At 37.3% G+C, this 107,916-nt stretch overlaps 4 protein-coding genes and 1 pseudogene across 5 annotated transcripts; 3 read left to right on the forward strand and 2 right to left on the reverse strand.

The window, feature by feature from the left end:
• The first annotated feature begins 16,518 nt into the window (after window positions 1–16,518).
• Window positions 16,519–28,578, forward strand: AMBN (ameloblastin (enamel matrix protein)). Its single transcript, XM_008586431.1, has 11 exons — window positions 16,519–16,533; window positions 17,489–17,557; window positions 20,051–20,101; window positions 21,730–21,777; window positions 22,352–22,462; window positions 23,977–24,213; window positions 25,180–25,218; window positions 25,452–25,511; window positions 25,610–25,654; window positions 26,062–26,106; window positions 28,033–28,578. Exons 1-11 carry the CDS (start codon window positions 16,519–16,521, stop codon window positions 28,576–28,578), a joined length of 1,266 nt encoding a protein of 421 aa, XP_008584653.1.
• A 17,787-nt stretch (window positions 28,579–46,365) lies between these two features.
• ENAM (enamelin) lies at window positions 46,366–58,644 on the forward strand. Its single transcript, XM_008586432.1, has 8 exons — window positions 46,366–46,477; window positions 48,312–48,380; window positions 48,495–48,539; window positions 49,230–49,271; window positions 50,828–51,091; window positions 52,267–52,329; window positions 53,749–53,802; window positions 55,758–58,644. Exons 1-8 carry the CDS (start codon window positions 46,424–46,426, stop codon window positions 58,599–58,601), a joined length of 3,435 nt encoding a protein of 1,144 aa, XP_008584654.1. The 5' UTR covers window positions 46,366–46,423; the 3' UTR covers window positions 58,602–58,644.
• A 9,112-nt stretch (window positions 58,645–67,756) lies between these two features.
• IGJ (immunoglobulin J polypeptide, linker protein for immunoglobulin alpha and mu polypeptides) lies at window positions 67,757–101,275 on the reverse strand. Of its 2 annotated transcripts, none has more exons than XM_008586434.1 (5): window positions 101,223–101,275; window positions 74,636–74,723; window positions 71,777–71,906; window positions 69,323–69,403; window positions 67,757–68,656 (listed from the first exon to the last, which is right to left on the reverse strand). In XM_008586434.1, the coding sequence occupies exons 2-5, from the start codon at window positions 74,697–74,699 to the stop codon at window positions 68,446–68,448; spliced, it is 486 nt and encodes a 161-aa protein (XP_008584656.1). In that variant the 5' UTR covers window positions 74,700–74,723; window positions 101,223–101,275; the 3' UTR covers window positions 67,757–68,445. The 2 variants fall into 2 exon arrangements, with proteins under 2 accessions (XP_008584656.1, XP_008584655.1); XM_008586433.1 differs by lacking the exon at window positions 101,223–101,275 and adding an exon at window positions 100,900–101,103.
• On the reverse strand, window positions 92,943–93,654 carry LOC103602039 (annotated as a pseudogene).
• Window positions 101,276–101,582: 307 nt separating the features above from the next.
• On the forward strand, window positions 101,583–103,316 carry UTP3 (UTP3, small subunit (SSU) processome component, homolog (S. cerevisiae)). Its single transcript, XM_008586435.1, has one exon. The coding sequence runs from the start codon at window positions 101,773–101,775 to the stop codon at window positions 103,192–103,194; it is 1,422 nt and encodes a 473-aa protein (XP_008584657.1). The 5' UTR covers window positions 101,583–101,772; the 3' UTR covers window positions 103,195–103,316.
• The last annotated feature ends 4,600 nt before the right edge of the window (window positions 103,317–107,916 follow it).

A 107,916-nucleotide genomic window follows, 5' to 3' on the forward strand; every position in this document is an offset into this window, starting at 1 on the left:
CGTGCCTTTGATGACTGGGCTGATCGCTCGTTCGTTCCCGCAGCCGGGCTTGGGCGCTCTCCTAAAATGATATTTTTATTTAGAAAATAAATTAATATTTTTTAGCTAAAAATAAAAAATGAAATACCATCTGTGATGGTTAATTTTGTGTGTCAACTTGACTGGACACCAGGGTGCCCAGACATTTGGTCAAATAATATTCTGAGTGTGTCTGTAAGGGTGTTTCCAGATAAGATTAACATTTGAATCAGTAAACTGATTTAAGCAACTTGTCTTCCCCAGTATGGGTAACCCTCATCCAATCAGCTGAAGGCCTGAATACAACAAAAAGGCTGACCCTCCATGAGTAAGGGGAACTCCTCCCACCTGACTACCTTTGAACTAGGACATTAGTTTTTTCCTGCCTTTGACTTGAACTAAAACATCAGCTCTCCTCAGTCTACAGCTTGCCTGCTGCAGATCTTACAACTTATCAGCCTCCATCATCATGTGAGCCAGTTCCTTATAATAAGTCCCTTTGTGTGTGTGTGTGTATCTATATCTATATATCTATATCTATATATCTATATATCTATATAGATATAGATAGATATTGATATAAATATATATGCGTCTTATTGGTTCTGTTTCTCTGAAGAACACTAATACACCATTCTTATAAAAAGGCAAGTCACAGAGACCAACACTGGTAGTCTCTAGCCCAACATCACCTACTGGAGGAGCTTTTTCCAGTGAACCAAACAATTTGTAAGGTCATCTCTAAATGTGAGAAAAACGCCAGAGGTTGTAGCTAAGGAATCCCATGTATTCCAGGCCCATAGCACGTCCATCCTCCTTATATGTCTCTGTCATGAGCGATATGCTAGTCTCTTGCCATCTAACATCTGTGTTCACAAAGAATTATGTGATTATGATTTTGCCCTTTTTTTTGGCAGGTGGCTAGTACAGAAATCAATCTTTGGACCTTGGTACAATTTTGCTTTTGATGTAAGTCTTTCTATGGGGAGATAACAGAATGATTAGAATGATTATGAGTAATCTGACTAGAGAGAGAACTCTGCTGCTCATTATAAATTAATAAAATAGTAGTCTGATTTTACCTTTTTTTTTTTTTGACACAACTATTGTATCAAGAGGCTTATTCTGGACAAACCAAGAAAGGTGTCTAACAATCATAACCCACTTCTGGGAGCTTCAAAATGCCTACCAGGCCCACATCCCTTCTAGAAGATTTCTTGATTGTGCCTCATACCATTTCACTCTGCCTCCCTGGCTGTAACTGATTGGACAAGAGATGGATACTTTTCCTGGCCAATAATCTATGAGACGTCCAGACTCAAAATCTCTGCCCAAAACAGGCCTCCTATACAAAATGGTGATGAGTTGAATCAGTCAGATTCTTTTTTTTTTTTTTCTTTCCTTTTTTTTTGTCTTTTTTCGTGTCCGGCCACGGACCACAACCCTCAGTGTCGCGCCCGTACCGGACCGGGACCGGCAACGGGATCGCAAACCTCGGTGCTGCGCCCGCACCTCGCTCAGCCAGTGAGCGGCAACCGGTCTGTATGTGGGATCCGAACCCTCGGCGGGAGCGCCGCCACGCTCCCAAGTGGTGCACTGTAGCAGTGCGCCACCGGGCCGGCCCCAGATTCTTTTTCTTAGGAATTTTAAACTGGAGAGTTAGGAAGAGGCAGTTAGTAACAGCTGGGTCATTTAAAGCAGGGACAGAGAATAGCTGGGGCAGCTGCTAGAGGAGAAAGCTCTGGTGCCTGCTAAGACGTGAAGCTGCTGGCAGATACCAGAGCAATTACAAGGTCTTGGATGACATCCCATGTCCATGAGGCCTGAGAAAGCATCTGCTCCTATTTTGCTCTCAATAGTTCGATACGAAGCATATTTTGTTCTTACAGCTTATGATGGGATAAGCCACATACTGCTGTGTGAGTGGGAAGACAATTTAGCCGCAGTTGTCCTGCATGTTGTAGTGGAAAAAAAGCACTTAAGATCTAAAGTGGGTTAAAAAAAAAAAACAATTAAAATGCCTTCCTAGGCAAGGCAGGTAACACAGATGAGTGAAGCCAGCCAGGTGTAAGATAAATGAGGAGGACATTTGCCCTGTTAGAGGTAGCAATTGCTTCCCAGCTTTGGTCACAGTTGCCATTCAGGACAGACACTGTTTGTCAGAACTTCTAAGTTTTAAATGATATAATGCTTGTCAAGTGATTAATATATGCCCAACACATTTGCAAGAGCTCATTAATATTAGTTATTATTGGCTTTATATCATTTATAATCATCATTAGCAGTTACAATCTGTAGGAGTCACCTGGAGAGATGAAACTACTTTGCAAATTTACATTTTCTAATTCCTTAACATATTTTTATTTCACAAATATTTTTGGTCATTCTCTTTAAAATGCTTCTATAGTTCTAACTGGTCTCTGTTTATTCATGAAAACCCTAAAATTTAAGGTATGCTGACTCTTCTGGCTTACTTTATGCTGACTCATTTCTTTGGCGTGGAAGAATGATAGTCTACCCATTTCTTGATTTTTCTGGCCTATATTTTCCCTGGGTAATTACCGCCATAGACACCTTCAGACATTGCCTATCAGACAGAAATGTGGATTGAACATAATATGATTTTCTCCAAGTTGGTTTAGGCCTTTAATCAAGACTGCCAGTTCTGATCAGCTCTTCTAAGACAAATCAGTAAGTTTTCTTGCCTTTGAAGGATTAGTAGAAACAATGAAGTTCAACTAAGAAATGAGCAAGGAGACAGTATTTTAAAAAGCAGCATAGTGACACAACACACACACAAAGCACTTTCACATAGCTTGCAACTTCAGGCTTTAGACTGGTGAAAACTGATTTGTTTTGTTTTGTCTTATTTTAAAAAAAAAGAAAAGTACAACCAAGATGAAAGTAGTTGAGTCAAGTCTCTGGGCTTCCTTCTGTTTTAACAACTATTATGAATTAATATCTACAACATATTTAAAGCATGTCAAAGTCTGAGAATAAATAGTGCTGTATTAATACAATCTATTCAAATTCAGTTTCCTATCTAGAGACGGTATGAAGTAGGGTAGAGCATACATGGATTTTGGAGTCAGACTGACTTGGATTCAAATTTTGACATGCTTATTAAGGTATGTATCTTTGGCAAGTTCTTTAACCTCTCTGAGGTTGTATTATCATCTCTAAAGATGGAGACAATAAGACTTTGCAGGGCTGATATGAAGATTAAATGAAATAACATAGAAGAAATTTCTTTTCATTGTCTATCATTTAGCAGACATTTAATATGGTTACTTATCGTTTCCATTACACTTTCCTCCAGCACAATCTGAGAATCAATCGAGTTTCATATCTCAGAGATAAGGAGAGACAACTTGAATGTCCTTAGACACAATGCTGAAGGATAAAGGATCTCCCCCCTTATATCTTGAGTAAGCACAGGTTTGTACAGCCCCTTCATCTCAGGTAGGTCTGTCTGGAGTAGCCGGAGTGAGAGATGTCATTAGTTTGTTTACTAGCAAAGTCAATTATTTAACAAATATTGAGCCCTATTGTGTGACAGGCACTGAAGATACTAAAGGTAAATGACACCCTTGCCCTCAAGGAGTTCACATCCCAGACTGTGACAGACTCGCCTTAAAAGCATGTCCTAAGGTATGTCACACAGAACACCAGTTCCACACGTTAAAAAGTGTTATAAGAAAACTAAGTTTGGGGGAAAGTTTTAAAGTTTCTTTACTATGGGGTTTTTAAGAACCAGTAGTATGCTTGGGGATATAGAATGCAGTGTTTGTATTTGATCACAGAACTTTCTTTTTCAAGGAGTATCTCAAGAAGCTAGTAGTGTTTCTCAAGACATGCTTTGGCAAGAACAAACCTATTGTATAACTGTGGGAGCTCTCCCAATACAGCTGGTCCTGTAAGCCTTCCAGGGAGAAAGCAGGCATTCTCCCCCAATTGCCTGTGCAGCACTATTTCAAACCTCCACACTGAAGTCTTGGAGAGCCATGGGCTTTGGACCCCAACTGGATTGGAAATTTAATTCTGCACCTTACCTGCGTGGCCTTGAACAAGTAGTGAAAGCTTTTTGATCCTCATTTCCCTATCTAAACAACAGGAATCTTACTCATGCCTACCTCCTGGGGTTCTGTGTAATAAATGTAATAACACAGGGAAAGTACCAGGCATAGAGTAAAAGTAGAACCTAATAGATAGTTTTCCACTTCCTCCGTTATTCTGTGCTAGATTATATTATATCCTGGAAAGCACAGTGTGGTCTGTCAGAGATAAGTATACCCTGCCAGTTTAAAGAGCAAACGCATGTGCTTCGTCATCTGTACTTCCTCTGTTATTTTTGCTTGCAGTTTTGTACTTTTCTGCATATCTGTGTTCCAGCCAGAAATGCTGAGACAACAGAAGGAAAAACACAGGGTCTTCATCTTGCCTGAACAAGAAATCTTGACTTGCCTTCTGTGAGAAGTACTTCTTGTATTTGCAGATCATTTGGTTTAGAGTCCTACATCTTTGCAACATCAATCAGATATTACCTTGCTCTGTCTAAAATGCAGTAAAATTCTGCAATTTTGATGATGTCTAACCCAACATTTTATATATCCTGTGAAAGATAGTGTCTGAGAGTCACAATACAGATTCCTCAGTCATTACTGTAATCCATGTCAGTCTAGAAATAGTTGAAATTTCTTTTCAGTGATAAAATTAAAAGTGAAAGAAATGATCAGGTGAAACATAAGTCTTCATATATAATATATAATCAGTAATGCTCCATTCATTTAGCTTATCAGAGAAGGAGCTCTTTCATCTAAGTGAATTTTCCAGATAAATGAAGTGTATAGTTGCCTCCTTCCTCCACCGCTCATCCCAACTTACTGAGAAAGGGGTTCTAGAAAGCAGAGAGGAAAATGGAGAAGATGTGGAGAAAGAGCAAATTCCACATAAAGAATGCAGAGTGGTATAGACAGTCTGACTGGAGAACGTGAGGACAGGAAGCCACACCCCTGCCCAAGGCAGACAGAACTGCCGAGCCCCTCTCCTAGGCTCCATCTGACCTACATGCAGACCTCAAAAGCCTAGTGGTGGAAGGGACTGAACTGCAGATGGGTTGGCCAGAGGTTTGGAGACAGAAGGTTTGAAATGAGAGGTTTCTTGGATTCAAAAATTTATGGTTTTTAGCCTATAGTTATTGACTTAAAACTGAAAGATTTGAAGGAATTTCATCGTAGGGGTCTTTGGGGCTTATTGAGCACTTTTGGGGCATCTTGACACATCTTTGGAATGTGTAAAGAAGGGCCCCAGGGGGGAAAAAAACAGGAAATTCACTGATGGGGCTTGAACTTGGTGTCAATTTTCATTCAAAGAAAAGGGAGTGAAAATAACCTCTACAATTTCTTCTCATTTGTTAAGCCAGCTCTCTAGGGTAGGGAAGATCATAATCCAGGACCAGAGTTCTGTGTATCTACCAGAATATTGTCTGTGCTCATAGAAATTGATGAAGGTAAGGAATTCCAACATATTTCATTCTTTTAGAGGCAAAACAAAATCTATAATTTTACCTCTCTGCTTCCTTGACCAAAAACTTCAAAACATAATCTTACCTGACTTTAATGGCACAATGACCATTACAAACTCCCATTTCTATTTTAACAGGAGCTTCTAAGGCAGTGAGAAACATTAGATTCTATACCTAACATCCTCAGGTTCTAATTTGTTTTGTTTTGTTTTCAGTGTTTTTATCTTTACCCTTGGTTTCAGCTATTATTTCTGGTAAATATAAGTTTTTCTAAATCTGGAAATACTTCTCTTTCCCTCTGATTTGGTGTTTTTAATATCTTAACATCTGAACATGGTAAAATGATGCATTGATTTGAATTGTAACTCAGATGAGAATAAAAAAGAGCTAAGAAAACCTTTTATGAGTACCTGAGCTTTAGTGCTATGTGCTCTCTGTTTTGGTGGCTTGAAGAGACGTTTTTTATTAATTTTTTTGATTTGAATATGCTCCAGATAGCTGCATTTAAAGATAAAAGGGGTCCTAAGCAAGGAGCCATGGGCCACAGACCCCTCTGCCCAGAAGCAGGCAAGAGAGCACACCTGGGGTCCTAGGCAACAAGGCAAAGGCAATACCTCCCACCCAAAAGCAGGCAAGAAAGCATGCTAAAAACCATTTCCACACAAGTGGCCTACCACAGCCACGGCTACCAAAAAAGTGGCTCAATGCCACAGCAGCAGCCACAATCACCATGCAGGCAGCCCACTAGACACTTGACTGCATTGACACAAGGAAAGTCACCAGCAGAAAAGAGCACCTGTCTGCTCAAAGCCCACTCAAGAGTAACAGAATAAGCAACTTCTCTACCAGATGACTTGACATCAATGTAGAGATACCAGAAATATGAAAACCCAAGGAAATATGACACCACCAAAAAAATACAGTAATTCTCAAATACCAGACCCTTTAGAGCAGGAAACCCTTGAAATGACTGAGAAGGAATTTTGAGCAACAATCTTAGGGGAACTCACTGAGATATGAGAAGACTGAGTTAGACAACATAATGAAATGAGAAAAAAACAGGATATGAAGGAAGAAATTCACAAAGAGATTAACACCTAAAAAAACAATGTAGCAGAACTCATGGAACTAAAATATTCGCTCAATGAAATAAAAAACAGAACAGCTTAAGCAGCAGGCTAGCACAAGCAAATGAAAGAATATCTTATCTTGAAGATAGTGTTTTTTAAGTAAACCAGGTGGACAAAAAAATGGAAAAAGAATTTTTAAAAATGAAGAAAATCTAAGAGAGCTAGCAGACAACTTTAAGCACACAAACATTCAAATCATAGGTGTTCCAGAAGGGAGAGGAGAAAGGAAAAGGCATGGAAAACCTGTTCAATGAAATAATAATGGAAAACTTCCAAGACATAGGGAGAGACACAGACCTTCAGATCCAGGAGACTCAAAGATCCCCAAACATATTCAATCCAAAAACATCCTTTCCAAGACACATTATACTCAAATTAGCAAAGCTCAAAGACAAAGAGAGAAACTTAAAAGAAGCAAGAGAAAAGCACCTATAAGGGAGCTCCTATCAGACTAACAGCAGATTTCTCAACAGAAACTCTGCAAACCAGAAGAAAATGGGATGATATATTCAAAATACTAAAAGAAAAAAAATTGCCAGTGAAGAATACCATACCCAGCAAGGCTATGCTTCAGAAATAAGAGGAAAATAGTGTATTTTACAGACAGACAAAAGCTGCAGGAGTTCACCACCACATGACCAGCCCTACAAGAAATCCTCAAGGAAGTACTGCATCTGGAATTTGAAAAACAATAATCACTACTGTGAATACACAGGAAAGAACAAAACTCATTAGTAGAACAAAATGCAAATGAGAAAAAGAAAGAAACTGAATATTACCATCACAAAAAGCCAAAATCCATAGTGACAATGCAATAATTTCTGATTTTAGTAATTTCAGTCTTCTCTCTTTTTTCTCAGTCTAGATAAAGGTTTGCAAATTTCGTGATCTTTTCTTAAAAATCAACTTTTGGCTTTGCTGATTTTCTCTATTGTTTTTTAATTCCCTATTTCATATATTTTTGTTATAATCTTTGTTATTTCCTACTTATATTTGCTTTTGGTTTAGTTTGCTCTGCTATTTCAATTTTCTTAAGATAGAAGTTTACACTACTGATTTGTGATTTTTCTTATTTTTAATATAGGTGTTTACAAGTATAAACTTTCCTCTAAGCACCGCATGAGCCCTGCATCTTATAAATTTTGATATGCTGCACTTTGATCTTTATCTCAAAGTACTCTCTAATTTCCTTGTGATTTTTCTTTTTACCCATTGTTTATTTAGAAGAGTGTTGTTCAGTTTCCACACATTTATGAGTTATCTAAATTTCTTTCTGTTAATCTCTGTTGTCAGAGAACATATTTTCTATTATCTTAGTCTTTTTTTTTTTTTTAAGGAAAAAAGCTAAACAAACAAACAAAAAAATCATGGAAAGATTTCCATTATTTTTCAGTTATGTTTTTCCACAAACTTTTTGAAAAGTCTTTGTGTTTATATTGTTTTACTAATTTTTTATGTAACTTATGCTAAACTTAGATATTTACTTTCTGTTCTTGATTTTTTTTTTATTAAGTGGATTTGTTGATATGCTTAAAAATTAGTTTGCCTTTGAAAAGTTTATCCATCTTCCTCTGTTGAAATTAATTTGATATTTGCATGCTTTTGGAAGACTTTACAGAGCTATTTCAAATAATTGCAGAGATTATAAAATGAAATATGCAAATTTTAATGTCTTACATCTCCAGTTTTGTGAAAAATAGAAGCCCTACTTTCTACAGAGTATTTTGTCATTCATCTGCTATTCGGTTTATGTATTTGTTATTTGAACAAATAAATGTGTATATCCTTAAAAATTTTTTAATAAAGGCAAACAATGATTAAAAATAAAATAAAATTGCATCCATATTAATGAGGTATAAATCCATTTGATAAATACTATGCCATGTTGGTTGCTTTCTTTCTCTCATACACTACATGTACTCCATCAGTAAATTCCACCAGATTTACCTTAAAATATATCCAGAATCCACTCATGTTTCATGACTTCCTCTGCTACCATTCCAGACCAAACCATCATTATCCCTCTGCTGAATTATTGCAATTCCTCCTAATCCTTCTCTGTGCTTCCACCATGGGCCCCCTTCAGTCCATCAGACCCAGCCAGAATGGTCCTATTAAAATGTTAAGTCCAAAGCCATTACCATGATCTCTGAGATACTACACATTTTCATCTCCTACAACTCTTTCTCATGCAATCCTCTCCAACCACACTGACCTCCATCACTGATCTTCAAACACACCTAGAACAATCTCCCTGTCCATTGGCTGTTTCCTATGCCTGGAACACACTTCCCCCAGATATCCACATGGTCTTCTCCCTCACTTCTTTCAGGTCTTTTCCCAGTTGTCCCCTTCACATTGGGACCTTCCATGGCCACTCTACCTAATATTTCAGCATTCACCCCAAACAATTCCTATGCTCCTTTCCTGCTTAATTTTTTCCCCTTGGCCCATACTACGTTATATGTTTTATCTATTTATCTTGTTTATTGACTGTTTCTCCCACTAGCAGGTAAAGTCTATAAGAAATTTTTTTGAAATCTGTTTTGTTCACTTTCATATCTCCAATACCCAGAACAGTATCAGATATATATGATGGTACTTCAAAAAGTTTGTGAAAAAAATAGAATTAACAGAAAATACAGTTCATATTATCCATAACCTTTTTGAAGTACTCTCATATTAGATGCTCAGGTGTTGAATAAATAAGTGAACTATTTCAACTTCTCATTTAAGTTCAATGAAATTCAAACATCCAATTAATTTCTTTTATACATTTAGCTCCTTGCCATTGAGAAACTTTAAGTCTTTTGGTACCAGTTGGCTGGATCATCAGACAAACCTGAATTGAATCCAGACTGCTGTGTGACTTTGGGCAAACTACCTAATCCTGCTCAGCTCACTTTCTCCATCTATAAAACACTGGTAATCATTAACCTCTATTCCCAGCTAAGCAGTTTGACCCCAGAGCCCACATTCTTAACAATTAAGCAATTCATACCACACGTCTTTTACATAAGTTTTTTTCATAACAAGTCTTATGTCAGCTTATATATCAATGTCATGAATTATTTCTCCAAATAGGCTGGTAACATTTCTTGAGAAAAAGGAGCTTGAGTTTCTCGATTTTCTGTTCATCGTGAGCCTGTAATAAATGCTCTTTAACAAACTCAGTAGTTAAGTGACTAATGTGTTGCCTCACTTGCTTTCCAATTATTTACATCAGAAACTTCGCTTGGGCAGGACAAAAACCAAATACCATTTCTACTGCAAAACTGACTGTGATATCATCATGCAAGGTCAATATGTGAAGAGCTGAAATCATTCCATGTTGGCTTGTGGTCAACTGTCATTCTTCCAAAAGTCCTTTGAATGTGGGCTTACTCTAGGTATCAACAGCAAATAATAATCCAGGAGCAAGTGGGTGTTTACTCAGCAAGCTGCCAAGAGCTGCTGTATCCATTACACATATTTCAGCCACAAATTCCCTTGTTCATAAAGGACCAATGCCACATTTGTTCACTGTTAGAGTTTCCAGATATGCAACTTTCGGATCCACCAAACAAAGAAAGGCAAGAGGGACAGAAAATAAAATCAACCAGACTCCAATATGCACATACCAAGTATACTACATGAGAAATTATTCTGAAATACAAAGGCTTTTCATATAAAGCATTTTAACTTGTACTTTTTTTTTAAGTCTATAAAAAAATACATCAAATATGACAAGGGATCAATTTGTATGTTACATAAAATGTCATAATATATGCTCGATGATTTAAAAAATACATACAAATTGAAACAAATATCAATTTCCCTGTGCCTAGTAAGCAAAAACATGAACAATTTCTAAGGAGTGGAAATATAGTTAGTAAATAAATATGTAAGGAAAATATATATAACTTTGATGATGATTGAAGAAATATAAATTAAAACTCCAGTGAAAAAGTGCACTACACTATACAACCCCCCACTACTAAATTTATCTAGGCTTTAAAAAAAATTATGGGGGGAAATCAATTATATGAACAAATTTTGGCGAGGCTGTGGTAAAACTGATATACGTAGATTATTGGTAGTATATATACTTGAGCAACTCAGCAATTCTTACCAAGAGTCATAAAAAATATACATACTTTTAACTAAGAATCATATTTCTGGTAAGTTATACTAAGAAAATAATTCAAAATATAAAAAAAAATTAATCTTTACTAATTGAAATAGTTATTATGAAAAATTAGAAACAACCAAAGGTCAAAAAGTAGTCTAAGGGGGCTGTCTGGTTAGCTCACTCAGTAGAGTGTGGTGCTGATAACACCAAGGTCAAGGGTTTGAATCCCCATATGGTCAGCCACCCAAAAAAAAAAAAAAAACAGATAAGCATCAACTTGAGAATCTATTAAACAGACAATTAAAAATATAATATTTATCGCTATTGCCACATTTTAATATTTATGATAGTAAGTACCTAAAGCCCAATACAAAATCATACTTATGCTACAATCATAACCATGCTAAATATAAATTTAACATAAATATCTACTGTAAGAGAAAAAAATGAAAATTAAGTTGACTAATTCGTCTTTCTTTTATATTTGTATCATTATCATAAGGCTGTTTTTCTGTTTCTTGTTCTCGAGAATGAAATAAATAGAAACCAATAAAAAAACAATATCTTCTAATATTGTCTGCAATTTTCAAAATAACTTTGGCCATCCTATTAGCAGGCAAAAATAATTCAAATTTGATTCCTATGCTGTAGTATACAGTAATAATGAATCAATAGACTTCACATACAATTATTATCCATTTTGTGGAAGAATTAAAAATAAGATATCAACTTTAGCCCAAACCAGCATGATAATGGGCCCTACAAAAACACTAAATGATAACAGCCAGTGTGGGCTGCCCAGTGGTCAAGAGCAGAGTCTTGGAGATTGAGCCCCAGCTCTGGCACTGATGGAGTCTGCAAGAGATTAGCACTCTTTCTAAAGCCCAGTTTTTATAGTACCTATCTCATAGGGTGGTTCATAAAGGTGAATTAAGATAAGGAATACAGGGCTGGCCAGTTAGTTCAGCTAGTTAGAGTACGGTGTTATAACACTAAGGTCAAAGGCTTGGATCCCCATACTGGCCAGCTGCACAATTAAAACAAAAAAAGTTAAGGAATATAAAGCACAGCACCTAGCACATGGTAGGTCGTCAATAAAAATAAGATATTAATATTATATACAGTAGACTTTGCTGGAAGATTTATAAAACCTTATTATTCCTTTCATTATTCTAACATACAAAGGCAGCTTTAAAAATTGGCCTTCCCCTGACATGGCCATACTCTCTTCCCTTGTTCCCGTCTACTGAAGCTTAATGCAAAGTACTTCATCAGATTCTTTCCCTGGAATACTTAACACAGAACCTATCCATTCACTCAGTCACCACCTGTTGACTGAGGAGCTTGTCAAATCTCATCCTTTCTCCAAAGCCCAGCTCTCCTCATACCTGACCCCAAATACACAAAGGATTTCTCCAACCTCAAAAATTCTATAGCATTCTTCTATAGCAGAGTTTCCCAACCTCAGCACTACTGACATTTGGAGTAGGATAATTTTTTTGTGGGGAGGTATACAGCTCTGGCCTCTACCCACTAGATGCCAGAGGCAAACCCCCTCCCCCCAACCAAGCACAGGCAAATTTGACAATTGAAATAACCTCCATATATTGCCAAATGTTCCCTGGGAAGCAAAATTGTTTCTAATTGAGAATTACTCTCCTGTAGCATTATTACTGGTAGGTTAATCCATGTGAGTTTAAGCCTCTTGACATTGTATGTGCTTTTTAATTAAGTTATTGTTAATTTATGGTTTGCTTCATTAACTATTTTTGTGTACCTCTCTTCTTTGTGTAAATATCTGATAGATTCCCTACAGACAGTGTATATGTTACGCTCCTGTGCATCTGCCAGTGATTGATTGCTCCATGTCATCTGCCACTGGGTGATTGATTCATTTTGACATAGTGCATAAGAGCAAGGACTCTGGAGCCAGATGTCTGAGTCTTAATTCTGGTTCCACCACTTACTGACTGTCACTTTGGATAATTTACTTCATCTCTCTATAGTTTAGTTTTATCATATATAAAAAGGGGAGAATAGTATCCTCATCATAAAGTTCTTGTGAGGATTAAATAATGTATGCAAAACACTCAACCTAATGCCTGCCCACAGTAAATGCTACCCAAATATTAGCTATTACAATGTGTGTAGAACACCAAAGGATTCAAGTTAGTAGAATGGGTGATTTCTGCCCAACAAGAATGTTTCATATCACTGAAAAAAGATGAAAACCATATCCAAAAAGTTAGAAGACACATACAAAATAAGTATTAAGTATCTATAATGAGCAAGCTGTTACAATGTAGTGTATGAATGATTGCCAAAAGAACAATATAAATATTCAGAAATCAGAGAAGGGAAAAAAAATCACAGTGGAGTGGAATGGTAGGGGAGGAAGTCACAGATGAGGTAAAACTTAAGGAGGATTTTGAAAAACAAGTTGTAAAGAGGTGATGAAAGAGTCTAGGCAGAACCTCCCTGTTCACTGCAGCATTATTCACAGTAGCTAAGATATGGAAAAACCCGAATATCCATCAACAGATGAATGAATAAAGAAAATATAGTACACACATACCGTAGAATATTATTCAGCCTTAAAAAGAGGGAAGTCCTACCATATGCAATGACATGGGTGGACCTAGAAGACATCATGCTAAGTGAAATAAGCCAGTCACTAAACAACAAATTTTGCGTGATTCCACTTACATGAGGTATCTAAAACAGCCAAACTCATAGAAGTGAAGACTGGAATGGTGGTTGCCAGCGGCTGGGGAGAGGGGAAATGGGAAATTGTTCTTCAACGGGTGTAAAATTTCTGTTATGCAAGATGAGTAAGTTCTAGAGATCTGCTGTACAACATAGTGCCTGTATAGTTAACGCTGGTGTATTGTGCACCTTAAAATATGTTAACAGAACAGATCCATGTTAAGTGTTCTTACTAAAAAAAAAAAAAAAAAAACCCCGCAAAAGAACACAAGCGAATTTTTGGAGGTGATGGATATATTTAGTACCTTGGATGTGCTGATGGTATCACAGGTGTACACGTATGTCCAAACTCATCAAGATGCATACATTAACTGTGTGCAATTTTGTATATCAATTATACCTCACAAAAGAGTCCAATATGAAGCAGATTTTTAGCATACATATTTCTTCATTTCAACAAGAATAATAGTAACTCATGATCATTGAATATTTTCTACATTCCAGATAGTATACAGAGCACTTTGTATTTATTTATATTTAAATTAAATTGAATTAAATTAATGCTGACCTATGGTGGACTACATTTCACAGATGAAAATACTATGTGAAAACATGAAAGAGAGGCTGGCCCAATGTCATATGATCACTGAGTGTTACAGAAGAGATATAAACAGTTATGCTCTCAGCCACTATACTAATGTCTTCCACAGAATCTTTTTTCTCTAAATATCTCTTTGCAACTTTTTCTGTAGCATGTGTCTCAGAAATTCTGCCACTCTGAGTTTTTTGGGTTTTTTCCTGCTTGAATACAAGCATTTTTTTGGTTTTTTTCATTGGCACCCTGGTTGTTCTTCATATGGTATAGGCTTGAACAACATAACATAGTTTCCATCAACTGCAGTAATTTCCTTAACACCTATATCCACTACCAGAAACTCATTCATACACTCACTCTAATTCCCAGATTTCTTGACAATTAAAAATTTTTCATAGGATGTATTAGGATTATATTTATAAACTTTCCTAGTAACATACATCACATAAGACAAGATTTAAAAAACCTTACTAGATGCAAAAATGAAACCAACTCCAGCTGATTACAACAATCATTATAATATCAACACACAGTGTCTCACATGAAGTAGGAGACAAGATTGGAAAGGTGAACTTTACGTGATAGCCTTAGGGATCTTTAAAAACTTTTTGAGTGGGGCAGTGAAATGCCAAAACCAGTATTTTAGGAAGATAAGTTTGGTGTTGGTATGCAGGATACCAGAGGAAAAAGAAACCAGCAGATAAACATCTTGATGACAATAATCCAGGATTGAGTTCGACATTTGAAAAAGGAAGAAGCAACAACCCCTAAGATCTGTTCATATTGGATATTTGGCTTAAGACCAAAGAAGAACATAAGAATTTTACCAAAACATCATTATTAGCATGCCATGATAATGCTTATAAACTATAAAAGATGCACACACATACACACATACACTGTGTCCTTGCGGTCTCATGTTTTATGTAGCTTCTCCCGCAAAGAAGACAATCAGCACATTCATTGAGCATCACGGTTTGGCAGCTGCTGCATCTATCTTCAAGACAAGTCTGTAGTGATAAATTATTATCTTTATATTACAGAGGAAGAAACTGGGGCTCAAAGAGATTAAGGTACTTAATCAAACACCAGAGCTGGAAGAGAGAGAGAGGAAGGAAGTGCAAAAATAATACCTTTCATTTCAAGAACATTTTTCTGCTTACAAAACACATTCATAATTTTTATTTCTTTGCATCCTAAAGATAATTCTGGTATCAGTGGGAAATGGAGTTTTTCAGGGACAGCTTCTTGGATAACAGTATTTGAATCTGTTAGGCCTACACTCTACACATGGAAATGGAGACATCTTTCTCCCATAATACCAGCTTTCTCAGTGTTCCCTGTAATTGTCAAGATCCCTACTTCCCTAAAGAGAGTACTGACTCATCCCTTCTTCAGAAACTAATCTTCAATGTTTATGCCTACCATGTCTAAAATCACAACTTTGGAAAGACAAGGAGGGGGCAGGGAAAGACAAAAGCATCTAAGGTTCAGTTCGCATCCAAGACATTCTTATATGTTCATGGAGAAAAACCCATCACGTTGATGTTAAACTTTTAAGTGAATCAAATATGTCTTAGTAACTTGGCTTGATACTAATGCCTGGCAATAGGTTTACTTAAGCATGAACTGAGATTGTGCCCATTGATTTGATTGGTTCATGGAAAACATTCTGATTGACGCCCCTCTCCACAAAGACATGCACCAAAGGTTTGCCCAAAGTGATTCTTGCTGAAGATCCAATTGAAATATCTTACAAAATCTTGGCTACCTCTAATCAATTCTTTTCAGATATGAAAATATCTAGGAAATTCTGAGGAAAAAATTCCAACACATTCATTATCCACCTAACCTTTTTGTCTTCTTTTTCAAGCCCAGCAAGGTATTTTAGTATTTCCTCCTAGACTCTGTGTGTATGTGTATGTGTGTGCGTTGGAGGGAAGGGGGTTACTTTTACCACAACAAACATGAGGGTGAAAATCTTGAGAATTCTGGCATTGTCACTAGTTTTATCTGCAGATAAAAACCTGTACAAAACAGATAATGGCTTGTTTTGCACCTATTTTACATATATTTCCTACAGCTCACCTAAATAATTGTCTTCAGAGCTTATGTTCATTATTCCTTTACCATCTTCCCTGCAATTGAGTTCTCTGAATAAACACAGGGGCTGAGTTACAATTAAAAATAATGAGACCCTACTGGGCCAACGTCCCTGCATGCAATGAAAGGGTGTGGACTAATTGCAGGAGCAGAGACTTTTTCCCCCATTTCACTTCACTTTGATTGGTGGATTGGCACTTTAAATAAAGATTTTCCATCTTCCCCAAACAAGAGGTAAAGAGCAAGTCCCAGGCACAGTCCAGAAAAAATTTTAGTCTTCTTTTCTTAGAACTACCTTGGTTGGCATCACCAGGCCCTGAGAGCACAGTGCATGTCAGCACCTAAGGTAAAATGTGATTTTATGATTTCCGTATGTTTCATGTAAGTTCTTTTATCCTTTCTCCAGACAGCTTTTATAAAAAGGATTTATCTTCATTTGTCACCAGAAGCTGAGTAATAGCTTGTTGTAATGCATTAGCATGTTCTAGAGAAGACATGCCTAACTCCCATACAGCTAAGCAAAAAAAGACATCTATAGACTTTTTTTTTTACTATTTGTGATTATAATGACAGTGTCTAATTTAGAAAACTGTTAGAAGATGAGCAAATCTCTTGGCTAGTCAGATTTCCATTCTTGTAAGAGTAAAGAGACTTTTGAATTTATAGAATAAATTTAAAGAGATCATTCATTTTAGAAAGAGAAAAACTAAATTCAGAGACTAACATCAAAGGAAATTAAAATATTCAATTTACTCATTTGAAAAAGATAAGCTTTGTCATGTTTATGTAAATAACCTAAACATTGAATGATATACCCTATGTATCAGCAAAAAAAGATTTGTTATGAAATGATTGTTAGTTGCATTTCAAATGCATTTCAACATGTGTCTCAGAGGGCAAGCAAAGTATAAACTTCTGTAAATAATACTTGATAGACAAATATTTCACTTAATAGAAGGGATTTTTAAATTCATAATTCATTTTACAAAATGAAGCACAGCATTTAAAGAAGATCCATGGAGGTTGTTCCTACATGTATATTTAGATTGTAGCTCCACAAAAAAAAAAAAAAAGTGCTTAGGGTTTTTTTAATTGCTTGTCAGTTCATTCCAGTAACTGCTAAATACAAATCAGTTGTTTAGCAACATTTAGTTTTTGTTGGGTTTTTTGTTTTTTGGTTTTTTTTTTTTTAACCTGGTTGTTTTGTAAGAGCAGAGATTCAGCTCATTATAAAACTGTCTTTTAACCATTCTGAAGTAAAAATAAATCTGATTTAATTCTCTAACCCAATTATGTTTTAGATTCCACCTTCCAAAATGAAGGACCTGATACTGATCCTGTGCCTCCTAGAAATGAGTTCTGCAGTGCCGGTAAGTCAGTCTTCTAGAGTGTGCCCTCAAAGAGGCTCCTGATTGTTGGACAACAAACAACAGTGAAGGGACGTTGGCTGAGAGTCCATGCATGGACTCATTTATTTAATCCAGTGGTATAGTTCCTATTGAGTCAAAAGTCATAGTTGCCCAGATGTCAGCCTCATCATCCAAAAGCAATAAGTCAAACATAGAATTTTTATATTCAAAAAGACGTTTAAATACTCCAAAAGCAATTTCTAAGTCTTACTCCACTCATTCAAAGTTAAAAGCTTTAGGTGGTCTCTACCATGCCATGGCACAATTTTATTATCAACTCCTTCACATTATTATGAAATGGAAATGGAAAGAGAAAATTTTTCTGAAAAAGTAAAGCACGTTTTCATCATTTTAAAAAGGGCAATATTAGCCAAATTACTATGGTTACAAAACTGAGCAAGATAATTCCATTTGAAGCTAGTAATTAACTAACAAATTTACCTTGTAAGGGTAAAATTGTGTGACTAAGAGCTGAAGTTTCTTAAATCAAAACATGTCATGGCAATGGGGCTAATTGTACGTTACAGCCCTGCACCTGATCCACTCTGTCACATATTGAAATGATTTCATACAAACATAGTCCAAACAACTCCAGCCAATAGCATGGGATTCAGTTATTACAAATATTTTATTCAGCTGCTATATGCATTCAGAATGTATACTGAGCTGTATCCAGTAATGTACTGGGCACTGGAGACACATGGTCTCTCTTTTGAGTAGCTCAAAGCTGGCCCCAAATGAACTTGAGAGAAAAGGTTAGCTACTTGGTTTTCTTAAAGTTAAATGTTTGGGAGAAAGAGAATGAAAACTGATTACAAGGATGAAAACCTTAGTTCCACAAATAGAAAACAGAGTTTCTATTTCATCATGCAAGATGAATTTTAAATGAAAGAAAAATTGAGGCTGCAACCCTTTGCAACACTTTGTATGATACTGACATTGGGTTAGCCTTGGCCATCCACCATCAAACACATTGACACTCTTTGAACCTACCCTGTTGCACACCTGAGTCAATCAGGTCTACTCTGAGGAACAGCACAATTGCTCATGATTGCCAGCCAAATACCCATCAAATCAGATATTCTTCTCCTTTTAATTCCACAAGGGAAATGTATCCCGTCTATTTATATTCGTGTAAATATTGTTCTTTAATTCATGACTTGGAGCAGATGAAAAGCAAAGATTTCTCTGTCCTGTAGTTGAGCCTGTCCAAGATGTGTTGTTTGTGTACTGACAAACGGGGGGAAGAAGGCTCTGCTCTCACAGTCCCCTCAAATTCTAAACAATCTGCCCACCACACACACACACACACACACACACACACACACAATCACTCTTCCTATCTACACAGTTAACCTCTTTCTCTACCTGGAGTGTTTGCTACACATTTATAATGCCTTTCCCTTTATTCATGTCCAAAACTGAATAATTTGAAGAAATTCGTACCATGATTCAGAAAGTAGGATTTTACTTGAAAAATTAGGGGGTGAAAAAATAACAGATGGAATTTCTAAACTTCTTACTCATAAAGAAAAAATAATCCCAATACGTTTAGTAGACATTCCATGTATTTGTGACATAAATGAAGGAAGGACAGCATTATAACCTCTTGACCCTAGATAATGAGAATATCCAGAGAACAAGAGTCTCTCAAAATCCATTTTATTCTAATTCCTACTTTTCCATTCTCCATTTTTTTCTACTGGTATTTAGGTACACTAATAAGGATTGGTTTCCAAAGAGAAATATCTCACGTTTTAAAAAACTATTTGTAAATGTGGCTATATTTTTGAACAACTTTTAAAAGAACACATCAAGTATAACAGTACTTACCACTAGAATGCTTTTTTATTTAAGAAAAAAAATGCTTTTGGTATGATCCAAAACTATAGACATAGATTGATAGATTTATACAAAAATAATCTATTTCTAAAGATGATGGAAGATATGTTGAAGCCCTGTGAATGGGAAGCAAGTTGGGTTTTGCACGTGGTTCTTCTGAATGCCACGATTCCACATCATATCTCATAAACCAAAAGCATGTAACTTAGGAGAAAGCACATGAAAATTCAGTTAACATTTGTCACCTTTACTTTTTTATGTGACAATTTTTTTAAGAATATAAAGTTCTCTTAGTTTTCTATTTTCTTGCTTTATTTTAATTCTCATCGTAACTTTAAATCAAATTTTGCTTCTGAAACAACATAGTATTAAAATTCAAACAAAGGGTAGATAAGTCATGTGGGTGCAAAATTGTTCAATGTTATGTTAATTCTCTCCAAACAACTTAAATTCTTCTTCATTCTCCCCAAAAGCTCAAATATTTTGGGTAGTAAACCAATATGGTGGCCTGTCAGCTGGCTCCTGTGCATTGGGGAGACTTTCTATTCCCAATGTACATTTAAGAAAGTTTCTCACCAAAGAAAACTCAAAATTATCCTTATTTCCATTTAGATGTTTCCTCAGCAACCTGGGACACTGGGAATGGCTAGTTTGAGCCTCGAGGTATGTATTTTCAGAGTTTTTACATATAAGGGAGAAATATAATGGGTTATTTCTCCGTTTTCCTAGTCAGAAGTCTGTGGCTGTCAGACTGAGCAGTTCTAGAAAAGTTAATGACATTTATTAGAGCTTGATCTTATAATTCAACTGCATTTTTAAACTCCAGAGTTTTAAGCTTGAGAACATCACTTGCGCAGTATTTATCTTACACCCTCTGGCTTGCTACTTCATGTTAATCAAATCCTGTTGCATTGTGTCATCAATGTACTGGACAGGCATGGTGTCCTATGGGATCTAAAGATGATCTAGGACCCTCGGGACTATATTAAGACAGATTGCAGGACAGTTGACACAGTCAACTAATAATTAACGCTAACATATAGTATATTACTACATTAATTAAAACACGTTATTCTGTGGTCACAGATGGCTTATATTTAGTCCTGCTCCTTACAGTATCTTACATGATGAAGTTCTCACAAAGAAAATTTACTCATACAAAATTTAATTGCTTCTAAGAAGCCTGTAAATAGCATTAACATTGTACCGTGATACCTCCTGCATAGCCTGTATTTGTCTTCTTACAGTTCTCATAAATGTATATTCTGTTTAGAAAATGATAGCAAAATAGAAATTTTTGACCATGTCAACAAAAACTATTGACAGTTATAAATATGAGATTACAAATTTTTCATAAGGTCTTGCAAAATTTCCCTATATCATGACAACCTGAGGGCAATCAATACCTATATAGGCTATGTGCTTCTTTCATCTGAAAGCTAATTTTACTGAGGTTTTTTTCCCTCAATTTCTAGCTTAAACTCAATCCAAAGCACTCTACATGTCTTCTCATTAAAAAGTGGAATTGGGACCGGCCCGGTGGCGCACTGCTACAGTGCGCCGCTTGGGAGCGCGGTGGCCCTCCCGCCGAGGGTTCGGATCCCACATACAGACCGGTTCCCGCTCACTGGCTGAGCGAGGTGCGGGCACAACACCGAGGGTTGCGATCCCGTTGCCGGTCCCGGTCCGGTACGGGCGCGACACTGAGGGTTGCGATCCGTTGCCGGACACGAAAAAAGACAAAAAGGAAAAAAAAAAAAGTGGAATTGACTTTCTGTTGAAATGCTGGCATTCTTGATAATCTATCTAAATTCTTATTATGTCTTCCAATGTTTTTTATGTTTATTATTTTGAGGGCTTTTCTGTTTGGGAAGGAGGTAGGAGTTGTTTTGTTTTGTTTGTGTGTTTTTTCACATTCTTCTTCACACTGAATTTGTAAAAGGCAAAGGAAGTTAAATGCAGTAAAAGGGTCAATGAAGTGATGTCCTCACAATTACATTTACATTTCAGTTGAATGAGCTATTTTCCCATGTTTCAATGTGATCCCCAGTTAAATACTTTTTTCTTTAATTAATGACAAAAGTAAGTTTATGATTTTAATAGCAATAATAACAACAATGGCAGAACCATATTTAACATTTCTGCCTTTCAGTGATGGTTTGTGTTTACATTTGTTTTATTCAAATTGACCCACCCCAACTTTGTGCTGATAATGTCCCATATCCTGAGAAATCAGTTGTGTCAAAAGGAACATGTGTGACAAACATTAACCCCCTTTTTTTTCTTAATAGACAATGAGACAGTTGGGAAGTTTGCAGAGGTTAAATGCACTTTCTCAGGTAACCATATTTTCAAATATTTCCTACTGCAAGTATTAATGGTGGTGGTGGTGTAATATTAGTGGCAACATTGTAATTCATAAAATTTATTTGTGAATTGACAATATCCTAAATATTGGAAGAACAAATAAATAACTGAGATAGCCTAAAACAAAATAAGATGGGGTAACAGAGAAAAATAAATATAATATTGAATTTTCTTTAGTTAAAAAAAAAAATCTTTTCCTGCATTATCAATTATAATATATGGCCCAAAACACAAGTGCTTAAAAAGCTAAATATTAAACAAGTTTGTGAGAATATTGCAGTCTGGCTCAGAATGGAATTTGTGTTTGCTGGAAGGAAGAGTTTACCCATGCATTTTAAATTAATCAACATCACTTTCACTATTGCTATCTCTACGCTATCTGTGGGGTTTTTTTTAAATGAAAGCCAAGTTTAACCCAATATTGAAATATAAAGGTACTTCAAAATGTTTGTGGAAAAATAGTATTAAAAGAGAATATGAGTCTTTCCATGAACTTTTTGAAGGTCCCTGGTATAAGCACATCTTTTTTTCCCTCCATGTCTTCAGTATTCTAGATATGGCTTTGGGAAATCATTTAATTCTTTGTGGATGCATGGTCTCCTCCCACCACATTCCTCTTTCCCCTGGATGAGACCAAGGGAACATGAAACTCAACAGGTAAGTTAATCCCATCAGTGTGTTTGAAATTTCAGGCTTTAAAATCTTCCCCTATTTACCTTCTTTAAGTTGCGATATATTAACAATAGACAAGCACTAGTAACTAAAAAAATAAATCCAAATACCATATAAATCAAAGCCTATAACTGTTTTTAGTACTTAGAAAAATTTAAAATAAAACATTCCAAATTTCAATTCACTTGCATATTTATTTCAAATAGGAAGATATGGCCTCCAAAGTATGAGAACTATGTTAAAGATATTAGCAATAACAATGGATAAACAATCCTCAAAGATGGAAGCAGGCTATATCCTGGACAATTTTCATTTTAATCAAGATTCCCTAAATAATTACTCAAAGACTAATTCCAAATGATGCTATACAACCTGGTAAAAATACCATGAACCCTACAGAAGTCAATAAATACATCAATCTGTTAACCATTATTTATTAGGTGCCTAATAAATACATAAACCAAATTTTGGTTAAGGAGTGAAATTGAAGACATTTAAAAATGGCTCATAAAATTTCAAATCTGATTGGGAGATAAGACAACAGATTCCAATGTGCTGAATTGTGAGGTGTTAACGAACACCACAGGAGTTTAGAGATGGCAATTGTTGAAGAGCATAGCAGAACCAAATTATTGTGAGATGTCTATGCAGGTGAGAGGAGTTTGCAACTAGTATACAAGCAATAGGGAGCCATTCACCACAGATAATTTCTTCCTTTTTTTTTTTTTTTTTTTTTTTTGTGGCTGGCCTGTATGGGGGTCCAAACCCTTGACCTTTGTGTTTGCTGTAACAACTCGCTCTAACCAACTGAGCTAACTGGCCAGCAAAACCACAAGTACTTTCCAAGAGAAGCAACAAAACATGGGGTTTTAACAGGAACTTTTAATTCCAGATGGCCTTCCACAACAGGAGCATTACACACCAGGCCACATTTAATAAGACAATAATGTTCATGGGGACTGTTTCTCCACTTGATTGTTTCCAAAATGTACTCCATGCTGCAGGCACTTTATCCTTTGAATAACTCAAAAAATTTATTAAGTACCCACTATGTGCCAGGCACTTGTTAGGAGCTATGTTAAGTACAAGGGCTAGAAAGATAAATAAGACATATTGTTGGTTCTCTCTCAGTTGACTGGGGGACAAAGATTTATAATAAGTAATGATAATCCAAAGAGAAAGTGGTAAAATAAAGATACATAGAGGCAGCTGTGGGAACCCAGAAGAGGAAATGACTCATTCTACCAGGAAGTGGAGGGAGCTTCCCATCTTCATGAGCAATAGGGGTCCCAGAGAAGGTAGGGGAGGCAGGATACACAAGACCTCCCCCAAAAGCATTGACTCTAAGCAGATTGGTGCTTCCTGTGTAAAGCTTCAAGACAAGTCTCCTAGATTCCTCTCCAAACAGAAGGCCTCCCAAGCCCTTTGCTTTAGAAATAGTAGGCAGCACAGCTCAGTGAGCCATCCCTTCCTGACGCTCTTTTCAAATTTCTCTGCAGTATGAATATTCTTTGCCTGTGCACCCCCCGCCTCTCCCATCACAGCCATCCCTGCAGCCCCAGCAGCCAGGACTGAAATCTTTCCTCCAGCCCACTGTCGCAGCCGCCATCCAGGCCACAGCCCTGGAAGGAGAGCCTCAGCCTCCCATTCATGTGGAACAGCTGCCCTTGGAGCAAGGAGAACTTCCAGCAATGCAGCAGCAGGTGGCACCATCAGATAAGCCACCAAAGCCTGAGGTACTTCCAGAAGTAACATCAGGATCACCTGCTAACCTAAGGAGAGAAAACCAATTTGCTGGGCATATTTAAATAATCATAGCTCTCAGGCATAAAGCATGAAAATACAAATATATTCTTAATCAGCCTTTCATATCTGGGACTTTTTTGAGTAGAATGTAAACATCAATTCCTATTCTTTGTTCATTGACTGGTAATGCCATCAGAGACAGGGCATGAATTCTAAAAGATTCTGTGCATGTAAAACTTGGTTCCTTAGTTGCAAAAGATGAAAGCTTCCAAAAGAAATAGGGCAGCCCAGAGAAGTCCAAGCCTCCAGTCATTAGTCTTTTTCACTGTTGCAAAGACTGAGAAGAGTGATCAATCCCTCAGCATAAGTAGGATTTTGCATTATTATCTCTCTGACAGAAAGATGACATCCAGGCAAAAGGACCTCGTAATAATGGAGAGAAAAGAGCAATAGACAGAAAAGGAAAATTCCAACCACAGAACTAGTATGTGGCAGGCATTTAACATTCCCCCATATCATCCTGACTACAGTCCTATAAAGATAGATATTATCATTCTTTTTACACTTGGTCTTAGCCAAAAGGCCAGGAAGTGATATCACCCTTTTAAAAAGAATAAAACAGATTTTGTGAGGTTACAATATTTACACAAAAACTAAGTGGCAGAGCCATTATTCAAACCAACCAGATATGTTCCAATACCAAAATTCACGACTTTTTACTCTGTAAGACATAGCAAATCCATGATAGGCATGCCTCATCTCTCTGCAGGCACACTTGAGTCATGTTAGCAAGTGACAATTGTAGACTCTTGGGTCGTACCCTCCAAAAGACTAAAGAGAGTAAAATAAAGAAATTCATTTTAAATTGTCTTATTGTAATTTTAAACAAGATAAATATGTGTTCAGTTTACTTTGTCTATTTTGACTGGTAATTTGAATATTTATCTGTGATATAGCTCCCAGGAATGGATTTTGCTGGTCCACAAGTTCCATCAGTAAGTATAGACCTCAATGAGACACTTTCTAGGGAAAAATATCTCTGTATTTCAAAAAGAGTAAAAATGTTTAAACTATCTCCTTTATCCATGGGTTCCTTTGTTTTCTTAAATATTAAATATTTATTTTTCATACTAATCCATCTGAAAATGTGTTTCATATAATTCTTAGAAATTACTAGAATAGGGATTTGCCTGTGTGAATTACTCATTCTGTTTTCTACCACTTAAAGATATTCCAAATAGCCCGTTTGATATCTCAAGGACCAATGGCACAAAATAAACCATCTCCAGTAAGTTTTTTTTTTAAAATACTACTTCTCCGTTTGCAATTTGATTAAGTTTTCCACTTGGAAAAAAAATTTTATGATAACTTTTGTATTTTATTTAGCTTTATCCAGGAATGTTCTACATCCCCTATGGAGCAAATCAGTTGGTAAGTGCATATTCTATAAAAAGTATCATTTTTAATTAAATGTTATCTTAAGTGCTAAAATTGTAACATTCAGGCATTACAGGGGAGATTCCAAATAGTTTCTGAATGCCAACAATAGTAGCTGAAATAGTAAGGAGGCACCCTTCCTATTTGGGTAATTTTGGCCAGACACACAAACACATACACACACACACACAATAGTATTAAATAAAAAGTAAATTTAAGATCTGAAATTATCCAAGTTGGCTATGTTTATTTGATAATGACTCACCTCTCCACTTTACTCAGCTCTGGACATTAATATAAGATTTAAGAGAAAACTGAATGACTTTTAACTTTTTCTTGAGTAGATAAGGTAATAGAAGGCAGCTGGTTCATAACATGATGCACTGTTTCTTCTTAAACAGAACGCCCCTGCCAGGCTTGGCATCATGAGTTCAGAAGAAATGGCCGTGAGTAATGTCTTTAACTCTTCTTAAAAAATAGTGGCCAGGGAAGAATAGTCACGGATGACTGGCTGCAAGAGACACTGACCATGAATGTAGCTGAATGAGCAACAGGGCTCAGATTTTTCCATCCCAAACCAAAAGCTTTATTCTGAAGCAGTACCCAAAGATTTCATCACATCTCCTACACAGTCATTCATTTCTTCCATTCTTGAGCATAAGGTTTTGCTCCATTCCTTGTTCATGAGAAAATTTCTCCTGAAGGGCCATCATAATTCAACTGGCAACACTTCAAACCAAAAAAGATACATGTGGTTCATATAAAGTTCCATTCCTTCTAGGACGATTTGTTTCCTCAAAACATCAAATTCAACAGCATCCCAAGTAATTCAAACCTCAAAATTGAAAGATCAGAAAGGAAAATAAAACTAACCAAGTTTAAAATTTGATTATTGTAGGGCCGGCCCAGTGGCGCACTGCTACAGTGCGCCGCTTGAGAGCACAGCGGCGCTCCCGCAGAGGGTTCGGATCCCAAATACAGACCGGTTCCTGCTCACTGGCTGAGCCAGGTGCGGGCGCAGCACCAAGGGTTGCGATCCTGTTGCTGGTCCCGGTCTGGTACGGGCGCAACACTGAGGGTTGCGATCCATTGCCGGACACGAAAAAAGACAAAAAAAAAAAGGGAAAAAAAATTTGATTATTGTAAACTTCAAAGTGCATTAAGTCAATGAGAATATATTCTCATTCTGTTATCATTATCTGTGCATATTACAAGTTTAAGAGTTGATATCAACAGATTCACACAACTTGACATTTTCCCTCAGGAATTTCTACCTGTTACATCTGCTAGAGCAAACAAAACAAAACAAAACAAAAGCCATACTGAATTGACAAATCATTATCAACTATAGATTCTACCAAATTAATAAATTTGCACATATGCTATCACTGAAAGAAAACTCCCATCTTAACATTTCTGAGTGCCTTCAATAGGCCAGACACATGGGAAGATGCTGTAGACAAGATAAATAAGATTCCTGTTCTCAAGGAGCTTAAAATCTAATGAATGAAAATGATAGGTACCAGGGCAGATAATGTCAAAATCATGAGATAATGGTAAAAAAAAAGTTCTATTAAAGGGTAAGAGGAAGAGAGAAAAAGCAGTTAGTCCAGCTCAGGGATTCACAGTGCCATCCCTGGAGAAGATGGTGTAAAAGCTGAGCCTTAGAAAGTGAAGAGCCAGGAGAAGGTAGAAGGAAAGAGTATTGTATCTATATAAAACCAACACAACTGGCTGAAAATGCAAAATTCGAGTGTTTACTACCATCTCATAATATGAATTAAGTTATTTATATTCTGTCTCATTCACAAAAGATTTTGTGGTAGCTTACGAAAAAATACACAATAAAAATAACAAAAAATTGAAGGTAGGATTTAAAATGAGTGAAAATTACAAGGAAATTGGAATACAGGTATGAAAATCACACAGCCCTGCTCAATTGGTGCAAATAGCCCAAGATTTTGGTCCCAATATTTCTGGCAGCAAAGATGGAAAAAGAAACATGGTCAGTTCTAGAATTCTATCTGTCCCCAGGAAGAAAATATTTTAGTTCCCCCAGAAAAAGCAAGCTTTTTCTTTAAAAAAAACCAACTTACATGGGGCTTTATGTATTTGAGGTATACTGAGAAATGCCATTGACAATATCCTTCAAAACATCTCTCAACAAATGCAGTTATGGATTTTGGGGGGTTTTTTGTTTAATAATGGTAGTGAGAAATGTCCGTACACAAAACTGTCAGCCACCTCCATGTTCTCTATTAGTGTTTCCTAGATTCTTGGTGAATATGACCAGGTATGATTGCATGGTAAAGTTAACATAGTTAAGATATAGCATGTGATAATGGTGTCTTTCATGAATTTTTTTTTTTCAGGGAGGGAGAGGAGGCCCTGTGGCCTATGGAGCCATGTTTGCAGGTTTTGGAGGCATGAGGCCCAGCCTTGGGGGCATGCCCCCCAATCCAGCCATGGGTGGAGACTTTACTCTGGAATTTGACTCCCCAGTGGCTGGAACCAAAGGCCCTGAGAAAGGAGAAGGAGGTGCACAAGTTTCCCCTGTGCCAGAGGTCAACCCAACCAATCCAGAAAACCCAGCTTTCATTCCAGAGGTAGCACTTGGTGCCCACACAGGGCTCCTTGCTTTCCCTAAAGACAATATTCCTGGTCTGGCAAGGGGCCCTGCAGGGCAGAGGAAGGGACCCCCCAGGGTCACCCCAGCAGCTGCTGACCCACTGATGACCCCTGAATTAGCTGATGTTTATGGGACCTATGGAGCTGATGTGACCACACCCATGGGACCTGAGGGAGAAGCCACCATGGATAACACAATGACCCCAGAAACTCAGCAAACATCAGTGCCGGAAAACAAAGCCCAGCAGCCCCAGAATATGCATGATGCACGGCATCTCCAAGAGCCCTGACAACCTTGAGAGGGAAGCTACTTTCTGTATGCACAAGCTTCCCAGCTTTGTCCCCATAGTGTATCTTCTTGCTAAAACACTTATTACCCTTTTGCAGCAAAGGCATTAAAAGAGCTCAGCAGGTATTAATCAACACAAGTGGCTAGAAATAGTATAGATCCCCTTCTTGTTTTCATTCTCTTATTGAAATAAAATGTGTCAACTGTCTCTGTGATTTAGAAATACTACTAATAACATAGAGCAAGTCTAAGAGTCTCAGCATTTGATAATCACTGTTTCCTAGCTGTCGTAGGCATTACAGAATTTCTCTTACTAGCATGGCATTATTAAATCCAGGAAATGTGGCACTGCTTTTCTCTCTAAGCAAAGGTGTATATTCTCAGAATTTTAAGCTATTTCATTTAAACTTTATTAAGTGGGGATTGATGGCGAACTCTTGACTGGTATTACTGGGTTTGGTATACTGATTTAAAATTCTCATTTGTAGAGTATTTCATTTAATCTAGTAAAAAAAAAACTAGCCTATTTTAAATAAAGAATTTTTCTCACTGAAAATATCTGGAATCGAATGCTTATTATTTATACATATTCAAATGGTTAGGAAAAGCATACCCATCATTTACCTTTGTTACTCTTTAACTCATTTTATTAAATTCATTCATTCTTTCATTGAAAGTTTACTGAATATCTATCCATGTTCTAGGCACTGTGCCAGGGACATAGTCCCTTCCTTCAAAGCTTACAGTGGGCATGATTGACAAGCAAACAGACAGCCAAAATAATAATAACCACCGCCACCACTATAGCCAAGCTCAATTATTTTACCTACATTATCTCATAACAATACTGCAAAATAGATACACTCAACCCCACAGTACATGAAAGAAGTGCTACAAAAAGGTCAAAGAAGCATCTAACCAAGCCTAAGTGGAATCAGAGGGGCTGGAAAGAATCAGACAAGTTTTCTCAAAACAGTATCAAAAACATCTGCAGGATAAGGCCTCCCAGAAGAAGAAATGCAAAAAGTGTCATATGGGTGCCATGTGAGATTTAGCTCATTCTGTGAAATATGAGAGTACTTCAGAAAGTTCATGAAAAGATCTGTATTATCTTTGAATTTTATTTTCCACAAAGTTTGACATACCTACCCCACTCTCTCCACCTTCTCCCAGGTTGCCCAACCCAGGTCTTAGACTCCATGGAACTCAGACTTCCCTCCATCCCTTGATGGAGACTCTGGGGATGCAGCCTAGGAGAAAGAGCCCTGAGATGTCTCCCAACCTGGGATACTTCAAGAGCCTTAGCAGGGGCAGGTAGCCACCACAATGCCTCCCTCTCTTCAGACAGCGCTCTGTTCACCCCCACTCCATAGACTAGAGCTGAAAGAGAGAGGCAGAAGATAAAAATTCAGTTTGCCTCACCTAGTGGCTGTGGCAAAGTTGCAATGGTAGGAAAATGACCACAGTAGCCAGCAGACACACACTGAAACCTGCCTTAACATTACAGACAGTCTCCTAAAATACAGTATGGTAAAAGACAGACCGATAAATCTGGATTCAAACCTTGACATCGCATCTTATCATCTACAAGACTTGAGATGTGAAACTCAATCACTCTGCACCTGTGTTTTCATCTCTATAATGGGGCTACCACCTGGCTCATAGGGTTGTTGTAAGAACTAAATGAGATAAAGTACACAGATGAAGTTGCTGAATCATAGCAGTTTTCTTCTTTTCCAGTTGATCCTTTTTATAAAGAGAACTCAACAAAACAGCAACAGTTTCAGCAGAAGAATGTGATCGTTCCCATTATCTGGTGAATTTTTGCTTTTCCGTTCACACTCCACCCATTGCCCTTCTGGTCCTTCTTTGTAATTCTGAGCATGCATTTATGAAACCATATGCTGTTTTCCCTAGTGAATGTTGTCATATCTAGGGCTTAGAACTGGCCTCTGCTATTGGCAGGCTGGGCACTTAACAGCAGTATTAGCTAGATCAGGGACAGAATGATAAGTAATAAGTAATTGATAAGGGGGGATATCATGTTTTGAGTCCTTGAACAATTTCTATCCCTGCCATCATAGTCACCTCAAACATGGGATCACCAGGCAAACGCCAAAGTAGCCAGGGGAAGAGTCTAAATGCCAACCCTCAGAAGAGGCCATCTTGATTATTGAGGATTTTCTCCACTGTGGTTTCGCTCTACCAGGCACTTACGTGAGAAATAAATATCTTCATCTGTGTCCCATTCTGAGAGGTCTATCCAAATAATCTGTGTCACCAATCTTGCAATTTTATTTTTTCCAAGTCCCTGACCAAGTGACCAATCTGGTACTGACCCTGAGTCAGTGTAGATCAATATCTCAGGCCATTGATCCTTCACACAAAATGTACAACCAGATATGCCATTTAAAGTTCTGCACACTGGGGTTGTAGCGCATTGACTGTCTACTTCCAGCTGATGCCAGAACACCATATAGAAACCCATGAGCAAGGAACATACTCTTTCCTCTCCATTAATTGGTCATAGGTGGGGTAATCATATAATTGATCCTCCAAAGTGGGACACTTTTGATAATGAAAGGCGGTTGTCAACATTAACAATTATGTTGGACAATGGGTATAAACCAGTACTACCCAGGGCAAAGCTGGACATCTGGTATTCTAGTTTTATGGAACTTCCCATGAAGATAAATGTGTAGACTGAGGGAAAGGCATCAAAGTTATAAAGGGAAAGTACATGAACATCTGAACCACTAGCTTGTGCAATTTACTTGAGCCCTCCAGACCTGCTGAAGCCTCGTGTCATATATATTTCTACTTACAAAGGAATGCTGCCATTTATGTTTATGTTTATGGATCAGTGGATCATATATCACCTAGTTCAAGATGGGCAACTCAAACAGCGTAATCACTCAGCATTCCATAGTCACAAGTATTGTCTCTATCTAGGCCCAATAGCAAGGTAAGACCTACTTTTCACAAAGAAAACCCTAAGATCCTGTGCTATTATTCTCCTATCAGGTTTGCCACAGGTCCCACACAGCTTCAGATACTTCCAATACATTTGAGTCTTCTGGGTCACAATACCAAAGTGACAAGGAAGCTTACTTTATAGCATTGACCCATTTCATGCTCAAGTCCCACTCAAAACTATCAGCCTTTCAAGTTCTACAATATGTGGTGTATGTTGCCTTCAAAGATGCAACAATTTGCCAAAAAGTTTAGCTATCCCAACATGTCCCAGACTCCTATACCCCTAGAAATGTCATCAGCCCCACAACTCATGCAGTATTTATCTTACACCCTCTGGCTTGCTACTTCATGTTAATCAAATCCTGTTGCATTGTGTCATCAATGTACTGGACAGGCATGGTATCCTATGGGATCTAAAGATGATCAAGGACCCTCAGGACTATATTAGGACAGATTACAGGAGAGTTGACACAGTCCTAGAGCAAGACAGTATAAGTTTGCATTGTTCTTGTCCTTTAAAGGCAAAACTGCTTCTGATGTTTCTTACTGATTGGAATAGAAAGAAACCATCTGCCAGATCAATAGCTACATACTGGGTACCATAGGTTATACTGATTTTCTAAAATAAAGTTTCCACACCTGGAAATAAATCTGCAACTGATTCAGATTGTAATAATCCACTGTAAATCCCCACGACCCATTTAGCTTTTGCACGAGCCAAATGGGTAAGTTAAATGGGGAGGTGATAGGACACCTTCCCTGTATCTCTCAAGCCTTTGATGGTAACACTAATCTCTGCAATTATCCCTACAGGACTACTATCTTGTTGAGAATGAACAAGAAGGAGTAAAGTTTCAGGAGTTTCCTTCCACTTGGCCATAGCTTTTATTCCACTGGTGTAGCAGTCATTGTGGGATTCTGCCAGTTATTAGATATATCTGTTCCCACGATACATCCTGGGACGGGAGAAATAACCACATGATAGATCTATTGGACCTCCTGTTAGGTGGATGTGGAGCAAAATTCCATCTCTATCTGACTTCTTTAAACTTTAATCAGTAAACTGTGAAAGCTTTTCAAGTTCAGAACCACTACCTAATAACACCCACCACGTCTGGGTACTTCCCTTCCCCCACCCTACCCTACAATCTCTCTAGTAAATTGCTTCAGGTCCTTCTATAGAAGGTTTAGAAAAACTTTCATGGTATTCAAATGTGGCCACATTTCAGGGTCCTTCCATATAGGGACCTGGTCTCCCCAGGGGCTCTAGGTCTGAGAACTAGATAAGAAGCTATGAATCCCATTATGTTGATTGAGTTAGGGTCAGTTAATCTATTTTTTTTTTTCTGTTTATGTGAAGAGGATGTCCACCTGTTTGTTTGTTTGTTTGTTTTCTAGAGACCCATGATCAATTAGCCATTACCACAGAACTCTATTGGTCAAAACGTGCTGATTAGCATTTCATCCTGTGGCTTATGGTGGTCATTGCATCCTCTTTGCCTCTAAGAGATAAGCATTACCACCTGGCCCCTGCTATTTCAGACTCCCACTTTTCCCATTGAGATTCCAAAGCAGTATCCCTCATTATTATATCTGGCCTACAGAGAATAAAACTACATAGCTCTTCATTTCTTATTGCCTTAAAGAAAAAGTGTTTTCTGGCCTCTTCTGCTTGGAGAAGGATGGAGAGTGAATCTGGAGTGGCAAACATAATATATCCATGATACCAGTGTGTCAGGTGAGGCACACTTATCACTGCAAAGACAATAATCTCTATGCAGTACACAAACTTTTTCTTACTTACATTGAGTGATGTTGGTTTTCCATTTACAGATGCAAAAAAGAGGTTTCTTTCAAAATGAATTGTTTTTTAAGTGTTGAGATAAAAGAAAAAATATTAAGTAAATAGTAATTAGATGTGACAATAATCATAAAGACAGTCCATAAATGACTATGTACATAAATAAACTGTGGGAAAACACGGATTTAATTCAACCTTCTCATTTATGGGTGAGAAAACTAATGCCCAGAGGAGTAATGTGTTTTTTCAAGTTCTAGTTGCTATTGGAGGCTGAAGAACCCAGGATTCAGGATTTCCCATTCAGTGCTCTCCCACATACATCCTCCACAGCAGTCAAGCATTCTCTTGAGAATCTAATGAAATTTGTGAATAATCTTTCCCAAAAAAGTAAAAGGAGAGAACACACAAAATTCTGCCTACAATTTCTGTGATTACTCAGATGGCCTAAAGTCCATCCGTGGATCAAGGTTAAGAAACTCTAATCTAACCATTCAAATACCCACCAGTATATGGTATTATACAAGATGAAGCAAATATTCAAACTGACATAAACTCAGTGTCTGAGTTTTATTAGAACTTGAGAATACTCTCTTCAGAAAAATGTCTCAAACCCACGCAAGCTTTGAACTTCTACGTGTGATTCTCTTCCATTCAAAGCTGCTCAGCACTAAAAGTTTGACTCTTGTAGACAGCATTTGGCTACCAGTCAAAAGACACCAACAGACAGTCTGCACTGCATTTTGCAAAGAGGGAGACCAAACTAGAAGTTTAGATGATTCCTTTCTTCCATAAACATTAGAAACTAGGGGGAAAGCAGAAACAGAGACAACCACACTCCACAGAAGCCAGACATTAGGAACAAAAATTCCCAGTTTTGAGAAATGATCATTATGAAGTTGTTTGCAGAGTAGCTTTTGCTGATGCCTTCAGCTCTCTCCCGGCACTTTCATCTTTTCCCCAGGGTTCAGCAGCTTTCCACCCAGAGACCCACCTAACAACCAGTTTGATAATGACTTAAAGATAACCTGCAGAGAGCATAATGAAGGAAATGACTGTGGGTTTTCCAGAGTGGATGGGGATTTACATTCTAATTTATTCACAAACTAGAAATGTATGGGTGTTATTTAAAAATGTGTTTTGGAAAAACTAACATAAAAAGGTCAACCCTGGAGTTATGTGTCTAGCACACTATGGACATCATTTTAACATGACTGTCTAGGGCTGCACTACATCCATGAAGCACGGAGGACAGATTCCCAGAAGACAGAAGCTACAGCACTTCTACAGGTGGCAAGCTCCTGTTATTCTTCCTCACCTTGGACAAAAAAAGGAAGAAAGGAAGAGATCCTGGTAGAGACTGTCTCTCTGTCTTGAATCTCTAAGGCTCTCTTTCCTATCCACCCAATGCCCAAATATGCTGTCACCTACTTTCAAGCCAAGTTTATGAAATGTAGTTTTCCCTTTAGTAGAAGATTCTAAATGACATAGATTTTGCCTCCTTTTTTGTAGTTTTGGAACTGTTAGTGCCAAGTGAATATTTTTGTGAAGAACCCATGATTCTGAGGATTGCCACCTATACCAGTTTCCTGGAAAAATACATTTGTTCCGCTAAAATTTAAGTGAACACCATGCACTAAGAAATGTTCTAGGCTTTAGGAAAACAGCAGTAAACCAAACATCAAAGCTTTGATACACTGTTAGGTCATGATAAGTCCTATGAAGAAAACCAAAGTGGGATGAAGGGAGAGAGAGGGAAAGAAATGTTGAGATGGTCAGGAAGAGCTCTCTGAGAAACTGATATTTAAATGCACTGATTTACTACAGATAGAACTACCAAATGATACAGCAATCCCACTTCTAGGTAGATACCCAAAGGGATGGAAATCGTCATGTTGAAGGGATACCTGCACTCCCATGTTCATCACAGCTCTATTTACAATAGCCAAGACTTGTAATCAACCTAAATATCTATCAACAGCTAACTGGATAAGGAAAACGTGGTATATATCCACAATGCAATACTACTATGCCATTAAAAAAGAATGAAATTCTGCCATTCACAGCAACATGGATGAGCTTGGAGAAAATTATATTAAGTGAAACAAGCCAGGTACAGAAAGAGAAAAACCACATGTCATCACTCATAAGTGGGAGTAAAGAAAGAAAGAGAAAAGAGAGAGAGAAAGAAAGGAGATGAGAGAGAGGAAGGAAGGAAGGAAGGAAGGAAGGAAGGAAGGAAGGAAGGAAGGAAGGAAGGGAGGGAGGGAAAGAGGGAGGGAGGAAGGAAAGATAGACCACAATAAAACACTGAACTTTCAGAAGGAGAGAACAGACCCATAGTTACTAGAGGTGGAAAAGGGAGATGGGGAGGAGAGATAGGGAGTAACTGGGTAAGGGACACAAAGAATAATTACTATTTGTAATGATGAACATGCTAATAACATTAATTTGATCATCATATACCGTACACAAATACTAAAAGTCAACTCTGTACTCCATAAATATGTGTAATCAATTATGTTTCAATTCAAAAAATAAATTTAAAAAATAAATAAATGGACTGATTTTAAAACTGAATGGTCCTTAGAGAACAACTAGTCAAACACACACATTAAAAAAAAATTGCTAAATAAGCTAAATAACTTTCTCAATGGTTAGAAGCCAGCCTGATGCCTCCCTGACCAAAGCACTTCCAGTCTGGTGTTCTGTGCTACCTTCTGCCAAATTCCGAAGCAACTTCTTAGTCATGATGTTGTACAGGTGAGAAAAAATATGTAAATTACCCTGGACTTCACATATGATTTCATTAGAACTTGAAAATATTCCTTCTTATGTAACTACTAAACAGTAATATATCATAGTAGTTTAAATCTCAATTCTGCCCTTCCTAGCTTGTGACCCTGTTACTTAATCTCCCTGTGCCACAGCTTCCTTATCTGAAAGCAAAGCAGAACAAAAGTGTTATAATAGAACCCAACACTCAGTATTAAGAGAAGTAGTAAAATTCAACGTGTAAAGCACTTACAACAGTGACTTGCACATCCTGAAAGCTCAATAAATGCTAGGTATTAGTATGTTTCTTAGAGTTACTGATGCATGTAATATCATCTGTCCTTACGATTGTAAAAATTAATCATTTGTGTAAGATTTGTTTAAGATCTGCCTCCCTGCTAACCCATAAACTCTATAACAGCTGGGATATTATCTCGGTGTCCCCAGAACAGTACCTGACACAGAATGTGTTCCCAAGAAATATTTACTAAATGAGTTAATGAACTAAAACTGCGTAATTTCCATAGTCACTGGAAAAGAAAGCAAAGTTCATGAAAATTTTGCCGATAAAAACTGACTTAATGAGGCTCTAATCAAGAACTTGTTTTTGTTGTCACAAGAGCGTTAAGCAAGCAGTAGCTAAACTTTATTTTGTACAACCAGCTACATGTACATGATCTCCTACTTCTTACTGCTTATAATCACTTATCATAAGAAGCAAATTCAGTTAAGCTGCTGAGACTGGTCTTAATCCATACAGTAACACATTTTGGCCACCTACTAGACCTTGGCATTGTGCCAGCCACTGGAGACATAATGATACCGCAGTGAATAGGAAACTCAGACACTGTGGTAAATGCTGCCACCAAGAAAAGGACTCAACAGCTGTCGACATGCAGAGGACAGAAAAGCTGACTGCTGGAAGAAAAGGGGGGAATTTCACAGAGGAGGAGACTTCTGAGCTGACTTGTAAAAAATGTGGAGGAGTTTTCCAAGTGGGAGAAGTAAAGAGGGAATTCCAGACTCAGTAAACCACACATGCAGATGGACAAATATGTGGAAAGATCTGGAGAATCTGAAGAGGGGAAATAGAACACAATGGAAAGAGTGTTAGGATTCCAGGGAAAATTATGTGGTGCTGTGCTGGGAAAAATAGGAGGAGGCAGATGGTAAGTTTATGCCAAGCTAAGAAGCTTACATTCTGTTCTATAGCTCCCAGGGAACCACCAAGGGTCTTATAGGATCATAACTGGTTTGGGGGAAATTAACCCTTATAATAGCATAGAGGATTGGAGGGTGTACTTGGATGGGGAATAGTTGGAGGCATGAATCCAATCAGAGCTGTCGCTAACCTCAGTGTCTTTTTTCTTGTCTCTGACCTCTCTATCTATCTCCCTGACTTGTGTGAGTGTGTGTTCTCATTCTCTCTCTCTCTCTCTCTCTCTCTCTCTCTCTCTCTCTCTCTGTGTTTCTCCCACTGTTATTATTTGGTATACTGAGTCTCAAATGTGGAATGTGATATCAATTGCAAAGAATTGCTCAAAACAAGATATCATGTAGTAAAATGCAAACTAAACAGAAAGTCAATGCTCCCAACTCTGACCCTAATCAACAGTGGATACCCTAGAAAAATCAATCTCTCTAGACCTTAGTTCTCCTATCTACACAATAAAGGGGTTGAATTAACAAATTTTATTTAATTCCATGAATATTTACTGAGCACCTACTATGATTTAGGTGCTATAGATACAGTAATGAACAAAACAAACAAATTCCCTGCCTTTATGGAGTTTATGTTGTAGTGGAGGAAGACAAACAACAAAATTTAAGTTAGGAAAACATGCTAATTGGTGATGAGTGCAATAGAGAGAAATACAGCAGAAAGAAGGATTAGGAAGGATGATGAGGTTACAATTTTATTAGGTAAGGCCTCTCTCAGAAGGTAGCTTTTGAGTGAAGACCTGAAGGAGACAAGGGAATGAGCCATGCAGACTCTAAGAAAAAGGATTCCAGATGAAGAGCTCAGCCAATGCGAAGGTCCTCAAACAGGGGCACATTTGTTAGGATCCAGATGAAATAACGAGGCCCGTGTGGCTGCAGCAGAGGAGGGATAAAGAATAGTAGGAACTGAACATCAGAGAAGTGAGATCAGTACACATAGAGCCTGTGGATACTGTAAGGACCGGCTTTTACCCAGGCTGACATGAGGAGTCTCTGGAGGAGAAGCATGATCTGACTTACATTTTTAAGTTATCAGTGGAGAAGCATGATCTGACTTACATTTTTAAGTTATCAGTGATTTGAGAATAAACTGAAGAGGGACAAAAAGGAGAGGAAGCAGTAGGATGGTAAGACTGAACCACAGTGGATGAAGATGTGTAAAGTCTGGTTCTAGATCTGTCTTGAAGGTTGGGCCGACAAGATTTCCTCAGGAATGAGAAAAGAGAGGAGACAAGCATGGCCCCAAGGTTTCAGGTCTGTGGGCCGACAGAGACACATCTCTTTAGATGATCCTGAATGTCCCTTCTGACTCTGAGAAGGCTTTTCTCTTTCTTCATGGCAAAATCTTCCACACATTTAGAAACTAGTTCTTAAAAAACTGAAAGTATATGCTGTATCTTTTAAATTCTTTTCACTCTTCAGAAAGCTTCACAATGAAGAAAAGTCTATGACAAAAACCTTTAAAAAAAAAAAAAAAACAAGGAAAAATGTTCATTTGTTTAAAAGCCCAGTCTTTGCCAGTTACTTACCAATTATACTGTGTTCCTAATGTTTCTCATAGACGAAACAGGCATTGAATTGCTGATGGGCTCTGAATAATCTTGTCACCAGACAAAGGCAGAAGAACCAAGATGGGCCCAAGCCCAGAAACAGAGAAACTGCCCGCCGGCCCACCTCTAAGCTACTGACTCTCGTGGCCCTGGTCTAGCAGTGCTCCTTGTGCTGGTGTTTTCCTAGCTCTGTGATGAAGGTGTTATGGCAAGTGGAAAGTGAAGGCAGACAGATCTTGGTACAAACTAATGCTCATGTTTGTTACCTAATCACCCTGAGCCTCAGTTTCCACGTGTGTTAAACACCTAATGTTCAGAGTTGTGAGGAAAAAACAACATTATCTGAAGCATGAAACCTTAGAGTCTAAGGACATGTTAGTCTTATAAGCCTGAGGGTGGGCCTATGAGATCCATTCCCTGGGAATGGATAGGTGGATTTGGGTGGTGACTGGTGGGAAAGGGAACCCACACAATACAAAAGCCATAAACAGAGGACTGCTCTCCATATATACAGGCCTGTTTAGGAAGAGGGGTTTGAAATGTATGCATCATTTGAATGTAGATTTGTCAGTACAGGTGCTAACATCACTGGAAAAAAAGTGATTAGATGATGTCTGGTAAGAAATGATGTAATAGACTCAACAAGCTTCAATTATCTTGCCTGCACTGTCTATTTAAAAGTTGATTCATGCTGCCCAGCATGCACTATATTTCCAATGCCAAGAGGGTAATCTCTCATTTTCCAGAGAAGTTAAACTTTTTTTTTTTACTTTCCGTGCAATTGGACCTTTAAAAAAATCATAATTCATCTCAGTAGTTGGGATTGAAATGTCACAAACCCATTTCAGTTAAGCTCACACCCCACTTCATTTTTACGAGAAGACCTTTATATAATACTGGTCCTGGTGTCCTAACACCACTGGTAAAAACACACATACTGTATATGTCTACACTATTTACAGTGAAATGGTTAACCACAGGCAGACCTGGCTGCAAATCCCTATTCCACCACTTAGCCTTGGGCAAGTTATTTAACTTCATGAAGATTTCATTTTTTCAATGACGAAATGTTGGTGGGGGAGGATTATAGTATCTATCTCGTAGGATTTTTCTGAATATCAAATAAGGTAAGTCATCTAAAGCACTTAAGACAGTGCCTAGCACATAGTAAATGAAGTTATTATTGTTATACATTGCAGGGTGCTTTCACTATAAGAGAACAATAATTAGGCAGGGTTTATCATCTCTATTTTATTTTACTTTATTTTTATTTCTCCTTATTGAAACATAATTAATTATACATATTTGAGGGGTACAGAGTTGACTATCAGAATTTGCATACAAAATATGATGATCAAATCACTGTTTTATTTTATTAAACTATTTCTATCTATCTTTTTCAAAAAAAGGTTTTTAGATAGTTCACATCAAGAAATAGTACTTGGGTTAGTAAAATTACAAGCAGAAAGGAAGTTCACAGATAGGCTCATATAGGGTCAGATGCAGAGTCATCATGAAACTAATGATGCACAGGCCCCTTCTATACCCTAGGAGGGGCTCAGGCAATGTCTTCACATGGCCATGGGTTTTTGTAAAATTTGCCCCATATTGGTTAAGACTGCTGTGTGTTTCCACTCCCACATACCCTCTGTCACATTTCTCCTGAAGTCAAATGGTGCTGGAAAAGTCATGGGCATTTTAAGGAAGCTGGGATGGGGAGACATTTAGCTTGGGTTTAGTGGGATATATTTACGTGATTCACAGTCAATTTTTGTATATAGTTAAAATATCCTCATGTACGAATGGCTTCGAGGAATATTCCTACCTCCCACGCCTAACTCTCAATGCCTAGTCATTGGGAATGTGACCCAAAGGTATAGATCAGAGGTTATGTTGCAATATGAATGTGTTCTTGGCAGCTGACACTAAAAATATATGAATAGTAGAGAAGAAATAAGACTTGAAATGTAAGGAATCAGATGCTATTATAGAGGTTCATTATCAGTCAGTGAGAAAAAATAAGTTGTATTTCTAGTTTTTGTGGTATTTTTACTATTTGTCACCTTTTTAAAATCTGAAATTTATTGCAATTTCTTTTCTTATCAAAATAAATATTTACTTTCTTATCTAATTTCGCATTCTTTTTCTTAAAGAGATCCCTTTAAATTTTATTTGCCTAGGCCTCATATAACGGGGACACTCTGTTAATTAAGCATCAAACTGAGCTCTGAGTTTCCTAGTAACCAGAATGATAGGGAAACAGAATGTTACATACTTTTTTTTTTCACTTATTTGCTTTACATTTATTAAGCTTCTCTTAGGTGCCACACAAGCGTGTTATTTAGGATTAAACAGCCCATGATAAGGGAACACTGTCAACCATGACGCTAGCACACAAAAGACGAGAATATTCCAAAGACCCAACCTGATCATATGTAAAAGTCATTGTCATCACAGTCACTTGAGAAATCCCTGATCTTCAAGCATCTGATCACCCTAGGGTATTGTTAGGAGTGTCATTAATAGGTATTGGATTAATTTTGAGTCACGTTTTGTTTCCCTCCTCACTTATACTGGCTTTGTGCTTTACGCTTGCTTCGTTGCACGCTTAGGATTTAAAAAAAATTAGGGGTGCTGACCCGTGCTGCAAGGAGAGGCTGCTTTCTGTTCTTCACACCGTGAAGAGTCTTGTAACCACATAAGGAGTTCTTGGAACATTCTCTTTAAAAGGATAGATGCAGTATTGCAACAAAACAATGCTATTAAAATTTGATAACCTGAAAACAGCCATTTGCGGTTCTCTCGGTACGTAGGGCTCCTTCGAGATAGCACTTGCAGTTTTCCTGAAATGTTACATACTCTTTTTTTTCACTTATTTGCTTTACATTTATTAAGCTTCTCTTAGGTGCCACACAAGCGTGTTATTTAACAATGCTATTAAAATTTGATAACCTGAAAACAGCCATTTGCGGTTCTCTCGGTACTTAGGGCTCCTTCGAGATAGCACTTGCAGTTTTCCTGAAATGTTACATACTTTTTTATGGCAAAGGAGGAAATAAACCATAACTATCGTTCTAATAAAAGTGATCAAATATAGGACATTATTTTTATGATGAAATGATATTACAGCCAGCTTATGTAAAGTGTAAAATGTCAAAAAAAACCCTAACCCTTATGGAGCACTTACTATGAATCAGGTGCTGGGTTGTAAGCGCAGTATATACATTACTCAGTATTTCAGACCCCAAGGCCTGTGTTCTTAACCATCGCCTTACATTTTCTCCTCCAGACAAAGAGAGAAGATGGAGAGCAAGTTAGTCTTCTCTGATTCTGCATCATCTTAAAGCTGATCTTGAATGCATATATAAGAGAGCTCTCATTGCCCAGCGTTCCAAGATGAAACACTACACCTGAGAATGGTCCAAACGAATAAACACCCACTACCAGTTATTCAGTGACATCACAGAGTAACTTCTGCATCTGTAGACCAAAAGCTGGATTTCAATTGGCTAAAATCCCATAAACTTTATGATCCAGTTTCTTTTTACTATATTCTGTTTATGCAGATGTTTGTTTACCCTTGGGAGGTTTTCCGTTTGTTTTGTCTTTTTTAAATGAATAAATAAGCACAATAAAGGGGAAACATTTTTCAAAAATCTTTAGGAAAAGTGTCAGTGGTCAGTAATAAAACAACTATTGAGAAAGCTCTAAAAATAACAATAGGGAACATCTATCTATTTATTTACTTATAACTTTTTTTGAACTATGTACTAAGAACTTTAAATAAATTATCGTATTAAATTCTCATCAAACCCACGAAAGGAATACTATTATTATCCCTCATTTTACAAATCAAGAAACTGTGGCTTAAAGAGCTTAAGTCACTTGACCAAGATTTTAAAACAAGGTAAATTGTGGAAGTCAGAATTTGAACCCACTACTGGGTTCAGCTCAGAAAATTTACTATCCTAATATTCAGTGCAGAATGAGTGGGCATCTAAGCCAGGGCTGTGCCTGAAGAGGCCGCTCAGAAAATGTTTGTGGTATAAAACAGTATTAAACATTTAAGCTGTGAAAGATTAAACTGCACCTCCTCTCCTTTGTGATAGAAGAGTTCCTCACATTTGGGGCCTGAGAATTTGCTATACGAATGGTTTCAGAAAGAAGTCGAGGTTGTGGATGCTTAGACACTATTCGGCACCAGTTATTGATCCCTAAGATACTACTTTGTCTCGGGTGCTTCCTTCAGTGGCCCTGCAGTGTTGGGGCGCTCTGCTAATAATAATCCACAGAACTTCAGCTCAGTAGCTGTCCTTGGAAGAGGATCTATTAGCTCTGAGGGTTGTGACTGCATTTATTAATCTTAAATCCTTAGTAAATCATTATAAGGTGTAATGTGGAACCATAAAAGTACCTTCACGTATTGATCAGTCAGTCACTGATAGTCATCTGCTAGGTGCCAAGCATCTTACATAAATTTAATTGTTTCTTAGGAGAACTTTATGGGGCAGATAATATTAGCCCTATTTTATTGAATAGGAATTGAACAGTTGGATAATTTGTGAAAGGTTTAAACTCAGGTCTGGCAACTCCAAAACCAAGCCTCTTTCCACCATATCTAGAATAAGAAATCGAAAGACCTTTCAGCTCCTAGTAGCTTATCTACAATGCAATCTAGAACAATGGGAGGATCTTAATTGGCCGCAACAAGAAGAGGGGAAGTCACAGACCCTTGGAGGGCATGAGTTCTCTTTCAGGGGGAAAAAAAGAGTGCACTTTCACATAATTTATCCAATTGCATCTTATATACAGTTTCTCGGATTTATAGATCTCAGGTTAGGTGCCTTGTTTTATAGATGAGAAGAGAAATATTAAGAAAACAAAGAGATACTTTTAATTTTTAAAAAGTGAAATCACGGGCCAGCCCGGTGGCACACTCGGTAGAGTGCCACGCTTGGGAGCGCGGTGGCGCTCCCGCTGAGGGTTCAGATCCCATATAGAGACCAGTCCGCTCACTGGTTGAGTGTGGTGCAGGTGCAACACCGAGGGTTGCGATCCCATTACTGGTAACGAAAAAAGACAAAAAGGAAAAAAAAAAGTGAAATCATAAGCATGTTCATAAACACTTATAATTGTTTGGAGGAAAAAAGAGTTTATAAAATAAGTAGAGATAATTGGAGTAAAGGGGAAATAGTCATGAAGAACTGGTTTCAAAACATGTTATAAAGTTAAGCACTTCTTTACCTTTGGGTTTTTTTAAAGAAAAAAAGAGATTTGGTTGTTTTCTCAATCCAATCTAACACTAATAAGTGTTCACTAATTCCACCAATTCAGTAGCTTGCCTGGATTTCAGAAACATGGATTATTTCATCACCACTAACCATCCTGTGGCAGAGGGAACAAGGGTAAATAGAGAAAGCAATCAAAAGTGAGGTTTAGTGGAAACTCCCAATAGCCTATGTGGCTAAATCAAAAATCCAGCCTCTACGTGAATGGCACAGGCATAACCCAAAGTCATCCAGCCGCACAATTCCCACTTCACCACCAAGAATCGATTGTCCCCCAGGTGTCCTACTACTTGCAAATTCATCTCACTGTACTTACAGTGCTAGAATTGCTATGCAGTTTCTACAAAATTAGACATAGGCAACCAGGAACTTGAAGCAGATATACTTTTGCACACTTGGATACACACAGACTTAAAAGCTTACTTTAGTCAAATATTCTAGTGCAATTTTATTCCTGGTGGCAATAAATTTGGGGAGTATAGGGGCTAAGAAATGCAGTGTTATTTGGCTCAAAAGGAAGGAAATGGCACTTCTCATGCCTTGGAAGAATAGCACCATGTGCAATCACTGGATGAACTGAAGTACATGATCCTACCAAGTGGAAACCAGCTTTTGGCATCAAGCTCAATCATTCTTAATTTTTAAGTGCCAATATTAAAATAAGTGAACATCACCACTACAAATATTTTCTCTCGTGGAGCCATAAGAGAACAGGAGAATCCAAGCTCAGCACAGATAGCAAAGCTTGCTCTTGTCAATGAAAAGTATAATTAGCCTATTTATTTAGAAAAGAAATCTTTATGATGGAAAGTCAGATTTCATTTCTAAAAAATCCATAACAAAACCCCTTCAAGTGACTTTCTCAACTCCTATATTCATGATGTTGCATTATCATAAATAGCTAAGAGTTCATTTGCCATTATGCCCAGCTCCTCTAAAATTCTGAATCTCCAGTGACTGAACTGAATTTGACTTCAAAACGAATATTATGTCCTGGTAGCATCACGTAATACAAATCAAATCAAGTCGTGGAATTGTCCGTGGTTTTAATTACATATTAAATATATATTAATTAAATACATCAAATTAAATATATGTAATGGTGTGACTTTTTGTGACAGCCAATTATTTATGACAATGGCATATAATTAATATTCACCTTTGTTCCCTGAATATCTTTGTATAAACAGAGTTTCTATACTTCAAAATCCAAATTCACCAAGGAATGCATCCTCTAAATCTTACTGCTGTAAGCTAATTTTCCTGGACTGTTATTATACATAATAAGAGACTTGATTTGACAGCTCCTATAATAACACATTATAAATTTTACACTGGATGTGGGTTTTGGGGGGTTGTTTTTTTTTTTTTTTTTTTTTTTCTGTAAACTCTTGTCATGGCAAAACCATTTTGCGTGGAGCTGATTGGTTGTGCAGGTCTACAACAGTGCTTAAATGTAACCTTCCTATGCCAAACTTTCTGACAAGGAGGACTCTTTCTTTTAAGCTTTTTTGGTACTGAACATGACATCTTCATGAAGAATTTTTGTTTCATTATTAAGAAATAAATGTGCTTGCTCCTGAGATCTCCCTGGCTTCATCAATTTGTAGTCATTTCCTCTACAGACCATTAAGAATATATGTCAAAGACAGGCTAACAAAATTCGAGTAAACGTTATTCTTTATATATTGCAGCTTCTAACTGGCATTGGGTAAGTATTAGAGATTATCAATATAAATTATATAGTGCCCAATAATGAACTTAATTTGTAGATGTTGACTGATTTTCCTTATTGTACTTCTTGATGTTGGTTGTATATTCATTGTTTCCAGACTAATCTTCTGATAAAAATTTAAACTCCTTAACTTATTTGGTGTATTTATTTTTCTTATAAGATTTTTCCACTTAGATCTCCTTTAATACTGTGCTTTTTGTACATTTTTCCATAGAGAAGTCAAATTTTATCAACATTGCACTAAAAGTATCTCAAAATATAGTGCCTTTGTCATTTTCTCTCTGATTTAGCTTTCACCCAACTTTTAAAGCAAGAGAAGATTAAGCTTGATTTTGAGGACCCTCTAATAAGGGTATGATTGGTTAAAATAATTAACATGACGTGCTGCCTTAGAGCTAAAACTTTGTTCTTCATTTCATTTATTTGTTCTATTTGTATTTTTGAGTTTCTTCTCATGCTGGATCTGTATTTTTCTTAAAGGCTTATAAAATTTTGGTGACAAAATGTTGCTGCTTCAATGCAGGCATGGAGCCTTTTTTCCTATGCTACATAACTTGGTGAGTATTTGCATTTGCTTTTCCCAGTCTATGCAGGCTATCAAACTAGATATTGTCAGAAGTACACTTGAGAGGACAAAACACTTCTTAAATATCTCAGAAGAACCCAAGAGCATCTGCGTTCACATATGTAATGAAAGAACTTACACTGTCTTTGTACTTCCTAACAATCTTTAGGAGTGTTATTTTCAATTCAAAAAATAATTGGTCATAGACTTTTATACAATCATGGACTTCTAGAGATGACAGGGATCTTAAAAGTTACCCAAAATAATATATTAATTTCACCAAAGAGAAAATGAATGGCATTTTTTATTTGCAAAATAAAAGGCCACATTTTCCTATACAACTGTGCAACATTATCAAACTGCTATAAAGATGAAATGCTTGGTTAAGCGAGAGAGAAATTAAACATCCAAAAATTCCCCCAAATCCTGGGCCATAATCTTAGAAACATACTGGTATTCTCTTTATTAGCTTCCTTCTGTTGTTATAGCCTATACTAAACACTTGTTATAGCCTATACTAAACACACTAATTTCAGATGTTATTGTAACTCTCTCTGATGTTATCATTCTGAAAATCTTTAATTAGTAGGAAAGGCATTTACATACTAGTGCTTTCTTTGTTTGATTACTCTCTACCAATTTCTCTGATATACAAAAGGTAATTGATTATACCTACGATTTAGGAAAAAGTCAATTATAAAAATGCTAAAGTTTCCTTTAATTAAATTGCTCCTATGGGAAGCAAGCAGAAGGGTAAGCATTGTTCAAATCACTACTATATACATTTCATGCCCAGAAAAAGGAAGAAAGAACAAAAGGAATGAATGAGCGACTGCTGGGTATCCACATGCTGGTCTCTATGCTAGAAATTAGGCTGCATCTGATAGATCATGAAAATTAATTGTTCTGATTAAGGTCTTTATTTTACTCTATTGTGTATGCAACTAGAAACAATCTTCTTGAAGAATTGCCCAAGTAAATGCTTCAGAACAAACCTTGTTAAAAGATGTGAAAACAAGTCTTAATTATACAAGGGTTGCATAATTAACAAAAGTGGGAAATAAAATCCATAAAAACAACTTCCAAATTTCATATTTAAGACTACAAGTTTAACCTTTTCCTCTATATACTTAAAGTATCTAACAAGAGATAAATTTACATTTTTGCCTATTTCTTTTTGTTGCCCTGATCAGCCCTTGAGCAGAAGTGATTTTTTTAAAGGTAAAATAATACCAATAATAATAATCACAACAACAACAAAAGAGGAAAGAAGGAAAAACTAGGATTCTGGAATATTCCAGTTTATTTAACTAGCCTCTACATAAAAGAATATTGTCTGTAGTATCTTAGAAAGTAGCACAAAGTCCTAATTTTGGAGTGTACCCTCATTGAAACTAAGATCATTCTGTGCAGTGAACGTAGTTGAACATTACTGTCTTCTAAACCAATCTAGCAACTAGATATTCAAAACTATCAATATTCCTATTTTTCTAGTAACCTCCTAATTTCTAACTCCCACACTTTAGTGCTATGAACCACTTTCTCAAGCATCACTGTTTTCTCTCTCTCTCTTTCTCTTTCTCTTTCTCTATGTCTCTCTTTTCCTTTTACCTTTCTTTTTTAATATGACTCTTTTGGCAGTTTGGAACAATACCAGGTAAAAACTATCTAATAGTTTCTTAACATAAAATTAAAATGGCAGCAGAGACTCCATCTATTTCTGTACTCTACTTGACAGACAACTGGACTAGTACCTAGACAAGTGCAGAGTGCCCTAAGCAAAACTATTTCACAGTACAAAAATTAAATTCAGTTTTGTATTCCAGATACCAAATGGAAAAATGAAGATTCTTCTGGTCTTTCTAGGTCTGCTTGGTAATTCCGTTGCTATGCCAGTGAGTACTTTTTAAATGTTAGGCCTTTTGTTTGTCTTCTATAGCTTGGGGACAATTGTTGGGCTTTTTTCAATTGATGTTCTGCATTTGTCACTGATATTCTCTCACTTGCAGATGCACATGCCCCGAATGCATGGATTTAGCAGTAAAAGTGAGGAGGTATGTATGTTCAGTTTTCCAGAGTCATATTCTGGAAGTTCATAAAAAAGGAGAATATTGGAAAACTTTCTGATAAGTAAAATTTTTATGAAAGAGGTAAAGGGAAGGAGAGTTGAAATTCTTAAACTCTCAAATATAGGCAAAGTGGTAATTTCCCCAGCATCATCCTGCTTATGTGCTTCTTTTTAAGGCAAATGTGAATTTATGCTAAAATCTAGTTAATGTTAGTGTCTTTGCTAAGTTTGTTAGCTAGCAAACATAGCCACTTGTACCAAGGGTTGTTAGAAGGTACATGCATAAGTATATAAATATCTTTTACATGACTCATACTCATCATTAGCCAAATTCAATATACCTCAGAAAGAAGAATCATCTTGTCATAGAAATACTGTGTTCTCAAATCCCAAATTCCTGAAGAAAGAACAGAACATTCAAAAATTTCAAAGTAGACCAGATTTCTCGTTTCTATTACTATATATTGATTTTTCTCACAATAAAATTCTGACTTAAAAATAAAAGTGCCCTAGAAATTTCTTTAATTGCATACTTATTTTAAATTCATGCATGAATAGCAAAAGAAAATGACTCTTGTATCTTAAAATCAGAAATTTAACTTACTTCTTATGATTTGTGGATTGATTGAATAAAATTTTCACTTTGTGCCACATTAATGGATTCTTTTGGTTGCAGATGATGCGGTACAGTCAATTCAATTTTATGAACTCCCCACATGTAAGTTCCTCTTTATATTATTTCTGATTATTTTTTGTTTACATTCAAATTGCTACATTATAAGATTTGTCTTAGCAAAGACACCAATCTACTGTTTTAATTACAATATAATCATTATAAGAGTTTCAAGGGGAGAAAATCATTTATTTCACCTGTCTCCTCACACCAAATTTTCTCCATATTCATTAGTAAAGTTCTTTCATGTAAATCAAAATAATTTATTAATTACAATGTTCTTAATATCCAAGAAAAATTGGCCCAGGGAAAAAATCATGAAAGATATATTCACAAATAACAACAACAAAAATAGCATAGTAAATACTGGGAGAAGAGGTAAATTTCATTTGGATTATCTTGAAAGATAACACTAAAATTATTAAATACATTTTTTATCTTATTTAAATAAATGTAGGTTATTCTTGTCACTGTGTACTAATTTGCAGAACAAACAACTAATACATCGAGTATGTTGGATCTTTTGGTGTAATTTTTCTGACAAAATTGTGTGATAGCACAATACTACTACACATCATATTTGACTTCTATGGCATAATCATGAGGGCCACTTGGGAGGGAAATCAAGGACTTCATCAATTTTCTCTTAATCCTTTTTATTCAAATAATTTTCTTCTAAATCTGCTTGCCTAAAATCATCATCATTGTCAATTTCCTCTTCTTCAACTTTTGATTGGCCCAACTTTTTCAACCCTCATGCTTGGTTTTAGTGACTTCGCCTCTGATTTGAAATTTTCACCAACTTAATTGTCATGGAATCCTGCATCTTAATGCTAGATTTGCATTTATGCCTTATATCAGTCCACATATCATGGGCACATCATCCCATAAACAGTGAGAGACTAATTAATAAAGATTTGGGATAGAGACTAGTATTAAATCAGAGAGGTAATGTTTGAATGGGAACTGATGTTGTAAGACTGATGCCAATTTATAAAATTAGTATTTTCAGATTAAAACTATGTTTGCTCCCCTGTCCAACACTGTAACTGTGGAGATTCCAATAATGAAAACAGAATTAGTGAGGATCCACCTGTAACCAAGAAGTACAGTGTGTTTACATACAAGTGTGTTTACACAGACAGAATTTTTATTCTTTCTTCCTTTTTTTGTTTTTTGTTTTACAGTCTCATTTCCTTTATCATACTTTTTCCTTTTTTTCCTCTTTATCCAGCCTTATAACAAATCACTTGGGTTTGGGATTTGACATCAAATCATCTGTAACCTGAGCAGTACGTTTCTTATCTGAGTGAGAGTTTCAAAGGTACAAAATCATCAGCCAAAATTTTAAACCGAAAATTCTCACCTAATTCTGCCTTTTGTTTTGTTTGGTGTTTTGGTTTTCCAGAAGACTCAAGTTCATTTCTGTAAGACAATATTTAAAGAAATTCTAGCTGAAGATCTTGAAGCTTCCGTTGTTGAGTCACTTTCCATAAGATTTTTAAGCTCCTTGGCTGGGTTTTGGAGACTGACATTAGAGGATGGGGAAGGCCTGAATCTCAATCCTAGTGTGATTTCACTGTTATTTGCTCCCCTTTCAGTTGGCACACCTGGGCCCCATATTTGGAAATGGTTTGCAGCTCCCACAGCACTTCCTTCAGTACCAGATACCCATGTGGCCTCAGCCACCACCCAACACATGGCACCCACAGAAACCCTCAGGGTCCAAACGCAAGAGCAAGACCGACCAAGACCAAGAGACCCAGAAACCCGACCAGCCTCAGCCAAAAAAGCCACTGCAAAAGTGGCCTTTTAAGCCACCACATGCTCCAACTCAGCCCACAGAGGAAGCTCAGTCACCTCAGGTGAGGCTTGCCCAGAAAAATTCCAAATCAGAGTCATAAATGGCCTCAGAGAGATCTGGAGGGCCATGCCACCCCAACATACATACTTCCTTCAAACCTCTTCAAAACAGGTATTTTTATGTGGCAGTACAATCTTTAGTTTTGCAATTTACCCAAGGCTGCAATTCCAGCCTTGTATGGTTCAAAATTGCCCAAATACTGTTGCTTTAAAGAAGCTGCTTTTAAAACACAGAGGCAACATGATACAATAACATGAGCACTAATCTGAGAGTCAAGAAACAAAGGCTCAAGTTCTACCCCAGCCTTTATTAGTTGTATGATCTGGAGCAAGTCACTTCACCTTTCTAGACTCCAGTTTCCCCATAAGTAAACTAAATGGTCTCTAAGTTCCTTCCAGATCTATGCTTTGGTGACCTAAACTATTGCTCTGAAATTAACACTGCTTCCAGTACTTCAGGATGACATAAGTATGAAGGTACTTCAAGAGGTTCATGGAACGATAGAGTTAAAAGATAATACGAATCTTTCCATGAACTTTTTGAAGTCCCCTCATGTAGTCCTAAAATAAGGAAAGAAAGGTATGCAAATGGTTTCTCAAGATCTCCAGTGTGGAGCTTCAAAAATACTGGCTTTTAGGGTCTGGCCAGTTAGCTCAGTAGGTTAGAGTGCAGTGTCACGACACCAAGGTCAAGGGTTCAGATCCCAGTACTGGCTAGCCACCAAAAAATAAATAAATAAACCTGGCTTTTAGACAGTTAACATATATTATTAGACACTATTATAGATGTAGGGAATTCAAAATTGAATGAAAAAACACTCCTGGGTTTGACTCTTGGTTTCAATCATTCACTAGCTATGAGATTTGGGTTCTAATTCTCAGAACCTCTGATTCTTAAGTAAAATGGGAATAATGATACATATTTTCTATGATTTTGTGAGAATGAAATGAGTTTAACAACATAAAATGCTCAGCACAGTGCCTGGAACATGTGTTCAATAATATTAATTATTATTATTATTATTGTTTCTGCCTTTAAAAACAAAAAAGCCACACAGATTAATGCAAAGGGAGATGTAGATTCCCAAGTTTCAAACAATTACATTTAGTTCATTTGTTTAATTTTTTATTTATTCTTCTAACTTCCACATCACTCTGATTCTTTCTTTCTCTCTAGGCATTCCCACCATTCGGCAATGGGCTATTTCCCTATCAACAACCACCATGGCAAATTCCACATGTGAGAATTTTTTTATCTATAGTAGAACTGAAAAATGCTATTAGCATGTTATACCTTAAATTAATATAAATTTATACATTCTAATGGAATACCATATACCAATTGATAGAGGGTGTGAAATACCAATACCAATAATCATGCAGGAAAAAAACAAAGGATTTTTTAATCAATGTTTTACTCATTGGTGACATGAACACAGCCTGCATCACCAAATAGCAACTACTAATTTAGTTGATAAATTAATTTTAAAGGGTTGTGCTACTTCATTACTATTTCCCTACTTTCTTAAGAGATTAGGAAACACAAAGATTATCCTCATTTAATATAATGGGGAAGTTGGGACAAAATGGAGTTTGAAAACCATAAGGTAAGCTATGATTAAACTAAGATCTTTTCATCATGTCTTATTGTTTCTAGCCACAGGTATATCATTATTATTTTGCAAAATAATATTTATAAAAATCCTCAAAGAATCCTTTAAAGTTTAAAATTATTAAAATAAAATATAATATTGAAATTACATCATAGGTATTAAAATATGAATGGCAAATAAACTAAACTGGAGAAATATTAAAGGTCAGTTTCTATTAAACAAAAACAACAAGAAGAAACATTTAATGACTGTACATTTAGCTATGACATGGGTTTTTCTTGTCTACAATTCTATAACCAAGAAGCCTTCTTACCAACAAGAAACAACTCATTTCGAAGAGTAAGTTTCTTACTTTTTTTTTCCTTAACAGAATGAGTTTCTTTTACTGGCTACACTGAACTAAGGCAATTAAGGCAGTACCAAGTAAACATTTAAAAAGCAGAAAAACATGATTCTCATGCTGAAGTAACTATTGGTTTCACCTACAACTTCTTGAAAGCGTGTATGACCTGAAACACTTTGCTAAATCCTCCCACCTGAGCAGAAACTCAGCCTCCAAGTTTGATTAGGAAAATTAACCTTGGTCAAATAAAAATATTATAGTAATAATCAGAAAGGATTGTCAGTTTGTCCCCCTAAATGTGAAGCTAACATCCTAAAAATAACATCATTATATAATCTCTATTATTAGATGTTCTAATATGGATCCTAATAGAACTCAAAATTGTCTCTCTCCCCCCTCTGTATGTGTGTGTGGTGGGAGGGGTGAGTGTTGGATGTGGTGAGGTGGGGTGATTGCTAGCAGATACAACCATACAGGGTATTTTGAGTAGGATCCAACTGAAGACTCTGTATTTGCTCGTATTCAGTGATAGATCATAAATCTCAATAGCTAGATTGTCAGAGCTAATGACTCAGAAGCTAAAAGCTCACAGCAATAACACGCAATTGCTGACTTGGTCTATTTTAAGACCTTGAGTCTTACAAACAAAGGGCAACATAGAAAGTGATTTTCCCTTTGGTCACTGTGTTTTCCTACCTTTCAGAGGGTACCGCCACCAGGTTATGGACGCCCACCAATCAGCAATGAAGAGGGGGGGGTAAGTACAAGCAAAGCTACCCTCCCCATTAGGAAATTATAGTCCATTAGTCTCTGCTTTTTGATCCACATCTAATAAGAAAGTTAAAATTCAACACATAAACCTGAAGTTCAAGCTCCCAAGATTAAAAAAAAAGTGAAACAAATCAATCCAGTGACCTAAAATAAAATATGATATGTCATTTCTCCTCTACATGTATTAAAATCTCTCTCTCTCTCTCTCTCTCTCTCTCTCTCTCTTTCTGTCTTGCTCACTAAGAAAGCAAATAAGCTTCTTTCAAGGTTTATGGTGGACTCTAGATAGTGATAAAAAGAGAGGGAAGTAATAGCATCTCAGACTATTATCCTTAGAAGGGAATTAAGTGATCATCTAACACTCTCAGTGTACAAATAAGTTGAAGCCCAGGGAAGATAAATGACTATTCAATTTCATCTACTGAGTTAGCGGATAAACTGGACCCAGAAACTTAGTCTTCTTATGAGAAGCATAATGTTTTTATTCAAAAACTTCACATGGGGGGCTGGCCTGGTGGCGCACTGGAGAGTGCACCGCTTGGGAGCGTGGCGGTGCTCCCGCTGAGGGTTCGGATCCCATGTGGAGACTTGTTCCCGCTCACTGGCTGAGCGCGGTGCGGGCGCAACACCGAGGGTTGCGATCCCGTTGCTGGTCAGTAAAAAAGGCAAAAAGGGAAAAAAAAAAAAAAAAAAAACTTCACATGGGAGAATCAAGTGGGAGAATCCAAGTAAAAGAGGCAACTGAAATTCAGTGGGATGACTGTTCTGACAGAACTCTGTACTGCTGTGGACACCTGGGATTGGGGCCTAATTCTGCCCATGGAGGTCAGGACACAGAAGGTAGAAGTCAAGCCAAGGGATAAATGTGCCAGAAGGAATAAATGTGTAGATGGGAGAAGGTTCGATACGAAGAAGCCATGTACAAAGGCACTGAAACAAAGACGACAGAGAACTCGGAAAACTAATAGTAGTTGTGATTTGCAACTGCGTTAAGTACAAGGGGGAATATAATAGCTATGGCCCAGATGGTCATGAAAAATTATTATTATTATATAATATAGAACACTATTAGGCACTTACTATGTACCAGGCACTGAGCTTTACATATGGCATCTCATTTGACCCTCAGTACAATCTATGACGTAGATATTATTTTATTCACTTCATATTCATTTGTGTGAATAAACCAAGGTTAGCCCAGCATCATACTACTAACACTGCAGAACCAGGATTTTAACCCACATCTGTCGAAAGCCCCAGTATTTTGCATCATGCTACATTGCCAGTAAGAAAACTATTGCAATAGTTCAGGGGTACCAGGGATAAAGGAAGAGGAGAGAAAGATGAAAGTTTAGATTTCATAGGACTGGGTCACTAATTTTCTGGGGAAATAAGGAGAGAGCAGTAACTTGGGAAACTGTGTAGACAGCTGCTTAGGTATAGAATATTAGAAAAGAAGTTTTGGGAAGAGATGAGCACTGTTCTGGGTGCATTCAGTTGGAGGTACTCATGAGATCTCTAATGCAGCAGTCCAACCTCAGGAGAGTGTCATGGGCCAGAGTTATGCTTTTGAGAGTCATCAGCATGTATTCATATTGAAAACATTGACATGCAGTAGATTGCTTAAGGAAGGTATGTAAAATGAGAGCAGAAAAATAAGGAAGATAGAGGATAGAAAAAAAATACAAAAACAAACAAAACCCCTCAGATTTAGGATGTAAGCCTAAAAGAAAGCTGAGTAGTGGTCAGAAAAAGTGCCAAAAGAGAGAACCAGAAGGCAGTAGTGTCGTAGAAACTAAGGAGGAATAAAATTTCAAGAAAGAAAGCACATGTTAAAGAAACATGTGGCTGATAAGAGTTCCCTATTACACTGAAAAATTCAAAACAACACTCTGGTGAGAGACAAAGAGTAATTATTCACTTCCATCTTCTTCCCTACAGAATCCTTACTTTGGATATTTTGGATTTCATGGCTTTGGGGGTCGCCCTCCTTATTACTCAGAAGAGATGTTTGAACAAGATTTTGAAAAACCTAAAGAAGAAGATCCTCCTAAAGCAGAGAGTCCAGCCGCAGAACCCACAGCTAATGCAACAGTTACTGAGACTAATTCTACCCAACCAAATCCTAGAGGGAGTCAGGGCAGAAATGACACCAGCCCCACAGGAAATGGCGCCCCTGGGCCGAACACAGGGAATAGCCCTACCACTCAGAATGGGGTCACCCAGTCCCCTGCAGCTAATGCTTCAGGTCAGGGAGTACTGGGAAGTCAAATTCCACAGAGACCAAGTCAGCCAAATATTCATGAAAATTATCCAAATCCTAACATCCGAAATTTTCCTTCAGGAAGAGAGTGGCATCCCACTAGTACTGTCATTGGGCACAGACAGTATGGGCCTTTTTACCGAAATCAAGTTCAAAGGGGACTTGTATGGAACTCCTTTACTTTGGAAGGTAGACAAGCAGCTCAGCCAGGAAATCCAACTTATAGCAAAGGTTATTCTTTCACTCTGAGAGGCAATTATCCCAGTTATGCAGGAAATCCAGCAATTTCCAGAAGAAAGCCTCAGGGGCCAAGTAAAAACCCTTCGGGAACCAGTGTTGCCCCAGTGAGTCCCAAACCTACTACTGGTAGCAATGATGAAAAAATCCAAAATCCAAGGGAGAAGCTGGTAGGTCAAAAAGAAAGAATAGCCATTCCTACAAAGGATCCAATCAGTCCCTTGAGAAACTCTCAACATTACGGAGTTAATAAATCAAATTATAAACTGCCTCGCCCTGAGGGTAACATCCAAGTCCCAAATTTTAATTCTATTGATCAACGTGAGCACTCTTATTACCCAAGAGGGTATTTCAGAAGAGTTCCAAATTCTGATGGACAAACCCAAAGCCAGAATTTGCCCAAAGGGATTGCTTTAGAGCCAAGAAGAATCCCATATGAATCAGAAACTAAGCAGCCAGCATTAAAGCACGGTAGATATCAGCCTGTATACCCTGAGGAAAACCCTTCTCCCACAGGAGAACATTTTCCCACTGGAAGAAATACTTGGAACCACCAAGAAATCTCTCCACCTTTCAAAGAAGATCCTGGGAGGCCGGAAGAACATTCACCTCATCCTTCCCATGGCTCTAGAGGAAGTGTTTTCTACCATGAATATAATCCGTATGATCCCAGAGAAAATTCACCATATCTTAGAAGCAATACATGGAATGCAAGAGATGATTCTCCCAATACAATGGGGCAACCAGAAAATCCACTGTACCCCACAAATACTCCAGATCAGAAAAAGACAGTCCCTTATATTGAAGAAGGCCCAATTGATCCAACTGGAAATGAACTTTTCCCAGGACAAAATAGATGGGGTGAGGAAGAGTTGAGCTTTAATGGAGGCCCAACAGTTAGGCACTATGAAGGCGAGCAATATACCTCAAACCAACCAAAGGAATATCTTCCCTATTCCTTAGATAATCCATCAAAACCCAGGGAAGATTTTCCTTATAGTGAATTTTACCCCTGGAGCCCAGATGGGAATTTTCCATCATATGCTACAGCTCCTACTGTATCACCACCTGAAGAGAGCAAGGGCTATTACACTAATAACGCTGTTGGACAAGAGGAAAGCACTCTCTTTCCTTCCTGGAACTCCTGGATTCAAGCCCAAGGTCAGAAAGAAGTAAGGCCATATTTTAACAGAAATTTCTGGGGTCAGACAACAAACTTACACAAAGGCCCAGCCAGTGCACCAGACCAAAAAGAGAACCAGCCCTATCCCAGTAACTCCCCAGCTGGGCTTCAGAAAAATCCAACATGGCATGAAGGTGAGAATTTGAACTATGACATGCAAATTACTAGGTTAAATTCACCAGAGAGAGAGCATTTAGCTTTCCCAGAAGTAATTCCTCAAAGTTACCCATCAGGTCAAAAAGAAGCACATTTTTTTCACATAAGCCACAGAGGTTCCTGCTGTGCTGGGGGTTCCACAGGGCCCAAGGACGATCCACTGGCTCTACAAGACTACACTCCATCTTATAATCTTGCACCAGGGGAGAACCAAGACACCAGCCCTCTGTATACAGAAGATAGTCAAACCAAGCATGCAAGCTATATCATCTCCCCAACAAGCATCCTACCTGGTCAAAGAAACAGTTCCGAGAAGAGAGTGCCTGGGGAAAACCAAAACCCAAGTCCTTTTAGAGATGATGTGTCCACTCTGAGGAGGAACACACCATGTTCTATAAAGGACCCAGTGGGCCAAAGCGGAATTATGCCCTTTCCTGAAGCCAGTTCCCTCCAATCAAAAAATACACCTTGTCTCAAAAGCGATCTTGGAAGAGATGGGAACAATGTTCTGGAACAAATTTTTGAAGGCAACCAGCTCAATGAAAGAAATGTTGACCTTACTCCTGAGCAACTTGTTATAGGAACACCTGAAGAAAGTGCCAATCCAGAAGGCATCCAAAGTGAAGTCCAAGGAAATGAGCGTGAGAGACAGCAGCAAAGACCATCTGGCGTACTGCAGTTACCATGCTTCGGCTCCAAATTGGCAAAGCATCACTATTCCAGCACTGGCACTCCATCTGGCAATGGAAGGCAAGGACCATTTGATGAGGATCCAGTTATGCCTACTGAAAATCCTAACACATTAGTTGAGTTAGCTACTGGGGAACAGTTTAAGAGTATAAATGCAGACCTGCTTAATGCAGGTGAAGACACTCCATTTGAATCCCTTCAAAGAGGGACCAATTCACAGAACCAGGTACAAGACTGCTTACTACTTCAGGCCTAGGGATTATCTCAACCAAGCATTCTTGGGGGAAAAAAAATAACTGATATTCTATACCAGTGGTTCCCAAACTCTTCTCCCCTAGACTCAATTATGTATCAGATTTTCAATTAAGAATCTGATGATTCTTAAGGTTTTCTCCCTCCTAGCAATAGAAGTAATGGCCAGGTGGAGCTAAATGAGATTGGACCTCTGGAGGTCACTGGACCCAGCACTGTCACAAATCTGTGCAGACCTAAAAAAGCAGAAAGGCCATAGTCAACCCTGCCTCAAAACTTGGAAGCCACTTGTCTGGGTTAGTTTCCTTTTGCCTGCTGATTATTCCTTTTTCTCTCAAACTTCCATACTTACAATATTATCTGGTTTTGCAAGATGGAAAGGCAAATGAACTTTCCATTTTATGTATGGAAATATAAACATCAGTATAGTCCTGATGTACTGTACATTTTTTTCTTGCATTAGTCAGGTTTTCTTTTTTCCTAGTTAATATACTCTTTTGACATTTTTTTTCTTCTGTTGCCTCTCTCTTTACCTTTATCATTTCCTTTTTTATCTTCCTTATTTCTTTTCTTTCTCAACCATTCTATATTTACCTTTCTATTTTTCTTCTCCATCTTTCTCTAGCACTTCTTACATCCCAGCTAACTTTAACCATCACTAGTCTTTTCTTTATTTCTACCTCTTCTATTATGTCTTCCTGTCTTCTCACCTTTCTGTTCTGTCTCCTAATGTATCACTTGTCAATTAATCCCTCTCTTCTCTGACTCCTTTCTTCCCTTCAATTTATCTTTTTCCCCACTCCACCATTTTTTTATGACTGCACGTTACTCTCCCCCATTTCGTACTTAATTCTACCCTAATTCTTTCTTGGCCCAGTCTAACCATCACTACAGAATATATTTTGGAAATAGTAGATATTGAGACATACTTTCATTTTTAATTGTCTTATGGTCTCTACCAGGTAGACACAGCTGAGTTTGAGGAACACATTCAAGGCAAAGGGAAGACAGGCTAGTTACCCAGAACTAGCAGCCTAGGGAAAAGTCTAAGGAAAGTAGAGAATGATGAATTGAAGGAACTGCCACTGTTGGACTGAGCATCCAGAAAAAAAGACTAGAACTTGCCACACCCCATCACCAACTCAAAATCTGCAGGATCCATAGAGAACATTTTGGGAAACAGTGTCTTAAACAAATATGACACTCAATGTTTAGGATTTTTTTACTGGTTCAGCACAAGTGATTCTACTAGTATATGCTACTACTAACATTGATCTCTGTGTAGAATTATTGAGACACACTTTCTTGGTATCTTGATTAAATAGTATAAATTATTTTGTAAAGTAAATATTTCTATACCACCTTGCTTAGAATACATCTGGGTTTTTATTATTATTATTAATGGCATTTTGACCTGTTATCTAGATATTCCTTGCCTGGAGGGTAAAAATTCTCAGAATTACCTAGAAAGTTACCTTCTAACGTTAAGGAGTCTCTTTGGAGAAAACTTCTGGGACAGGTTTCATAAGAAGATCTCAGAAATTTGGGAAAATACGATGTTGGAAACTTCCTGAGTAAAGGAATCTTGCCCTTGAGTCTTCTACAGTACCTAGCACAGTGTCTTGCACATAGAAGTTACCCAATAAATTGGGAAAATACGATGTTGGAAACTTCCTGAGTAAAGGAATCTTGCCCTTGAGTCTTCTACAGTACCTAGCACAGTGTCTTGCACATAGAAGTTACCCAATAAATATTTATTGGTTTACTGACTTTTCAGTGGCTCTCCATGCTCCCATGAAAACACCATAGTCTGCTTTTCCTGCAGGTAAACTGTCTGGGCTGCTGAATGAGCCACCACACTCTGTAGCTTTATATATTCAGCAATATTTGCATCATAGAATTTTAATGTAAGAAGGGATCTTAGAAGTACAGTATCTAGGCTATGCACAAGTTGCTTAAATTCCACACACACGGTACACCAGCTTTATATTTTAGTCACACATTGAAAAATCATTAATTTATTCTGTATAAAACTATCTCTTAAGAATTATCCTTTCAAAATAAAACCACATTATTATGTTTCGCTACTTTTTTTCAAATGATTTTTTTGAAATCTCAATATGAATACATTCATTGTAAAATACTCATTCACTTTAGATTTCACCAAAATATGGGTCACATAGCTGTTTTGACAGAAATGTTGACAAATCTGAATCTATGAGGCACTACTGCTTAAATTATCATCTGAGAGCTCTGTAAGGTAAAATGCAAAAAGTGCAGTGTGACAAAAAGATCTAGTGGATTTGAGAATATAGAGTATAAAGAAGAGAAAATATCCCTGTAGGAAATGACTCTTCGTGTCATCAGCACAAGCCTGATTTTGCAAGGCTGGATACCAGACCTGAACTTCTTACAGTAGAGAAATTAATTATTCTGTGTGCCCTTGCTAGGTATTGATAAAGCTCATGACATCTGCTCTAAAGTTAAGGTGCACATGGTGGAGATGGAAAGCTCTGAAAGTGACCCCCCCCCCATCTCCAGCATCCCCATCCCCCCCCCACTGCCCTACTCCTATGGTAAGTTCCTATGTTTAGTGGTTGTCACCTGCTGATTCTAAAATGGCTGGATATAGCCTATGTTGTTGTTACTTGATAAAGTAAACAAAAAAGAAGAAAATAGTATGTGAGGATTACAAACAGAGTAGATAATCCAGCAAAGCTAACGCACACCTGCCTTATAAGCTTTTCTGTCACAAAGCCTATAACAGACTTCTCTAGAGGATAGTTGGGCATTGGCCTAGTTGACTGGGGAAAATCTTGCTTCCTCAGTCTATGTGGGAAGCAAGGTAGGATGATGAATTTAAGGTCCAGCCAAACCTCTGAAAACTCAGTCTAATAGACATCATCATGGAAATTCTTCTTCTGGCTTTTTACACCTAAAGATGTAGAAAACACATTTTACTTTGGTCACTCACATCAGAGTCTTAATTTTATACATCTTTAAAGAAAACTCACAAGAAATAACCTTAGAGTTATTTTTATTGCTTGTTTAGACATATCTCTGCCTGCTTGTTTCCTCTTCCGTTACTTCTGTCATGACCTTAAGGACCCTAAAGAAGATTCATCCCATCTTCTGAAAACCAAACTTCATTTCTAAGAACCAGAAAGGACACCAGAAATGTTGAACTTAAAATCAACAGCTCTGTCGCTCCTTCACAAAACCTTAAAGACTTCATTGTGACTCAGGCCAACTGCCCAATCGTGTTAAGTGAAATAAGCCAGGCACAGAAAGACAAATACCGCATCATCTCACTCATACGCAAAATCTAAAAAAAAAATCGATCTCATAGAAGTTGAGACTAGAATAGTGATTACAACCAGAGTCTGGGAAAATAAATAAGGGAGGGGGGAGGGGAGGGGAGGTTGGTCAATAGGTACAATATTACAGTTAGATAGAAGGAATAAGCTCTGGTACTCTACTGCACAGTAGGTGACTATAGGTAACAATAATGCATTGTATATATCAAATAGCTAGAAGAGAGGATTTTGAATGTTTTCACACAAAGAAATGACAAATGCTTAATGTGATGCATATGGTAATTACCATGATTTGATCATTATACAACACATACATGTATCAAAACATCACATTGTACCCCATAAATAAGTACAATCACTATGTGTCAAATAAAATTTTAACTCAGAAGAAAATCTCACTTGGTGGAAAATAAAAGATCATCATTCCGCAATAGAATAGCATTTGGTTTTGTCCACCTGTTGCTTCTTGCCTTTCCATCTTACCCCTAGTCCAATAACATCAGCCACTGAACCTTGCTCTCTCACTTTGAATTTATAGCCAATTAGATTTAGAAACAGGATTCAGCTGGTAACAAGCATGCATGTTGGCAGAGGAGAAATCTTCAAATGAAGAAGCAAGGAGGATGCTGAGATGTAATTTGGCTCGGGCGTAACTGTGAGATAGATGAAGCTTTTCTCAGTGCCCATCTCCCCCCACCTCTAGGTCCTCCACTCTCAGAGTGCCCATCACATCTGCCGGAGCACCCGGCACCCTCCATTTCTGCACTTCATCAGAGCTTGGACAGTAATTGCCTCTGAACTTACCCAAATGAACATATCTCAGTCCTTTCTGTACTATATAAAGCAGGTATTTTCTGTGCTTAACCCTGGTAAAAAGATTCTTTTATTAAATGATGGCTAATATGTAGTCTTCCCAGATCATTCACCATTCCCTTAAAGAGTGAGTCTAATCATGGCATATTTAGGGAAGGATAATGGTAGAAAATTTTGTTGGGTAGGACTTTGTCAGTCCCTCAGTTGTTAAACCACACTGGCAGCTGCCTCCTTAGCTAGGATTCAGAGTGTTTTCTGAAAGTATTGCATGCCATTCCAGCGTTTCTCAAGGTTTAGTGTGTTTATGAAAGCAGATTTTGTTGAAATGCAGATTTGTATTCAGTGGATCTTGAGCGAGGCCCATCTTTCTGTAGGACTAACATGCTCCCAGGTGGTAATGATTCAACCAGTCAGTGGATCAAACTTGGGTTGGCAAAGTGCTAAGCTATTTCCTGTAAATAAGTGACAACTGCACATTCATCAGGGAAGGAACAGAAAGGTCTTGACCACTGAAAAAAACTAAACATCACCCATTTGAGGAGATGCGTATAAATGAAACACGTAAGTGAAATATTTGATAGAGAACACATAGAGAAAGAGAAGCAGGCTGATCCTGTCTCTATCCCTATATTTATGTTATGTTTCTTCCTGTCTCTTTGCCTAGCTCGTGTAGTTCTAGAAGGGTTCTGCGTTCCATCAGTGAAGGTCCTATTCAGTTAACATCTCCTCCAAGATTACCTCAGCCCTAATATCCCCAGCTTCCCTGAAGACTCACAGCACATCACTTTTTATATTTAATCACATATTTGTCTTATGTCATGTGCCAATTTTTTCCTGTGTTAGTTTGGCCTATAAAAGGAGTAGGGAAACTCCTAAAAAGCAAGACCCAGCTATTAGTCTTCTTACATATCCCTCATAGCTATGGCATTGTGCTGAGCACAGAGCAGATGTTAAGTAAACATCACTTGCTCTTTAAATACATTATGTAAATAGATAAAAATTTAGAATTTCCCCAAAATTAATACAATTGATTAAAATTAAAAACGTATTAATAATAATTAATATTCTTCTAATTATAAAATACACTCTCATTGTAGAATATTTGGAAAATACTGAAAAGTAAAAGGAAACAAATAAAAAATAATATTTTGGCCTATTTTTTTCCAGTCTTTTCTCAAGTATGTGTAGAGGCGTGTTCTTAAAGTCATTCTTTTATGCAATATCCTTTATTTTACTCCTCGTACTGTATAAACAATTTTCATAAAATTAAAAATATTTAGGGCCGGCCCGTGGCTCACTCGGGAGAGTGCGGTGCTGATAACACCAAGGCCCCGGGTTTGGATCCCATATAGGGATGGCCGGTTCGCTCACTGGCTGAGCGTGGTGCTGACAACACCAAGTCAAGGGTTAAGATCCCCTTACCGGCCATCTTTAAAAAAAATATATATTTAAAATTTCATTTTTGTCAATAAAATGTTCTGATATATACCTATACTCATTGCCATGATGATGAACTTAAAGTGTCTTATGAATTTCTACTATTATAAATAATGTTTTGATAAATATCTCAATCTCTTCTTGTCTGTATTTTCTGGCTATTTCCTCAGAAGTGGAATTACTGAGGAATATGGTTTGAAAATGTGTTTGGACAGGGTAACATACTGAATGAGAACATCCACTTGGGAGTCTGACAGTCTTGGATCCAATTATCAGATCTCCGCATACTACTTCATTTTACTTCTTCAGGTTACTCCATTTCTTTACATTTCAGTTTCATCATTTGAAAATGAAGAAAGCACTTGTTTCATAGGGTGTTATGAGGATGAAATGAAACTACATGTTAAAAATGCATATTCATTCTACTTCATAATTCAACCACTAGGTGGAAGTGGAAGTTTATAATTCTAAAGCAGTGGTTCTCATGCGATCCCCAGCAGCAGCAGCAGAACCTGGAAATTTATGAGACCTGCAATTTCTCCAGCTGCACCCCAGAACTACTTAATCAACATCTCTGGGGGTGGAGCTCAGTAGTCCGCTTTGACGAGCACTCCAGGTGATTCTCATGCACTCAAAAGTTTGAGAAACACTGTTCTAATATATATTTACATTTTTCTCGATTTATTGCCTAGGCAGAGATAAAAGCCAAAGACAATTAACACAATGCAATTTACAAGTGTTGCTGACTGCTACAACAGCTTTTTCAAGTGATATACATACATAACATATGCCATGTATCCTTACTTTCATAAAAATCTATGAGATAGTTATATTTACTCCCATTTTTCAAAGGAGGAAACAATCTTAGATTGAATTAATTTGCCCAATGTCATTTAGTCACTTAGAGTCTGTATTCTAACCTAGGCCCTGAATTTATCTACTAGACTACACCCAAAGCCAAGACCTGGAAAGTCCATTAAAAGGTAATTATCCTATCCCAGTGCTCCCAGGTCAGGGAGTATGTGCATGTCTGTTTATGAGTGTGTATACATCTGTGTATTTGTAATTGGAGAAAAGTAATTATGGTTCATTTTTAATATCAAGCCACATAAAACCATTAAAAATGACAATAATCTTAAAGTGAAAACTGAAGTGCTTAGATTGGGTCTATTGGTTTCTGAAAGCCTGGCACAAAGAAACTTTTATTGCTAACAGATATAATTTTTATCTGGCTGGTACTGAGTGTACTCACTTGGGCAAATGGCTACTTGTCAAAAATTATGCAGATGAAAAATATTTCTCACCAATAGTACTGATTTATGCTTGTCTTTTTAAAATGTTACCCATTTAGTTCAAATTTAAAAGGGAGAACAAAAAGTGCAAAAATTATAATAGACTTATGACAGGTAATAGAATTGGTCACATTAACCTCAAAATGCTACATGAGTGCTAAAAACATTACAGTGGACATGACTGTCTAAGAGCCTCAATTGATATTTATTAAGACTATGGCAGAGTGATTTAGAGTTTTCATTGCCATTTACTAGATAAGTGAACCAAATTGCCAATTACCCACTGAGATGGGTTTCTCATTTAAATATGAAAGTAATATCCAACAAGTTATTGTGAGAATTAAATGAGATGACATAAATCATTTGGCATATGAAAAATGTCCACTATCATTATCATTAAATCAGATAGATTATAATTGTCTATTTTGTTAATTCAGGCCCTGAAGAATTGCAAGATGAAATCAGAGGTGCAAAAGATTTATTAGGAAAAAACCTGTGAGGTAAAATGGGGAGAGAGCCAAAGAAGGGTGCGAAAGTCATCAGACCCTGATGCAGGAAGGTTGGGTAGATAATATCTGATGGAGGCGCAGCGCTAAGAAATTTTCAGCAAAGCTGATAGGGAGTCCCCAAGTCAGTGACCCATCAGAAGAGTCCTGTGTCTCTGAGGAACTGATCTATCTCAGTAATCCTACCACACTCAGTCATCACCGGCTGGAGCAGCTTATATGAAGCGTGACCTCACACAAACTCAGTTACAGATATCAGAGCCATAGGTTACACTCCTTGTAGAGAACAAAGAGGCTCCTTTCATGGCTGCCACATCTACATTGATTTCTTAGTGCACCCCTGCTAAACATTCCACTAATACAGCAAACATATGAATGAAACTTACAGGAAGGCTTTAATCTTTCTTCAATAATTCTCAATGAAGAGCCACCATCTACTCCAGATTTATATCACATAAGTTAATATTTACAAAGCACTTATGTTGGTGCCTAGCATACAGTAAGTGCCAAGTTGTTATTAATATGGTGATATTAGTGATTAACTAAACTTCTGAAAGAGAGAATATCTGCAGGACTATAAATTTTCAGTCCTCTCCCAGCTAGCATTTGATGAGGTAATAATGCTGGAATAAGGGTCTTTCATACAAGAGTCTGAAGTGTGGTGACAAAAACTTTTTCTATTATTGGTACATAAAAAAACTAAAATAAAGATGGAGAGAGAGTAGAGGGGCCTGTTCAGAAGCAGTCTCCCATAAATTCTCATAACACTGTGGAACCTATCTCTGCCTTTATCGGATTCTGCCAAATAATTGCAATTCTTGATGTATATGTCTTATCTCTTCACTTAAGCTGAACTCATGTTTATTTATTCAACAAATATGTATTGAGTGCCTCTCTATGCCAGACACTGTTCTAGGTGCTGGGGATATACCAATGGACAAAATTTAAATGCCTGCTCTTGTTGAAATTACACTCCAGTGGGGGGATACCATAAACATGATAAATAAATAAATTATGTAGTCTACTAGAGGGTGATAAGTATATGGTGAGAAGTAAACTAAGATAAGGCAATGGAATTTGATATTTTTAGAAAGTGGTCAGGTGGGCCTCACAGAGAGGATGACAACTAAGCAGGGTTCTAGGGAGTGAGCAGTGATGGTGACTTTCTGGAGGGCACTCACCATAACATAATCATCACAAAACAGTCCTGTGCATATGGTTAATATTCAATAAATGTTTACTGATTAAAGATTTGGCTAAAACCACATGCTAAACTGAAGATCAGTCAAGAATAGATGTATCTTTAGAACATCAAAACTATGATTCCTACTGAAGCACCAGAGTGTCCTATCCTTATCCCTAAAGAAACACTGAATACTCAGTATAAGTACAGTGGAAATTATTTAAAATGACTATTTCACCATTAAAAAAAAAAAAAGGAAACAGAACAATGGCTCTTCAAGAAACTGACTTTTACTAATCATCCTCCCACTATTTGATATCCAGAGTCAGCATTTACCTTATGGTAATATCCTTAGAAAAACTGTATTTATCCCTTGGCCTTGGCTATCTGCCACATGATAAACATTGTATTTATCAGGAAGGACCTTGCCTTCTTATTTAATTTTAGGTGTAAAACGACAAAGCCACCTCAAATATGTACATGTATGAATTCAGTGATTGATGCACCATTACATAATACTTACAAATTGCTCACCAATATCAAATTATATTTAACTTATAAGAAAATTAACACAAGCAAACTTTTCTCCAATAAAGTATTTCACACAGGTATATGCTTATGAATCTATTTAATTGTTCAAACTGTGATAGAAAATACATATTTTGGAATACATATTTCATTAGACTTACAACATAGATGATTTCCAATGAGATTTCTTACACTAACCTGATTATCAAAATAAATTTTTTTTATCAAAAAAAGAATAATCTGTATCATCTGCTGCCATGTCTGTATATTATGTCAAAATATATTTTTCAATTATGCATTTAATTATATCACTTTTGGCTAATTGTTTTCATATTAGAGATCCTATTTTAAATTATTTGTATAAATAGTTATGAAACTTGTTTTGAATTATTATTTTTCCGATGAAGACATATAATTGACCTGTGTTTATACATATATTTTCTCTACACAGTGAAACTTTTAAAAAAGAGAATAGTAGGGAAAATGCAAGAGCTCGGGCTCTCCAAGGCAAAGTCAAAGAAAGGCAACATTTAATTTCACCTCCTGATTTTTACTTTTTGAGTTTTATATTCTCCTCTTGCCTAATTGAGAGATAATTGCCTAATAAAGATAAAAAAATGTTACTATTTCAGTTATTTGGGGGGAAAGTTAGTTTTACATCACTGAAGAAAAATCTTGGTTCCAAGTTCATTTGTAGTAAACATATTAACTTTCTGAATCAAAATGGAGAGCCTCTCAAGATAAAGAGTTGTGCGATCAGCAATGACTTAAATTAGTCAGGGTAACAGGAATCTGGGGTCAAGGCTGCTTCCACCATTTTGGTATTACCATCATAAGTAAGTGGGACCATAGTTGTGTAGCACTTGTTTCTGTTATAAGTGTAGCAGGTCTCTGTAGCACTGTCTTCATTACAGATATTGCTCTGGGTAGCAATAACTACATGATTATCCAGCTCCACTTCTGTAGGATCACATTTTTTACAGCTGAAAAACAAATATACACATGAGAATCTCCATCAAATGCTGTCTCAAAATCTGAGTGAATATACATATCTATCCAAAATCATCTGGAGCATGATCTGACTGTTAACAAAGGATGACTCCTTTCAGACCTGAACAGCTCTACAATGCAGAGTGGTTTGAGATTTTTCAATTTTTAATACATAAAAATTAGTTGAAAGTAAGCAATATAATTAAAAATATGATTAATGTGATTGTTTTGTCTACACCCTACAGCAGCTTCTACTATTAGGCTTATTCCCAACTGTATACCTGTTTAAATGAGTAATTTAACAAAAAAGGAAATATTTTTTTAAAAAGTGTGGTGTTCGATTCTATCATTTCCAAAAAAACACCTGTATGTTGATAAGCTAAAACCCACATATTGAACCATTAAAATAAATTGGCCCTTCCTGTATACATGGCAATAATATCTTCTTTAGAATTCATATCTTTAGAATTTATATTTAGACAAAGTTGTATAGATTTATGATACATAATAATTAACATAGGAATTACTGTATTTAAAAGTTCAGATTATATTTCTAAATGTTGATACCCCAACATATTTTCAAAAACATTCTTTCTAACAAGGTTAATTAAAAGTTATTAACTTCCACATCTATATTGGTATGAAGGAAAATCTCTTACAGGTCAGACAAATGGTACTCGAATTTGGTTCTCAGTGGTGATGTGGGATCAGAGATGTTCTCCCTGCTGTTCAGAGGAACACTAAAAAAAGAAGAAGAAAAAACAAAGTAAAATAATAAAATGCAAATATTGTTTTTTTGATAATAGGTATATTTCTAGAACAGTACTACTATTTCATCAGAACGGTACTTATCATAAACTTTAGCACTCCATAAGCACTCTATAGTAATACTATTACTCAGATTTTTACAGCAATTTGCTGTACACAATACAGTATTGTAATTGTATTTTTAATTGTTTAAAGTTCTCTATTAGACTGTAAATTCTTTTATGCATGGACTGTGTTTTATATAAATTGTTGTACCTCCAACACCAACCCTCAATATTTGGCACTCGCTAAGTGTCTCTTGAATGAATGAAAGTATCTATTCATTATCAGATTGTAAAGGCTCCACTAATATCAGAAAAGGCTTGAAATAATGTGAAACACAAGGGAAATACATTTATGAGAATCAACTGTGAGCCAAATACTGTTCTTTCATAAATTATTATAAAATTAATCTTCACAAACCTGTAAAGCATATGTGTATATATTCACATGTACATAATTATCCCTTTTTTACAGTTTAGGAAACAGACTCAAATTAATTAAGTAACTTCCCCAAAGTCTCATCATTTTAGTAAGTGATGGAGCTGGGAATTATGCTGTAATGACACAGCAATGGTAATATATTTTCAGAAATAAGATCAGGGAACACCAAAATACATCAGGCAAAGTGGCATAAAGTAAGTGAATTATCTGATTTCAGTAAACAATATAATATCATAAAATGAATCATGTCATAAAAGAAAAAGATGAATTAGAGAATGATGGAGGGACATTAACAAAATCTTCCCCTGGAGATTTAAACATAAGATAGGCACTCTTCTTCAACATGGTTGAGTTCCAATGCCATGGATGCCACCCCCTTCCAATCATGTGCTTCTCCAATTGTTCTGTCCCCAACAGGAAGATATATGGGGCAGGACCTGAGTGATCAAAGAAAACTTACTAGAAGAAGCAATGGCTAAACTAAGACATGTAGATTGAGAAGGAGTTAACCAGGCTGACAGGGATGGGAGAAGGAGTTCTTCAAATAGAGGAACTAGAAAGTGTAAAAATAGAAAAGGTAACACCAAGGACCAGGGTTCAATCCCTGTACAAGCTAGTTGCCAAAAAAGAAAAAAAGAAAAAAAGAAGAGGAGGAGGAAGGAAACACTTTGAATGTGAAAAAATAAAAACATTATAGTACTTCTTGATTTTTAAACATAAAGTAAAAGAAAAGCATCAACAGATGGTCTTCAGAGTTATGCTAAGCTTTGCAGATTAGGCCAGAGCATTTGTAATATATCCTAAGAACAATGTTGGGAAAACCATCAAAGGGTTTTAAGCAGAACAGTGACACAATGATAACTGGTACATAGGTTAGGTGAATAAATAATAGCAAATAGTTTTTGAATATGTGCCAGGAAGTATACAAGCTCTAAAAGGAATAGACAATCTCTATTTTACAATAATTTGACAAGGTAGGCACTATTTTTCCCCTACTTAAAGATGAGAAAGTTGAAGTTCAGAGTGGATAAGTAACTTGTACACAAGAGTACACAGCTATTAAGTGACCCAGCCAGAACTCGAAACAAAATTCTTAAACACACTATACTTTCTCCACTGATTGAATGAAATTGAATGTTACGTTCTCTTTCTATAAGAAGTTTTTGTTTTTGTTTTTATTTTTTTGATAGTGGGCTGGTACAGGGATCCAAACCCTTGATCTTGTATAAGAGGTATTTTACTGAGAGAAAACTATTAAGGTAGGAATGGTTCAAAAAGAAAATTTATTACTGATTGGATCCAGAAGGAATCTAATTTCTCAAATATTATTAGAATTCTTGCTATTGAATAAGATCTGCATAGCATAAAACTCTGGACTATGTGTGAAGTGAAATGAATATCTAAAGTCCAATCTACAAGTGAAAATTGAATACAATTAGTCAATTTGATCAGTCTGCCTTATCTTTGTGCAGACATTTGAGTACTGTATGAAATACTCAGTAGTCCATATATGGTACAAAGTAAAGCCTTCAGTGTTATCTGAAGTTTCAGTTTGAACTGATCAAGGGCAACTGAAAGTTCTGATTCAAACTGAAATAACTTCATACATGCAGGGTATGCTGATGACTAGATCAGAACCATCAATTATAGTTTGATTTAGCTGACTGGTTTTAGGTTGCCTGGAAACTTCTGTTCCTGCCCACAGCTCTACAAAATTGCCTCATTAACAAGATTCAACCTCATGTAAGGTGTTAAGATCAAAAAGAGGAGTAAATACAGAGATATTACATTAAAACAATGCTTAATATCAGAAAGTATTTGTTCTTACAACATAAAAGATATATATATGGAATGCCACATACATAATTCGGATGTTTCTCTCCACAATGTCCTCATTAGGGTCTTCAGAAGTAGAACGGATGATCCTGGAAGTAACCCGGGCACACTTACATTTGTTGTCAGCAAGAACAATCATTCCATCTTCATCATGGGCTTGAAAGCAAAACATATTAAGAAGAAAGGAAAATAAAAGTCTATTTCTACACTTTTTATTCAGTTAATGTATCTTTCTTGTCTGCAGAAAAAAGTTTTATGGTTGATCGGTCTCAGCTTTCTCCATTTGTTCTCTTTCCTAATCTAAAATAGCTTAAGTGGAATCTCATGTTATAGTGAAGCAAATCCAAATGTACTCTAAAAGGAATTTTCTTTTTCCTTGGACCAGTCTATGGGAATGTTGGCTGAAAGAATTCTGATTTTCATCTAATGCTTCTAATAGAGACACAGTTCTCTGAATGATGTAGCCTTGTAAAAATCAGTGCCAAATGCCAAAGTGAGAGAAAATGAAAACCTAGATCAGACTTCTCCTAGGCCAAAATAATTTATTCAAAAGTGAACCAAAAATAGCATTAGCCTTTCTAAACCCAGTTTGAAATGTCACATCCATCCTGAACTCTCATTTGTACTTTAAAAAAAATTTTTTTTTTTTTGCTTAAATTGCATTAGAGAACAGGCATGTTTTCCCCCAAGGCAACCTTATATTGTAAGACTTAAATATTCTCCACCACAACTTTCCTAAACTAATTAGATTCTTCCTTTTCATAATAACAATTAGATTATAATGGTACAATGATTCAATCAAATAAAATAAGGGCTATATTTATTAATATTTCTTATAAGAATTACTTTAAAAGATAGAGCATATAGATGAGAGGTGCTCTAAATTTGCAAAAGCAATTTAGAAGATATTGTGAGGCACATGCTGAATTTAATATAATATGCCTGGTATGGAAAAAAATGAATAAATGAATTAATACACAGATGACCATTAAAGCCTTCACTTTGAATGTCAATATTTATTGTCTAATCTGAATATTAGACAGAGGTCTGGTAAGGGTTGCAAAGAATACAAAAAGAAAATTTCTTATTATCTAAACTTGGATCAGTTAACAGTATTTGAACAGTTAATAATAGCTTTATTTAATAGTACTTATAAAACAGTAATAATGTTAAATATCTTTTTTATTCCTATAATTTTAGCTGTGACCTTTTAAAATTCCTCCCATTAAACCTCAACTGACAAAACAAAGATTTAGCACATGAATTCAAGTTATAAAGTTTAAATGATCAGGATAGATATAATTTTAACTGGAAAGCTAATTATTCTTGAGATGATTCCCAGAGAAGAGAGGATCTAATTGCAGTATTCTCATCTTAATGGTAACAGCCATTACAAAAACATTTTAAGACCATTGTTACTGCACTTATAACTGTTTGAAGTACTTTATAATGCATTCTTATGCCATCATTCAGAAGTTCTTAATAAATCTTCTGACACAAGTCTGCATGGTATTAGAGAAGAAATACTATAAAGTCAATTCTAGATAATGGTATAACTCTTATTAGCATTCTGAAAAGAGTAAAATGACTTAAATGGTGTCTTCTTCCCTACTTCTGTATCCATGACTCTTAAATGTTTTCCCCAATGTAATATAAATGAGCATATAATGCTTGACTAAAAATATAGATTGAGTCCAGTAAGTGACTTGACTATTAAGTCTTAAATAGAAAATGTCCATATTCTATTACAGCATATATTTCCTTACCAGAAAAGAAATTGGGAAAATTAGAAAAAGAAGATAGGAAGACACTATCCTTTCTGTTAATATATAAAAATATTAGGCAACCTAATATATCTACCAGAAAATGTACAAATACTTCCAATTCACCAAGACTTAGATTCTAACATTCTCGCTCACTGACAGTCTTTCCTAATAAACCTGTTATTAAGGACTGTGCCTTACTTTTTTCAAAGAGCACCTGAGACATAGTAGGTGCATACATGTTTATATTGTACACGCATTACTACTCCTATTTTAAAATTTTAAATATTAGAAAATTATTATCCTTAATGTACATGCATTAGTACTACTATTTTTCTATTTTAAATATTAGAAAATTATTATCCTTAATGCTGTTACTATAAAAATACATATAAAAAGACTATTCTTAATTCCATTTCTGTCATGCTCTGTCTTGAAATAATAACAATAGGCTTAGTAAGTGTTAGAAACAATCCAGCTAAATTATATCACTTCTAATTTATGTGCCCTTCTAAATGAAAATTATTTAATACTGTATTTCTACATTCAGAATGTAGTCCATTTTCTACAGTTGTTTGAAAGGTCAATAAACAAAATAAAAGGAGTTCAGCCATCAAGGTTTAGACAACCTGTATAACATTATACATCGTTAAAGGGGCATTATGAACTTGTGGGCTCAGATCCAGGAAAGTTGTTAGAACGAACACCAGTCTCTTTGGGGAAATAAAATCCCAATGTTGTACTATATTGTACTTACAGTAATTATTACTTCATTTCTTCTCAATATTTACTTCAGAGACTCAGGGGATGATTACTGATTTTTAAGATTTAATATGGACCTTCATATAAGTATGACTATTTATAATTAACCAGAAACATCTATTTTCTTATTCTCTAGGTTGTAGTAGTATACAAACTACAAAGAGAAAAAGGAATAAAGAGAATGACACTGAGTCTTGTCTATGTAAAGATCACTGCCATATAAAGATTAAAGCATGTTAGAAAAAAGAGGCTAGCTAGTTGACCAACCAACCAAATCATAAACATAAATGTTTAAATCTGAAAAACAAATCCATGCTATATTTTTCTTCTATCTGAGTTCATTTTCTAAATACCACATACCTGTCACAAGAACAGCCTTAACAAAAATGGCCAGCACTCCCCAGAAAAGCAAATGGTTCTTCATCTTGACTTCACTTCTTTTGAAAGACTGGAGCGAAAAAGTCAGGGTTAAGGTGTGTGATCTATAAGGAGTGTGCAAATGATGATGCTTCTGCTTTCTTAAAATAACGTTCCAGGCAGCTAACAAACTGAAAACTATCACAACTGCGGTTGAAGTCTGAACTTTAAATTCTGCACTGAAAAGAAATGTATGATTCACATTTAAGTATTATCTTCCAAAGCATCCCCAAATAGCCATGTTTTGATGCAATTATTTTTATTTTGCATTTATATTACACAAATGTGTAAACCAGAAAACTAATAATAATTTCAAGGCAGGAGTCCATTAAGAATTTTTAAATAGGGGTTCTCAACTTTATTACCTCGATATGTTCATAATAGTATTCAAATCAAATATCTGACATTCATTGCACCTCAAACAATAAATGAAGGAAGGGAAGGATAACGAAATGAAAGCCCGTTAAAGTCCCAATTGTAACTTAAGTCAATTTTTTCTTAATCCTTAATTAACCAAGCTACCAGATTTAAATATATATGTATACATTCTGATTACTTTCAATTGCTTTATGAGCTCAAACACGGAATTGGAATTAGAAACTGGTGTATACTAGATGACTCAGTTGCCACATTTCAGTTTGATAGCAGATCAAAAGGCAGATCTTGTATCTGCCCATCTAGTAACACCTTTCAGAACTGTAAACCATGAGATGATTTTTATCTGAGATGCCTCAACAGAAAACTGAATCATTGCAGTATTTTGTGCAAATTATTTTTCATTTAATTAGTACCAAATAAAAAAAACCTGAGCTTTGGACAGAGCACTCCCATAGCTCCAACCCAACATGCTAGAATTTCCTGTCTTTTAGGCAGGGTTGGTTGCAAGAATATGTTGGTTACATTTAGATGCAGTAGCATCAAATCTCAGTTACTTTTGGTTCTCAGCTCTAATTTTTGAAGAATTTTAATAGGTAATAAAGAATACTTCAGGATCATAAGTAGGCAAGAAGATTTCATAGCTACAAGTAGGAAATGTCAGAATAAAAGAGATATTAAAAGCTAGCACATAACTGCACTCCTTCAAAGAATATGTATTGAAGGTCTAGCAAGAATAAAGTACCAGGCACTAGAACATGTACTATACCATCAAAGTTCATTCTAATTTTAATTTTTACTATCAGTAGGACTTAGAAATCAGTGGAGTTTAAGAAAAATATACTAGAATCACATGAACAATTTTATCTCTTAGAAAAAGAAAGATCTGAAAGTAAATTATTTTAGTCTATGATCAGGATGTCAAAACAAATATCAACCACTCCAAGGGCTCCTCACCACCAACTGTAGTTTCTAAATAACTAATTTATTCTATCACTCCTAAAAATAATAATAATAATTAAAAGTTAGCTGGAAAAAAAATAAATAATTTTTTAAAATTTAGCTGGATACTTTTTAAAATCACAATTTCCTTGAAAATAAATTCAATGCTAGAGTGCCTCCCCAAAGCAAGTCGGATAAATCCCTGTGGCCAAATTAAAACTTTTTTCAAACCATCTTTTGTTAATAAAAGCAAAGATTATTTAATTCATAATTACTAACCTAAAGAAACACTCGATATTTCATGCTTCTATTCTTTCAATCTTGCAGTTTTATATCTCTATTGAGTAAACTGTGTATCTAAAAGAAATTACTTTAATAAAAATAAGGGTGATACTTTTGTCACCAGAAGAGAGTTACTATGCTAGCAATATAGGCTGTAGACCAGTGTTTTGACTTATGTTGTCTAGGGATAATCTGCCTAGAATCACTTGGAGTAATAGTTAAAATATGGATTTCTTGGCTACACTCAGTCAGAATTTCTGGAGATATGGCGTTGGAATATGTATTTTTGGAAAGCACCCCAGTTGATTTTCATGTGCACTAAAGTTTGGAAATTAATGGACTAGAAGCCTGTTAAGGTTGGTGGGGAATTACTAGCAGCATTAATTATTCAGGGAGAGCAAGAAGATAATAAAGGTAATTTTTTAAGCGAATAGGCTTTACTGAAAACAAATTAGGTAAAGTTTCTACTTACATTTACAATTCTGTGCTATAGGTGAATTGTTTTATATTCTCTTTATCATTAACCAACTATATGTATATATATGTAAGTATATCCGTATATATGCATGTATACATATACGTGTGTGTATATATACATGTATGTATGTAAGGTTCCAGTTTAATTTTTAAGTCATTTCTTCACCAGTTTTAGTTATGTTCTTCCCACTGAAAAACGTAAAATGTGAATAGTAGAATCCTTCACATGAGTTAAGTGACAGAGAGCTTAGCCACGTGTTCTAAAGTTTTAGCCAAAAAAAAAAGGCTTATTTTTCTACATTCATATCTAAGATTCATGTAGTAAGTGGTTCAGTGATATACTCAGCTGGATGAAAGAGAGGATAAGGTAATTTAATCTCATCTTCATTACTCTCACTCAAATTTTGTTTAAATTTCCTGTTTAACAGTCTGAGTCCAGTATTTGTTTGAAAACCATGTGAAATAGTTGGATGTTTCACTCCCTCTGGACACAGCTTATTATATTTTGGGATACTCAAACCATGACAAGATTTTATTCTCTTAGATATGGAAAATATGCTCTCCTTGTTTTCCTCCTGTCTCACCAACAACTCCTTCTGAGTCTCTTCCTGAATTTTCCTGTGAATACTCGGGGCATTAAAGCTTAATCCTCAGCCTCTTCTTTTATCTCATCCTCTCCCTAATTAATTTTATCTTATCCCATGGCTTTGAACATAGGACATGCTGAGGACCCTCAAATGTATAACTCTAGTCTTGACCTTGCTCGTTGAGCCCCAAACTCCTATATACATCTTACTATTTTATACCTCCATTTGGCTATCTAAGAGGTATCTAAAACTTAAGCAGGAAAAACAGTGCTCTTGATAACAAATCCATCCTCACACTCCCATACCAATCTCCTTCTGTCCCAAGTCTTTCCCATCTCAGTAAATGGCACCTCCATCCACCTGGTTGCTCAAGCCAAAATTCTCTGATTCCTTTCTTTTTCTCTCCCCCACATCTAATCTACCACCATGACCTATTGGCTTTATCTCCAAAATATATTTCAAATTCATCTGATTCTCACCATTTTCACAACCATCCTAGTCTAAGCCTCCATCATCTTTCCTGGTCTACTACAATAGTCTCTATAATAAAAATAACTTTTCTTTTGCCTCAGCATTGGTGACTAGGGCACACAATTGACAAACAAGAATGACTAAGTACCCCAAATTCTAAAGCAAGCCAGACACTTCTCCAAGTTTAATAAAAGGAAACAGAACTCAACTTACTTCCATTGAGCACCACCCCACCACTGCCACACTGCCATCTCCAGTCTTTAGAAGACTAGGGAGACAAACGTCGACTGTCATTGTAGATGCTGTTGGCTTTGTGTAAATAGTAGTGTTTGTAATAAGAGACCTTCCTTTACCCTTGGGAAAGTGAAGGGTAGGGCATTTTCCTCTCTCCAAAGTCAGGTGAGTGAGAGTTTCAAGGAAATCAGAAAGATCAGGGACATGAAATAAAAGGAAAGTGAGAAACAATATAGCATAATAATTAAGAGAAAGGACTCTGAGCCTGATTGATTGGGTTTATCTGACAATTCCACCACTCTAGCTGCGTGACATTGGACAAATATTGGACAAATCACTTAACCTCTCTTTTTGAGTTCCCCTATCTGTAAAATGGGAAAATAACAATACATATTTCAAAGGGCTGTTGTGAGGTTTAATAATGTTTTACTGCATGTGAAGAAGTTAGAACGGATCTTGGCACATAATAAGTGCTGCATGGGTACTATTTATTACTATTATCATCTTCCTCACCATCATCATCATGATGTCTGAAACTCCTTGTTGAATTGTAGAAAATGCAAACCTAACGTGCAGTTACCAACTGCAATAAAGCTTGGGGAAAGCATTCCTGGAAGAGCTTGACATATCCCCTTGGGTTGCAGACTTATAGAAACATAGAAATTGATACATGCTCATGCTATATAAGGTATAAATGAAAATATCCCAAATTTTTCTAACTTGGGGTGGGTGGAGAAGGAGGACACTTGGAAAAAGTGTTAGCTTTATTTGTAATATCCTAAAGCTGGAAACAATCTAAATGTCCATAAACAAATCAGATAAACAAATTGTGGTATACGGATTACTCAGCAATAATAATGAATAAACTATTGATATATACAACATAGATGAGTCTCAAAATAATTATCCTGAGTGAAAGCACAACAAAAATATTAAAAAGAGAGTATATACCATATGATTCCATACCTTTATAAATTTATATTTTTTTCTAGAAAATGCAAGCAAGTCTATAGTGACAGAAAGCAGATCAGTGATTGCCTGAGAAGGACATGGAGAGAAAGGAGGGAGGCATGAGGAAACTTTTAGGGATAATGGATATGTTCATTATCTTGATGGCAGTAAAAAATTTACTGGTGTAGACATATGTCACATTGTATCAAATTGTATAGTTTGAATGTGTGCAGTTGATTGTACATCAATCCCATTTCAAGAGAACTGTTAAAAAATTCATAACTTCAGAATGTTAGGTTCATGGATGTTGTTTATCAAGTTGAAGAAGTTCCCAACACTTCCTAGTTTGCTGGGAGTTTTTATCAGAAACGGATATTGGATTTTTTTTCTAATGCTTTTTCTCTGCCTATTAGATGAACATGTGGTTTTCCCTTTTTTAGTTTGTTAATATGGTGAATTACATTGATTTATAGATGTTAAGCTTTCATTCTTGGTATAAACTCCACTTAATCATGAGGCAATATCCTTTTTATAAATTGTAGGATTCAATTTACTATAATTTTGCTTAGAATTTCTGTTTTTTTTGGGCCGGCCCGGTGGCGCACTGCTACAGTGCGCCGCTTGGGAAGCGCGGCGGCGCTCCCGCCGAGGGTTCGGATCCCACATACAGACCAGTTCCCGCTCACTGGCTGAGCGAGGGGCGGGCGCAGCGCTGAGGGTTGCAATCCCGTTGCCGGTCCCAGTCCGGTACAGGCGCGACACTGCGGGTTGCAGTCCGTTGCCGGACACGAAAAAAGACAAAAAAAAAAAAAAAGAATTTCTGTTTTTTTTGGGCCGGCCCGGTGGCGCACTGCTACAGTGCGCCGCTTGGGAAGCGCGGCGGCGCTCCCGCCGAGGGTTCGGATCCCACATACAGACCAGTTCCCGCTCACTGGCTGAGCGAGGGGCGGGCGCAGCGCTGAGGGTTGCAATCCCGTTGCCGGTCCCAGTCCGGTACAGGCGCGACACTGCGGGTTGCAGTCCGTTGCCGGACACGAAAAAAGACAAAAAAAAAAAAAAAAGAATTTCTGTTTTTTATTCATGGAGGATATTGGCTCGAAATGCTCTTTTCTTGTAATGTCTTTGCCTGGTTTTGTTATTACAATAATGCTGACCCAAAAGAATGAGTTTAGAAGTATTTCCTCTTCTCCAGTTTTCTGGAAGAGTTTAGAATTAGTATTATTTTTTCCTTAAATGTTTGGCAGAATTCACCAATGAAGCCATGGCTTGGAAACTCTCTCGAAGGCAATAAGCTGAGGCACTGGTAGCAGTCTCATTGGTTTCCTGTCTCTCAGAAATCGCTGTCCTTCATTCCCTAATGTCTTAGAAAACAGTTGTTTCATAAATTTTGTCCGTTTGGTCTCTGTCATTCCATCGTGCTTAGAATTGGCAATCAGAGACTTTAAAAGTGAGTTTAAGATGTAAGTTTTTTAGTCTGAACTAAACTAACAGACTTTCTTTTTTATAGCAATTTTAGGATCACAGCAAATAAACTAGATGTTTTTACTTCCTTTTATATTATTCATTTTTGTTTTTTGTTTTGTTTTGTTGCTGGCCAGTGCAAGCATCAAACCCCAAACCTTGGCGTTATGAGCAGCATCCTGCTCTGACCGAGTTAACCAGCCCCCTAGACATTTTTTGGTGGGGGCGGGGAAACTGGCCGGTTTGGGGATCTGAACCCCTGACCTCAGTGTTATCAGCACCACACTCTAACCAAGTGAGCTATCTGGCCAGCCAGCTAGACTTTTAATAATGGAAAATTACCCCCCAAAACAGAATCTTCTTAAAACATTGTCACAGCAAAAGAAAATTTAATTATAGTAATTTGAGAACAATAATTGGGGGGAAATAAGGTTTTGTATTTGTAACTCATTAAACTATTCACTGCTCCACTCCTTCTCTATAACCAGTCTTACCCCCACAACTCACTGTCCAGTCAGCAAAGTTATTTTTTAGAAGGTAAATCAGATCATATCTGACTTAAAACCCTCCACTGATTTCTTATTACACTTAGAATAAGTTCAAACTCATTATCCTTCTGGACTTTCCACACACCTCCCTTTCACTCATCCCTCTCCGGCTACCTCTGCTTAGGGCCTTGGTACCTTCTAGTCCCTCTGCCTGAAAACACTTTCTGTTCTTTGCATGGCTGTCCCCTTAACTTCATTCAAGTCTCAAGTCAAATGTCACTGTCTCAGAAAGAACTTCCCTGGTTGCTAATCATCCTAACTAATCACCAGTCACTGTCACATTTCCCTATTTTATTTTCTTCATAACACTTATCATTGTTTGAAATTCTTATTCAGTCTATTTAGTAGCTGTCTTCTCCTCATTAGAACAAAAGCTCTTTGAAAGAGGCATTGTCTTGTTGCTCACTTCTCTTTCCAAGAACAAAATAGGAATGCCTAAAATATATTGACAGAATGAAAGATAAATAGAGAACACTGTCACAGGAGTTGCCTCTAAGTTTAGTTCTCTAACGAAATTAGTCTCTTTTTTAAATTGGCTCCATATTGTCAATGTCCCTTTTAAAGTGCATTATCCAGATATGTGTCTAATAGTCGAGTGTTATCCAACCAGTACAAAACACAGCAGAACTGTAACATTTTTCAATTAATGTCACTTAAGACGATAGCATCTCTTTTTTGGCAGCTGTGTTACACAATTGGCTTCAATTAAGTGTATGATCAACTAAAATCCCATTTTTAAAAATATGTTTCTATAAAGTAATGGCTTCCCCACATTTAATACTTAAACAGTTGGGATTTAGGTATGAGATTTAGCACTGATCCCTAAGTTTTACCTTGCTAAACTCAGATCAACATTACAACCTGTTAGATTCTTTTTAAATCCAGATTCTGAAACCTAGCCTATTAGTTATTTCTCTCAGATTCACAGTATCTGCGAACTTGATACAAATGCCATCAGATCCTCATGTATGTCATTAAAAATGTTCACTGGGATGGTGCTTAAGATGGACTTCTGTGGCATACACCTAAAGTTCTGTCTCTAAGCTAACACCATTCCATTAATAAGCACATTTTGGGTATAGTAGTTCGTTTCAAATTAACTCATACATCCATACTATCACACAAACTGAAATTCTCCTTAAAGGTAGCATAAACGCTTATCACAAAAAAAATCAATCTCTTCTTCAGTCTGTATCTTTAATATCATCTGATTTCTCCCCTTGAAAGTCTTCCCTAATATGAAAAGATCCTTGATAGCAGACTGACATTTTGCCACTTAAACACTTAAAAGGAATGATGATATTCTCTAATAACCTTCTTGGCTTTAAGTCCAAGATGTAGCTGAAATCTCTTGATTTTTCTTTTCATGAATTAAGTTCACATTTAGTGTAATATTCATCTTTTCCATTTGTCTTTGATTTTTATATGAAAAACAAGCTTTGGTAATAAATAATATTGCCTAATCAGCTCTTAAAAAAAAAAAACAGGAAAAAAATGGAGTTCACACTAAACCTTGAATTAAATGTCCATCTGTAAATTCCAAATAATCTAGAAATCTTTTATATTTTAAAAATAAATTCTTAGTTTCCCCAAAAGTGCTAGAAAAGTGGAAATATATTTTTGTGTGTGATGCCCTAAATATATTTAACAGCATATTTAGTGTTATTATAAATGATAAGTGAAATGAAAGAGCATCATCAGTCTTGAATCTCCTAAGAATTATCTTCTTTCATTCCCTTAGCACTCTCATGAATAGACTCCAGAAACTTGATTCCAGAGGGGGAAAAAATAAATAATTTCAAAAGAAGACTGTAAAATGTATATTTGAGTTGAGGATTTTATATCTGACAAATTTATGAAGTCTATTACAGAGGAACTCTATGTGTACTTTTATAATCAGGTACATATTACAACCTCAGAAACCCAGAATTAATTGACACTCTTGCAAGAAAGATATGTACGGGAAAATTTGACATGAGAGTTTTCATTCCCAAAAACACAGCTTCAAAAATATGTTAAAGGGTCATCAGAAACGCCGCCTTTATACCTTCTCCATATATACCACATCTCTACTTTCTATATCTTTGAGACACTAGACAATGCAAACGTGACTTTTGAAGCAACCCAGAGAAATAAGCTGAGGAAGATTCTATTAGCATTGGAGCAAAGATCTTCGGCCAAGAGAACCCATTAGCAAAAACGACCTCCAAGAGAAGTGAAGCAAGGCAAAGCATTCAAAAGTGGAAAATTCAATATATGTATATATACTTATAATAAATATAAATGTTATCAGTTTAATATTAAATAAACTAAAAGTCCTAGAGTTTCACAATTCAGTCATGCATAAAGTAACTAACAAAGGATAAAGAGGTAGTTCTACTATGACAAAACCAAGCTAAAGCCCTTGATGTGACTAACAATCTATCCTCTCAACCAAGAACCTGGCAGGGGGCACTAAACTTCCCAAAACTCCTGTAGGGTGCTCTCTCAAAATCCACAAGAGTAGACATAACTTATCCAGAATCATTATCAATAAGATTTTAAAGATATGCTAAATAACATTAAGGAATACACAAGAAATTGCAACTGTATTTTAAATGTTTTATTTCTTTTTAAAATTTTTTATTTATTTATTTTTACACTCTAATATGTTGTTGCAGAGCAGCTGGGGGAAAGGGAGAGAGGGGGAGGGAGATAGGGATAGGACTGTGGCACTCCCCTCATTCTGTCAGGGGAGCCAGAGGGCTTCTGGCAGCAGCTCAGTGGTCATCACTGGGCTGGCTGCAGATGTCAGGGGTGTGTGGCTAAAGCCCTCGACTGGCCCGCATGCCAGCTTGGGAGCCCAGGGCGTTTCCAGTCCTTCTAGGTTTTACAGGTGTTTTATGGTGGTGTTAAACCTTTACTGGTTAATATCAGAACTTTGTGTCTGATCTGTGGGTACTTTGTTTTTCCTTTCAGTTCTGTGTTGGATTATTCGCTGTTCCCACCACTTAAATACTGCACTGGAACTAGTTTGTTGTTCTTTGGTTACTTCTAAAATGGGGGAACTTTCTGTGGGAACCAGCACTTCAGCTTTGTGGTTAAGCTAAATTGCTGCTTTGCTGCTGATTCTCTGGTGAAGGCTTTTTGTGCAACTCAGGTTTTAACTGTTGACCTTGTAAGCACTTCGTGTCTTGTGAGGTCCAGTACATCTGGGTTGTGTGGAAACTTTGGTCTGGGCCTAAGTCTTTTCAGCAAACTGCACCCCCTGCAGATCTATATTCCTGATCAGTCTCCACTGAGTGGTCCTGTGCTGATTGGGGGGCAGATCAGCTATCGATGCTATGCCCCAGTGTTCCCCAAGTGGGCCCATCTTCCCCACCACCTGTACTCCAAACACTTCCCATGGGGCGGGCAGTGCACCAGTCCCTTGCAATGACTCACTTTTTGCAGTTGTCTGTGGCCTCTCACTCCTATGTAGGTCCACAGGAATTGTGTTAGTGGTCTTTCTGACCTGGGGGCCACCAAGGCCCTCTACTCTCCTGCAGCCTCCAAGCAACTTCGTGCAAAGAGCACAGCTGTTGTTTTTGCCAGCTCTTGCTCCATGTGCTCACCAGGGCCAGCCTTGAATCAGCCAGGGCTTGAAACAGTCAGCGCAGTCCTTTCTTTCTCTCATCATGGCTTCTCCTGCCTTCATGAACTCCGTAGTTCTCTCCTCCTCTTCTCCTGAGTTTTAGAGGCCCCAGGTTGACTGCTGTTGCTTAACAGTTGTAAATTGGCTGATTGTGAGAGAAGGTGATGCTGGGTACTGTCTATTCCTCCATCTTGACTGGAAGTCCCTTAATGTTTTATTTCTTAGACTGAGTAGTAGTACACGGGTGTTTGGTATATTATCCTTTACAACTTGTATACTCATAATAAATTTAAAAATAATTGAGTCACTATCCAAAAACATAATTATCACCCCCAAATAGTGTGTGCTTCTCCCCTCCCTTTCAGAATCTTAACCCTGGATCTATTTCATAGATTAAGAATGAACAATGGCCCTATGTTTTGCATATTATTATGGATTAAGCAAATGTAACTATTAAATTAAGAATTAAGAATACTAAATTTTATTTCCAAAATTAACTTCTAATCCTTAAAAGTATATATAAATGCATTTTACACAATAATACTTTTGTGCAAACTATTTTGTGTATCTTTTTCTCACTTGTATATTTTATATACCAATTTCCAAAAACTGATACAGAATACATGTTAATCTTTTAAATAGTTGTGCAAGATTTCATCATGTTGATATTCCACAGTTTGCTGGAATATTACCCCATTTGCAGTTATCCTATTTACTAGTATATCAAAAGTTATATTTCAACAAACATTTATCTCAGACCTTACATGTGTCTGATATGTTGTGCTTTTGCTACTAAAATACAGTGATGACCAGGACCAATGAGTCTCTTTTCCCGGAGATTATACTCTGGTGGGAAAGACAGGTAAGGAAAAGAAAAAAAGTAAAATAAATAAAATAATCACAGTTTTTAGTAAATACTATGAAGGAAATAAAGTAATATGACAGAAAGCATGTGGGATAGGGTTGGGGTAGTCTACTTTAGAAGACATACTTGAGAAAGGCCTCTCTGAGGAGGTAACATCTAGGCTGAGACAGGAACAAATAAAAAGGAGCCTGTACTTGTTTTCTATGGTGGCAAAACAAATTTACCACAGATTGAGTAGTTTAGAACAATACAAATTGATCATTTTAGAGTTCTGTAAATCAGAAGTCTGGGTAGGCTAGGCTGCTTCCTCTGCTCTGGTTTCACAACGTGGAAAACAAAGTATCAGCCAGCCAGGGCTTTTATCTTGAAGCTCTGGGAGAGAATCCACTTCCAAGCTCACTCAAGTTGTTGGTAGAATTCAGTCCCTTTGAGCTGTAGGGACTAAGTCCCCATTTCCTTGCTGGCTGTCAAGTGAAAGTTGTTCTTAGCTTTTAGAGGCTGACAGCACTCCCTGGTTATTGGCCCCCTTCATCATCAAAGTCAGCAACAGTGCACCCAGTCCTTCTCATGCTTCATATTTCTGTGACCTCTACTTTTGCCTCATCTCTCCTGCTCCCAGCTAGAGAAAATTCTCTTCTTTTAAGGGTACATGCAGTCATAATGGGCCCATCCAGATAATCCAGTATAATCTCTCCATTTTAAGGCCTATACCTGTAAAGCCCCTTTTGCTATATAACAAATAACATATTCACAGTTTCTGGGGTTTAGGCCATGGACACTTTGGGGGAGACATTATTAGGCCTACCAGAGAGTCAGACAAACACTGTTCCAAGAAGAGAAACGCAAGTAAAAGGCACAAGATGGGAAAGAGCTTGGCCTCAACAGGACAAGGAAGAGGGAGAAAGGCCCCTGTAGTGCAGCAGAGTAATGGGGAGAACCATAATAGATGACATCATGAACTTCTATATAAAAATAGCTTTTTTTTTGCATTTGAATTAATGAGTGTAGAATCTATTTTGAATTTTAGAATCAATCTTAGTTACTATAAAGCCAAAGGTGGAGCTATGCCTCCTAACTTCCAGTCTATTTTACCTCACTATACCAAAAGCTATTAATGTTATTTTTCACATCTGTATGGAGAGATTTCTTCAAACTGGCAGTTTTTAACCCTAAACATTTTGGTTCTTGCATGCAGAATTTCTTCAAATATTCATCTCTATTCCATTACAGTAATATAAAATTTATATTTAGATACAGGACAAACAAAAAACTGAAATCTTTTTTTCCAACAGCTTTCCTCATAGACTTTTAGGGTAGTGTTTTGTGGTTAAATGTTTATAAGGAGAATTGCACCTGTGCTGTGGTCTGTTTTTAAATAAACTTGCACCTGCAGTGGCTTTTCACAGAACTGCTACTTGGGATATTACATGGCAGTTGTTTGACCAGCATACAGAGCTCTTTCCCCTCACTACACTACTTCTGGACAAGTTCCAATTTACAAACAGCCTACTTCCAAAAATCCATTTTAAAAAATCTGTTTAACCTTCATGATCACTTCTCTAGGGACACAATAATAAACAAGGTTCCCAGGAAACCCCTCAACAACAATATGCTCCTTTCAGTTCATGAACTATAGTGCTATGGTCTAAGGAAATGTCTTTGCTTTTTAAGGAAACTTCTATTTGGGGGGGGAAGGCTTCTGCTCTAGTCAAGTATGTCTGCTTTCCTTTTCCTATATATAACTTGCTAATTCCTGTTTCAGAATCTTTTTTATTCTGTCATTTTTCTTATCAAAAATTTCTCTTTCCTTCTTGTCAATCCTTGTCAAAAATCCTAAAATCTTTTAAATATATATATACAAATTACTTATTAATAAAAGAAAATACTTTATTCTTTAATATGCATAAGGCATTACCTCATTTAATCCTTCCAATAATCTTACAATGTAGGTAGTAAAATTATCCTCTGTAATTTGCTAAAGTCATCAATTTAGTATATGGTGCAGCTACTATACCATGGTAAAACTAACTTCAGTGGAGTGGAAAGAACAGGAGTCAGGCTGCAGGAAAATCCTAAAATCTTTAAAACTAATTCTATTAAGTCTTCCCATCTTAATGTTATTCTATTCTGTTCACTCCTTTACTATCTGTTTCTTTGTTGCTAATAAATTAATCTTATATCTTGCATATCACTTTATACAAGTTGGCATACACCTTTACATATTTATCATTTTTCTTCATATGTGTATAATTTATCGACTAAATTACTGCTTTCTAGATGCAGAAAGGGGTTCATAAAGAGCAATATCAAATGGCACCCCAGAAAAAAATATGAGGAGACACCAAAAGGGAACAATAAAGACTTAGTTGGGAAAATGGGTGAGAAAATAATTCTTTTTTTTTTTTTCCTTTTTGTCTTTTTTCGTGACCAGTAACGGGATCACAACCCTCGGTGTCGCGCCCGTACCGCAACCGGCAACGGGATCGCAACCCTCGGTGTTGCACCCACACCGCGCTCAACCAGTGAGCAGACCGGTCTCTATATGGGATCCGAACCCTCAGCGGGAGCGCCGCCGCGCTCCCAAGAGCCGCATTCTACCGAGTGCGCCACCGGGCCGGCCCGAAAATAATTCTTTATAAGGAAAAAGGTTTATTGAATACAAAGAATTGACAATATATTTCAATAGGGTGATCAAATGAGTCATCATATTTGTATGTGACATTCTTCCAGATGAATGGGAAGATACTCCTATTGATTGTTGAGAAAGTCACAGAAATACAACAGGACATTTTTCTTAAACTTGCTCACTTTTCTGGGCTGATATATAATGCCTTTTTTTCTCTGAGGGGATTTGGCATATCTTCTCTGTTGTGTCTCAAATTAATTGATTTGAGGTTTCTCTTTCAAGGAGTGGAGTTTGGTGGTAAGTATTTTGCTGCATTGATGTACCTTCTCAAGAACTTTCTTAACCACTATGGGTTTGGCATACTCTGTTGCTTGCTTGGTTGTAGAGATGGGGGCAGGACTGGCCAGCAAATAATTTTTTATTGTTCTAACTTTCTATTCAAGTGTTTACATCACATGTAAGCACCATACTAACTCTGTTTTCCCTAATAACAAGGAGAAGGCATAAATTCATGGTGGGGAATATCCAGTCGGTTATTTTTAAATATCAGATACACCTATAAAGATGTGTCTTAACAGATACATCTATTCAGTTTTCATACTGAACAAAGAGCAAGGGCTCTGGAGTCAGGTATTGATTGGGTTCAAATGTGACTTTGGCAAGTTGTTTAAAATCTCTTTTCCTAAGTTTCTTCTACAAAATGGGCATGTCTATAGTACATACTTTATAAAGTCGATGAGAATTAAATTAATAAGTGTAAAACACCGAGAGCATGGCTGTAACATAAACACTCAAGTATTTTAAATCTATGATTATTATTATTTTATATTGAGAAAAGATAGCGTCTTCCTTCAGACTGACATAAATGCTAAGTTTTTACGGTGGTCAGAATAATGACCCATCAAAGATGTCCATGTCCTAATTCTCAGAACTTGTGAATATGTTACCTTACATAGCAAGGAGGAATTCTGGTTGCAGATGAAATTAAGGTTGCTAATCAACTGGCTTTGGACTGGGGACAGTATCCTGGATTATCCAGGCAGGTCCAGTGTAATCACAAGGATCCTTGTGAGTGAAAGAGGGATGCAAAGATCTTGCACTGCCAGCTTTGAAGTTGAAAAATGGGGCCATGAGCAAGGGAATGCAGGCAACCTCTAGAAGCTAGAAAAGGCAAGGAAACAAATTTTCCTCCAGAGATTAAAGGACACCTTGACTTCAGCCCAGTAAGACCAATTTACACTTCTAACCTACAGAAATGTAAGGATAATAAATTTGTATTGTTTTAAGCCACTAAATTTGTGGGTATTACCACAACCATAGAAAATTAATACTAAATGAAAATTTTAATTTAGTTAAATCATAATTTAATAAAACATAATTAAATCAATTATGAGCCATCATTTGGTGCATAATTCCCTTGTATAATTGGGGCAACCACATACTTTTAAACAATATCTCTTTAAGACAAACTGAAATAAAGTTGCCATTATGGCAAATATGTATATGTGGTCTCTAAGGCTAAGTCTGCTTTCCTGGTCCTTAATTCAAATGGTTATTTATTCATTTATTCTTTCTTTCAACACATATATTGGCATTTACTCTATGTGGCAGGGATGTAAGTGAACAAAATAGACATGACCTTTGATCAGATGGATTTACAGTTTAGTTGGTAATAATATATATTCACATGATGATGAAATACAGTGTGCCACAGGAGTACAGATGTTGGGTGGAAAGGATGGGCAGGGTCAAGGAAAGCTTCCTAGAAGTAGTGATGTCTAGGTTGAGACTGAAAGATGAGAAGGTAGGCAAAAAAGGAATGAACGTAGTCTAGATAGAGAATATAACATTACCAACAATTTGGAGTTGAGAGAAAACACAACCATTTGTAGAAATGAAGTTCAGTGTGTCAGTACGAGTCCAGAGACCATATACTTTATTGATTTTTTTATTATGTATGTATGGTTTTTGCCAGCTGGCCAGTACAGGGATTGAACCCTAGACCTTGGTGTTTATCTTTGTTTTCTCCATATACTTTATATGTTTCAACACACCTGCCCTTAAGCACCTAATACAGTTCCGTGTGCTATGCAAAATTAAAATATTCTACATGTATGTAAATTTGGCATTATATATTATATATATATATCATTACATGGTATTATGGTTGTAGAGGAATGATTTTGTGTAGGTTACTATAACATATACTTGGTTATTTAATATATTCACCCAATACAGCTCCTTAGCAACATGAAACAAGTTTCCAAATATAATATCAGACTATTATTAGCGATTTATGTTTATCTGAAAATAAACACTTAAGTAATATGTTCACTGTTATTTTAAATACTGTATAATGGAACATTAATTGTACTAATTAGTAATCACAGTATGAAGTAATGCTCTGATATGGCAATCAGTACAGAGAAAAATAAATTGAAAGGAAATAAAGTAATTTACAGTGAATAAACAATTTTATCAAAATCACAGAAGCAAAACAAAAAGATTAAATTTTCTCAAAATTAATCTATGAAGGAACAACAGACCAATCTATGAATAATATCCTATAATTATACTTTAAGATTATTTGCCTGTATTTGCCTTTGCTCTTAGCATAAGGTCTAATTTATCTCTCTCTTTTTTTTTAATAAAGCATAGGATTTCTTAAGCCAATATAACCATTGTAACTGGGGAAACACATAGGTCAGGTTGCCCTGAGAAATGCACTCCATAGAGAGCCAGCAGAGCTCAGCATTTTATCAAAGGAGAGAGAGAGACAGCTCCACCTAATCACTTCATCAGTTTTTTTATTGGTTGTACATGACAAACAGATTTGGGATTGTTACTAGGTTATATCCTATATGCAGAGATCTAGGGTAAAGGTTACAAGAAGCATTCTAGGTTATTGTATCACTTCCTGGTGCCTCAAGTCTGCTTCTAAGTAAAAATGGTCTTCTGATAATGTTTTCCAGGACATGTGGACATGACTAGTGACTTATCCCAGATCTCCCAAGGTACTACAATTTAGCTGACCTGGTCAGAGCAGACGTTTTTGTTAGGAGGTGGGAGTTGCAAAACAAGTCTTGAGGAGTTTAGGGAAAGTAGAGATGATCAACTTGGCTTCCTTCCCTTCCCCAGCATAGAATGCAAAGTAAAGAAATAGCAGGAGTTATTCCAGGATTTGGGGAAGACTCCTCCAACTCAGGACGGCACAGTGAACAACCAAAGATCATCTGACATCCTTTTTCCTCCTTTTTCCCCTCTAGTAATCTAGTTTCAGGGCCCAGAAAGACAGGGACCAACACATGGAACAGTTACCTGGGGCTCAAAGGGTTAATCTGAGAATTAATTCTCTGACATCAGCCACGACCCTTGTCCCTCCTCTCTCTAGGCCTGTCCGCTCCCTGAGCCCCAGGCTGACAGCTTTCCTAAATTCCTTCTTCGGTGTAATTTCCTAGGGCCCTGTGACCCAGACCCAGAGCCAGTCCCCTACTCCCTCCTCAGGTCCCAGGAGTGACGGGCTTGCCCTAAGGGAGGAAGGAGAGAGGCTTTTCCCTTGCTCCCTCCCCCTCCCGGAATGGGGCCCAGGGACCAAAGAACCTCTGTCTTTCCCTACCATGCTCCCACACTGTAGCCCAGACAAAGGGATTCCTTGTGTCCCAACCTCAGACAGGCATACTTGTGACCAAATAATGGAAGGGATTGGACAGGGTGGGGGAAGGGTAATCACAGAATCAAGAGAAGATGATACCTCCCCTGATCCAAGATGCTGGTACACTCCCTGAGCTCTGAGACCTGGCTCCCATAAACAATGGGGAGAAGAGGCCAGGAATCACCTACATGTAAAATGCCTGAGGCCTGAAGAGGAAACTAAGAAGGTACAGAGACACAGATGCTAAACCTCCTGGCAGGCAGATACAGAGCTGCAATACAGGAATGGAGACCACCCAGAGACAGGGTAAGACAGGAAACCATGGCAGGGCAGGCCAAACAGGCTTGAGAGCCAAAGGTGGAGGTCCCTGACAGTTTCTCTCCCTAATAGCACAGGGATGTGAGTGCTGCCACTAAACAGGGATGCAGCCACAGAGGAGACGAGACCCCCAAGGATAAAGTAAGAACACCCTGTTTAAAAAGTAAAAGCCTTCTGAAAAGAAGCACAAACATCTGACAATGGGAAACTTCCCTGCCAGGAGGGGTGGTGTGTTCCCACTCACAAGAAGTAATAGTATGGACAATAAATGATAGGGCCTCACTTAGCAGCAGGGCTTCAGACACCCCCACACTGACCTATCACCATCTAAGGATTGATATGGAGGAAGGGCTAGTCCAGCATGGCAGGAAATGGCATCACTCAGCAGACAGGAAGGGGTGGAACTACTAAACCCAAAGGCTTCTGGGAGGGCCAATCCATGGGAGGTTGGCCCTGAATGTTCACTTCTCAATCCTCCATCTTGGCCAAAAGGGGGCCAACGCTCCTAGAATCTGGGTGAGGTAATTACACCTCCATCTCTTCATCAGTGATCTCCTGGGGATCCTAAATTCCTTACCTAGTGGGGAGAGAGGAGGAGGAGTTACCATCACACTACAAGCCACAGGCCAAGCCTCTAGAGTCAATATCTCTATGGAACTAGCTCTAGGGACTTGATAAATGGGGGACAAAGGCAGAGACTCCTAGGGACCTGAGGTTAGCCAATTTTCCATGGTAATTAATTTCAGTGCAGCCTCCTCCTAATCCGAGATTGAGGGAGGGTAAATTTTGAAGGAGACCAGGGCTGAGGGATGAAAGAGCCACAGAAGTACAAAAGGGTGGGAAAGTTGTTACGAAAAGGTCACATCATCCTGGCACCACCCCCAGTACCAGTGAGCCTCAAAGCCCAGCTTGGCACTCTCCTCCTCTGGTAACTCAGGTGGTCCACCTTGGAGCCCCTCCCCTGGGGCCTTCCGTACAGCCCTCAAGCTCCCTAGCCTGGTGGCTGTCAGGTCCAACTCAGTCCTGGCCCTCTCCCCTCCGGGTATAACCAGTGCCCAGTCCATCTTAGGCTCCCCCCAGGGGGACCTGTTGATCCAGCTTGCTGGGGGACACCATGTCCAGGAAACTGCCAATAGAGACACTGTCCAGCCAGTCATGAAGCTGGTGTCTGGCTGCCTGCCCCAGCTGCCTCCTCTTTAGCTGCCTGAGCTCCCACCTGTCAGGCTACATTGGCTGCTGGTGAGGCTGCTGCAATGGCTGGTCAATGTCCCCCATTCCTCCAACAGCCAGCGTACTGTCTCAAGGCCCTTGTTCAAGGTCACCAGCTGCTGCAGGATCTTCACTTCGATGGCTTGCACGTAAGCCAGCTCCATCCTCAGCATCACAGTCTTATCCCCCAGGCTGTGGCCCATGCTGGCTCTCCTGAGAGCAGCAGGGCGCCAGAAGTTCCTGGCTCCTACTTACCTCGCAGCCTGTACAGTAGCCCTTCAGGGGTCTTCTGTCCACCTTGCCTTCCACGTCTGGCAGGCCAGGCATCTGGGATTCCACAGTCACATCCATGCAGGCCCAAGCCTGAACAAGGCTAGGCAACCAGATGCCAGGGTCCTGCTCCTGGGGGTCCTCCTTCCCCTCCTTTCCCCCCACCCCCTGCAGCTAATGCAGAGTGAAACCGGTGGGTTCATGTGGGTCCCTGCCCATGCCGCACAGGGGTGGGAGGAGGGCGCCCTAATTTATCTCTTAGTACACAAAATAGATATAGAACAAGGTCACATCTGCAATCAGCTTATTAAATTCTAAGGTTGTTTTTAGAAAACTCTAACACTTTATTGAAATTTAAGGAAGCTCAGTTTTATTCATTTGGTCAGCTGTTTATCAGTATTTACTATGTCTAAGTAACTACTAGATATTATAAGATTTACAGAGATTAATGGTGATATATCTGGCAAAAAAGATAAGACAACTAGTATTAACACATGAAGAAAATGTTTAGATATTCCCTAACATAAGAAGAGTTAAGATGTTAATTGAAGGAAGTGTACCAGAGAAGACAGCCTCGAGAAGATAAGATTTTAGCTGAGCCTTGAATGCTATGTAAGAATTTAGATGCGGGTCAGACTGTTAAACAAAGGCCAAGAGAAAGAAATCTCAAAAAGAGAAAAAGAACAATGAATATTTAGTTTGGCTGGAATGTAGAATTCATGAATGGAAGCACTAGGAAAGCAGTTGGAAAAATAAATTGGGGCCATATAAAGGCAGACCCTGAATATTAGGCTAAGAGCTAAAAACTATTCTATAGAGAATGAGGGATGACCAAAGAAGTTTTTACATGAGCTGTGTTTCAAAAGACCTTCACCATCAAAGCTGTATTTATCATTGGATCAAAAGTTAATATATAATTAATTGTATCTACAAGTTTCTTCATGGCAAGAAAAATAAAAAGGGATTAAATATGTTTCCGGGGCTGGGGCTGGCTGGTTAGCTAACTTGGTAGAGCATGGTGCTGCTAACAGCAAGATCAAGGGTTCAGATCTCCATACCTGCCAGCCACCAAAGAAAACACACACACACACACACATAAAGTTTTCAAAGTGATTAAACAGTTTTTAGTTGGATTAGAGTTTGAAAGGAAAAGCAGTGTTACGATTTCATTTAATTCTTCATTTTGTAATTAAGGCTACCAAACCAAGTCATTTTTAATTAAAATTTTACAAAGGTTCAAATAGAGTATCACATATAAGTAGAAGTTCTATATTTTACACCCAAATCACATTTAGGATTTTTGTGACTTAAAATAGATCCAGACCTTATTTGCAAAAAGAAACTATGATATATTGGTCTCAGAGTAAGTGGTTTCTGAAATGAAACCAGATGAAATGAAAGCAGATGGCCTTCATCTCTTCCATTTTCTTTCCTATACTTAAAAATAATTCTTCCATTTTTGCACCCAAAAATAGTTCAGTAAGTTTCTGTGATTATATTATTAAATCATCTAAATAAGTTGATAGCTATTAACACCAAGAATACATTTTCCCATTATTACTCTCATATCAAATTATTATTTTTCCTATTACTATCCCTCTGATCATCAAAAAAAAAAAAAAGGCTACTTTTTTTGACAACTTCAGTCATACCTACCTAGTCTGTGATGCTGGAATAAAAAGTAAATATGAATTCAACTATGATCTTAAGCTCACAAAAATTGTATATTGAATATTTCCATTTTTTAGATGTTAATTACTTTTAAAAAATTTTTAGACCTGGTCTGATAGCTACAGAAGCTCAAAAGATACTGCATTGTTAAAGGCTACTGTTGTGAAATGCTGACACTGAGTACAGAAACATATTTACCTGGATTGGCTGCATTTCCATTGCCCCCACACCAACCAGCAAGAAAGAATACTACATAGTCTAGTATCTGTTTTGGAAACCATAACATTTAGAGTCTGAGTCTGAACTTAGCTGTGGACACCATAGGAAAAAGTAACTATCTACCCCAGCAACACAATTAAGGCACAATTATGCACAGTTGACATGTACACACAAACAGCATGAACCTTTTGGTCTTATATCATTTCTGTGCAATCAAATTGTCCACATATATCTATTCAAATGCAGGCACTGAAGTGGCATAAATCAATAACTAATATGTCCATGTTTTTTGATGTTTAAACCCAACCAACTAGACTTGTTCCACCTTGAAGAGAAATTTCAGAAAAATGTTTAAAACTGGTAGCCAGTTATGAGAGTTCCAGGTTGTTACTGTTCCAGCAGCCAAAAGAACTGGGCTATTTTACCAGCCCCTCATTCTCACTACATGTCCAAAAAGAAAAAGAAAAAATTTTTCTTTTTGTCCTGGATAGGACAAAATGTTTTTCCTATTACCTGCATAACAGAACACTAAGTAATGTGGAGATTTATGAATTAAAACTACTTAGTCCATATATTCAGAAAGTATATAGGCTAGCTAAAAGAAAGAGAAAAAAAGAAAAAACCCTAGAAAGTACACAGGATAGTAGGAGAGATGCGATATATACTTTATTCCTTTACTCAAGTACTGCCCTAGATTCTGGGGATTTTAAAAATGATTACATGGACTCAGCTTTATGGGGGCTCATAGACTTAGTGGAGGGAAAGCAGTAAGTATAAAGATATGTATGAAATATTATGGAATGCAAAGGAGGAAGTTCTTCACCCTGCCTGAGGAGGCCAAGAAAGTCTTTTAGGATGTAAAAGTCTTTTTTCATTTATAATTAGTTTTAAAGGATGAATAAAAGTTCAATAGAAAGTACAGAACAACAAGTGCCATGGAAAGGAGGCAAAAAAAAGCACAGCCTGCACAAGTCAATATATATATTGGGCCAACGCTACTTCGTGTGTGAAAGCAGGGAGAGTGTGGTAAGAAAGGAGGTTTGAAACCTATGCAGGAGTCAGGCCATAAGGCATATGAACTTGATCTCATAGACACTGGGATGCTTTTTAAGAAATTTAAGCTAGGAACTGGTATAGTCATTTTTTTGTTTGTTTGTTTTTTAATTGAATCTCAGATGCAGTTTATTATTCTCCCCAGTTCCTGGCACATGACCATCATCGGTCTGTGGAAAGTTCCTCTCCTATTCCTTCTAATCTCCAATCCCCATTCTTCACCCTCCATAAACAACTGTTCTTTTGTGTTTAGTGCATATTATTTTGTTTGTATTTGTTTTTACAGAATGCATACTGTTATATTGTTGTGTATGCATTTTTAATTTATGTGAATATTGTATTACATATCACATTCTATTTTTAACTTTTTCTTTTAGCACATTGTTTTTAAAATTCATTCATGTTGCTATGTGAAATATAATACACTGCTTCCCATTACTGTGTAGTTAAGATGATCATAAAATTTGTCATGTGAATCATGACAGCGAAAAGAGGTGCTTCTAATAATTACATTGGTACTTCACAGATATATACAATCAGCTATGTTTCAATAAGTAATAATAATAATAATTACAGGTTAAACAGGGCTGTCCAGGGCAAACCAGAATGTATGGTCCCCCTATGCTCCTAAATTCCATGCTGTTCACCCATGACATTTTACTGATCTGTTCTTCCAGGAATGGACATCCAGCTTGTCTCCAACTCCATTCTACCAAAAATAACTTTTCAAACGGCCTAGTAAAGTCCCCCTTATGGACCTGTGTGAGAATTTCTTAACCAAAAAATTATCTGTAATGATTTGTAAATTTCTGACACAAATAACTATTTGAACACTGAAAGGATAAGCAAAGTGACAGAGGAGGAAACTGCAAAGCAAGGTTTGGAGAATAAAGAGTAGTGGAGCACTTAGGTTAGAACAGAAGGTTTTCATAGCGGAGTAATGAAAGGTCTGCCTGGAAAGGTTATTTCGCAGCAAGACTTTAGTAGGGCCATGTGAACTTTATCTTGATAATAATTGAGAGCCATTGAAAGTTTTTGAATGAAAAGGTGGGGTGATGAAAATGGTGTTCTAGGAAGATATATTTGATTATACTGGATCAAATGTACATTAAAAATGAGGAGATCTATTAAGGGAATATATGAAAGTCAGTATAGTACAGAAGTTAGTTGATACAGCATGGATTCTGGAAGTAGACTATCTGGGTTTGAATCCAATTCTACTACTCACTAGCTTTATGACCTTATGACCTCATTTAAATTCTATATGCCTCAGCTTCCTCATCCCTAAATTAGAGATTATTATAGTACCTTTTTTGTAAGGTTGAATGTCAACAGCCTATAACAGTACCTGGCACATAAAAGTTGTTCATAATGTCAGCTATTATTAATTATTATTGCTTCAATAGTCCAGGAAGAAATAGAGATCAGATTAAGCTAATCTGCTGCTAGAATACCTTCGACATCCAGAACACATGCCCTGAAGGAAGTATCTAGTATCACTTCATGTGTCACTCACAGACCCTACCTTCCACAGTCAGAAAAATCCCCCAAAAGGCTCAGAGTTAAAGCAAAAAGTATTCTTTAAAAAAGCCTGTTGGCACTCATTATGTGTAGCCTTCTAACTCTTGAACTAGACATCACAAAAATATAATAAAGATTCAAATTAATGATGAATTGTGGTTGCTACAAGTATGATAGTTAAATGTCAAGTGTTATTCAATATTTGTTCATTTTCTCTGAGGACTCGGTGTTTTTCTTTTTAATTGGCATAGCTTATGACATAATAAAGCTATTTATCCATTTTTTTTAGAAATACAAATTTTCAACAACAAAAAGTTTCCTCACCTAAATGGTAAATAATTCTAAGATTAGACTATGGAAGTTTACATAGGGTGCTCCTGGAGTCACAGAACTGACTTCTTTTTTTTTTTCCTTTTTGTCTTTTTTCGTGACCGGCAACAGATCGCAACCCTCAGTGTCGCGCCCGTACCGGACCGGGACCGGCAACGGGATCGCAACCCTCGGTGTTGCGCCCACACCTCGCTCAGCCAGTGAGCGGCCGGTCTGTATGTGGGATCCGAACCCTCAGTGGGAGCGCTGCCACACTCCCAAGCGGCGCACTGTAGCAGTGCGCCACCGGGCCGGCCCTCACAGAACTGACTTCTAAACTGTTCTTTATCAAAAGGATCTGAGAATGTTGGAATACAATATTGTCTGAATATGCATCGGAAACTGCAACTCTGTTCTAAAAGACAGGAAATGGAAGGTTTTGTATAAAGTAACTAAATAACTTTGGAGGAATGTGATCATTCCCATTTAAAATAGGCAAAATATTTTTTCTCACTTATCTATAATAATATATGCATTTTGGTCTTGAAGTATGACTATAAATTCTCAGATAATTTGCAATAAAAACAAACAGAGGAGCTGGCTGGTTAGCTCACTTGGTTACAGCATGGTGCTAATAACACCAAGGTCCAGGGTCTGATCCCTGTACTGACCAGATGCTGACAACAAACAACAAACAGAACATAGGTATTTGTTTTGTGTGCCTAAATGAAACTTAATGTTTAGATATAATGAAAATTTAATACATGTAAAGTAAGGATATAATACAGTCCCAGCTTAGATACACCATTCTTTCAGCAATATTTCCAAAATAACAATCTAGAGGTGATCTCTTACAGCACTGGGTTTATGTCACATACTGCCCGATATTTTAGTAATCTGTATTGTATTTTCTTTTCTATGTGATAATAAGCTCCTTGGTGGCGTGTCTTCTCTTCTACATGATTATAAATAAGCTCCTCAACTGGCTAATTTGCCTTTCTATCTACTACATAATGTGGCATTCTGCTATAGATAGTGAGCAGTTAATATTTGACAAAATCTGTCAAAATTTACATTCAAAAATGAATGTCATGCTATCATCAGAACATAAAACTTTTACCCACATCTTTTTAATTCATTAAATTGTATTTTCTAAAATCTTGTAAAGGTTTAAAAATGCTTAAGATACGTTTGAGCACTCTGTAAATACTGTTTAGTTCAAAATATCACTTTTCTAACATTTGTATTATTTTTCTTAACCTATTTACACTATACTTTCTGCAAAGAAATTGTATGACACCATTAATTTTAGCAACATATCAAAAGTTCAGCTTCCAACTACCTACACTTAAAGGTCATTAACTCTGAACCTTTCATACATATGTAAAGTCTGAAATCTTACACCTTGAATTACTCTAAGATTACAGGGCAGTCCTTTCATATTTCTATCCCTGATAATAATTCTAAAGACCTTTGACTAACCCTTCCCTTATTACCACCCTCTTCCTTAAATAATAGGAGTTCCTCTTTACTCCTGGTTTTTTCATCCACTCAGCAAAACCTACCCTCTGTATAGGTTTGAAATAAATTCACATTAAAGAGATAAAGGACTAACATGAACTAAATGTGAAAGCCTGGTGTGGAAGTCCAGACCCTGGTTTCCGTGCCAGATTTGCTAGTGTAATTTCCCAAGTCTCTGTCTCCACATGTATGGAATGAATGATTCCTGAAATTGATTCCAGCTTAGGTTATCTCCCTTAGAGATGTTTGCAGTCTTCTGCATCATTCACTCACTCAGTTTTATGTAGCACCTGAGATAGACAGGTAATCACATACTTTAATTTCAGATCTTATTCATTAAACAAATACTGATTGAACACATCTGTGCCACACACTGTACCAGTGTTTTTACAGATCTATTAAGGGATATGAAAGAACTGAGGAAAAGATAACTGAAGGAGTTCAAAGAGGCAATGCTTAGGCTGTCTCTTGAATACAGTAGAAATTCCCCTGCTTGGGCGGGAAACTAAACAGTTGGGGTTTTTTGTTTGTTTTTTTTTGGGGGGGGCGACTGGCCGGTATGGGGATCTGAACCCTTGACTTTGGTGTTGTAACACTGCCCTCTAAAGAGCTGAGCTAACCAGCCAGCCCTAAACCCTTTCTAAGGAAGGGAGATGACGTGTGCAAAGACAAGAGCAGTAGACGGTATGTTGAGTGTGTGCAGCTGCCGCAGGCTGGCTAACACAGGACCAGTGTGCGTGTGCTTTTACAGTGCTTATCCCAACCACAGTCTGACGTTCTGGGTAGTTGCTTGGTTAACGCGCGTCCCCAGCTAGCCCGCAAGTTCCACGAGTGCGGGAACAGTGTCTGTTTTGCCCACCATTTTTCTCCCAGAGCCAAACACGCTGCCTGGCACATATGTCTGGAGCTTACTCAGTGCTGAAGAATTAACAAATCAAAGGTTCGACACTGAGAGTTAAAATGTGTTATTTCCCAAACATCTCGAACAAAGAACCTCTTCCACTAAAAAGAAGAGAAACCGCGATGCCTTACCCTTTCTCAAGAGAATCGACCCCGGCATCCCACCTGAGTTCCTCGGGTAGAGTCAAACCCTACAGCGGGGCTCTGCCTTCCCACCGTCCCTCCTCAGGGTCACCTAGCATTTACCAACGCCCGTGAGTAGGTCACCGAGCCCTGCGGGCCGGGAGAGGGAGATGGGGATCAGCTAAGCTCGGCCCGGAGGCCCGGCCTGCGCTCTCGCCCGGACGCTGACGTTAGCATTCTGGAGTCCCGGGCCGCCGCCACCTTAGGCTGTGGTGCTTAGAAATGTGGCATTTGGAAAAAACGAGATAAAAACAACCGATTAACTTACACACCGATAAGAGAAAACAAACCCAAAGAACAAAAAAACTGAGCGCGACACATGCGCGGTACAGCTCACGGGACCGCCGCTCGGACCTCTCCTGGAAGTAGAGGTACAGCGCCCTCTACTGGCCCCCGTGACCTCGCCTAGTGGTGCCGTCAGGATTCACACGCCCCGCGCCAAGGGCAGGCTCCCGAAAGTACAGAAGTCTCCGGAAAGGGCTCTGCGGAACGGAAACTCTTGAACTGTTGTTCCCACACGGAAAGATTTTAATTCTCCGGAATCGTTTGGCGCTAAAGGGCACAAATAAAAGAAGGCGCTATCAACGTGACTAGGCCCATAGGACGGAGCGGAAGTTCTGGTGTACACGCCACGCGGAGAGCATCCTGGGGACCGGAAGGAGGTGAACTCCTGCAGCCAACCCCGGCGCCTCCATATTCGGTTGGTACCGGAGCGCGCGGCTGTTTAAAGCGGCGTGTTGTTGGAGCGTGAGTTTCGAGCGCGGAGGTCGGCGGTGGCCTAAAACCTGGCGTCTCTGTTGAGCCTGGGACTGCGTGTGAGTCATGGTGGGAAGGTCCCGGGGGCGCGGAGCGGCCAAGTGGGCAGCTGTGCGAGCCAAGGCAGGTCGCAGGTCCGAGGACGAAAATGAGGACGATTTAGGATTGCCACCGTCACCAGGGGACTCCAGCTACTACCAAGATCAGGTAGATGATTTCCATGAGGCACGATCCCGGGCCGCCTTGGCTAAGGGCTGGAGCGAAGTAGAGAGTGGAGACGAGGAGGAGGGCGAGGAGGAGGAGGAGGTGCTAGCCTTAGATATTGACGATGAGGACGACGAAGATGGAGGGAGTGCGGGCGATGAGGATGGTGATGATGGTGGGAGCTCTGTGCAGAGTGAGACTGAGCCCTCTGTGGATCCCAGTTTGTCGTGGGGTCAGAGGAAAAAACTTTACTATGACACGGACTATGGTTCCAAGTCCCGAGGCCGGCAGAGTCAACAAGAAGTCGAGGAGGAGGAAAGGGAGGAGGAGGAGGAAGCACAGGTCATTCAGCGGCGCCTAGCCCAAGCCCTGCAAGAGGATGATTTTGGGGTCGCCTGGGTAGAGGCCTTTGCAAAACCGGTGCCTCAGGTAGCCGAGGCAGAGACACTGGTCGTGAAGGATTTGGCTAAAGTTTCTGTGAAAGAGAAGCTGAAGATGTTGCGAAAGGAGTCACCAGAGCTCTTGGAGCTTATAGAAGATCTGAAAATCAAGTTGACAGAGGTGAAGGATGAGCTGGAGCCATTGTTACATTTGGTGGAGAAAGGGATCATTCCACCCGGAAAAGGAAGCCAGTACTTGAGGACCAAGTACAACCTCTACTTGAACTATTGCTCCAACATCACCTTTTATTTGATCCTGAAAGCTAGGAGAGTCCCTGCACATGAACATCCTGTCATAGAAAGACTTGTTACCTACCGAAATTTGATCAACAAGCTATCGGTTGTGGATGAGAAGCTGTCCTCTGAAATTCGTCATCTACTCACATTTAAGAATGATGCTGTAAAGAAAGAACTGAATCCAAAAGCAAAATCCACCAAGGCCAAGCCAAAGTCCCTTTCAGAGACTTCTGCTGCTGCTTCTGTTGTTACAAATCTTTCTGATGATTCCAATTTTGATGAAGAAGCTGCTCTGAAATACTATAAAGAAACCGAAGACAGGCAAAAGTTGAAGAGAAAGAAAGAACAAAATAGCACTGAAGAACAGGCTCTTGAAGATCAAAATGCAAAGAGAGCCATTACCTATCAGATTGCTAAAAATAGGGGACTTACTCCTAGGAGAAAGAAGATTGATCGCAATCCCAGGGTGAAACACAGAGAGAAGTTCAGAAGAGCCAAAATTCGCAGAAGAGGCCAGGTTCGTGAAGTTCGTAGAGAAGAGCAACGTTATAGTGGTGAATTATCTGGCATTCGTGCGGGAGTTAAAAAGAGCATTAAGCTTAAATAGTTTGTGCTTAGCTTAAGTTTTTTGGCAATAATTTTAGATCAATAAATTTTCATTTTTAACCAAAGTGATTGTATTAATATATAATACCTAACCTTAAATTCTAAAAATTGTCAACAGGAAAATTTGGGTTATTGCTCAATTTATTTATCTTTTAGTTTATATTAAGGTCATACTAAGAACTGTGAGCAATATGAGGGTTCTTGGGAAAGAGGTGGTGTTGAAAAAGTTCTCCAATATTATGTCAAATATTAGCCTAGGAAAATTACACAGCTAGTTGAACGTTAATCAAACTTACAACACATAACTTTAAACATAAAAAGAATGCACCTTTGGCAATTATCCTATTTGTAAGATAGCCTATAAAATAGTTCTGACATATATTTCACTTACCTAACTATAATTCTTGGGCAGGATATTTGTTAATAAAAGGGTTTAACATTAACATAGATTTCCTACATTCTGTGTGGTAAAAGCATAGGAACGGAGAGGAACTTTGGTTAAAAGTAGAAAAATGATGCTCTTGTTAGGTTTTAAAAAAAAAGTAGAAAAAGGAAAAGATATGCCTTAATTACATCAATTATAAATATTTTTTAATAGTTCTTCATGTGGTAAATAAGGTAGAAATTCCATTTCCCCTTCTGTACCAGTGACTTGCAGTGGTTGCTGTTAGTACTCATACTCCCTTTGCTAAAAATTTGGTATGATTACTACTAGATAAGTGGTAACAAATTTATTATTCTTTACAGTTACTCTACTTTTTGTAGTAGGGGGAAGATGTTGAGATGGTGAACTAAAAAATACTTAGGTTGATGCCAGGGAAGAAAATGAGAGGAGTAGTAAAGGAAACCACAAAAGAAGTTTTAACTATGTCACTTTATTCATTAAACATTGTGCTAGCTGCTGGAGATGCAAAGATGATCAGTGGTTAATATTCGTTAAACGTTTACCATGTACCAGTTGTGCGTCACCTCATTTAATCCTTACGATGACTTTGTGAGGTGCTACTGTTCTCTCATTATCACAGATAAGGATGCTGAAATTCTGGAGGTTAACTATCAGAAGGCGACTTGCTTGATATTTGAACCCAAACTGACTTAATATGAGCATTCATTGTCTTAACCTTTAGCTTGCAACTGCTTCCTCAGTAGCACACATGCCAAATTATTTTCTTTTGTTACAAATAAAAGAGGAAGGTTGGAAATAAAAGTAATACCGAATGCTTACTAAGGTGCTTTTCTGAGCACTTTATTTGTACTTATTGCCTCATTCCTTACAACAACCCTTTGCGGTAAATTCTATTATCTACGTTTTGAGGATGAGGAAACTGCGGCAAAGAAAAGTTAACTTTCTCAAGATCACATAGCTATTAAGTGGCAAAGCCAGGATTTCAACAGCCTTTCTGGTTTCAGAGTCCAATCCTATACTTCCTTTTCTGACATAGTAAAAAAAAGTACAGGTTTTGAAGTTAAATTACTGAGGTGATTTTGAGTTAGTTGATCTCTGTTTAATTGTCTTTATCTGCATTTTATACCTATATTGGAGAAGCCATATAACAGTGGTTAAGAGCACTATCTAGGTTCCTAACCCAGCTCCATCTGTTAATTCCTGTGACTTTGGGCAAGTTACTTCATCTTTCTGTTCCTCAGTTTTTTTATCTAAAATGATCATAATAGCTGTATCTCCTTCATTAGGTTATTATAAGGATTAAGTGAATTAATATATGTAAAGCATTTAAAACATTGTCAGTTGTACAGTAATCACCTAAGTAAGAAAGATAAGTAAGAAATCAATATCCTAAGTTTGTGAGGAAAGGTGAGCATTGAGCACATGAAGGGATATAGAAAATCGAGGACGGCAAAAAACAAGTTACAGGTTGAAAGTACTTGGTGTTCGGTGTCCAATCCCTGCAAAATATATGAGGATACTTTAAAAAGTTCATGGGAAAATGAATTAAAAGATAATATGAATCTTTCCCTGAACTTTGTGAAGTACCTGAAGTAACCTCATATATAGTGTGAGAAAAAATATGTTTTAAAGGAAGAAAAGTCTTTCATTTAGGAAAGTGGCAAAAATTAAGCCTGTTATATATTCTTCTAAATATATTATTTTGGAGGCTTCACAATCACTTTATAAATATTAATTCATCATTTTGGAATAGCTACATAAAACATGGCCTTGTCTCTGAGTTAACAGCAAAAGAAGTTGCTGGGTTTACTATTTACATATTTTAAAATTTGTATTTATTTAAGAAACATTTGAAAAGCACTGAGATGTGCTGAGTACTGTCCTGATGCATGAATAATAAATCATTATAATCACTTTTCATAGAGATGCACTCTTAACTCTGGAGAGCTTTACAGATAAGAGTTCCAATAAAGCAGATTACTGGTGTTAAGCGTCAATACAAAGCAACAACCTGTTAGTTTTATGGCAGCCTATTAAACTATGGTCAGCTGTGAAAAATACAGAATATTAAACATTACAGTAGAGGAAAACATCAAATTAGTGACCCAGTAACTTCCTCTACCTCTATCTGACTGGCTTTGGGCTAGACAATTTCTCTGAGTCACAGTTTCTTACCTGTACTCTTATCTATGAAGGAGTTAAATAAGATAAACGTGACCCTTTAATTTTTGTGTAGAAATAAGATTTATTTGCTTATCAGACCTCTAAAAACTACCAAATGGTCAAAGCTTTTGGCAGACTGGAAAATTACTTTTTGTGACCTTGAAGATAATAACTAGCTTAGATAACGTGAATAATGGTATTCACATATCTCACAGAAAGTATTTGATATAGCTGAGAAGTGGCTGGAGTCGCTTATTTGTTCTTGCTGGTTCTATGAAATAAAAGAATTTTAAGGTAATATGTTAAAATATACAAGTTAACATTACCAAAATAATTCAGGAAAGGTGAAACTATATTTTACATTTAATTTTGTTTAAGGTGTATTTTTCTTTTTTCTTTAACTTTGAAAAATATGTATAAAAGGGTCACCTTTCATTTCTTTGTTTCAACTACCATTAATGTTTTTTTTAAAAGGAATTTATTTTTTAATTGAAATGTATTGGTTGTACATATTTATGGGGTACAGAGTTATATTTCCATATATGTATACAATGTATGGTGATCAAATCAAGGTAATTATATTCATCATAGATAAACTTTATTATTTCTCTGTGATAACAACATTTGATCTAGTCATTTGAGGATATGCAATAAATTACTGTTATAGGTGCCTAGCACTACTGTACACCACTAGAACTTATTTTTCCTATCTAGCTGTGGTTTTGTGTTAAGGTGTATTTTCTTATATTAGTTTTTAATTTGATATAGTTACTTTAGTTATGTATTCCAGATGATATATTTTCTTGATTCAGCTTATACTCATTTTTAAAAAACAATGATTTTTAGATTTGCTTCAAAGTGAAGCTTCAAATGGTAGTAAATAGTAATAATCAGTATTTGTTAAACTAGAACACAAAAACTTGGAGGAACTAGCAAAATGTTTGCCTTAAGAAAGACAATATAGGGGGCCGGCCCGGTGGCGCACTGCTACCGTGCACCGCTTGGGAAGCGCGGCGGCGCTCCCGCTGAGGGTTCGGATCCCACATACAGACCGGCCACTCACTGGCTGAGCGAGGTGCGGGAGCAACACTGAGGTTTGCGATCCCATTGCCGGTCCCGGTCCGGTACGGGCGCAACACTGAGGGTTGCGATCCGTTGCCGGACACGAAAAAAGACAAAAAGGGGAAAAAAAAAAAAAAGAAAGACAATATCGGGTAGCAATTAGGAGCTTAGCCTCTGGAGCCCGATTGAGTTAAAATTCCCATTTCACCACTTTCCGTGTGTCTTTGGTCTACTTATTTAAACTCTCTGTGCTCCAATTTTCCACATTGAATAATATACTCATATGATTTTTATACCTATTTAAATCATTGATCCACATATATTTAGAACAGCACCTGATAGGTAGTAAGTGCTTAGTGTTAGTTACTATTAATCCTTTAGAAAAAAAAAAAAACGGTTTATTTTCTCCTTGGTTCTGCCAGAATGCCTAAGGATTGAGTTGGTAAGTTTAAAATGCAGATTCCTGTGCCCTACCTCCACAGAATTCTATTCATCTGGCCTGGTGTGGGGCCTAGGGATCACTGCTTTTTACATGCATCCCACATGATTCTGATCTAGATGGTCTGCAGAACACACTTTGGAAAACTCTGGGCACAATGATTTTTAAGTTTCTCTCAGCTCATAACATTAGGCATATAAATGAAATTAATTACAAGAATGAAATATGAGACAGTATTATCATGGGACTAAAAAAACTCAAGGATAGCCCTGGAAAGTAGCTCTCAGGAATATGTTGAAAGCAATGGACCTGCCCCCTAGAACCATAGCATAGGCCTAATCACAACATTTTATGTATCACATCAGTGAGTTCTGGACCCCTGAAGTCAGGAGTCCATGGACCTTGGTTGGGGACCTTATGCTAGGAGAATATTCCTTTTACCCACAGGCATTACTTAATGTGACCTAAATTAGCTGGCCCCGTGGCGCACTCGGGAGAGTGCGGCGCTTGGGTGCACGGTGGTGCTCTCGCCGCGGGTTCGGATCCTATATAGGGATGGCTCGTACGCTCACTGGCTGAGCGCAGTGCAGACGACAACAAGCCAAGGGTTGCGATTCCCTTACCGGTCACAAAAAAAAATATATATATATATA

The sequence above is a fragment of the Galeopterus variegatus genome, unplaced genomic scaffold, assembly GCF_000696425.1.
Source record: "Galeopterus variegatus unplaced genomic scaffold, G_variegatus-3.0.2 Scaffold3984, whole genome shotgun sequence".
NCBI classification, from domain to species: domain Eukaryota; kingdom Metazoa; phylum Chordata; class Mammalia; order Dermoptera; family Cynocephalidae; genus Galeopterus; species Galeopterus variegatus.

Bases quoted from the DNA above. Each gene is read 5' to 3' on its own strand.
- AMBN (XM_008586431.1), top strand. The intron at 24,214-25,179 runs GTACTTCCAGAA...TCTGTGATATAG, and splicing joins ATAAGCCACCAAAGCCTGAG to CTCCCAGGAATGGATTTTGC. The intron at 25,219-25,451 runs GTAAGTATAGAC...TACCACTTAAAG, and splicing joins CTGGTCCACAAGTTCCATCA to ATATTCCAAATAGCCCGTTT.
- ENAM (XM_008586432.1), top strand. From the start codon at position 46,424: ATGTTGCTGCTTCAATGCAGGCATGGAGCCTTTTTTCCTATGCTACAT. The intron at 48,540-49,229 runs GTATGTATGTTC...TTTTGGTTGCAG, and splicing joins TTAGCAGTAAAAGTGAGGAG to ATGATGCGGTACAGTCAATT. The intron at 49,272-50,827 runs GTAAGTTCCTCT...CTCCCCTTTCAG, and splicing joins ATTTTATGAACTCCCCACAT to TTGGCACACCTGGGCCCCAT.
- IGJ (XM_008586434.1), bottom strand. From the start codon at position 74,699: ATGAAGAACCATTTGCTTTTCTGGGGAGTGCTGGCCATTTTTGTTAAG. The intron at 71,907-74,635 runs GTATGTGGTATT...TTTGCTTTCAAG, and splicing joins TAAGGCTGTTCTTGTGACAG to CCCATGATGAAGATGGAATG. The intron at 68,657-69,322 runs GTAAGAGATTTT...TTTGTTTTTCAG, and splicing joins GAGTACCATTTGTCTGACCT to CTGTAAAAAATGTGATCCTA.
- UTP3 (XM_008586435.1), top strand. From the start codon at position 101,773: ATGGTGGGAAGGTCCCGGGGGCGCGGAGCGGCCAAGTGGGCAGCTGTG.